This window comes from Cnephaeus nilssonii, assembly GCF_951640355.1.
Source record: "Cnephaeus nilssonii genome assembly, chromosome: 11".
In the NCBI taxonomy this organism is placed as follows: domain Eukaryota; kingdom Metazoa; phylum Chordata; class Mammalia; order Chiroptera; family Vespertilionidae; genus Cnephaeus; species Cnephaeus nilssonii.
The window spans coordinates 40,197,183-40,341,361 of NC_137082.1; positions in this window are offsets into that span (position 1 = coordinate 40,197,183).

Genomic DNA, 144,179 nt, shown 5'->3' on the forward strand with positions numbered 1-144,179 from the left:
TATTCAGATTCTTATCTTTACTCCATATGGCAGAGTATGTAGCAGCTTCTTCATATAGTATATATAAAATTATAAGATCTTAGAATGTTAGGGTTGGGTGAAAACTCAGTTTCTTTATGCTTTTCTCAAAGATTCATGTATTTTATCAAAGGCCTAAAATAATATTTAAAATTAAAATAGCCGTTTTCATAAAAGAATGATTACAATTACAAAAGTTTTCCTAAAAATTATTTAAATTATTGCTCTGATTTACTGGACATCTCCTTTTGTAATTCGGTGGTTGCTTGTATAATTCTCTGCACAGTGAAATGATGCAATGAGAGGAAAGCTGGGATGGGTTGAAGTATATCCAGTGTAGACTAATTGAAGTTGATCTTTATCTGATTTGGCTTCTCTTGGGGCTACTTGGAAATAGCAGTACCAGAGGCATTCACTAGTGTCCCCGCAGATGTTAAGAACAGAGGCTTTCTGTAGAATTTAAAATAAAGATGATGTCTCTACAGTACAATGACAACCAATTATAAGGGGAACATTTGGCTCATAAGTTGATGGTTTTAATGCCATGCATCATGCTTGACTGATTAAACACCTTTCCTCTGCCCTGAATCAACCAATTTATTGTTTGAAGAAGGAATTTTGTGAAAAGCTGTGGGCCCCCCACCTTCCATGATATATAATACAGAAAGAACTATGTGTTTTGAGAGGCTCTTTTTAAAAAAATAAAAGCTTTGTTGAAATATAATTTATATACTATAAAATTCAACCCTTTAAAGTATATCATTCAGTAGTTTTTAGTATATTTACTATGTTGCACAAGTATCATTACCATGTAATTTCAAAGCATCTAAAGCACCTCATGACCACTAGCAGTGACTCTCCATTCTCCTCTCCCATCAGTTCCTGGAAACTATTAATGTACTTTCTATCTCCATGGATTTGTCTATTCTGGGTATCTATATATATATAAAAGCATAAGTGACCGAACGACCAAATGACCAAACAACCGGTCAGCCGGTCGCTATTATGCGCACTGACCATAAGGGGGCAGACACTCAACGCAGGAGCTGCCCCTTGGTGGTCAGTGTGCTCCCACAGCCAACCTCCTATGGCTGGCCAACCTCCCGTGGTCCCTCCCCTGGCTGGCTGGCTGGCCCCAATCGGCCCCAATCACTGGCCAGGCGGAGGGACCCCACCCATGCATGAATTCATGCACCAGGTCTCTAGTTTCATATAAATGAAACTGAATCATTTAGTAAGTGGCCTTTTATGGCAGGCTTTTTTCACTCAGCTAGTGTAATATATACAAGATTTATTCATATTGTAGCAGGTATCCATACTTCATTCCTTTTTATTGCTAAGTATTATATTCCAGGGATATATAACATTTTGTTTATCCATTCACAATTGATGAATATTTGGGTTGTTCCCAAGTTTTAACTAGTAATATTATAAATAATGCTACTGTGAGCATTCATATACAGGTTTTTGTGTGGACATATGTTTACAGTTCTCTTAAGTGTATACTTAGGAGTGGAATTGCTGGGTCCTATGGTAACTCTATGCTTATCATTTTAAGAAACTGCCAGGTTTGCTTGCTCTCTCTCTCTCTCTCTCTCTCTCTCTCTCTCTCTCTCTCTTTCTTTTGCCAGATTATTTTTTGAAGTACCTGCATCATTTTACATTCCCACCAGAAGTGTATGAGGGTTGCAATTTCTCCACATCCTCACCAACACTTACTTGTCTTTTTAATAGTATGTTTGCCGTGGTATCTCATTGTGGGTTTGATGTACATTTTCCTAACCAAATGAATAATGATGTTAAGAATCCTTTAATGTGCATATTAGCCATCTGTATATCTTCTTTGGAGAAATGTCTATTCAAACAGTTGGTCCATTTTTCTTAAATTTGGTAAGCATTCTTTATGTATTCTGAATACAAGTCCTTTATAAGTCATATCATGTGCAAATATTTTTCTCCATTCTGTGGGCTGTCTTTCTACTTTCTTGATGTTGTCTTTTGAAGCACAAACATTTTGACAAAGTTCAATTTATCTATTGTTTTTCTTTTGTTTATTATGCTTTTGGTGTTATATCCAAGAAACTATTACTTAATTCAAGATCAGATAGGATTGCTTCTCTATTCTCTTTGAGAGTTTTATAGTTTTCACTCTTACATTAAGGTAGAATATTCATTTTGAGTTCATTGTTGTTCATAGTATGAGGTAGGGTCCAGAGGACCTTGTTAAGCATTCTCCCCTAAGGTTTAAAACGTGGACACAGAAATCTGTAAGTTTCCTGGAAGCCCACATTATAAAAAGCAACTTCCATGGCAAATCTGACTTGATTATTTATCGAATGGACTTCTGTTAGAGATGATGGAGGACTAAAATGATGCTTTAGGAAACTTAGGGGATTTTTGTTAGGACTATGAACTAATTTTAAGAACTTTTTATACAATTTCAAATGTGATTTTAAAATCTCATAGCTGGATGGAGACCTTGGAGAGAATTGCCATGGATGTTTATCTTTCTTGTTTTTCTTTTTTATTGAATTTTTTGGGTGACATTGATTAATAAAATTATGTAGGATTCAGGTATACGATTCTGTAATACATCATTTGTATACTATATTGTATGTTCACCACCCCAAGTCAAATCTCCTTCCATCACCATTTATCTTCCCTTTACCCTCTTCCACCTCCCCCACCCCCCTTCCCCTCTAGTAATCACCATGCTGTTGTCTGTGTCTATGAGTTTTTTGTTTGTGGGTTTTTTGGCTTAACCCCTTCACCTTTTTCACTTGGTTCAAACCAACTTGTGTACACTTTCTGAAGATTTATTTTATATGGGGTTGATTAATTTACCTGGAGTACTTCAAAACTCTGTCTAAACCACATTGTTGCTATCAAAGAAACACTGAGTTTCTTCCAAAGCCACTTTAAAAACACAACAAAATCATGTGAACAACTTCAGGTTCTAAGTTAAAATTTTTCCACATTATTATAATAACCATCAGCCTTGAGTGTGTCTGAATACAAAAACCTTTTTCCTAGTTTGAGGAGAAAATCCCTTTTCAGATACTCTTCCTTGAAAGTGCATTTGTTATAACATTTATGTGTATGACTAAACCTTTTGTTTTGCAAGTTGAAGTTTTTAACAGAAGGTAAATTAAAAAGAATCTCAAAACTAGTTGCTATCCTGAGATACTGCAAAGGAGAACCCACTGAAAATAAGCGTGTTTAAATCCTTGCACATCAAAGTTGCTGTTTGCTTCCATTATTCTTTTATTCAAGGAGTTCTATTAATTGAGATGTAATTGTAAATCACAATGCCTGCCATATCGTAAGTCTTCAATAAATGTCGACTCCTCTTTTCTCTTTAAATACTTTTAAGGCACGGATAGAAGGTCTTAAAACAGCTTTCATTTGTGATCACTTTGGACAATTAGGTATGGAGATAAAAACCCATTAATAAAGGAGAATTTGCAAATGCTATTTCACTGAGCATCTTACCTAATGGTTATGCAAGAAGTGAATATTCTCTCAGCATTAATAAGCAAATATGAACCTATAAGAACACAGGTGAGGACTTTTTGCTAACCAGAATAGAAGGCTAGGATTTATAGGGCAACAGATTAGACAATTTGTACCCCAGGCAATATTGTTGTCACCATAATGAGCATTTTAAAATTTATGTCTTTAATGTATTTATTAAGAATATATTACATAAGTGGAACTCCGCCCCAGGACTGGAAATTCAGGAGACTTGGTTTTCAGGCTCAGCCTGTTCACTAATTATTTGGTTGGTTAGATATTATCTTATTAGTTTTAAAAGGTTTGAGAGAGTAGAGACTTGCTAATAAAATACAGTGCAATGTCAAAATTTATGTCATGTCTTCTGAATTAATATCTCTGAGAACATTAATAATTGGCCTAACAAGGAATTATGAGACAATTATGCAAAAACTTGGTATTTTTACTATAAATATAGTTTACTCAAAGACACAGCTACTGCTCAGAATCATTGCTGTAGGTAACCAGGCAAGGCAATTTAGCAGCAAATAGATGACAAGACTCATGACAAACATTTTCTGCAGTTGGTAAATAGAAGCAAAGAACAAGTGATCTGAGGTTTAAGTGAGTTAAGAAATATTTTTATAATTCTTACATTGATTTATTTTGAATATGAAAAGATACTCAAAACCTTGGCATCTCAATCTAATTTGGCGAGACTTCTTCTTTCAACTATGTGTTTAAAAGGCTTCATTAACTACTCACTGTGTGAGGGATACAAAGGAAAGGGAAGAGACCCAATTTAGGGGGATGGAAACCAAAAATATACAGGAATTGTTTAAACACAAATCTCAAAGACTCCAAACTAATGTAATAGTTCCTAACATGATATTGTGAGAAAATAACTGAGTCCAAGTATTACTTACCTGTCCCAGATGTCTTGTGAGGTCATACTCCTTTTAATGTCCAAATCACATTAGAATGAACTGCCAATATACTTCACTAAAGTATGTCCGGGATCTCTGATCCATGTGTTTGTAAGGATTCCCAAAGGAAAGCTTTCAAAGTTCTGTTTTGTTATTTTAAATTAATTAATTAATTTTGGCCTGGTGCATTTCCCTTTAACACAATCCACTAGAATCCAATTATATATGACATCAATGTATAACTCCAAAGCTGGCTGTTCCAGGGTTCCAAAACATTACACAAGGACTTTCACAAAACAGTAAGGGTTTTGTTCAGGCCTATGGCATAGTCAGTGCCTCCACCATAACATAAAATGGTGAAGACAGGATTCTATGTCGAACATTCCGCCTTCTAATATGTACAGGATACTGAGTATTTGGAAAGGAACCAATACAAGTCTCCTAATAATAGAAACTAATTTTTAGAAAGAAAACTTGTCTCAAAGGATGATGATTTATAGAGAATCAATTCTACCCAGAAAACAGACAAACAAACAAAAATATATTTTACAAAGAGAATTCATCTTTCAATCCAAGGATCCAGATTTCAGATCCATAGGAAAACAATAAAACCTTGCCAATTTATGCCTGTCTTTCTGGAGTCTGGACAGAGTCACGTCATGACTTCCGTTGCTTTCTTATAGCCCTGGATCCCTGTCAGGCATGGAAGATGAACTTAGAGGAAGTAGAGGGGAGAAGTATAACATGCAAGAAGCTGCCCTGGAAACATTCTCATTAGTCTTCCTTGGGCTTTGCTTTACTTCACCAGTCCATCATCATAATCATCATCATCGTTGTGTTCAGTAGCAGCAACAATAGCCGTGCTCAACCACCAACCATAAATTGTTATAATGATACCCTCTTCAGATCAGATTATATCTGGTTTGAGTACATGTAAAGTGCCTGAGACATGTAAGCTCTCATTAAATGGTAGTTAATTTTGAAGCCACTAAAGAAATGATTTCTAGAGACCAAAAGCTTCTGATATATTATTGTATTCAATCCTCAAAGTTCCACTGCAAGAAAACTCAGGTTGAGAGAACTTGAGTCATTGACCCAATTCCTCCCATGGGGCCAGGTCATAAAAGAGCTGGGACTGAACTAAGGTTGGCTTGACCCTCAAATCTCAGATAAATGTGCTAGTTTTTAAAACGCCATAATGACTAAGGAGATGGAGTGGGAAGGGAAGGTAGTACTAAGAGGAAGTAGATTGATTATTAGGGGACAAGGGTAGTATTTCTGTGAACATCTCTGTGCTCCCCCTTCCTGCCTGCTTTCTGGCTGTCAGCTTATTCATCTTTCTCACAAGGCATTCAGGAGCTAACAAGTTGGTGAGATAATCAATATAAGAGAAAGCAGATGACTGTCAAGGGCACAGAAGGCAAAGGTTATCGATATCAGTTTTAACTTTTGTTTAAGTTTTATGGGACCTGTATGAGGAACTGTGAGCATGAAATAATTTGCTAGAAAATAAAGAACTAATTAATCTATTACCATATTCCATTATAATACATTTAAACAAGGCACCTACTTCCTTTTGTAAACGTTCATGCATCCAATTTCAGCAAACTGTTTTTCCACTTTGCAATGTGAAAAAAAAATGTTTTCGACTATGCTGAAAATTAAATTGGCTATGTATACAAAATAAAAAACAATAAAGGCCTATGGCACTAAAAACTCATTAAGATTTTTTTTGGTGGCAGTGCACAAAATACTATAAAATAATGTGAAATCCAAATATTCTTAAATAATAAAAAACTAAACAAGAAGGGATAGACTCTTGCACTGCCGTAGTTATGTTTCAGAAATCCTCTGCTAACATTATATGTAGAACCAGATTTGCTGGTATAAGTTGATCTATGGAATAATTTGTGGAGTGTTCAAGTAATAAGAAATAAAAATCTATGTTAGCTTTCCCATATGACATAACATGCAGAATAATGTGTTAAATAGCTGAATATCATGAGTCTTCAAAAGGACAATTTTTTTCTTTGGTGTCTCCAAGTCAAACGGTAAGAGCCCTAATGAGCATCAGCTACAATGACTTGGCTAGTTAAAATGCTTGGCTTGGTGAATGATTTGGGAGTGGTAATATGATTAGAAGCCAGAATTTCATTTCCTATTAATAGTCAAAGGTTTGCATTAAGGTCATCGGTCTGATTTATTAAATTCCCTCATGGTAAAACCCAAGGCAATTCCACCTGCCGTGCATTATTGGCTTTACTTTTAGAGTCAAATTTTGATAATATGAAATGATTTTTAAGGTAAAATGTTATTCTTGCTAAAATTGCAAGCATCCCTCAGGCCAGTGAGTTGAAGAGTTTATGAGTTTCTAGCTAACATACCATCTTACTAACGATAAGTTTGGTTTTGGGGGATGTTGGAGGTCTAAGTTTGCAACCCAGAGAAGAAAGGTCTCTTGGGAGACTAAAGTGGACATCTGTTGTTCTGTCCATCCAGGATCTACCCTTTGCCTTCTGGTCACAGGCCCCTCCCCCAGCCTCCCTTTTGGGGACTTCCTCTCTCCCATTGCCTACAGTCCCGGTGAAACTGTCCATCAAGATATCCTGCCCTCCTCAGGCCACTAGCCAGGATATTAGGCTCTCTTTGGGATTTAAATATTGAGGGCGTGACACGAATAATGATTATGGCTATTGGAATTGCTTCATCCCAGCGCTGACAGGCTGCAAAGACTGTCACTTAGTTCCTGCCACTTAGATCCCTAGGCTGCTCTTATCTTCCCGAGGCCCATTTTCTCCATATAGCTTTCATTTTAGGACCTGCCCCAAAGGTAGTGAATGAAAGGATATGACATACTTTCAAAAATTTTCTTTTGTTTAAGGTAGTCACACGTTTTCTGATTCTAGTAAAGTTTAGCAGGACATGCCACTGCCAAATATTTCACTTTGGTACATTCATTATTTTAAGCTGTAGGCACTTGAAAAACAGTAATTGCAGGGAGAGCTTTCTCTGAACTTGCCTTGTCGGCCTAAAGACAGATCCTACAAAAGGAACTCAATTCTCCTAGATCCCCTCCCCAGGGGTATCATCAGCCAGGGAGGGTGGACTCTTATCACAGGAGAGGACACTAGAAGTGGACACCACACCCAGATACACTTTGTCACATGCTATCATACTTCCCATCTATTCTTCAAAGCCCCATTTATCTTCCCTAAAAGCCATTAGCTGCCTCCTCAGAAAACTAGATATCCCCTCCCTTTCCCTATTAAAATGGTATTCAAGTCTGAATTCTAAGCCACCATGGGGAGTTACTCATTTCCCCCCTGTATATCTCCCATGCATGTATGACATATATATGTTAATAAACTTTTGTTTGTTTTTCTCTTACTAACATGTCTTTTGTTACAAGGTTCTCCACTAAGAACTCAGAAGGGTAGAGGGAAAATTATTTCCCCCATCTACACTCGCAACAAAGAGTTCTAACCAGTACAGACATAATTACGGAGATGTTTTCAGCTCCCTTCCCCAGCCTCCTTTTGAACCCAGATCTCCTGTTTCTTTTTTATGTCTGAATTCAATCTCTCTGTTCAGTGTGTTCACATAGGTGCTGATTCCTGGGCTCTATCTCCGCAGACTATGGCCAGACCTACGATACACCTCTAGCCAAGTCTGCTCCACCCTTGACCTCAATCTACATTTCAGGAACCTTGGCCCAAGTACAGTTTCCCCAGGCCTGCATCTTCCAAGAAGGTATTTGGGACAACTAATTTGATCCCTTTGGGCATGACAGATTGTGAGCTCAGTATGACTACTGTTATCACCATGCCCAATACACTAATGTCCTGGTACTATAGTATAGAGCAGCATACCTTGAAATACTCTGTTAAGGTTTCTGAATCCTTTCCTTGCTGTGGCCAAGAGGGAGGAAAACTGCTAAACAAATATAGGAGGCATGCATAGGAAGTCACACAAGTAGGAGAAAAGGACACACCCATAGCTTTACATGTCAGAGTAGCGGCAGACACATGCTGGATGCAAATTGCTACAGTCATTCCAATCATGTACAAGTAGAAGAGAGGGTCAATGGTAGCAGAAACTAGCATATATATACATAAAAGGGTAATATGCTAATTAGACTGGGCAACCATCTTTCCGGACAAAGCCATGGTGGCGGGGCTGAGGCAGAAGCAGTTAGGGGTGATCAGGCCACGAGGGGAGGGCAGTTGGGGGTGATCAGGCTGGCAGGGGGATAGTTGGGGGCAAGCAGGCTGGCACGGGGGGCAGTTGGGGGCAAGCAGGCCAGCAGTGGGGGGGCAGTTGGGGGCGATCAGGCCGGCAGGTAGAGTGGTTAGAGGTGATCAGGCAGGCAGGCAGGTGAGCAGTTAGGAGCCAGTAGTCCCAGATTGTGAGAGGGATGTCCCCCAAGGGGTTCCAGATGGATATGGTGCAGGCTGGGCTGAGGGACACCCTCCTCCACCCTCCACCGCCCCGTGCACGAATTTCATGCACCAGACCACTAAAATACACACACACACACACTGAGTGGCCAGATTATTATGATCTCTGAACGCAAACTAATCTGACCACTCAGTGTATATCCTATATAATAAAAGGCTAATATGCAAATTGTCCTCTCGACCAGGAGTTCAACCAGCAGGCAGGCCGGCCAACCGCCCATGCCCCCTCACCCTGGCCAGGCTGGCCGGACCCCACCCATGCACGAATTCATGCACCAGGCCTCTAATATATATATATATATATATATATATATATATATATATATATACACACACACACACACACACACACACACACACACATACACACACACACACTGAGTGGCCAGATTATTATGTGTTCAGAGATCATAATAATCTGGCCACTCAGTATATATATATATTTGAAAACCAATTCTCCTATCATCATCTGTTCAGGTTCATGGGTTGCCATTGTTAAATATTAAAGAAATTAGAATTAAATAGTCCATTTTATCTTAAAACATGCTATGATCTATATCAGCCATCTTAAGATAAATTATTCTACAGTAATAAATTATCATCAAATCCTTGTGGCTGACAATAATAACAGTGTAAGTCTGCTCACGTTACTTGTCCATCATAGGTTGGCTGTGGCTCTGTTCCACATGGCTTCAGTCCAAGATCCAGATGATGGAGCAGCTCCTCTCTGGGCTGTTACTGGCCTCATGGAAGAGGGAGAAAGAATGGGAGAATCACATGATAGTTTTTAAAGTTCCTGCTGAGACTTGGCACATGACACTTTCACTGGCCAAGTCACTTGGCCGAGGTAAATGTCAATGGGGTAGGAATGTAGAATCCACCCACAGGTAGGGTCAATAAGTGTTTGTAGTAATTATACAATATACCCCATGAGTACTCAGTTTTATCTTTCTCATTAAATATCTGCTGAGAAGTACAATTGCCAGCAGTCTTGAAAAATTGTGTTACTCTAAAGTTATAAGTAGCACACTACCATAGTCTTCACAACTCCCGCAGCTGTAGGATCTTTCCCAAGGAAATCCCCAGTCCTTCCGTGCCCCTGAGTTCTGCAGGGGAGCCTGCGTACAAAATGGCACACATGCTCACATGCGTGTCAGTGTTTAGAGTGGATAATGCAAGCACAGCATTTCACCACAACCCTGGTGGCTGAGTTGCAAAATTATTTATGGCTTTCCCATTTATGGCATGCTGCTCAGTTTCCCATGAGTTGCTAGGAAAGATTCCTGATCGCTACTATGAGCCATTGAAACCTATGAGACTTCATTTATTATGGCATAATATACACATTACCTCACTTGTGTTCGGCCATATGGAGATCTCTCTGTTGAATTTGGCATAGTTACTGGGGTGAAATGGGAACGGATTCTGTTCCTCGTCCTCTTCAATTATGCTGTATGTTGGATCAGGCAGCCAACTTCAACAGATCATCTGGGCATAGCAATCAGTCCTCAGGACAACATCACTGCCATCACCTATGCCAATGAAGAATAATAAATGTGGTATTGAGGAGTGTCTGAGTGGCAGGGAATAGCATAATCTCAAGAGTGGGTCAATAGGGCTCCTTGCTGACATTAAACTCGTGTTTGGAAGTTGAAGGAGAACCAGGTCACCCATTTGTCACTCACTGTGGCATTTGGAAGGAGAGGTGAGAAGCTCAAAAGAACCAGAAAAGCATGACTGGTTCTAAGTCCAAAAGAGCAACTAGCATTGACTACTTAAATGGGGAAAAGTCCACGCAGGGGAAAAGTCACAGTCAATTGTCTGCTATGCCAATGTGCCTCTTGCTTAAAAAAGGGAAACAAATGAATACTTAGACTCTCTGGGCATTGAGATAGGGAATGTTAACCCCCATAATGTAGAGATAAGGGGGAATGTGGCCAATATACGGATTTTTTCCATGTAGCTTTGGAGTTCTGGGGCTGGTTTATGTGGTACAAACTTGCTGTGCTCTCTTGTGTACATGTCTGGAAATCCTTTGGGGGCTTTTCCTAGTTGGATGGTAGTGGGGAACACTAATCCTTTTAGGAACTCTTGGGCATTTTACTAATTCTTTCAATGAACTCACCTAAAATAAAAGCAACTACATTAAAATTAGTTGGAAAATTCACATAACCTAAGAAAATAATCCTAAGAGTTTTCTCCTTTTACAATTACAATTTTAGGAATCTATAATAATAAAAGGGTAATATGCTAATTCAGTGATGGGCAACCTTTTGAGCTTGTTGTGTCAAACTTCGCCAAAAAACTGAGCATAACTCGGGTAGTGTGTCACTTTGAGGAAAAAACATTATTTCGCAAATGTTTCATCCTCAGGAGCAGCAAATGTTTCATCCTCGGGATGCGGCCGCCTCAGCGGCCGTGTGTCATCAGAAATGGCTACGCGTGTCAGTGCTGACACGCGTGTCATAGGTTTGCCATCACTGTGCTAATTAGACCAGACGTCATTCCCGACGTCCTTCCTGATGAAGCCGGGGCCAGAGGGAGGGCAGCCCGGGTCCCAGGTGCCTGTCGGCACCCAGAGGAGGAAAGCCCGGGTCCCGGGTGCTGGAGGGAAGCCAGTGCCAGCAGCCGGGTGAAGGAAGGCCTACTCTTGCACAAATTTTTGTGCATCGGGCCTCTAGTTGTTTTATAATTTCCCTGTTTACATTGCCTCCATCTGGCTATGATGTTTGTGAAACTTTCTCAGAGAGAGAGAATCAGAGACAGAGAGAGGCCTAAAAAGCAAATTCTGCCAAAAGTAAGAAGAGTTAGCAAGTGCTTAAGAGACTTTATGTATAAACTCTACCCATCCTCATTTTTTCCCTCTTGGCCTCTTCAATGCTCATCTTTTTCAAAATAGAACATTAATCATTGAAGAGTTCCCATTGCAAGATATTATTTCTAATAATGAGCTGTGGGTGAAACAGACCCTTCCCTTCCAAAGGACAAATTCTAACTTTACTTATGGTTGACTATTTGAAATAAATCAAAAAATTGGTGCCTACCCTTCCCCCATCCCACCCCCACAAAAAAAGTCTAATTAGTGTTAGTCTATTGGAGAGGAAGCTGAGCATGCTGCTCCACCACTGCCAAATGAAATTAAGGCCCAATTATTGATAAATGAAGAGTGGTTTGTGCTGGAGCCTGGCCTGGAGTCGCGGAAATACATCTGTCATTTGGCCTGTACAGGAGTCATTCATGTGTGACATCGCATCCTGTGCATTTATCATGCATCTGTAGATTTTTGTTTTAATTCAGTTAGCTGTCTAACTAGATTCAGTGCTGGATGCCTCAAATGGAGTCAGGATTTGGACTGACAGATGCAATTCTAGTCTGAAATGGTGTGTGACAGGACTAGCTATCCTGCATATTAATTATTACTGAAACCATTATAGGCAGGGCTTTTACACTAATGGGCGATTCCGTTATCTGTTTTGTGGCTTCTATGGTTAACAATTGCCCAGTTGCTCCAGGGCAGGTAGGAGACAGGCTGGATCAATGGACCATTGTTGTTAAGTGCACTTACTATTACCATGAAAATTAGAATGGAAGTGCTTGAAAGGCAAGAATGAAAAAGCCCCGGTCTTACCATTATGCAAATTACACATTCTATAAATGAGATAAGTGGGGGGGGGGGGGGGGGGAGAAACACTTTTTATAAATCTTAACTAGGTAAAAGAGTTTATTAAGTTCATTGTCAAAAACAAATTGAAAACAAACATTTGTTAAGTTGATATAAAAAAGAAGAAGAAGCAAAATGTCTGCAGGGCTATTTCCAACCTAGCCCTGCACACAAAGCTTAGTTTGGTAGCAGGCTAAGGTTTAATTTAAAGTTTCTGTCATTTTATCACTCGGTTGTATAAAATATTGAAAATAACTGTCACCTTCAAGAAGAAGCCACTAATGCAATTTTTGTCCAAAGTGCTGAGAAAATATTGTGTCTGGCGGACTTTACTGAGACCAACTCCAAGGGCAACTAGCTTGCCTCAACCTCTTTGGTTTTCCCTCATTCGTGTTTCACATCTCTGCTGGTCACATGTGCACCCCACCATCCCTTCGTATTTTAATCATCTAATGAACTCTGTGAAGCCCTGCAAAAACATTTCAGTCATAGAGAATTGATGGAAGTAGATGTGGCTGAAATGTACACTACTTCCTGTCATTTGCTCATCAACCTCGTATGATCAGAATTGTACGATTATAAACTGTGAGTTCTGTATCAGGCATAACTCAAATTACACATTTCCATTCCTTAAAGAATTTGTGAAGTTTCTGAAGACTTCAATAAAGAAAACTGCAAGTTGGTAATATAATGAAATTTAATATTTTGTATTAAATAAGAAATTAATGGTAGAGTTAAAGTCAGAAGGATGAATGTGCATCTATTCAAAAGGTTCCTATTTGTTAAAGGACATTTCATATTGGTATTTCAGGTCCAAAGAAGCTTCTACTTTCTAAACAACAAAAAAAATTGCATCTTAGAAGAAATGCTTTTTCATCTCCTGATGTTTGAAAATGAGTTGCTTAAAAAGAACCTGGCTTCAATTTTTAAAAGTTCAATAGCTTGATTATGATATTGGGTTACAAGATTTTCCTTGTTAAAGATCATTTTGAATAAAAGAGCAAATTAGAAAGCAAAGATATATCTTAGTATAAATAGGTCTTAAAATATTAATAGTCATAATAGTCAGGAAATATAAGTAAATTTTGACTCTACAGTTTGGAAGCTATTATCATTTTGTGTGTGATTAGCTCCTCCAATTTACAATGTTTGCCTCACTGCTTTATTTCTTTCAATAGGTTTTTTCTTTATAAGTCTCCAAAAACTTAATTATGGCTTATGCAAATATCATTTGAGGGAAAAGAGGGTAATATTAAATCTTTAAAAGCATTGTTGGGTTAAGTGCTAGGAGAGTCGTTGTAGGTATTAAATGGCATTCAGAGGGAAAATGGAATGGAGGTGGGGAGGCCTCTTGGAGAGGTTTCTCATTCCTTTCTCAAAGCCATTTACTTGGATCAATTTTTCCCAATGATTTAACAAAGGTGAATTTTTTAGAAATCTAAAGGGGAAAAAAGAGTTTATGCTTTTGAGTCACGTACAGATTGAAAGCCAAACTAAGTCTATATTATGCAGAAACAGCTAAAACGTGAAAGCATGAAGCATGTAGCTACTTAAGGGCATGATGCAAAAATCTCTTTTGATTTCTTTATTGAACCACATAATTTTTTCCTACATTGATTAGAATCTCCAGTAGTGTGTAAAACTTACAGAAAAATACACAGGCGAATTAGAGTAGCAATTATCTTTAACTAAGCTGCCAAAATTAAAACTTTTACCTAAGATGACATGAAGCTGGAAATCAGCCACATATTTTTAAAGCACCCATAGCCTCCTGAGCACTGAGCTTAAAGTCTGAGGAATGCTTAATAGCATGGAGGTATCAGACGATAAAAATAATGTTTGGGAAGTATGAGAGTAAAACAACAGGAAGAAGAAGAGGACAGTGGTCAGGAAGGTAGCAGGCAGAAAGGGACAGATTGTGTTATAAGGCCAGTGTTTCTCCAATATTCCAACTTTTGACCACCATGAGTCTATGAGCATTCATGGGGCTGCTACTAAAAGAGAGAAAAGAAAGTGTTAGGGAGAAAAGCTTTTCCCCTGCCCTCTTAGATTTAGTACCCGGGGGTCTGCAAATCAAACTACAGAAGACAGATTAATAGGAGAAAAGGCACAGAATTTTTCTTAATTTTTATATTCATGGGAGTTCACAGAAAAGAAATGATACTCAAGGAAGTGATTAGGCTTGGGGCTTATATACCCTTCTTAAAAAACAACAACACAACTTTATTGTTGAGAGTATTATAGATGACCGCCCCCCCCCCCCCCCCCCCCCGTTACTCCCCCTCTATGTGGTTCCGGCCCCACCCCAGGCCTTCACCACCCTATTATCTGAGTCTATAGGTAATGCATATATGCATGTAAGTTCTTTGATTAATCTCTTTCTGCCCCCCCACCCTTTCCCTCTGAGATTCATCAGTTCCATGTTTATTGTTCTATTTTATTCATCAGCTGTTTTGTTCATTAGGTTTCTTGTTCATTTATTTTTATTTTCAGATTCAATTGTTGATAGATATGTATTTATTGCTATTTTACTGTTCATTATTTTATTTCTCCTTCTTCTTCTTCTCCTCTGGCTCCCCCCACTCCTCCTCCCCCTCCTCCTCCCCCTCCTCTTCTTCCTTCCCCTCCCCCTCCTCCTCTTCCTCCTCCTCCTCCTCCTCCTCTTCCTCCTCCTCCTCCTCCTCCTCCTCCTCCTTCTTTTTCTAGAATACCCTTCACCATTTCATGTAATACTAATTTGGTAGTGACAAACTCCTTTAGCTTTTTCCTGTCTGTGAAACTCTTTATCTGACTTTCAATTCTAAATGATAGTTTTGCTGGGTAGAGTAATCTTGGTTGTAGTTATATATCCTTCTTAACAAAGGAAAAGGAGATTGGGCTTCAAGGAACAATACGTTATAGGGAAGTGATACTAATGGAAGGTAATGGCTATTTTAGTAAGGTCTGTTTATGCAAACTTATCTTGGTGTTGACTCCTGATCCTCAGGGATGAGTCTCTCTTCTCTCCCTGGTTGGTGGAAGCATCTTCCTCAAAGAAAAATTTATGCACTGCTTTTAGGCAGATAAGGGGAAGGCAGAGAATTTTTCCTGGATCTGTTGATTCTATTGGAGAGCAAAACTTGCCACCGTAAAATGTGTCTCTTTAGCATGAGGATTATCTTAGGCTGATTATTTTTAAGAAACAGAAGACTCTGAAAGTTTTTCTTTTTACCTCTCTCTTAACTGTCTAAAAGAATTTAGATAGCCCTAGCTGGTTTGGCTTAGTGGATAGAGAGTCGGCCTGTGGGCTAAAGGGTCCCAAGGGCAGATGCTGGGGTTGTGGGCTTGATCCCCCCAGTAGGGGGCGTGCAGGAGGCAGCCAATCAATGATTCTCTCTCATCATTGATGTTTCTATCTCTCTATCCCTCTCCCTTCTTCTCTGAAATCAATAAAAATAGATTTAAAAAAAAAGAATTTAGATAGAGAAGAAAGCAATTACCAAAGAGAACTTCTTTTTACATTAGAAAGACTTCTCTGCATGGCATGACAAATAGTTGTTTACCAAATTTGCTCTCTCCATATTCTTGTGAATTGTCTTCCTTCCCTTTGAAGTCCCAGACCCTACCCCCTTCTCCTTAGCTCTGATTCTTCTCCGGTTCCCCATAGATACAAAATTAAACTTGTTTTTTCTCCTGTTGATCTGTATTATATTAATTAAATCATTAGACAAGCCAAAGAACCTCGAAAGGTAGAAGGAAAGTTTTTCCTCCCCAACAATTCTCAACTGCCTTCAGCACAAAAATGATTATGCCAAAGTAGCATATTTTGGTATAGTCTGATTACCTTCAAAAGGTAATATTTTGTTTTAAAAAATAGTTATAAATACCTTAAATTAAATGAACTGTCTTTTATTCTAAGATTTTTATTTTCTTTATTTTCAGCTTTTAAAATAACCTTTATTTCATGATATGTTTATAGTCAGCATTATTTTTTTTCTCATGTCTTTACTTCGCAAAATAAAACATTGGTGACTCAATGCCATTCCCTTTTTTTTTTTTTTTTACATTTTTATTTCAGTGGTTGATGATTTTTCAAACATGTAGACACACTGCTCTAAGGCACAGTCTGCAGAGGAAATATTAACAGTAGTCATTTTGTATTGAGCCCCTGCTATGCCTCAGACGATATTTAGGGCAATGCACATATATTTGCTCTAACACTAACACTAATTTTAGCAGGTAGATAGTATTGTTCTTATTTAATAAATGAGGAAAAAAAAGCTAACAGAAGTTGCTTGCCCAAGGTGGCATAAATATAGGGTGACCATATCACCCTCATTTAAACAGGACACTCCCTTAGAGTGAAAGAGGGGAATAGTTACAGTTACACCAAGACATTGGGTATAAACTGGTTCTTTCCAAGACAACGTAGGACATAGAGTCACCCTGCAGAGCTTCTTTTAAGACTGGTTTAAATCAACTTGCATCTAAAGCCCAAACATGCTCCTGGCACTCTATTAGGCTGCCTCTGAAAGTTTTACAAAAATAAGGATATCAATTTTGGAGAAATGAAAACCACTGAACTATATGACACCAAGGTATACAAAATAATAATTCATTCAGCACTCAATTGAGGATTCTTTGTGTCATAGGACATCCACCTCCAAGAGCGATTTTACAAATGGTTTGAAAACAAGGAGGTTCTGTGTAGAGGACACAAGTCTGTGTAGAGTTCTGTTAGCTCTTAAGAGAGGAATAAATTTTCCACATGTAAATAGTAAATTAATCTCGTGGTTTGGGGGAGTCTGACTTCATCTAAGGACAAAGATAGGGATAGGTCCCTTGGTTGTCACTTAATGTGGCCCAGCCTGGCAACGCCCAAGATACTTCTGGGAGTGAGTGAGCCTAACCCTATGGAAGGGAAATAGGAGTTTGACAATTATTTACCTGGAAAGGAGAATCCGATCATAAACAGCAGTTAATGCCGTGTGCTTCACTTTTCCTCTGTTATCTGGGAACATGCAGGCGAAAGCTGCGTGTCTGGAATAGGTCAAGACGATTGTGGGAATAGCGCTCAACTACACTAAATCCAAATGATGGATCATCGCTCTTGTCTCCCAGTGTTGTCGTGAATGAGTGCCATCAAACTTCGAGGTCGGCTCACGCGTCTCCCACCTGCACTGCAACCTGTAACTTTTTAATTTTTAGAAAGAGGCTCTTCCCTTGCCAGAAAGTGCTTTCTGTTTGTGAAAGAATATGTAAAATAGCACCAGGTGAAGAATGACTTTTTCACCCAGTCTTGAAACCATCACAAAGAGACAAATTTTGCTGCTTTTGCTTCGTGTGTGAATTTTTCCCCCCACACAGCTCTATTCATCGCTTGAAACAATGGGGCCAGTGTTGGCCAGCAAAGAATAGTGCTATTCATGCACCCGTACCCTGCACAGTGCCTACACTTGTTAGTCTTGGCTGCCCTGCGCTGCTGGCTGCTGGCAAGAAAGTGGGGTCTATGTTGTTGGATGGAGCAGGGCAGATCAGAGGGCGAACGCTGGCAGCCAGATTCCCAGATAACCTCAGCTTCTCTAGAAAACTCTGTTGACATAAGCTTGTACTTTAAGGGGTGTCTGGAATTCCAAGAACTTAGCCCAGGTGCACGGGCAGGTGCTTGTGCCTCCATCCTAGCCATCCCCATCCTCCTGCTACGATCCAATGCAGCTCCATAAGAGGGTAGATGCCTGGTTTAGGCATCAGACACCGATTTCAATTCTGGCTCCAGAGCTGACTGGCTGGAGAAATTTGGACAAGTCTCTTGACCTCTCTGAATCTCCTTCGTTCCTTCATCAGCAGAAAGGGGCTCTTCGTGGGGTGCTGTGGAATTCAGTGATGTAGTATTATGCTATGATTAGCACGGAATAAATATGAACTATTATCGTCATTAGCAAAAGGCTGATGTAGCGATTATTGTCATTAATGAAAAACTGGTTTCAGGCAATCTCTCTCTTGGTAGAGAGTTAACTGCTGTGAAATCGTGGGCAGCATCAGTGGTGATGGGTGGGTAGGGGGAGGGAGAGAGAAGACAGGCTTCGGAGCTCTGCTCACAGTACCAGAGTGGGGGAGAAGGCTTTGCACAGGGAAGAAAATGTGCTGTGGCTGAGGCCACTCCATTTCTCTCGAGGACAGAAGAGAAGGGTGATTCGCTTTCCTGTGGCCTTATCCTGGAAGGACGGTTCCGTTAATGAATGCTGGAGATTGTCCTGCCACCGCTTCTCTCTCTCTTCAACCTAGAGAGAACACAGCATAATACGTGGACCCCATCTGCAATGTTCTTTCACTTAAGTGAGGTGCAGTCTTACAGATCTTGTTTGACTTCTGTGGGGGAGCAAACTGCCATCTGTGGGCAACCTGTGGAAAACTTAGCGAAGGTAGGTTCTGAGATTGCCAAGGCTAGGAAGCCTGCTGATCCTCTCCTAGAATTGCCCCAGTGCAGAGCCCAACAGACTGCTGGCATCAAAATGGGTTGTCAAGGTCAGTGCAGCAAAGGGACTATAATTCCAAATTGAGTGCAGTCTAAGGTTGATGTAGGGCTGGAAAGAGATAGTCTTTCAAGTTCCATCCAACCCAAGATGTGATATTTGAGGCTTTCCTCTCAATATTCTTTAACTACCTTGTGCTTTCTGTGAAGTTGCCACCATGAAAGCTGGACCCATTTGGTACTGATTTGCTTGGCACGGCTTAGATGCCCGTACACTTGTTATCGGCTCAGCACTTTAGGTTCTGTTAATATACTATATGAAGCATAAAAAGTACTAATCACAGGGGCAATTTTCTATGATATGTATATAATAAGGAGAAGATAATATATCCTTGGTGATTTTAGACATCTTAGACCAGTATTTCTGTGAACAGCAGACTTCACTTGGTATAATCATGTAGTTAGAAGGCATTATTGTGGTTCATAAATGGAATTAATTAAAATTTTAATTAAATTTTCAAAAGATAATTTAATAAAAGTAGGATTGATTAGAAAATTATCGATGAATTTACAGATTCATTTAAGGCATTTATCTCTGTCACTTTTAAATTTCTTTGAAATCTGTCAAAAGTTAGAGAAAGTATGTCCACAGTTACCATATTGTTTTAAGAGGCCAATCGTTTTTAATGCGTGTCTTACTATCTTTCATTGAGCAGTTACCTTTGTCAGTCAACTCCATTGAACATGATTCTGAAACAAACTGACAGAAAATGGTAGCTGTCCCTGTTCATTCTGAAACCAAAATGTATGTTGTTTATATGGCTGATTACATTTGTCTTGAAAACATAAATAAGGATTTCAGAACAAATGTATTACTGAGGCAAATTTACTGATGGCCTAATTGAGTGTCGTTCATAGAGTTGACATAGAACAATTCCAAATTCCACCAGAAGCTGGACAATAGATCTAAAATTTGTAACAAAATCAGAACACTGGGCCAGAAATGAAGACCTGCGACTTACAAAGAATGGTTAGACCCACTTCAGCTGCAATAGCAGAGCATGCAGTTTCTCAGTATTTGATGATTTTTATTTTATCAGTGGAAATGGTGTCAAAGAGGGCCTGAGAGTTATATAGTCATTCACTTATTCATTCTTTCTGTCTTTGTTCATTCAACAAATACAAAGCGAGGCTATCTGTTGAGTTGGTTCTAAAGTCATGAAATAGAGTGACATAGTCAACAAATCCAGCCAACTCTACCCTCAAAGTAAATCCAGAATGCATTCACTTTTTACCACCTCGGAAGTGACTATTCTCAAGTCACCAACCTTTATCTGCCTAACAATTGGATCAGCTTCCTAACTAGCCTCCATTTTTCTATCCTGGTTACAACAGAGCAATCAGCCGTAGTCTTCTGAAAGATAAGCAAGATCATTAAAACCTTTCAATGGCATCAAACTTCACTCATAATAATACCCCACGTTAAGACACAAAATATTTGGCAAAATAGCATGTAAGATGGGCGGGGGTGATCAGAGTTGAAGTGTTCTAAGGCTCTTGCCATATTTTGCAAAATTAACTTAAGGCCTATCACATCACAACCCACATTAAAAATATAAGAATAATAACTAAAATAATAGAAATAGGATATACATATTGCAAATCAGTAGAGGAAAACATGAGAATAAAGGAAACTCAATCACTTCAAATGATGTTAGAAAAGTAGAAAAAAGAATTACAAAAAAGTACAGCAAGAAAGCAAAAAATAAGATGAAAAAAGTTTAAATACATGTGCAGTTATAATCTAAACCGACTGAAATAATACCAGCAGTGACAGCAAAATATACTACATCTGGAAAATTAGGAATGTTTAGACTCAACAATCATCTAATACATAGATTAGGAGGTCACTGACAGCTATAACATCTCTGATTATATATAATAGATACATATATAGATATTTCTATAGATATAGATGTTATATGTAAACATATATATTTGGTGTATATATTATACTAGAGGCCTGGTGCACAAAATTTGTGCACGGAGGTGGGTGTCCCTCAGCCCAGCCTGCACCCTCACAATCTGGGACCCCTCGAGGGATTTCTGACTGCCCGTTTAGGCCCGATCCAGTGGGATCGGGCCTAAACGGGCAGTCGGACATCCCTCTCACAATCCAGGACTGCTGGCTCCCAACTGCTCGCCTTCCTGATTGCCCCTAACCACTTCTGCCTGCCAGCCTGATCACTCCCTAACCACTCTGCTGCCAGCCTGATTGATGCCTAACTGCTCCCCTGCCAGCCTGTTTTCCCCCAACTTCCCTCCTCTGCTGGCCTGGTCACCCCTAACTTCCCTCCCCTGCAGGGTTGATCGCCTCCAACTGCCCTCCCTTGCAGGCCTGATCCCTCTCAACTGCCCTCCCTTGCAGGCCTGGTGCCTCCCAACTGCCCTCCCCTGCTGGCCATCTTGTGGTGGCCATCTTGTGTCCACATGGGGCAGGATCTTTGAGCACATGGGGGCAGCCATGTTGTGTGTTGGAGTGATGGTCAATCTGAATATTACTCTTTTATTAGATAGGATAGAGGCCTGGTGCATGGGTGGGGGCCAGCTGGTTTGCCCTGAAGGGTGTCCTGGATCAGGGTGGGGGTTCCCTTGGGGTGTAGGGTGGCCTGGGTGAAGGGCCTGTGGTGGTTTGCAGGCCGGCCACACCCCCTGGTGACCCAAACAGAGGCCCTGGTATCTGGGATTTATGTATCTTCTACAATTGAAGCTTTGTAGCCTGGAGCGGAGCCAAGCCACCTGCTCACTCCATGGCCAGCAGCCATTTCTCTTGGGATTGATGTATCTTCTATAATTGAAACTTTGTAGCCTGGAGAGGAGGCCTAGGCCAGCCAGGGCTGCAGAAGCTTTGCTTCCTCCATTGCCGGGGGCAACCCTTGCCTCCTGCTCTTTCCAGCTCCGTGGCTGCCACCATTTCTGTTTGGATTTGTTTACCTTCTGTAATTGAAACTTTGTAGCCTTGAGTGGAGGCTTAGGCCTGCAAGGGCAGGCGGAAAGCTTGGCTTCCTCCGTTACCTGGGAAACCTTGCTCTCTGTGGCTGTAGCCATCTTGGTTGGGTTTATTTGCATATTTTCTCCTGATTGGCTGGTGGGCGTGGCTTGTGGGTATAGCGGAGTTATGGTCAATTTGCATATTATTCTTTTATTAGTTAGGATATTTATATTTATCTAGCTGTTTACCTGTCAGATCTATCTATCTATCTATCTATCTATCTATCTATCTATCTATCAATTAAGCAAGCACTAGATTCCATCACTTCCCAATGTGGAAAATCAATGTGGCCTAAGAATATGGGTCCACAGAAAGGCAAATTAGCCCAGTCTTAACATGGCTAAGCAAGGGGAAGAGGGTGCTCAATGTACAAATCCCCGGTTTGAGGGATGACCAGGAATGACCCACATATTAAGGCTGCCAGTTTTAAGATCTGCACAGATGGGATGTGTCAAGATCAAAGCAGTAAAATAAAGGAACAAATAGACAATAAATAAATGCTGTGAAAGAGGCAGGAGTTTCAACTTCAGAAGAGCCCTGGGTAAGAAAAAGCATAAACAGTGCCCCATATCTCTCCAATCTGGAGACGTGTTAGAAATACTTTGAAATCTGTTTCCCCAGGTTTGTTTTTCTTCTCCATCACACCTCACAAGGAACACAGAGTGATGTCCTGTCACTTTGATGCCTCTCTCTACTCACATGGCAGAAACCAACCAGGTGAGTTGTCATAACTTAGATGAATCTGAGATAAAAATACACCTTAGAGAGCTTGCTTCCTGATGACAGACTGAGAGTAGCTCTTTTTTATTTGAGTGATTTGGAGCTTAAATTCAGTGCCAACCCTCATGAGTGTCTCAGAACACTGGGTTAGGAAAGTGATTATACTAGGAGTATAAGGTCTTTTGTCTAATAGTCTTTGGCTGATGGATGGGTGATTCTGTCCAGCCTCCTGATTTAAAATTGTGAAAACAAACAATTGAATTTTTAAATTCAATATTCACTTCTGGATTTACATTTAAAAGCAGCTCAACCATTGCATCCCAATAAGTTAAGCGCCCCAATTAATTATACCGTCTGAGAATGCAGCTATTTCATGCTTCCAATTCAATCGTTTTTTTTTCATGAAAAGCAAAAGTCCTTTCCTGCAGTTTCAAAATCTAACAATTTTAAAATTCTTAATCCTATATCCCAACCCTTGGTCTTCCATTGAAGTAAGCTGCATGAACTAGTTCATATGGGGACCTCCCAGTCTGCTGTCTCCCAATTTGTTCAAAGAGAGGTTCCAGCAAGCAAAGAAGGCATGTCATTTCGCCAGCCCACAGAAACCCAAAACCTCCCACCATGGCTACAAAGGGAATCACACTGAAGTGAGCATCTGCTGTGCTGAGAGTGCCTGTGAGTGTTAACTGAGTGGATGGGATGGCTCTTCTTCACCTTTCGTGATATCTTTTGGTAGTAATGGCCTTGAGTTCATCACAGTTCATGGCTAGCATTTGTTCTGTTCTGATTGGGTGATACCCTGGCCTGGTTTTATAAACATTTAGAAACCATCCCTGGTTTGCAGGGTATCAATGCAATACTATTGTTTGCTTGCTTTTTAATTTTTAGCAAATCAGCTATTTCAGTTTTACTTACAGCCTTGCCTCACTCTAAGATCGAGGAGTTGACTCCCTGGGATGGATTCTAAAATAGACTTCAGTGGTTGAAAATCATTTCTTCCTGCAGTTATGAAACCTTTTATTTTTTAGTGGGGTCTAATGTTCAGATTGCATTCTCACCTTAGAATAAAGGATTTCCCTGGAGACCTTCAGTCTACCAAGAGGGTAATCCTATTCAACATTTCACCACATATGTACAGTCATGTCTGAGCCCAGTTTAGGCTCAAATGAAGACTTTAAGACACTAACAAAACATATGTAGGCATGCCTACTGTCCGCTGGGCACGTGCCATTTCAGGAAATCCTCACACAATTTGTGGGATGGGAGAACATCTAGGAATGTTCAGGTTCAGATTCGGGTCCAGGAGACCCAGAAGCCCAAGCACCATCTTTACACTTTGCAGATGGACTCCCTCTGCCCCCCTGGGATAAGGCTCTGGAGCATTGGGAAGCAGGAGGATATTAAGACCGTATCTTCCTGCTGGCTGGAATATCTTCGTGTTTTGGAGCAGTATGTGGGATATTAACACTTCTTGTCCTACAAGTCTTCCAGAAGATTGGGAACCCATGGGATTCTTGAGGGCATTGGCACACTGAGCAGGTAAATTTCCAAACATGCATAAAAATAGAAAAGCTACATTTGTGGACTGCCACACATTCATCACCTACCTTCAACAATAACACCTGCTGTTCTTATTTTATCTATGCCCCTACCATCACTTCTTTCTATTGCTTAATTTTTTAAAATTTATTTGTTGTTGGGGTATTTTAAAGCTAGTTCTAGACATATCATTTTACTCTGACATATTTTAGTAGGCATGTCTAACTTTCATTTTTAAAAAATAACCACAATATTATTACTAGACCCTTCCAAAACCCAATGATTCCTCAGTATTATCAATTTCTGTTCAATTTTTCCTAATTGCCTTAAATATGCCTTTTTAAAATAGTTGTTTTGTTTAATTCAGCAACCAAACTAGATTCTATCAATATTGATTATGGTTAATATGCTGGTATATCTCTTTTGATGTGTAATAGTTTCCCTTCTTTGTTTGGTGCATTTATTATAGAAATTGAGAATTGGGTCTTTTGTCTTGAAAAATGGATGGATTTGTCTGATTATATCTCTTTTGTGTCATTTAATATATTCTTCCATTACCCATAAATCAGCAGTTCCAGCTAAAGGCTTGACTAGATTGAGTTGATTTGGGGAGGGGAGGTAAGGAATAATTTATTTATCTTATTTTACTTGTTATAAAGATTGATCAATAATGGTTCAGTACTGTGGTAGGATGAAAGATAGTCCCCTTAAAAATATCTAGGTTCGCCGAAACCGGTTTAGCTCAGTGGATAGAGCGTCGGCCTGCGGACTCAAGGGTCCCAGGTTCGATTCTGGTCAAGGGCATGTACCTTGGTTGCGGGCACATCCCCAGTGGGGGGTGTGCAGGAGGCAGCTGATCGATGTTTCTCTCTCATCGATGTTTCTAACTCTCTATCTCTCTCCCTTCCTCTCTGTAAAAAATCAATAAAATATATTAAAAAAAATATCTAGGTTCTAATCCCTGAAATCAATGAATGTTACCTTATATGGCACATGCAAAAAATCCTATATAATAAAAGCCTAATATGCAAATTGTCCCCGTGGGCGGTCGTTCAACCCAGAGTTCGACTGCTCACTATGACGTGTGCTGACCACCAGGGGGCGGCTCAGAACATGGCGGGGGTTGGCGACACGCTATGACCTCTCGCCAGCTACCTGGGGGTGGAGTGTGATGACAGTGCAGTGAGAATGTGGGGTGTCTGCTACCCTCCCCTGGGACACCAGGGCTCGCGCACCAGGGAAGTCCCCATGCTCAGGTGCCGGGCACCTGCAAGGAACCCGCCCTGCACCCGTGCGATATCTCCTAGGTGAGCCGGGCCACAGCTGCTGGGACTGCAGGGGCCGATCAGTCTCCCCGTGAGTTTGCACAGGAGCTGGTCTGCGAGGTCAACCAGGAGAGAGCATGCTACCCACCCAGCTTCTATGCAGTGCCACTGGGCAGCCCAGAGGCCCACGCTGTGCCCGGCCCGCAGCGTCCGGCCACGCCCACTGTATCTTTGTGTGGTGACTCGGGTGCTGTGATTCAGGCAGAGGGGGGCGCACAGGGGCCCAGGGGCCCAGGTGCTTCCCAGGGCCCAGAGGTCAGCTGGGACCTGCCCTTCCATGCCAGACACTCGAGCTTCGATTGCTGGCCAGGCCTAGGGACCACACCCATGCATGAACTTCGTGCACCGGGCCTCTAGTAAAAAAGTAAAAAAATAGAGGAGTGGTATCTTTTCAGATATGATTCAGTTAAGGATCTTGAGATGGGGAGATTATCCTGGATTATCTGGTTAGGATCCAAATGCAATCACATGTCTTCATAAGAAGGAAGCAGAAGTTACATTTCACACAGACAGAAGAGGTAGACACAATCTGACTAAGGAGGCAGAGATTTGAGTGACGCAGCCACAAACCAGGGGATACCAGCAGCTGCCAGAAAATAGAAGAGTCAAGGAACAAAATTTTCCCCTAGAGCCTCAGGAGAAAGCATAGCTCTGCCAACACCTTCATTTCCACCAAAGGAAACTGATTGTGGACTTCTTATCTCCAGAGCAATGAGAGAATACATTCCTATTGTTTTCAACCACTAAGTTTGTGGTAATTTGTTACAGTGGCCATAGGAAATTAATACATATGTTATCAGCCTGATCCATCCATTATACAATTCCCCCGCCATTTTCCCAATAATTTTAGCTGCCATTGATAGCTGTTGCCTAGGTCTATTATTTCATTAGAGAGTGGAAAACAGCAGTTTCTAATTCTGTCATTTTTTTTCTCCATTAGGTACACGCGGTTCTTCTATATAAAGAGTGTTTTCCTCATCAAGTACTTGATTAGCCTGAGTTCTAGTCCAAGTGAGGAAAGACAGGAGAGATGCTTAAAATTTCCCCTTAATTTATACACTTTTAGAATAATGGTCAGTGCCCTAGCACCCTCCAAGGTGACCAATGAATGTTTTTGTTTCTGTTTAAAGTATCATTGTGGACTCATAGGTTTTCATATATCTGGTAAGTTTTGATTTATTGCCTTCATCACTTTTATGATCCTCAACTTGTCATGTATTTTAATCATGGGAGCACCTCCCACGTTTGATCTACTTTTTAAAAGCCAAATAAAGCCTGCAACTGAGCTGAGAGGGCGTTCCCCAGATTTGAAGAGTAATAACCACCCATGAAACCCTAACCTGCATCCTGGTCCCCTTTGTGTGAGTAACACACATACTCAAAAAAATTATTTTTAAATCATTGGCAAAAATGAAGAGCTCTGAAGACACTTAGTAAGTCTAACATCTACTTTCTGTTAATATAGTAACTCTCAATCCTCATTTTGGAGTAGGATCACATGGGGATCCTGTCAGGTCTCCACTCCCAAACGTACTAATTCCTTCCCCTGGAGGCACTGATGTGCTTTAAAAACGCCCCAGGTGATCCTAATGTGTAATCATAAGTGAGCACCACTGTCTGTCATGCTCCTGAGAGGGGGTTTTCTTAAAAAACAAGCCCTGGTCTTCTGCAAGTTAGAATCTCTCACAGTGACCACACCTGGAGCTGGGCCAAAAGGCTGCCCATCATCCAGGAAGATTGTCATGAACCACATTACCAGAGCTTAATTTTAAAAAGCTAAAGCATTGTCCAGCCCTAACCCTAATGCCTCTGTTTAATATTTTAAGTCCACATGCAGCCTCACCCTTTGGCTTCTCCTTCCTTCTCCTGACTTTACCACCTTAGGGCATTTGTCTACACTGTAGATTCTACACAGAGGCTGTGTTTTATTCACCTTTGTAATCTTACTTGTCCACACATGGAGTAGATTTAAGCATACTGGACATTTAGTAAAGTTTGGTTTGTTGAAAGAAAATTAACAGGATAATTCTGTTTTCTCTTCTGCACTCTCAGCCCCACCCCCACCCCTGAAATGTTGTTGGATTCTATTAGATAAATGAAGAACTGTTGACATTTCTGTGCTTTGTCTACACAAAGTATAGATAATTATTCATTTTGCTTCAATTTGTGCAGTTAAGGACTCTGGGTAAAAGATTCCAAATTTTACAAAGACATGAGAAATTTAATATGCATCTCAACTTTTAAAAGTTTCTCTTTTTGAATATATCTAGTGATAATAAAGGTAAACAGGTGTTTGAAAACATACTGTCATGAAGTAGCAACCTGGCAGAAAACCTGTAGCATTTATAATGAGAACACAATCCAATTGAATTTGTAATTAGCACTTTTGAAAGGTGCTCATTATTATTGTTATTATTAGCCACAAAACTATGCAGCTTTGGCTCACACCCATTGGAATTTTAGGGTGTGAATGTAGCCAAAAGCAATCAGTATAGAACCCAATAAAAGAAATATGTTGCAGATTTTATGGAAGTAATTTTAAGTTAAATATCCAAGCAGGACTATCAATTAGGTAGAAATTGTTCACTGTTCTGGGTCAAAGAAAATGTTCACTTTTTAAGAGGCAAGTCTTTATGAAAAAAATGTCCTAATGCTTTGAGAAAAATCAATATACCCATGAACAAAATGTATTTTGGAAGTAATTCTGAAATAAGGAATAGTCATATTTGAAGAGACATATCCCAGTGGAGCAGAGAGAATCACAGAGTTCAGGAACCGGTCTTCATTGAACTTCCGGAGGAAGCTACTTCAAAGAGTTTCCAGAGCTTAAAAGGGTTATGACCGACTCACTCCTGATGATGCATGTAAGAAAAGTGATGGGGCACCCAAGGAGCTTGCAGTTCACCTCATTAACAAACATTTATCAACCAACCACAATGCACTGCATTCGGTGCTATTGGACAAATATGGAGGATCTAGTTAATTGGATACATATGAATAGGAAGGAATCTTGGAGACAATCATCAATGAGTCAAAGCAATAATCATGGGCTCAATACTAATTGCTAAGGGAGTTGCCAAGGAAAAGTATTCAGGTATGGGCCAAGGAAGAAAAGAAGTCAAGATGGAGAGGATTCTGTTGAAGATTTATTTTGATCCAGACTCTAAATAATGCTGATTGAGGAAAGGTTAGGAGATACCCTTTCAGTGAGATAACAGACATGAATTAAGGTTCATTTGAGCCTTGAGGAGGGATGGCCAACAAATTGATTTGGTTAGAACAGACACTTGCCTGGCACTATGCATGGCACATGGTCTATAAGTGTCGATAGGTGCTTAATAATAGTAAATACTCAAAAAGTATTCGAAGCTGCTCAAATAAACATTGGAGTATCAATGACTTTGACCTTCCTGTTGTTTTCCCAGGAGGATATAGAAATAATGTACCAAGGGAATCTGACTCAACACTTAACAGTAATTTAGTTCAAGTCTGCACAGGACATGCACATTTGGTTGCAGGCCTCCATGAGCCTTATGTCAGTCCAGGTGCTCACTTGTACCTGTGTGACTCTGTATGCCTTGGTATGATCCTTGGTTTGGGAAGCATGGACAGAATGTGTATTAAGTTTACCTGTATGATTATAATCCTATATGCTGAGACCACAGTGACATTTTCAAAGAAAACAAAATAAACACGAATGGAGTCTGCTTTGCTTTCGGGTAAATCTCTTACCTCAGTCTCAGGGGTGGGGCCCTGGTTGCCATATTTCTGCAGAGTGATCTTGCCTGCCACACTGACCCACCATATTTCTTTTTTTATTTTTCAGTAAACAGATGTTGAGCTCCTTCTATTTGCCAAGTGCATTTCTAGAAAATGAACATGGCCATGGAAGTCTCAAAGATCTGAGTTTTAGGAGGTGAGTCAGTGGAGCAAAGAGACAGTTATTGTACGAAGCTGTGGTAATTTCTGTGGATGGCTGATAGAGCAGACCACTCCCCAGAGGTTCTGATTTCATGGGTCTGGTGTGGGACAGGCCACTGCTGCTCAGCCTCCATCCCAGGTAATTCTAATGTGCAGTCAGGCTGGAGAATCACAGTGCTTATCAAATCATGGTCTTTGGACCAACAGCGCCAGCTTCTCCTGGCAACTTGTTAAAAATGCAAATTCTCAGGCTCCACCCCTGAGTTATTGAATCAGAAACTCTGGTGGGCTGAGAGAAAGGGCAGAGATACGTTTTAAGAAGCCTTGCAGGTGATTCCAATGTATCTGAGAACCACTGAGTAGAGGAATACCAACCAGTTCTATGCCAATTTCTTGTTTTGTTTTTGTATGTTCTATACCATATATGTTCAGGGCTCTGAGGATGCCAACTTAACTCACCCCTAACTCAACAAGTATTCATGTGTGAACACAACCTTGTCATCGGCATCATATAGGAGTTTTAAAAATGATATATTAGCACAGTTTCTGGACCCTTGAGGAGTCCGAAGTCAGAAACCAGAGTTATAAGGGACAATATGCTGCTCCTATAAACACTGATTCAGGAGATCAAGGGAATAATAGGAATTATATAAGAGACATGGGAAGAGCAATCCTGGAAAGCTTCATGGAGCAAGGCAGACTTGAGCTGAGCCTTGCTGTGTGAATGTAATTTGGATCACTGGGTTGATAGAATATGAAGAGCAAAGAAGGTCCTTAGGAATAGCTGACCGGAGAGGCTGATGCTGAGCTGAGAGGCACATCAACCTTCCCAGCTAAGCACTCTGAACTAGCTGGCATTTCACTGACACCCCAAAATACAAGTCAAAAGGCAGATTTGTGTTTTCCTTAACGCACTCTGAGTTTGGGCAGCTTGGCTCTCCATGGTTAGCTGAGCTGGCTACTTTAGCGTATAAAAGTCGGCCTGTTACAGTGCCAATAGGAGAGGCAAGGAAGCAAGCTGAGCTGGATTAGAACTTTCTACTAGATGTGAGACTTAACCTCTATGAGCTTCAGTTTTCTCTTCTAAACAGTAGGGATTATGATTTTTCCAAGCTATTTCTAAGTTTAAACAAGATCACAAACGTAAGCTAACAAGCACTACGGTAGGATGGCCCCAGGGAGATTCAGGTCCGTCCTGGTCCCTCTAGGCCGCCGTGGATGGAATCAGTGATTGGAGTGGATAAGAAGGGACACCGTAGTGGTTAAGAGCGAAGGCTGTGAATTCAGAGGGCTGGTCTGGGCTGGGTCCCAGGCTACCACAGAAACATTGTGTCCCCTTGGCCAAGGAACCTCACGAAACATCAGTTCCCACTTGTCTTAGTCTGGAATTACATTACATACCTCATGGGGTTATTGTGAAGCTGTAATGAGGTCATGCAAGTAAAACGGCTAGCACCATGCTGGGCACATGGGAAGCCCTCAATAACTGTTTAGGGTTGTTAAGGAGAGAAAAGCTGCCTTTCTCTCCTTAAGACTGATGGTCTCCGGAGGCGTCTGTTCCACTCTGGAAACGAAGGACCCATGTCAGGGAGCAGGTCAGCTTCCTCCCCTCTGCTTTCTTGGCTTCTTCCAAAGCACCCCACCCTTGACCTCCTGCTGTAGCTCTGCCGTCTTTTTCTTCTTCTTTTTTTTTTTTTTTAGAAGAGCAGTCAATTATTGCATCCATTTCAGATATGCTGCTCAGGGTACATAATGGTTGACCTGGCAATATCTTTTTCAGTAAAATTAATACCTGCAGAGGGTTCCAGCCCGCCTCCAAGCCAATACTTTACTTATTTTTTTAAGTACCCAGGTATGTGAATAACGGGGAGAAGTTAAAGACAAATGTTCTCATCTCTAGTGGCCTCGTTCTCTCCACCCACACCCCAGCCTCTCCTACAGTCCTCGTTTCCATGATACCCAGATGGCAACATCCAACCCAGAGGTAACGTTTTACGGCTGATTTACAAACCCTTGGAAAGTGCCACGTTGGGCTCCGACATTGTTCTTGGTGCGCCATAAAAATAAATGCCTCGAGAAGTCTTCGGGGTCCCTGCTCTGCCGAAGCACTTCCCTTCTGCGTTTCTGGCTTCCCGCTTTACCTCTTACTGCTTCGCCTGAAGCTGCAGCTCCGGGGACTCCCGCGCGCCCGCTGTAAACCCCGATTATTGATCATGTACTTACATGGCTGGCAGCGTTTTATGTCAGAGGAATAAATGATACAGTTGTTTCTACCCATTAAACTATACTGTTATCCAGGGATTGAAAAGCTGCCCTGAACATGGCAGTTATTTTCGGAGGTTCTGTAATGTTTTAAATGGAATTGCCTAGTAATCTTGTGTTTACTATGTGGCGGCGAAGTAGCGCTAGCTTCGTGTTTGCACCTTATAAAGCGGAAGGGCATTTCACATGTTTAGTGCTCTCTCGTCGTTCTCTCCCCCCCCACGCCCCCACCTCCCACTCCCCGCCCGGCCTCTCCCTTTCCCCAGCGCTCCACCCAGGGCATTTGGATGTGTGGTTTCTAGAGCCTTCCCAAGGGCTGTGGTAGTTTTTCCCTATTAACCCATCCTTGGAGATCAGTAACTCCCTACTTGCAGTGGCGTGGGGCTTCCCAGGCGCTGGCTGCGTGGGAAGGAGGGCTGGGGTCTCTGAGACACAAAAGACTCCACACGATTAGTCGAGTTCTGAGAGTCAGGGAAACGTGCCTGGTGAGCGAACGCCCAGCCTAGAGGAAGCTTCATTATGGTCAAGGGAGACGAGTCCTCCCTCAGCAGCAGCTGCCACTGCCCACGTGTGCACACACACGTGCACGTTTGCAAGCACACACATGTCCTCAGGCATCATCCACACGTGAATTCTTTTTGGAAGCTGATCTCCTTCCCTCCCCTTAGAGGACTGTAAGAGTGACAATGGCAACCCACATCTTCTCCATCCTTCAGCTCCCCCAGCCAGCTATTCCTACCTGGCTTTGATTTCCCCCCAGCCGCTGGTGGAGAAAGCCTTGGAACTTTTAAAGACCAAATATAACAAAATGATCCAAATAAAATCGGAGGGCTTGCTAAACATGAGGCCAGGGGCTGCTTCAACTTTTAATGGAAGTATAACAGAGGCTGAGATCTTTAAATGTTTTTTCTGCTTCTCTTTGAAGATGCCAGGAATTTGCACGTGAGGTTTTAAATGTGCTTCTATTACCCGCTTGCAGGAGGAGATTTCTAAGCTGTAGTTCGCATGGTTGCAATATAAAATCCAAATGCTTGATGCTTTCTTTCCATAGAGCTCGACTTTTCCAGCCCGTGAAAGAGCAAACAAATGGAATCACACCTTGTTCTGTTCCTATAAACAAGGTATACGAGACCCACCCCGAGGATTTAGTTTGGTGTTAAGAGAAAGAAGCTTGAGACGTCAGTGCGTTTTAGAGCTTCCTAAGGGTGCTGTCCTGTGCTTGCTTTTCTCAGCTGAGGTGTGAGGTGCTCTGCCCGACTGGCTTCCCAGCCCCTGGGAGGCTGTCTGCCTCTGCTCACCCACAGTCAGAGCACACCTGTCTCTGTTAGTCCAGTCTCTGCTCTCCTTCATGCTGCTCGTGCACCAAGTCATTAGAAAGCAACTTTGGAGTTTGCCTCATCTGTTTTGCACGAGGGGGTTTGGGAGAGCCGTCCAGGGTCATGGTCAGAACATGGACCTTGGAATCCTACTTGGGTCCCAAACCAGGTACTTCTCTTTACAGAATGTTTTGTTATAAAGTCACTTATCATCTCTGTTGTAGTTTTCCCTTCTGAAAATTAAAAATACAGATAGGAACAACCTCCAGGGACTATTGTGTGAATCATTGAATTAACACATGGACAAGCTTGGGAAAGCACTTGTTTTGTTTCCTGAAATCCCTTTTTAGACTAACCTGGGTTCCCCATGTCTCCATGGATTTTTGTCTCCACTTAGCCCTCTGTTTTTCTCTTGGTGACTGTCTCTATTCACAAACCTTGAATTTACTGCACCAAAACGATTGATTGATTGACTTGTAATGATGACAATCATAAAATCAGTGGAAACTTCTTAGAAGCACTCTGGATGCACTCTCCTTATAATTAAGATGTGTGTGTGTGTGTGTGTGTGTGTGTGTGTGTGTGTGTGTGTGTAACCAAGTGGTTACATGCTTGAGTACTTGCTTGAGTTTTTCACATACTGTCTCATGGATGCAGTTTGGTTTTTCAAAGTTGCCTTTCCCAGCTACTCTGTTTCATTTGTCTCCTTTATACAACCTCACCCCACAAGTAGTTTCTTTACTATAATGTTCCATTACAATAGGGCAGACCCCCAAACATGCTTTTTCTCAAGACCCTTTTGGCTTTCAAAGAGTCTGTGAATATTTTCCAGGATAATTCACCTACCCCAGTTGAGATCCCCAAGGGACCAAGAAGAAAGGATACAAGGAGAGGACAGGAGGCAGGAAATTCCTCATCAAGATATCCCCAAGGCTGCCTCCTTCTCCTCCTCCCAATTTTAACTGGTCTGTTGTTTCCAATGCAGACTGTAGGCCTGCAGTGGGTGGAATACTGCATTTCAAGCCATTGAGCCCAACAAGATTATGGTTATTTTTCTATTTAGCTTAATTTTTCCCATTCTCTTTATGGAAAAAAAAAGCTGTTGTCTGATGAGGTGAGAGAAGAGTAAGAGGGTGAGGGAGGGTGTGGGGGAGTGGGGATAATTCCGTTGTTGTCTCAGAGGGTCACCTATCAGAACTGGTAAATTCTCAGATTTGACACTGCATTATGACATAGATCAGCTGTTATTTTTCCAGTCTCAGAGGGAACATTGAGGAATCTCATTCCTTCAATTACATTAAATTATCTGCCAATTGTTGTCCTTTTCACTCAAAGTACTTTCACTGAAGTATTCAGCATGGGCTGCAGGAACAGCAAATTCTCTTTAAAGCCATTGTTTCTTTGGGTGTTTGGTTTACCTTTTGGTTCCACAACAAAATAACTTAATAAATGAAGGGTGAGTAGAATTGTTACTATAGCAATCCCCATAGTAACATGAAATTGCCACGCACACTCATCCTTCAAGCGCTCTCTCTGGACGTGTCTCCCAGCCCTTCCCACCTTTCAGGTTCAGCTGCCCAGGTTTCAGCTCTGCCGGCTGGAGATTTTAGGATATTAAATTAAGTTCATTTTATTTCTACCCCAAACTCCCAAAATACCAAAAATTCTTATCCTCTTATATCCTTTGCAGAAAAGACAGAAGTGAATTTTCTATGAGCCGGACAGTACGCACAAACTGCCTGCATTTGAGTTGCTCTTCTGATTTTAGGTCTGTCCTTAAAAACACCACAACAATAATCCCAGTGAAGGCATGAATTGTTCTTTGTTGATTTCAAAGGTCTTACATAACTTACATGGGGGCAGGACTAAGAGGTGAAACATCTTCAGAATGCAGTATTGTGGGAACACACATGTTTTTAATCTCCTATTTTCCAGAAGATAGCCAGAAGGGATCCCCAAGAGGTCACTTGGAGAGAGAAGCCTTTTGCCACCTGGTAGGGTAATAAATTGATTCTCTGATTCAGATTGTTGTTATTAGCCTGAATGAATGACTGAGAGGTTACAGAAAAATTAAATGGGAGGCAAGAACTGATTTTGAACATCATGTCATATCTTTATATAATAGGTATTCATGCATACATGTAAATATGTACATCACTGTTTGTGCATATTTAGCATAAATTTATAAACCAGCTGCTGAATATCAAATAGTGAATCTGTGTATCCTGTTTCTCAGTGCATTGTATCTTGAATATTAATACTGACACCCTGAAGGCAGAAACTACAACTGGAAAGCAATTGTGTTACATTCAGAATCAGTGGGGCTTTAAAGTTATGTGGCCTGGAGAACCCAGGTCAGCCTGCTTTACAAGGAGGATGCTTCAAAAGATAAAGAGGAAGAAACGGAAGACTAAAGAACAAGCCGTAAACAGGCAATTCATAAAAAGAGAAATAAGATTGTTAATAAACAGATGAAAAATGTTTAATATCACTTCCAAGTAAAGAGGTACAAATAAAACCAAGCAATCCCAGGATGTGGAGTGGGGCTTCTACTTTTGTTCTAGAATCAGCACTAGGCCCCCAGCCATCAACAATAGTGCTAAGTATTTGACATGTGCAAGAACAGCCAGCCCCCAGCCCCAATCACCATTATATAAGCAAAGGACAGGAGAGAATAGGAATCCAAGTTGGGAGTGTCCCTCACCAGAGGTTAGTCCTCTCTCCCAGGGAGTTGCTTTCCCTCCCACAATTCTACTCAACCTAAATAGAGAGGAGCTTTCCAGAGCATCACTGATGGAGATTGTAGGTGCTGACAAATAGGCAGACAGGCATTCACTTCCTTCTCTGGAACTCTGCCCCTGTGCCTGTCTAATCAGGGAAGAGAACTATAAGATAGTCACAAGACAAGAGGACAGAGGCGCAACCTGCACTTCGGCCAACTGGTATCCCCAAGGATGCGCAAGTTCCTGGTCGGCTACATGGACCTCTGGACTGTAGCTAGTATTGAGATGCTCCAGAAGCTTGCCTAATAGATGAGGCCATGCCAAGGTTGGCACTGAGAAGGAACAGAGAGGTAGAGCCAGCCCTCCCAACCGGCAAGCCTTCTATATAGAGATGTCAATATCTAGTTGACCTAAGTCAGAAAAATAGTCACACTTCAAAGAAAGAATGATTGCTATTGTGTCCATGTAAGTAAACAGATACTGGTTTCCCCCACCTCACACTCTTCTTCTCAATAAAATAGTTTCATAGCTGTACCTACACTGAATTGAGATTGCTCCACAAACTAGTCACAGAAAGATGCGATATTGTTTGCCTGTTGAGTTGACAAACTCCTTAAGCACTAAGTTGGTGAAGGTGAGTGAAGGAAGAAAAACTTGCTGTGTGAGCATACACTGGCTCACCTTTCTGGAGGGCATTTTATATTTTAAAAGCCTTAAAAACTGTCATGCTTTTTGACCTAATGATTTTACTCCTAGCAGTTTACACTGAAGACATAATCAGAAATGTGTACAAATACATACTAACTAAAGGTGTTCACATTATTTGCAGAGTAAAAAGGAGAAACACTGAATTTCAAGTTGAAAATGGCTAACCAAATAATGGCATATCCATATGACAAAATATATAGACAAACATTAAAATGATGCCTTAAAGACTATTTAATGATACTATATATGGTCAAAATATGATGGTTAGTAAAAAGCAAATAGAGTAACACCTGCATTGCATAAAGCATGGAAAGGAAGAGCAAAACTATCTCTTTTCGCAGAAGACATGACTGGGAAGTCCAAAACACTCAATGCAAAAATCACTACAGGTAAAAGATAATTTAGTAAAGTCCCAGATAGGGAAAGACCTCCTTCATATATTCAAACTAAAAGTAATTAGAAGATATATAGCAGATATGTTTAAGATAATAATAATGGTAACAAACCAAGGCATAAAAAGAAACCAAAATTGTGCCAAAGCTATACGGAAAAACCTAGAAACTCTCCTAAAGGTTGAAAAAAGAGACTTGAAGAAATGGAAACACATATCAGTTTCTTGGATAGTCAGGAGTCAGTTTTACTCTTAGTTAATTTATAAATTGAATGTCATCCAAAATATATAATTTCGAAGAGAAAGTAAGTTAGAGTAGTCAGGAAATCCTTGCAAAAGAAGAGCCATGAGGATGGGGACTGGCCCCAGCAGGTATTAAAACATGTTCTAGAGCCTCTGTAATTAATAAAGGATGGTATAGGCACATGATCAATGAACAGAAAAATCCAAAAATAGACATAATTGCATATGGAAATTTTAATACGCAATAAAGATGGCATTTCAAATTGGTGGCAAAAGATGGACTTTTAAATAAGTGGTGTTGGGATAAGTGGATAGCCATATGGAAAAGGATAAAATTGGATCCATTTCTCACATTGTGCACCAGGATAAATTCCAAAAGGCTCGGAGATCTAAATGTGAAATGAATGAAACTATACATATTCGAAGAGAAGATGGGTGCTTTCCTCCAATAACTAGGATGAAGAAAACTGTCTCAATTATTTAACAAAGTCCAGGAGCATTAAAAGAAATATATAGTTAAATGTGATATTATTTAAAACAATTTTTAAGCAAGAAATACTCCAAGCAATGTAAAAATAATGACAAATTGGAAAAATTAGCAATTTTTTGTCACAAAGGGTTAATGTATCAAAGTATATAAAGTGCCTCTAAAAATAGAGACGAAAAAGACTATAACTTGGTAGATAAATGGACTAGGGAAATGAACAGACTGTTCCCTAAAAAAAGAAAGGCAAATGGCTCTTAACCATATGAAAATATGTGCAGCCTTGCTCCTAATAAGAAAAATGCAAATTATAATACCCGAGATACAATTTCTAACATATCAGATTGGCAAAAATCCAGATGTTGCAGAAACTCCTTTGGAAATGGTGAGGACCAGGACCCCTGGGAATGGAGGTCCACGTAATGTTGCTGGAGGGATACCGGGTGCCTTTCTGCTGAGTGTCGGGGCTTTTCACCTCTTCCTCTGGTTTCCTCTGGGGCTGAAATCACTGCCAGCTCAGGGGACAGGGTCGGGGGTGGGGCAGACTGGGCTCAGGCGTGAAAGAGCACAGTAGGGGGAAGAAGGCACGATACAGGATACCCTCTATCCAGAAACATGGGCACCAGTTGTATCACAGTGCATTAAAATGCTAAGTGGACCTAATTCAACAAGTGTTTATAGTGTGACTTCCCTATGCCAAGCACTGTTCTAAGCTGTGAGGATTCAGCAGTCTGCAAAACAGCCCCAAATCTTCATCCTTTAGGTGCTTACCTTCTTGCCTTCTTTATCACCTGTTAATTATTAGTGTGCTACCAGGCCTTGGAAATGTGCTAGCTTTCAGCCCCAATCATCCATAAGGCTTACCTGAGGACAGCAATCATTCCTTCGGCAACATCCTATATAATAAAAGCCTAATATGTTAAGTGTTGGCCATTCAACCAATCAAAGTGTAATATGCTAATAATATGCTAAGGCCACTCAACCACTCGCTATGACCACCAGTGGTCAGATGCCTAACTGGTAGGTTAGCTTTCTTCTGGGGTCCGGCTGATCGGGACTGAGGAGACCGGCTGGACACACCCTGGATCCCTCCTGCGGTCCCTCCCCAGCTAGCTAACTTCCCGCGTCCCTCCCGAGCCCCAATTGTGCACTGGTGGGATTCCTCAGCCTGGCCTGCACCTTCTTGCAATCTGGGACCCCTCAGGGAATGTCGAAGAGCCAGTTTCAGCCTGATCCCCTAGGCCAGGCCAAGGGACCCCACTGGTGCACAAATTCATGCACCGGGCCTCTAGTAATTTTGTAAGTGTGACAGAAAGACCAAATTTGAGTTCAAATGCTCCAGGACTTAATGATGGCCCAATAGCACATGGCTGACTTTGGAGTGGTGGGGGGGCTCCTCCCTTGTAAGTCAATTATCACTAATCATTTGCCACATTCATTTTGTAAACTTGTCAGTTTTCATTTATACAGGTGCAAACCCAACATTCTCTTAGGCATAGGTCCGTGTGCATTTTCTTGTTGGCTTGTTTGTTATTTAACATTGCCTGCATTTGGAAAGGGTCAAGCTGATTATTTTACAACCTGTTTACATAAACTCCCATGCTGGGATGCAGCATGCCAAGTCTCATCCAAGTTCAGATGCTCACAGAGCCTCCTGGAAAATTAGAGTGGTGTTTATAACAGGAAACAGTGACCCCGAGCACACGGGAGCCACACTATAAATGTCCTCAGAGCTGTCCTCTGGGTTCTTATTAGGGGCCTTTTTATAAATGAGACTGCCTTATAACTGTCTTCCTTACTTCCAGAAATAACCCCCCTCTGGATGAGGCCCAAGACACTTCCTGAGTGAGATTCTGTCTTGAATTCTGCTCTGTAGCCTGGGGTATGGTCCCAGTATATTAGGATCTGGTGGAAATTTCAGACCTTATTTCCCATTTTTATTTTGATGCCTAGAACAATGCTTTGCACATAAGAATATATAAATGCAGTCTGTTCCATTGTTCATTGTTCTGTAAAGTCACCACGGACCCTGAATTAGTGAGTCCCGGACCATTGCTCCTGGAGGAAGTACAAGGCTAGGTTCCTGTGAGCCTCTGGTCAACATTTTGGCCAACCAATTGATACATATGTGTTACTTATGTTTTTGTTTAAAGACATCTTACTTGTTATATATTGTTGATTCATTACATTGAACTCATGGCCAACAGCACTATAATTCATGCTGCCCCAAGCTTATCTAACAGGACTATTTTCTCCATAAGGTGCATCACAGCCTTCTTCTGCTTCGGACACTAGACAGCACTTCATTACTGTGATTGGGGCCATTTTAAACAGAAAAATCACCAACCAAGAGCACAAAAATGTGCTTGAAAAAGATGGCACTAAATAGGCCACAAGAAGGACACTTATTTCCAGTATGAGCTAAAACAGGAGGGCAGTGCTGCCTTGTTCAACTTTAGCTGGAAACGTAGGGGTCAGAAGACCCGATTGTTTCCTGCTCTCTGTATGTGTAGGGTGACCACGAAAGCACCGTTCGTACTGATTTGAAATTGGTTGGAAATACATTTTTGCAGGTAGGCGAATTCACAAATATGGAATCTGTGCATAATGAGGATCACTTGTATGTAAATGTGTCTATCACTGTTCAGCACTTAGGGCAAGGAAGAGCACATGTGACGTTTCCTTCATTATAAAATTAAATCTGCTTTGAGAGCCCCCACACCTGATTAGCAGGAGATTCTGTTCACTCATTATAAAAATGTTGATTAGTGTGTGTGCTGTGAGAAAACTCAAAGGAAGTTCCTTCCTTAGCTTCTGTTGGTCTCCATTATTGCCATTGTTTCTTTAACCTGCTCACCTGTTATTGGGCCAAGTGCTGGTCTTCTAGCATCACTCAGGCCTTTAATTAGGAAGGACATAGAGGAGGGTGCTTTCTCAGCAGTCAACACACCTGACCACGGCCTACCCACTGGGAAGGTCATTGATGCCTTCCCGGCCAGTGTGGTGCACGGTGTTGGTCTCTCTCACAGCATCCCACCAAATCCCTCACTGGCTCACATCCTGCAGGAGGCCCGTTGCTGGAAAATCCATTGCTTCCTGTGCTGCCACCTGAGGCATTCCTGCATTTCCTATGGATCCAGTTGTTCCTACCTCTTCATCTCAAACTCTTCAAAACTCTGTCTCCCCTCACCCAGCTTTTTGCTATGCAAGGGCCTAAGGAGAGTTGATGAGGGGGTGCAGTGGTGAGGGGGTGGATGTTTTCACTTCCCCTACAGGTGTGGGAATAGGACAGCTCGAGCATTTGGAAATTCAACTCTGGCTCCTTATACCCGGAATAAGAATAGGGAAAGGAAATGCTTATATTAGCTGCTTTTTATTCTGTTTTCAATAACATAATGTTAGGAATTGCTTATTTTAACTTGGTATGATGTTTCTATGTTTGAGCTCTTAGGTGGAAGCCCACATTATCACAGTTCTTTCATGAAAGGAGAGAAGGTCCACAGAGCAGATTACTAGTAGAGGCTTCTATGGGGCAGAGACTACAGTTTTGTAATTCTTTGGTACTATGCATACCATCAGGGTAGTAATAAGCAGAGCTGGTATGTGATAGATGTATTTAGCAAGACCCAAAGTGTCTCTTTTTTGCTGTAGATGTGAGCCATTAGACAGGGAATCTTCAAAGAATCTTCCTGTTTTAAATCTCTATGATGCATTCCAGGAAAGTGACACGTTCATAACATGTCTGAAATCACTTCATATAAAATAGGGAATTGGACATTCAGATGAATAATGAATAATTTCATAGGTAATCTTTCCTAATTTATATCTTCTGTGAGGGGCTCCCATCACAAACTGTTAAAATGATAGGCAAGTCAAAGAATGCTCCTGAATCTGAGAGGAAATTAATAATAACAATTCCTCTGTCTATTGAACCAGTCATATGCTCTAGTTTTGTGTTTCTGAGTATGTCACTCACACTGTGAGCCTCAGTGTCTTCATCTGAGAGATGGGATTAATATTACCTACTTTGCAGAGTAGTTATGATGATAAATTGGATATTATACATGAAATTGCATGATGAATTGTAAAGTAGAACATAAATATGAAGAATTACTATGAATGGAATTCTCCTTTCATTCTTATCCAAATTCAAGTCACTGACCAAGACCCATGTAGAGCCCAATCTTCTTCTTGAAGCTTTTCATAACCATTCCAGCCAACAGCTCTCTTTCTCCTCTGCATTCTAGACATGTGGGTTGCATGCCACACACTCTAGTCCTCAAATACTTGGGTTTTCTTTTTTTTTTTAGTGTGCTTTGTGTATACATTAAGTCTTAAAACCTGGAAGAAAGAAACGCTGTCTCCTGTAGTGTGGCCCTCCACACGTAATAGTTTCTTCATAGTTACTGAATGGATGGTTGGCTGGCTGGCTGGCTGGCTGGATGGATGGATGGATATTTTGTTATTATTCTGTTCAGCCAGATGGGTTAGCATGGCTAGAAGTAACCTACTTGTAAGAAGTCTGATAATTTCCTTTTCCAAGTGAAATGGCTCGAGTCTCTGTCCTTTGACCAGTGGGAAGTCCTTCACATTTTCTCAGACACACTGAGGATTACCAAGGGAAGGCTTGTGTTCTCCTGGGTCAGTGTCTGTGCCACCTCCCTCCAAACTAGCTCTCAGTTCCAGTGGCCAACATTTTCTTTCTTCACTGCTTTGACCCTGGCTGAACGCGGCCCCACTCTGCCATTCTATCCCAACACCCCTAACTCACCTCTAGGCCCCTATTACTGTAACAGATCTTTACTGAAGCTTTCAAGTTAGGAAAAGGTGGTTTCACCACAGCACAGAATGGGAAACAATTGACAATTGATCATTAATCACCACTATTCTTGAAAGTCCCTCAACCATCAATTCCACCTTGACTTTCACATTGGCTGTCTTTCTTCTCAGTCTCCTTGCCAAGTTTCTCAGCCTTCTTTATCCAACAATGAGGCATCAGTGACCCATTCTCAAATTCTAGTTAATTTTTTTTAAATATATTTTATTGATTTTTTACAGAGAGGAAGAGAGAGGGATAGAGAGCTAGAAACATCGATGAGAGAGAAACATCCATCAGCTGCCTCTTGCACACCCCCTACTGGGGATGTGCCCGCAACCAAGGTACATGCCCTTGACCGGAATAGAACCTGGGACCCTTCAGTCCGCAGGCCAACGCTCTATCCACTGAGCCAAACTGGTTTCGGCTCTAGTTAATTTTTTGACTAATGTAGTTTAGCTCTCTCTTTTTGTCATCCTGTCTCTTAAGACAGTGGGAGTATCATTTGTACAAAAAGAGACCCATCAGGATCTTCCCCAACATACACAAAATGCTATCTCCTCGGAGATTAATCATTCCATGTCTCTGCCAGGTGAAAATAATGGAAAGTCAGTGTTTTGTTTTAAATGGCAAATAGCACGGGAATTTGTTGTTTTAAAAGTTCTTTAACTCGAGATTTCCGGAATGGTGAGAGATAAACTTATTCCCTCAGTAGCCTTCTCTCTGGTAATCAAATACCCCAAGGACTACTTATTCTATTCATCTCCAGAAGCCAAAAAAATTAATTTCTCATCTTCTCAGAATGCTGAGTTTTAATGGACATTAATGATGACATAAAGTTTGGTCTGTCTTAAACATATTCAGTTATTAATGCATACCAGACACTTGAGTGCAGATTTTTTTTCACATCATAAACATTGATTATAAGAAAAGCTTGTCTTATTTCCATACTTTGAGCTCCCCAGCCAGCCTCCATCTGGTAAAGAAAAAAAATGTTATTTAGCTTTAGGGCTTTAGGACCAGAAGCTCAACAAAGTATATACTGGCATACCACGTTTTCAATCTTAAACTACACATTTCTTTCCATTTTCTGCTTTCTTTATGATCCATCCCCTGCTTTGTCTTTCATGTGAAGTTTTGTCTTGTAACTAATCCCACAGTAACCTTCCCTAAAATCGAACGTCCTAACTGCCTATATCTGTTCCTACCACTCTACCCCAGCTTACATGATGCCTCCCATATGTGTTATCCTGTCTCCACAAACAAATGGACCAGTTTTTATTGGCATGAAGCATGTCTGATGTTTATTATAAGTTCGTCATGGTGCCTAGCATAGAGCTGAGCATCATGAAAGGTACATAAGTAAGCAGCTAAGCAAAATAACAAATTGCTGAAAGCATTTTTTTATCATGAGAGTGAAATATAGAAATAGAAGGTTGGATGAAATGTAGTCCTTCCTTTTATGCCAAGCAGAGCATTTTATTAGCCTGTCCATTAGTCAATGACCATGGAGCCCAATACCTATACTGTTGTCTGTGAGGAGTTATGGGAGAGCCACATGCAAGGTAAGGAAGGTGATGCTCTCCTGAAGGCTTAGGTTGCTATTTTCCTTTTGCTGTAGTGGGAAGCCATTCATTTTGCCATCCATTTGTAAGATGTGGACCATGAAATGCCAATACATTTAAAGTCAGGTAACAGTATGGCAAACAGAGGACCGGGGGAGGAAGTAGCATCATTAAAACACTTAGCAATTACTAATCCGTTTCCTTTCAAGGTTAAACACAGTTTGTCTCCACAAAGCCATCTGAACCTAGTCCAAATGTTACACAGAAACATCTTACAATGCACACGTTTTCAGGAGACAGTGAACCATGTCTAAAGAAGGTATATTTTTAAAGCAGACAGTAGGATGTTGAACTTTTCTGTCGCAGGCACCTATTCAGTAGTGTATAGGATGAGTTCATAAACTCTCCTGCCACCATTTCTTTTAAGAGACGGTAACGAGAAGTTTTGGGTTTCTTTTCTTACATTTTCATCACCTCTGTTAGAGACAAAAATATGGTTTCCCCTTATAAGTGATGAATTGAAAATGTAAAAGTCGAGCAAACCATTTGTACCCTCCCAGACCGTCACTGCCAGTGGTCATGAGGCTTGGAAGCTGAATGGTGGGCGCAGCACATGCTGTCTTCTTGGAAACATTTGCAAGGGTAGCCTGGAACCTGTGAGGTTAGAGGTCATTTAAGAAGTAATCTTAGATGGCAAGAAAGCCAGCTCGGAATCCTCCTGGAAAAATAAGCAAAATCAAAGGTCATTGCTGTAAAGTTTCCACAGCCCTCCCCTAGGGTACTATGATCATAAAGAAACTCCCCAGCTTACAGCTCTTTTTGAATTTGTCCAGCAGGTCTTCCGGCTCGTACCAGAAGGCCCTCGAGAAAAAAAAAAAAAAAAGAAAGAAAGAAACTCCCCGATAGGAGGGTAACATGAAGCATTGAATCTATCCAAAGTTTAGACAATTCATCACAGCTATGTCAGGTGTTACTGGGGCTATAAGCTTTAAATCTGTTATTAAGCCCTTGCTCTATTAAACATTGGCAGATAATTTATGTATTTCATAGGTAAGGAGGCAAAGCATCATACCAACCTTCTCCCGTTGCTTTCCCATCAGTTGAGCTAGATGACAAACCATGCCAAGGTGTTCCGGGCACTGGCAGAATCAAGTTTTGCTCTATACAGTGTCCTCCAATAAACACCTCAGCCTCACTTAGGGGTTAGCAACCAAAGTGTCTCGTGTGCTAACTTCTATCCTCATTGGGTTTATTTTGAACACTTAATTTACACTAAAACATATTATCACCTCTTCATTGATCTTCCATATCCAGAAGGTCTGTCTGAAAGATCGATCGAATTCCGGATGCTATGGGAGCATCCCTTTGCAGCCCCCCCAACCCACTCGCTTGTAATAGAGATGTGTTTTCCAACACAGACCTTCCAAATGCTACTTCTGACTAGTGCGCATGAAGAAGTCATGCTGACAATATTTCTACTCATCTTCTAAGTTACTGAAAGGTGATTATGTAGCAGATGGCTGTTACGTTTACCTCTAGCGGGGTGGGGGGTAGAGTGGGGTAGAGGCCCTGGCCATGAGCTCTCAGGAAACTGGAGCAGCGCCACCTGAAGGAGCCAGGAGGCCTGCGGGCCGGATATGCACAGCTCCCTGGGGGGGGGGGGGGGGGGGGGGGGGCGGGGGGGCGGAGAGAAGAAGCCAGAGCAGCTTAAATGGTCAAAGAATCAAATGTAAAGTGAGCTGCAAGGGTCAGATCTGGAGTGAAGCCCAAATTCTGAGTCTCCGCATCCGTCCGGGGATAAACTTGGCTCTTAATCAGGGCTGACAATTAAGGCCGTACAGTTAATATTTTTACAGCTGTTTTATTAATAACACATACAGTGCATCCAGCCAGGATTTGTTGGAGACACCTCAGGAAAACGAATGATGTAAATAACAGATGGATGTAGAATATTCCTACAAACAGGCATAAAGATATTCCCTTCTTGTTTAAAAAGAATTTAAATAGACAGATTGTAGATAAACAGGCAGACAGAAAGGGGGAGAGAGAGAGGATTTATGACATTTGAGGTAGTGGCTGCATGCATTCACGTGGTGGATAGCACGGACATAAACACACATGCTCCTATATGAAGAGAGAGACTCAAAGCTTTGGCTTCCAGAAAAAAAGTAAATTCCGTGGTGCCAGGGGCTGAGCGCTAAGGCATGAGGGCCATTGGCAGCAGGTGTGCTGACGTGGGCCCCTGATACCTCCTCCGATCCATGTCACTGGTCCCGAGATGACTCTTCGTGCCCCAGCCCAGCCTTGACCCACAAGGTGACCTGGGGCTTTCCTCCTTTCTTCTGTCTACATCTGTCAATCTCCCATTCAAAGACCCAATACCCTCATTGCAATTCTGCATCAAAATTAGGAGCAGTGATATTTCAATCTGAAAAGAGAAATAAAAAATTCAGGATCGTCACGTCTTTTGTCTTCCTCCTGCTATTTTTTTGCACTGCTTTTTCATGTGCCTGCTGCACTGTGCTCCTACCATACTTTGCAACCAGATGGCTCAGGAACGAAGAACAAAGGCCACTAAAAAGTAGGCGGGGAGAAAAGGCAAAAGAAGCAGAAAACGGAAAGTCAGTGGGAAATCAGAGATCGGGGCAAAGCTCCAATGCTTTAATCACTGATAACTCTGGCTGAATTGGGACCTAGAACAAAGACTCTTCTCGGAGATTCTCTATGTGTACTATGCGTGTTGTGGTGTGTGTGTGTGTATGGGTGTTTGTGTTGTCTGTTAGGAGCTGTGGGAGAGTCACACATGCCCAGTCATTTATTTCATGGACAAGAATCAAAGCCAGAATCTATTTTCTCGGCTTCATCTCCCTGTTTCCTGACACGTGTCAAAAGTGGTGTGAGAGGAGTTGGGAAGTACTGAGCGCAGAAGTGGGCGCTGAGAGTGAACCCCTGCCCCCTGGGAGACTTGTGGAGGAGAGAGAAGGGCCCAGGAGTTGTGAGACCCGCCTTTTCACTGCTGGGTGACCTCGGGCAAGTCACCTCTCTTCCTCTCACTCTTGGTTTCCTCCTTGGAGGGTATCTACCTCAAAGGGACCTTGTGAGTGTTAAATGGGTTAACGTGCGTAAACAGCTTTATGAATTGGAAAGCACTGCAGAGAGCACCGTGGTTATCCTGCAGTATCGCAACTTCTCTCAAAACTGCAGAGGTGGCCAAGAGGTGCCCTCAGTGCTATCCTGGGACCCTCCGCACTCAGTGTTATGCTGCGCTTAGCGCCCTACCTAAGCCCGCCTCTCCAGATGGTGCTCCACGCTATCTAGCTTTCCCCGACCCTCTGCTGAACTTCCTATTTGTATACCATCCTGATTTTGTTAGATTACAGGATGACCTGATTATGACTTAGGCTCTTAGCCACTTTGTATGTGAGCCATAGAAAGATTTCATTTTCAGTCAAGAATTCCTGTAGATACAAGGCCTTAAAGAAAATGGAATGACTATCTAATGGTGAAATTTGATGCAGGTTGATGTAGCTTTACATCAAAGGGGAACATTTGTTATTCTCCTGGTCAGGGCTCCCGGCAGAGGCTTATTCTGACTCCTTGTAAAGCCAGGCCATCGTCCATGCATTTGTGAGGTTATTCACTAGGAGGGAAGGAAGTTTTCTCCTCACTGCAGTGTGCAAAGTTCCATTCCTCTTCCCAGCCTCAGACAGGGTGGAGACCCTTGGGAAAATGGCACGGCTTAATATCCTCATTGCATTTGAAACCATGTCCACAGCTTTTGCCTTCTCCAGTGAAGGAGACTCTGGAGGACAGTGAGGAGAATTCGGTTTCTAGATGAGTAAAATGAAATGCAAAGAGATAAAGCAACAGACGTCCTTGCTTTCCCAGGCCAAGCAGGCGCTGGGGGTGCACAGCACACACGCCCAAGTCAGAAGGAAGGGGAGTGGTCGGTCATCGTCCTCCCGGGGGAGTCTTGGCAGAGGCTCGCGCCCCTCTTTACCATGGGCCAAGCTGCTGACTGATGCTCAGAATCTCACAGGTTTGGCAGCAAATTGTAAGAGAAATTAAGAAGGACTGTGAGTCAGCCCACAAGTTTCCAATCTTGGCTCTCCTGCCAACTATATGTTCTGAACATCTCCAAGATTGCTTAATTTCCTTAGTCCTTTTTAAACAGCATCATGGTTACCTAACACACAGGATTGTTCAATGAGATGATGCACGCAAAGCAATTAACACGGTGCCTGAAAGCCGAATAAGTGCTGAAAATGCTACATTTAGTCTTAGCGTCATGGGCTTAATGAGCATGCCCTTCCATCTCCTGGGTCCTAGAATATTGGAGCCGGATGGGAACTTGGAGGAAGGGCTTATTCATCTTTTGACCAAAATCCCTAGTAAGAAATGCATTTTATTGTATAACCTCGTCCAGAAAAACAAATATCGCTGCCAGTAAAATGGAATTATTTGAACATTTTTCAAAAATTGTTAAAAACTGGGTCTTGCTCGCCATAGCTTCTGATGTCCATCTCTTTATATTGTTTCATTTGAAACATTTTATAAGCATATTGTAGAGGAGCAAAAGCAATTTTCATATACATACTATTGCAATAGCAATTTCATGAGAAAGGATGTATGCTTACTACCTGCACCACACTCTGATAATTTCCTCTTTGGTGGTGGTTCTGTTTTGTTTTCTGTTTAAATGTTGGTTGGGACCCAATACATTGTTCTGAAAACCTAATGGGTCACTGCTAATCGCTTGAAAACACTGATAGAGATAAAGGACTTCTTTTTACGGATAAAGAAGGAAGGCAATTGTGGCTTGTCCAGGATCCGCCATACGACAAGGGCAGATTCAGGCCCCGGACCCATGTGTCTGGGCTCCCAATCCCTGTCTGGGCTGTTTTTGGTCCCGACTCTCTGGATCAAGGGTTCTCCGTGATTCGTTGCCACTCAGAGCAGCCCAGCAGACGCATGTGGGTCATTCTGAACATACTCAAACATGTCCCGAAGCTGAAGAAAGATCTGTTTTCTGCATTGCACTGGCAACACAGTTGGAAAGTTACTTGAATGTTTTTCAAAAATTGTTTATAGATTTGAAAACTGTTTGGGTGTTGTGATTGCTTCTGTTGTTTGCCTCTTTGTATCATCTCATTTTAAAAAAATTTAATAAACACTTTGCAGAGGAGCAAAATAATTGATCACACACTTGTGGGTTCCCAGATTTGTTTTACATGTATATGCAATGCAGCGTAACTCAAAACATGTTCAAGCCCAGTGCGTCAAATCATCTCGGATGCTGTGGTCAAGACCAAAGCCCAACTCAAGGGAGCACCCAGGGCCCGGGACCACATCACTCACCGGCCCCTGACCACAGAGCTGGGGGCCAGATTCTGGCCCCAGTGATGCGTAGTGCGCCATCATGGCCCACGCCAGAAGCTCCTGTAACAGGCTCCCACAGAAGGCTGAAGACTCAGTCTGGGGTCCATTAAGGTTGGAGACTTGGCTCAGTTTGTGCCAGTGAAGGAGGCAGCAGCCACTGTAGAAAGCCGGAGTTGGCAGTGGTGTCTGTGCCCAATTCCTCTGACCTGGCCAGGCCCCTGGCCCCCAAAGGGCTGTAAGCAGAGTGTGTCTTGGGCTCACGTGTAAAGCAGGTGAAGATTGACTTAGCTCTTTTCCTTCTTTACCTGGCACCTGCAGGGCCTTCTGTCTCTTTCCTGTGAACCCATTTTTTCATTGGAAGGGCACCAAAGGTCCCCTGAAGGATCAAAATGGGTTTTCTTTTTGTCCCAAATCCTGTAAGCCCAATGTTCCTGTTCCCATACACCTCCAAAACAGTTTTGAAATGAAGAAAGCAGTAATTTAGTTATGGTTACAATCCTAGGCTGTTCCATGTCAGCCAGGATGAGACATTCAGACCTGAGACATGGAGTCACATAAATATAGCCAAATTGGTTTCGTAGTTTATTTGCTCCAAAATTCCTACCTGGTCGATTGTCTCAACTCATAGCTAAAGTTATGTCCATATAGACACCACGTGACTGGTCTGACCAATGGTCCTTTATACGTAACTGTGAACACTTTCTTACTCCTCCCTCACTGTGCAGAGATGAAGTTATAGTCTCTCCCTCCAAACCTAGCCTTTCACAACCTGTTCTGTGCTCCTGGGACTAACACTCTGCAAAGTACATTCTCCCTTTGCTTCCGGTTAGGTTCAGCCAACAGGAGGAGCACAGGAAGGAAGCCAGGAGTGGAGGAGAAGGGACTTCTTCCTTCTGGGTACATGCTGTTCCAACAGCACTGTCCCGGTAATGCACCAGACTCCGGTCAGCACTCTCAGGACCAGCGCCTCCTCCCGGCCCCCCGAGGAAGTGCAGCAAGTAGGCCGTCCCCTTCCCAAAGGTCTGTGCCCTGCCTCCAGGCAGGCCCTCCTCGGAACTGCCAGGTCTCTGGCAGTGCTGCCTTTTTGTTCTTTCACCCTGCAAATTCCCTTGTTAAATTTCCCAGTCGAAATACCTAACATGGTTTCTGTTTTCCTCACGGACCCTGATTGCACTTGTTCCAGGAGTCGTGCCAGAAAGGAGGCTCCCCAGGACAGGTTATGGGGCTGGTCTGGTTTGGGCCCTGGGCTCGAATGCAGTGCTGGCACCTGCTAATGGAAACGAAATGTTGGTGTTTCATGGCATGCAGCAGCATCTTGATTTACTGTGGCTGAATGTGAAAAAGTTCCTATTAACTCAGTCTCTTAGGGGGCCAAATGCCTGCTGAACTTGGCCTTCCTGTTAGCAGAGTGATGGTAGTCATGGTAGTGATGGCAATTGATGACAATTTCAGGAACAGTGGGATGAGAGCGTTGCTTGGAATAATTGGGTGAGTTGTAAAAGAACAATGACAAGTTCAGAGCCTTAAACTCTCAGTTCAAATTACAGTCAGAAACTGGAGAACTTTTGTGGTGGCCTTCAACCATTCTCTTCTTATAACCACACAGCAGAACTCATTAAAAATCAGACTCAGAATTCAATTGTGTTGATTGTGAAATTACACAGACTCACCAAACTTCTAATGTGAAAATCAGGGCATTGACTGGGAAGAAGTGGAACCTGACATTTGGGATGGGGCATCTGGGTCAGTTGAGCCAAAGCTGAGACTATTGAATCCCTTGAGTCTACCTTTCCAGTGGAAGCAGTCACTTTGCTAAAGAATGTCTATTCTCAAGGTTTACCCTAGCTACCACTTATTGTCCCTAGAACCTTAACTAGGATTGTCTAAGCAAGTTCCAGGTGGGGGAGAGAGGGAATGCAAAGTCTGATATGGGAGGAGATAGTTTATACATTTTTGTGTTTTGTTTTTAAAAGGTAAGATTTTATTCATTTATAATGGCAAAATCTAGCGTATGTGTGGGAATAATTTTTAAAGGTGTTAGACCAAAGATGACAAATATAAAATTGGATTGAGCTGAATTTATTGCTCTAAACGCACTTAATGGAGACTCTGGGTTTGCTGTAATTGCCCATTTTCCTTTTACTTCTCGCCCACCTCCAAGTCTCCCCAACTATCACCTCTATCTTGTCTTTCCTCAACTCACCAAAGACAACCCTTCTCTTGCTCTACTTCCTTCATGTTACCATCTCATTTATCTCTTTCTCTTTCTTCTGCTCCTCCTTTTCCTCCCTCTCCTTCTTTTTTTTTCTCAAGAGAGAAAAATTGTAACAATAGTGCAAGTGACAGACCTATATCAAGAGGAAGGTAATTCATAAATTCCAAAGAAAAGTAAACAAAAATAAGAGTCTATGTTACCAAGTTCTAAGTGTAATTCATGGATTCTAAACTTCTTTCTGATTTTCCACTACAATTTCCATTCACTTATTCTTATATACTTAGAATCATAGGTATAATCTCTTCCACAGATAGGGCACCTGAGGCCTAGAAATGTTAAATCATCTTCCTGGTGCCATTTCTATTGTCCTCTGTGGTATTTTTCTTCTGTTTGTCATCACAAATCATAATATTTACACCCACTAAGCATTTGATTTTTATTTATATATTTGTTTACTTTTCCTTAATAATCTGGAATAGATTCACACTTTTATAGCAAAATTTTAGGGGAAAACTCATTCAAAGTGGCAAATAACCAACTTCAAAGAGAATTTTAAATAGAACCAAACTTAAGTTGAGCATTGCTTAAATAAACCTTAAAAATAATAGATGAGGTAGGAAACCAGTAATTAGACTAAATGGTTAAGATCACAGATTCTGGGGTTCTTTCCCAATCCTGTCACTTGTAGCTGTGAGACTTTGGGCAAAATATAAAGAATCTCTCTGGCCTTGGCTTCTTCATTTGTAAAGTAGTACCTATCACATGATGTGAGAATTAAAAGAGCTAATAGATGTAAAGAACAGAACAGTATTTGGCATGTTGTAAGCTCTATATGTGTAAGCATTATTATTAATAGCCTTATGTGGGCATTTTTTGTTGTTCTGAAACTAAAACTTAGAGATATCAATTAACAAGCTCTAGCAGCATGGCTGGTAAATGAAAGAGCTGAGAGTTGAAACCACCTCCATTAGAGTCTAAAGTCCATGTCCTGTCTGTTATGCCATGTGATTTCCCTTTTAATAATCAAACATACAGAAATATATGTACCACATCAGAGAGCCCCAGATTAAATAACTTCCAATATATAAGAGGTTCATTTACGTAAGTGGCGTGTTTGGTTTTTTTTAATTTGAAAGGCATTTTTTAAAATTGCTAATAGTATAAATGGGGTTAAACAACTTGGTAAAAAAAAATTATTGTGTTGTTGACTATATGGAGGAAAATTAAGAAAAGTGAACAAAATTGCCCTTTCTGCTAGTGTAATCCTCAGAAAGTGGTCACAAAACTTCCTGCAGGAAACATGTGCTTTTTGATTTGTTGATGCTCTAGTCCAGGGGTCCTCAAACTTTTTAAACAGGGGGCCAGTTCACTGTCCCTCAGACCGTTGGAGGGCCGGACTATAGTTTTAAAAAAACTATGAACAAATTCCTATGCACACTGTACATATCTTATTTTGAATTAAAAAACAAAACGGCAAAAACACCCACATGTGGCCCGTGGGCCTTAGTTTGAGGACGCCTGCTCTAGTCTCTATCATTCATATTTGGGGGAAAGAGAAATAAAACCCCACCATCCCTCCTAATTTATAACTTGTTATACAAAAAAGAAGCCTTTAAATGGTATGAATTTTTAATTTTTTTTCATTTAGTTGGTTCTCTTGCTGAGAAAAGTGACTGCCAAAGAACCGTGCCTAGTATGAGCAATAAACATCAACAGTCTTAGCTTCATTAATAATTTAAACACAAATAATCAAACAAAATGATCTGGCAGGTCCCACAGGTAATCATACAGTTTTAAAGATGCTGGTATGTTTAAACCGGGCAGCTTTTAAATGAAAATACTGTACGTGTGCTTGGAGATCTGTAGGAGAGGCTACTGATTCAATATCCATTCTACCACTGCACTGATCTTACTATTTATACCAGGATACTTGCCCAATCAAGCCTCAGTAGGCTGTTACCTATGGGATCAAAGTCAAGGCTCTCTGTAAAGTGCTATTATTGCTTTACCCTGAACTGGTGTTCTGCAAGGACTTCTGATTGGTTGGGCATCCATTACGATTGGTCAGTCTCTGTACTTTTTAAAAATATTTTTAAAATTTGATTTTTAGAGAGAGAGGAAGGAGAGAGGGATAGAAAGATAGAAACATCAGTGAGAGAAGAACATCATCATTCAGCTGCCTCCTGCACGCCTCCTACTGGGGATCAAGCCCGAAACTTGGGCATGTGCCCTGACTGGGAATCAAACTGTGACCTCCTGGTTCATACTCAACTGCTGAGCCAGTCTCTGTACCTTTTAAAAACATTATTTAAAATATCAGTCTTAGTTTTTTGTTGTTGTTGTTTGGTTGGTTGGTTGGTTGGGTTTTTGTTTTTGTTTTCTTTGCTACAACAAAAAGTTGTCACAAATACAGTGGCATGAAACAACACAAACTTAATCCTATATAATAAAGAGGTAATATGCAAATTGACCCTCACACCCTGTCACAAGATGGCCACCCCCATGTGGTCAAAGATGGCTGCCCCCATGTGGTCAAAGATGGCCACCACAAAATGGCCGGTAGGGGAGGGCAGTTGGGGATGACCAGGCCTGCAGGGGAGGGCAGTTGGGGGCAACCAGGCTAGCAGGGGAGGGCAATTGGGGGTGACCAGGCCTGCAGGGGAGGGCAGTTAGGGGTGACCAGGCCAGCAGGAGAGGGCAGTTGGGGGTTACCAGGTCAGCAGGGGAGGGCAGTTGGGGGCAATTGGGCCAGCAGGGGAGCAGTTAGGCATTGATCAAGCTGGCAGGGAAGTGGTTAGGGGCGATCAGGCAGGTAGGCAAGCAAGCGGTTGGGAGCCAGCAGTCCCAGATTGTGAGAGGGATGTCTGACTGCCAGTAGTAGGACATCCCCCAAGGGGTCCCAGATTGGAGAAGGTGCAGGCTGGGCTGAGGAACACCCCCAGATTGGAGAGGGTGCAGGCTGGGCTGAGGTCCTCTAGTTATCTTATATTTCTTTAGGTGAGAAATTCAACACAGATCTCCCTGGGCTAAAACCAAGTTTTGGTACAGATATGCTATGTTTTAGAGGCTGTAAAGAAGAATAGATTTCCTTGTGTTTTTAATTTTCTAGAAGTTGCCCACATTCCTTGGCTTGTGACACCAATCTTCTATCTTCAAAGCCAGCAACAAAGGATTGAGCCATTGTCACTTCATATCACATTTCAAACTTCTTTTCTGCCTCCCTCTTCTACTTATAGGTACTTTTCTGAATGCGATAATCCAGATCATCTGCTGGTTAGCAAACTTAATTCCATCTGCATCCTTAATTCCCCTTTGCCATATGTCCTAACACATTCATAAATTATAGAGGTTGGAACATGGACATCTTTGGAGGCCATTTTTTTGCCTGCCACAATTATTCATGCAACTATCCTTACATACATTCTACTGCTCACCCAAACATGTCCTTTGCTAAAATCAAGCTGAGCTCCTCCTTGACCCTCAAGATAATATACTTTCCCATTTCTGTGCCCCCCTCCTCTTTCTCTCTCCCTTTCTTTCTCTCTCCCTTTCTTTCTCTCTCCCTTTCTTCCTTTCTTCCTTCCTTTCTTTCTTTCTTTCTTTCTTTCTTTCTTTCTTTCTTTCTTTCTTTCTTTCTTTCTTTCATACCCATGTCTTATAAAGGAGAAGCAGTAATGAGGTGAGGCACAAGAAGTGCAAAGGGAGTGAACTAGTGAGATTGGCCTGTCAAATAGCTGTCCCACGTTGGTTGTACCAAAAAAAAGAAAAGAAAAGAAAAAGAAAGGTAAGAAACGGCTGTCTGAAGCTCCTAAGTTCTGGCTTATGACAATGCATTTCCTATTGAAAACACTCTCATCCTTCTCACCAGAGTTAGCCTCTGCAGATACTCTCATTCATTCTTCCACCATCCTACTGTTTTGGGTCAGAAGTGAACAAAGTGTGGGTGGGTCATGAAGCTCTAGCCAGAAAGGGCTAATGTGAGTAGCAGGCCAACCTCTGATGAACTAAACAAGGAACATAATTCTGATTGTGTCTGCTCTCTTTCCCTTGCTCCAACCCCAGGTGATTAGTCACAATGGCAGAATATAGGAAGCCACAAAGAAACAGGAGAACAGAGATATGTGGTGGCAATAGCAAGTCACCTAAACCAGGATCCCCCAAAGAATACTGGTCTAGTGAGCTGCTCCATGAAAAGAGTGTTCATTGGTCTGATACATTTAGGAAGCACTGTGTAATACATACAATACATATTGGCAATACATTAATTATTTTCTAAAACCAAGTATTTTCACAACTTATTTGATCATGGATTTGATTTGTAGAGTTACCTCTTTTTAGCCATGTTGTTAGATGAAATAGTGGATGAGGTCACCCAGAGAGGATATGTAAAGTGGGAAGAGGGTAAGGACAGAAACCCTGGAGGCTGACACTGAAAGGCATGAGGAGGAAGATAAGCCAGGCGAGAAGTCTTAGAAGGAATTAAAGGGTTAAGAGAAATATAAAGGAACAACGTTTAGAGCCACATCCAGTAGAACAGTTATAGAACAAGATTTGACCTGGCTAATGCCCATCACTCAAAAAAAATTTTTGAATTGATTTTGAAATTGGTTTCCCATCATAGTTCAAGTACATACTCCCATAAGCAACCCAAAGTCAAGCAATAAATAGGCTTGTCCTTTATGGATTTGAATGGATAAAATTCCTATAGCATTGAAAGAAGATATATTTTTAAGCCTGTTTTTGGGAGATAGTCATAATTAGGTGTTCCATTTGACTTGGTATCCAAATTCATAAATTGCCATCTTTTTCTGTTGTACTTTATCCTAAATATATTCCATAGTATGTTTTCATAATTAATATGCAAATAGATGTATAGTTTATAATTAATTTCAACTGGGCTCAGTGAAAAACCTCAGCATGGAGGCATCTTTTTTGGTAGAAGTTCAATGAAATCCCCAAATGTCTTTGTTTTTACAATCTATAATTTGCAGATTATTAATACAATAAATCCTTGTTGTCTGTGAGAGTTGGCACCATACCCACGAACTCCTGTGCAGAAAGCCCACAAACTAAAAATCCAAATGGAAAGAAACAACCATGTGGTTTCTGTGTATGCTCATTACCTGCTTCTGAAACCATAATATCTCGGCCTTTTATAGATCTTATAACAGGCTCTGCAGGAAGCAGCTGCAGTCATTAGCCATAGGACAGACTAAACACACATTCTGCATGGAAGGAGGCCTGGAGCAACTTGGGCTTTTGGACCCCCAATCTCAGACACAGGGAAGAGCACCATCAAGGACACCTTTTGTACCTGTACTAACAACAACAACAACAACAAACAAAGAGAAATAACATTTTATAACTTAAAGAGATTTGAGAAATCAGAGTCCAAACCCTCTTTCTGCCTTCTTTGGTGTGACGCTTGGTTTGGTTAAGGGGCTTTCCCAAGATCACATGTCTAGTGAGAGACATAGCTAAGTTTCAAAACCAATTCTGTTTTCTGTCTGTCCTTCACCCCCTCGCCTCCAGTGGCTCTTCCAGAACCCCTGGGAGAAGACCAGCAGCAGAACTTGCCAGCACCTACCATCACCTTTCGTGCCCCTGAGCTTCTTCAAATCTAGACAGGGAACTGCTACCCCAGAGACTCTCAACCTGCAATCTCTCCCATCACACCCTTTTTGAGAAAAACACTGAAATGGAGACACTCATTCCCAAGTATAAATTCCATACAGCCATGGATTTCATTTTGAAATCCCCCAAAGTGTCACAAATTCAGCTAGACTTGTTGGGGTTAACACACCGACAGAACCAAACTCTGTGACAGAAGTCAGAGTCACTTCAGGAGCTAGGGTTCACCTTTCTGAGAACTTGGTGCCAACCCAGAACCAATATCCCAGCGTTGCTGGAGGGAACGATGGCGCCCTGCATTTCAGAGAAGATTTAAAACCCAGATCCTAACTGCTCATCATCATTAAAAATCTCCAGGCAGTTTTCATAAGAGCAAGGGGGTGGTTGCCTGAGGTTTTGGCTGACAGTCAACCCCACTAATTACATTCTGTCTACTGTGTCCTCCTGCAGTTTCAATTGGATGTGTTATTTTTTTTTTAACTTCCTGTCCTAATCTGAATGTAGGGTTGCTATGTGTTCTTAAGCAGATGCTGCTCTTCTTCCTGGCTTTTCAGATTTTTTTTCTCACAGGAAGTTTTTGAGATTTTAAATGAAAGAAGTCTTCTAAATGATCCTAAGATCCTGGTACCAAATAAGTGTTCAATGCAATGTTTTCAGGCGACGAGTTATTTGTATCGTTACTTTCTCTCACCAAACACTGACATGAGCTGACATTCTTAACTCCAAGGTAATAATGTCCTACTTACAGATTCAGTGTCCAGCACTGCCCCCATCATCCCCCAGTCTCCTCTCCTTTCTCACTACAGATTCTCCGGTGTGCTCTTCCTAGCGCTGAATTTCATGGACAATGCACACATTTTGTGGCATAGTTGCAATGAGAAAACCTGAAGTTAGTTTTATCTATTTCTTTATCTGCCTGTCTTCTATCATCTATCTATCTATCTATCTATCTATCTATCTATCTATCTATCATCTATCTAAATAGGAAGGGGAAGAAATTGTTAAAATTCTGAACTTTTCTGGTAGAACTCCTCTGTGAATTTCATCAATGGAATAAGAAATGGTTCTTTGGCGGGAAGTCAGAAACAGGAGATGTGACTTTTATTCTTTCTCTCCCACGCACCTTGGCTTCCAGCTCCGTGGCTTTTGACAAGTGCTCTCACCTCTCTGTGGTCCACGCTCTCCAGCACTAAAGAGTGATGAGGTGCCAAAGGGGGGTTTCCAAGGACTCCTAGAATCTATATTACATATACCTTTCTCCATGTTTTAGAGATTAAGTAAATACAAGTCTCCACATAAACATTAAAAAGGAAACTTTAATGACAACTATTAATTAGACTTACCATGGCAATCATTTCATAATACATTTAAATATTGAATTGTTGGGTTGTACACTTAAAAAACTTTAATGATGGATTTTCCATCTGATATTGTTAGAAACTCTCAGATATTTCAGTTAATCAGATTTAAAAATACTGGCTAACACCTTGAAAGGCTTTCTATGCACAAGGTACAGATCTAGGCCCTTTATTTGTATGAACTCATTTGATCCTCACTACCACCCTTGTCAGTCCCACTTTAGAGATAAAGAAACAGATACAAAAGGGTAATTTGCCCAAACAAGGAAATGAGACACTGGAGTTCATAACCAGAGAGTCCAGTTCAGAGTTCACACTCTTCTCCACTCTGCAGTGCTGCTGTCCTTGGCGAGAGGCACTTTATACACTTCAAACATTCACAGATTTCCATAGGGGTGGAAAATGTGGTCCCTTCTCACCTTCACCTTCAAATGAGGATTTAAAAGAAATAAAACTAACATTATTTTCTTGGAGTTAAACTATAAATCTACACATGAAGAATCAAAGCAAAGACATCAAAAGTCATTTTTAAAAATATAAGACTTTCTAATTTGCTCTCCTGAGCTCTGTATTGACCTGGCTTTTAAAATCATTTCCTTACTTCTCAACATAGCCTTCCTTGGTCAAGACTTGGGTGTCCCTTACCTCACGGCTCACCCACATCTCCTCTGTTTTCCAGGGTGGGATTCCAGAAGAGAATAAACTATCAACAGTATAACTTTTTTCTTTTTTAAATTTGATGTATTGAATTTATTGGGGTGACATTGGTTAATAAAATTATATAGGTTTCAGGTGTACAGTTCTATAATACATCATCTGTATATTGTATTGTGTGTTCACTACCCCAAGTCAAGTCTCCTTCCATCACCATTTACCTCCTGTATATCTTCTTCTACTTCCCCCCACCCAAAAGGATAATTTCTTTTCAGAAAAAAAAGGGTCAGTCAGAAGGGTTTGGTTGACCATGGAAATACTGAGGGAGCCCAAGCCAGAGAGAGGATCCTCTGGGCAAAACTCTTCACTGCTATGGTGGTGTGTGTGTCCCTGTGGGGAGAATGGATGTCTTGTGTATCTTGGATTGAGCAGTCTGTCTACATCCCTTTGTTCGTCCTCCATGCCCATTAGACTTCCTTCTGCTGACTACCTGGCTGGCCATGGAAATGCTTATAGGGGATAAGAAGCAGTCCTACCACATGGTACACTTACTGCTATACTTCTCGTGGTAAATCAGTAACTGGCATTATGGGCATTGTCTTGGGATCTGTGCTTTTGTGAGTCTGTCCTTGTACCCACCCCTCACCAGTATGATTACAAAGCTCATCACGTGATCCCAAAGATGAGGGCCACATCCCAGCCCATGGCAATTCCATGATGTAAAGTGCCTCTGGTCTCCCCGTACCCCCATGACATGTCTCTGTACTTGGACCCCATGTGTATATTCCCTTGACATCCCTCTTCCATGGTATGAAGTTTTCAGTGACTCCAGTAGAAAGTCACAACAGGTGTGTTTCTCAATCCCAGCCTTATGCCTTCAGTACAATAGGCTGCTGTTTTCAGTAAGGAATAAACATAGCAATACATATTTATTCACAAGGGTCCGTATTGGTGTTTATATTCACATGTGTGCCTCCATTGGCAAGACAGAAAGAAGTATAAAAGAGGACATAGCAGTAAAACTCGAAGTGGAAAATTTGTATTTATCAGAATGTGATAAATGTCAGGATAATAAGCGTCTCAGAGGAACAAACAGTCTCCTTGAACATTCCTGCCTGCCAGGCCGGGTGTGAGGCACAGAGCAAAATCCCCCGTGCCTCCTCTTTGGCTGAACATCTCTAGTGATTTAAAATACAGGCATCTTGACACCCGTGACAAAGGGATCTCGAGAAAGACATCCTCAGAGCATCTGAGATATTTCTAGTTCACTGTAAAGAAGGAAATGAATAGATGGCAATTAAAACCAAATTTTAAATATCCCAGCTATTGTGTGGAGTATGTTGGGAATTGTGATCAGAGAAAAGACCAAAAATTCGAGTTTGGGTTGTATTACATGTTGTATAAGAAGGATGTGTTTTGAAGTAACTGACATTTTAAGAGTTAGCAAAAATAATTGGTCTTGATGTTACCTCTATTTAAATCAACCTTAGTACAAGTCAGAAATTAATGTTAAACAACTAGCTTGATTGTCTCTTTTGAGTTAAGCAGTAAGTATCTTAGTGAAGTCTGAGTATCCAGCACTGTGATGATGGGTGGGTGGAATACAAAGGTGGTCCCAGATTCTTATAGTCAATAAAGTATATTTTCATACAAGGAACAGCTAGAAAATTCAGCCTCCATATCCAGTATCTATACTAATAAAAGAGTAATATACTAATTAGATCAGGAGACCTTCCGGAGACCTTCCGGACGTCCTTCCGGACAAAGCCATGGTGGCGGGGCTGAGGCAGAGACAGTTAGAGGAGATCAAACCGGCAGGGGAGAGCAGTTGGGGCGATCAGGCTGTCAAGGGAGAGCAGTTAGAGGGATCAAGCCGACAGGGGAGGGCAGTTGGGGGTGATCAGGCTAGCAGGGGGGGCAGTTGGGAGCGATCAGGCCAGCAGGGGGGGCAGGTGGGAGCAATCAGGCAGGCGAAGGTGGTTGGTGCAATCAGGCAGGCAAGCAGAGTGGTTAGGGGTGATCAGGCAGGCAGGCAGAGTGGTTAGGGGCAATCAGGCAGGCAGGCGAGCAGTTAGGAGCCAGTGGTCCTGGATTGTGAGAGGGATGTCCGACTGCAGGATCAGGCCTAAACCAGCAGTCAGACATCCCCTGAGGGGTCCCAGATTGGAGAGAGTGCAGGCCAGGCTGAGGGACAACCCCGCACACACCGTGCACGAATTTTATGCACCGGGCCTCTAGTGAGGTTATATAAGTGATTCTTAATCAGGGACAGTACTGCTTCACAGGAACATTTGACAATGTCTGAGGACATTTTTATTTGTCACACCCTAGAAGGGACAGCTACTAGCATCTAATGGGTAGAGTCCAGGGAGGGGAGGAAAAGGGTGGGAGGGACGAAGGAGAGGAAAAAGGAAAGAGGAAAGAGGGAAAGAAATTTCTATGTCCTGAAATGCAGAGGGAATTGAAAATTAGTGTTTGAAAGGAATGACTAGTAGAAGTGTTGAACTTAGTAACCTTAAAGTTCGAAATAAGCTAAAGAATTAACATAAAATGCAAACATAGACTGGTAATACTTCTGGGCTACCAAGCAGAAGTAAGTTCAACACCTCTCCATGAAAGTACACTATCTAACCAGATAAATCCCTGCTGAAGAAAAGCTTGCAATTCAGTATTATAAAAATAAAGAAATGAGCCCTAACTGGTTTTGCTCAGTGGACTGTGGACTGAAGGGTCCCGGGTTTGATTCCGGTCAAGGGCATGTACCTTGGTTGTGGGCACATTCCCAGTGGGAGGTGTGCAGGAGGCAGCTGATCAATGTTTCTCTCCCATCAATGTTTCTAACTCTCTATCCCTCTCCCTTCCTCTCTGTAAAAAAATCAATAAAATATATTTAAAAAAATAAAGAAATGATTCTATGTGTGGGTGAGTCAAAAGACACAAGAAACAGTAGCATTAGAATCCTAAGAATATCAAATAACACAAATTTTATAGGGAACATAAAATAAATATATTTAAATGCTTGATTCGCAGAACATGTCTGAGAATTCTCCCATGTAAATGGTAGATACAAAACCTCAGATTCAAGGTGCACATACATGACATATCCTAGATGCCTCTCTCCTGACTCTGGCATGGAACAGAATGAAGCATGCAAGTTTGAGCATAGGGTGAGGAAAAGACCTAGACAGGAAGTGATGGTTTCTGCAGATGAACTGGCTTCTGCCTTGAAGGATTTCCACTTCATGAGTCTTGATCCAGTCCATCCTCCTACCTTGAGCTTGTTTTTTGGTGCTCTGCCACCATACATGGTCTTTGGAGATGTGCTGATCTAACTAAAGCACCAAAAAATACCATGTCTTTAATTTCAACTGAGACTACATAAGAATTTTACAAATAGGGAAAAAAAACACACACACATATGCTCTCTCCATCATTGCCAAATCACACAATGCAAACAAAATTTTTTAAATTTAAATTTAAGTGAAAGATAGCTTTGATTGACTTGTCTAGCACAGCTCCTAGGTACCCTGTCTTCCAATTCTTTTATTCCCTTTGCCACGTCCAAAGAAGTTCTAAATCTCCTTGTATGACAAATTATGGAAAGAAACCTTGTTTGAAGGTCAGGAGACCCGAGTTCAGGTCTTAGCTCTGTCAGTGTCTAGCTGCCCAAACCTGGGAAATCATCTGACAATAACAATGCTGACCAGTTTTGAATGCTTATTGTGAACCAGACCCTGTGCTGGGTGTCTTGCATGCATCCCCTCACCTAATCCTTGCAGCAGCACTGTGAGGTAGGGTCTATTATTAACTTCACTTACAGTTGAGGTCACAGTCACATGATTGCAAGGAGGAAGAGGTCCTTGAGACTGCAAAATCCAGAGCACTAATAGCTGCAACCTCCAGCCTCATTGTCAAATGAGGCCTCTTTATCACTCTGTTCTGTGTGCATTTGTGTGACTGTCTGTGTATGTAAAATTCCATTGAAGATGATAAGGAATTTGAATCTAGTTTTAGGGAAAAGAAACCAGAGTTACTTACTATGCTATCTTACTTAGAGAGAATGGCAGACCACTTAGAACCAAAGATGGCTTTCAAAATTAAAAAAATAACAACTGTATTTTATAGAACTTATAATCTTATTTTGATAAAGTATCAAAATATTGGTATCTATAAAGAAAACTCAATCAGCTTAGTTAATAACCCTTATCAATTCAATCAGTTTGAAACCTCACATTAGAAAACAAATATTTTAGCCCATAATAGCTTCCAACTCCAGGGATATTGGGAAGGGAGGAAGGGGCTTTGAGAACATGCACACAGCAATTTGCAATCTGAGTCCTCTTTAAAGCAAGGTTGTTTAATCACCTGCCAAATCCAGAAAAACACCCGCATTGTCTTCTTACTTTCTTTTTTTTTTTCTTCTTCTTCTTCTTTCTCTCTCTTGTCTTTGACATCTATCTACACCTTGCCTATTTTATTGCTGCATGTGAGGCCCCTTCTTATTCTCCTCCTCATGAGTCTTTCCCTCGGCTGACCAGCCCAGTCTATGGGACAGGTGAGCTTCCTCTTTCAAATTCCTTAGAGCCTTCCAGTGGTTTCCTCTCACTACCTTTTACTGCCTGCGTTGTAAGTTAAGACTCATATGAAAGTAGTGGCCAAGTCCTAGTATTTGTTACTGTTTTAAGTCTACTCTCTCAGTACATAGCACATAAAAATATAAATGATATCTGCATGTGTGTGTTTATAGATAAAGATGCATGATCCATGTGGATGCATGTGCATTACTGTCGTTTCCTTCTGGGTGAAAGAAGCAGAAATCTACTGCACCTAATTAAAGATAGAGAGATCGTAACGGTACAGGGATGTCACATAGAACCCCGGGGCGGGAAGTACAGCCGGTCCTCAGAAGACTGAACCAGGACCCGGGAACCCATCAGCAGGAAAGCAGCTACTTTCTCAGTCTCTTTTTTTCTCTCTGGGGCCACATGATCGGCCATCTGCTCCATTCTCTTGCTTTTCTCAGCAGACGGCCTCTCTCCGCACCAAGTTTTCATGGGCCAGGGAGCACCATGACCTCTGGTCTGTTGTCTCTTAGTTTAAATTCTTAAGAGAGTGAATCTGAATGGCCCTGGTCATGGGTCAGGCATCCACCCCAGGTCCCATCCACGGTGGCCAGAGAGGAAGAAAATCCCATGACAAAACAAGGCCAGAGGGGCCCTGCCCTTCAGCTGGGGCAGGGAGTTGGCATGGGAGCAGTTCTAAAGAGAGGAATGTACACATGCTATTACCTTTAAAACTCTATTGATTCTATCCAGCATGTGTATGTGTGTGCTTGATGAGCAAGTTAATACTTTGAAGATTTGCTTATACATTTCACACTGAAGAAAAATGAAAAATAAGTGTGTGGTGTGTTGTTTTTTTTTCCAGTGGAAAAATAAAAGCCAGAAAAGTTGTTGGAGGCTTGTAAGGACAGAGAGATGAAAATAGATGGGATATAAAATTCAATAGAAAAGCACTCTTTTGAAAATGTTATTTAAGAAAGAATATTCTGACATCTATATGCAGGGTGGGCAGAATCTGGAAACAACAGTGGGCAGGAAGCCCATTTGGAGTTTGGGTTTTATAATCTTCTGCTCACAATACCGAACCAGACCGTAAAGGTTTAAAGAGTGTGGGCTCAGTGTCCCTGGCTCAGCAGACAGCATTTTGTTGAAGATATTTCAAGATTAAAAGCAGAAGTCGTTAGTCTACTGTGTAATATTTACCGATTTGAGCAGTTCTACCATACAGGCATTATACACATAAATTTAACTATTATTATTGTGTTGCCCTTTTCCAGGAAAGGGTAAAGTAGATTTGTAGGAGCACTTAACACATGTAAATCCCCACCTCTTTAAACCAAAGCCCATTGTATTAAAGAGCTACATAAATTTTACAAGTATTCTGTCCTTTTGAGATCATAGCGCTATTCTTCCTGGCAACACAATTAAAGTGATGCCTCTGTAAGCCGGTTCCATAAACCCTGGTCGAAGACACCTCACGAAAGACACTGATTTTGCCAAGAGCATCACTGCACTAAGGATGTAACTGTGCCGAGGCTGCAGATTGGGTACTGGAAGGGCTCTGTCAACAAAATGTTATTTCATTGGCCACCACAGCCCACTTCCAACTTTATTTACTTGTTTACTGTGCTCTCCCCACTTTTCTTGAGACCAGCTTTTAAAAAATGATTAAAGCATGACTTCCTTCAAACAGCTAATAGTCCCTAAAGCAGCTTAGTACTTGCAAGAGAATGCTCAGATGGATAGTGGTGGAATCTCAAATGCTGAGTTTTTCCACTGATAAGGTGCAGCACAGGCAGAGAGAGCCTGATTTTTGTCTGTCTCCTGATTTTTGTATGTTTTCCCCAACTCAGTCCCCAATGAAGCCAGCCAGGGTTATATTTTATATTCAAGGTGGCCGATGCCAAATGATTTTTACTTTTTTATATATCAGCTTGAATGATTAAAGATGTAATTTGTCCAAGAGGTTAGTGACAATTATTTTGTACTACATATGTGTGTTTGAGCAAATCATATAATGTCACCATAAATTCTACTGGAAAAGGCACCAGTTAAAGATTTAGTAGTCTTAGCTAATCAGGGTTAGAGAGTAACTTTATGAGAAAAGTTGATTTGGGTTTGGCAGAGACAGGTTTGGAATTCAACTATTTCTAGACTCAATGTTTTCAACATGTGCTATGGGATATCTATGTCTCCTAAGAGGTTAGATAGTATGAGATCATGAGCTTTGAAATATGCTTCCTAAAAAAAAATAAAAAATTCCAGAACAGAAATTTGGTGAGTGCACAGTATCCCATCATGTGGCCGTGCTGTAATTTATGATGATGATTTATTTAGCTAATTCTTGATTGTTAGACAATTTATATGTCTAATATTTTACCATTATAAATAATTCTGTAATGAACATCCTTGGAGATAAGTAACATCCTTTAAATTTGTCTCTCTGGCTCTGGTCTCCCTCTGTTTCAATCAATCTAATCTACCCCTGATTTAGGCAGGTTATCCTTCTGGAAAGAACAGGATAATCAAATATGCTGGCTCTCCTCGGAGCCTCCACAATGTAATTTTAATCTGTTTCTTCATGATTCCCCAGGGACCTCCCAAGGCTCTGCTACTTGAAGTTTGGCTACAACTACGAGGTGATGTATGCACCAGCATCCTTTTTCTCATAGGGAGAGAGAACCGGGGGAGGAAAGTCCACCAGCATCCTTCCTGGGAAATTTTGGAACTAGAACCAAGAAATTGTTCTTCCTCCAGATGACTGAGCTAGTAATATGTAACCCTTGGAAGTTTATACTGCCTTGTCAACCTTAGAAAAGGAGAAAGTTTGTCGGCAAAGGAAGAAGAGTGAGCAGAGGTAGAGAGGAGAAAAGAGAGAAACTGAGAGACATTCTAATAGAGATGGGAAGAAAGGAAGGAAAATTGAAATCAACAGAATAATCAAATATTCTGGCTCATTCCTGGAGGAATGTGAGCACAGGCCAGTGAGGGGGATGTGGGAGAGGAGGTTCAAGCCTTGGAGGGTGGTTGAACTAGATAACTAGTTTTGCTCATCTCGCTGCCTAGCCATATCAAGTTCACAAAGTTGGATTGAGGAGTAGGCCATCCAAGTGGGTACATGATACACCACCCTATAAATGTATTAAGATATTCTTTGGGATATTTTACCTATGCTAACTAGAATATTCCAGGAGTTACTATTCCAAAAACAATAGAAATGTAGCAAGATGGAGCAAATTGTATTTCTAAATCTCTTCTCAAGGAGCCTCCTACCTGTGGAGGGAAGGTTTTCTTTGACAGTCTGTGTTAAAGTAGCATAAGACACACCCTCGAGGCTCAACAGATGGGCTTAAAATAACCTTCAAACAATATTGAATCATCTTAAAATCAGGGCTTTCATTGTGTTGAGTGAAGTATATGTGTTTGGAGCCAAAGCTGAGTTTTGAGAATGAAGAACTTTTAGCTGCTGCCACGCCAACTCCATATTTTCTGCCCTTCCTTTTATATAACTTCTTACTCTTTTTTTCTTTTCTGAAAAAATTTAGAGAACACCAGTTTGAAAGAGTGCCAAATCAAAAGCCTGCCCACAGTGCCCCTTTATCAGCTTATTGAGGGCACCCACACGTCTAATCCTGCGGGATCATTCCCTTCTCTGAAACTTTTCTTAGGCTTTTATCCCCCTTCTCTACCTAATGCTTTTTCTTAAGGACTAGCAAAAATCCCAATTTAGCCCACAGTGGTTCTATTACACCATCGCCTACACCCCTGAATCCTCTACAGAGAGTTAACGAGAGCTACAGAGTCAACAACTCTGCACCCTAGAGGGGATCCCCACAAATGCTGGTTGACACAGGGCATCCATGCTGTGAGCCGGCAGCAGAAAGCAGGTCTGTTTCCTATGTGGGGACCCTCAAGAACCTCTATGTCCATATGACACCTTATGGAATGAGCCAGAATATTTGATTATTCTGTTGATTTCAATTTTCCTTCCTCCGGAAGACCCGGGCCAGAAAGTTTAAACAAGGCTTCTCCGTTATCATAATCAGGTGTCATTCTTATTTAACTCAACTTCCGAATGGCTCTTGAGTTTTGACAAGAATCTGTTCTACATTTTTTGCAAATGCAGGGAAGGAGAGAGAAATATAATCGCAAAACCGGCAGCAGGTGGAGGCCAGTTGAATGGCAGGAGTCCCTTCTAACTGGAGGCTGTGATGGTCCTGCCAACCCCTCAACATTTTCATGGTGGAAGTGAAAAGGAGAAAATGTATTTGGCAGTTTTAATCAGATAATTACTTTTTAAAAATCAACAACCAAAAAAACCCCAACAAGGTATGTTGAATATAAGTCCCAGGTTTTTTCCATCTGTTTAAATTTAAAGTAGAAGAGCGTCACTCCTGAGCTGACCACGGTGCGTGATGAATATGCTCTTGAAATGAATGCTTTCAGATGGTTTCTTTTTATGAAACGTGCACAAAGATGTGTACTGTGGTGGTGGAGCCGGCCTTGCAAGACATCTGGCCACAACATGTGCCTCATTAAGTTACACCTGTAAGTGTGGGGTCATTTTTTATACTAGTGATATTAATAATAAAGGGTTCATTGAATAGGATTATTAATGGTGCCAGGTGGAGGATGTGGTATTACTTACAGCCTGGTAGGGGATTGGTTAATGTCTCCTCCCGCCAACGTTTCTGGTTTCATGTTTATAGACAGACTGCTCCAGATGATGGCTGGCAATGTAGCCATTGAGAAAATGAATTCCCCCTCTTTCCCATCAGCAAGAAAATTTACAACAGTTGGTGGAGAATTTGAATGAATCTATTTTCTAATTTTGAACTCATCATCTTGCTGAAGAGCAAGTAAGGTATTTACCAATCAATTCAAGAAATTAAAAAGTCAGTCTCCAAGTCTTAACTTCCTCTAACTTGACGCAAATTGAAACTTTTCATCCTAGCCTTCTCCTGTTGCTTCTCATTTCAAGAGGCATTCATCTCTGCATTTTCCCTTTGTGGTAACAAACTGAAAATCAGGGTGGGGTGTGGGGGGGGGGACTACAGAAATCTAAAACCTTTCTTTCCTTCTGTGGAATGTTTGCTTTTGCTTTTTTACAATGCAAGACTTGTAACAGAAGGAAATAGATGCTCGAGGTAGGGTACTTTTTAATGTGCATTATTACAGGTGTTAGCAGGTCTGGTAAATTCAGAGTATTGTTTGATTTGGCAACCAGATCCCAAGATGTAGAACACCGACCCATGTCTTAACTTCATATTACATGCAACTAGAATAAGATCTTAAATTTAACAAGGCAATTTTTGAATGTTAATTGAATTGTATTTGAGTAATAAAACTCCATTGATTACTGAGAGCATGCTTATAAAAGGTGTAATGGAAAAATTGTTTTTTACATATCTTTAGCCATTCATAAATACACATGTACATCAATTAGTGTGCAAATGAAAAACTAATAAAATACTTTTAAAAATCTATCTGTGTTTCACTTTAAAAGTGATTTCTTACGTACATTATATTAACAGCTCCATAAAGTAGGTGGTAGTGTTATCTTCATTTTGCAGAGAAGAAAACTGAAACTCAGAGAATGATATTCTCAGGATACACAGCTAGCAAGTGGCCTCTTCACAACTGAAACCCACCCCCATGGAATCTAAACTTTTATGTTTTTTCCACTCTACCATCTGTTTCCCCATTCCCAGCCAATTAACTCCCCTTCTGAAAATCCTAAAATCCAGGAATGACTTCCCCTGCGACCTCATTTTAGTATAGAGATATTTGCATAATCTGGGTGATCTCATTGAGTTGATAAGTGGAGAAAGACAGACACAAAGAAGACTGTTATTCCATTTCAAGTGGGAAGTTCAAGTCAGTCAAAACTAACCTCTGGGGGGAGGGCATTGGCTGAGAGGTAGCATGGGAATCTGCTGGGCTGTGGAAATATCCCGTATCTTGATCTGCATAGGGATGACACAGGTGTATGCACACAAAAGTTTAGCTGAACACTTAAGATTTGTGAAATTCACTGTAAGTATGTCATACCTCCATTAACAATTAATTTTAAAAAAGGTCTTATTGCATGGCCCTCAAATATTTACTAAATGCTCCTGAAATATGTCTCCTTAGCTTCCTTTTTGGGAAAAAGAATTCGATCCTCCAGGCTTTTTCATGGCCCTACCATCTATTCTAATAATGCCCAGTTATTTCTTCTGTCATTTTTCACTATCTCTTATAATTGTCTGAATACAAGGCTGTCTATTTCTCGCAGGGCAGGGACCATTTGTTCCTCGTGCCTGTATTCCCAGCATCTAGCATGGTACCTGGCATGAAATACTTACTCAGTACCTCCTGGTCAAAAGAAAAGAGATGAATAAGTGAATGAAAGGGCCAAATGGCTCTTCACTTTACTGGTTTATAGCTCTGGTCTAGGATACGGGTTATGTTAGGATGTCCTGCAAAACCAAGAAACCATTCCATAGATGGGGCTCTCCAAGAAGCCCTGGGTCTCCTCCTTTCAAAGACTGTTGTAAGTAAGCCACCATCACCACCATCACCGCCACCACCGCCAATTCAGACATACACATAAGCTCTAATGAGATGCCTCCCTTCCAGTGTCAATCTGATTGCCTCCTTGCTCGGCCTTACTATTTACATGGTTTCCCCTGCTTATGCCCAAGAGGAGCCCCCAGCAACAGTCCTTTCTGCATTCTTGCCTGGGTCTTCGCCTTTTGACTAATCTCCCCAAAATTCTTTGACTCTGGACATTTTACACCCTGTCTAAAATGAAGCAAACCAAATCACTGGCTCCTGTCACTCCAGCCTCATTTTATTCAGTCTCACCCTCAGCCTTTCTTTTTCATTCCAGTTCCAAGCTCAGCAGGAGCAAAAGTGGCCATGTCACCAATTCCGTTCTAGCTTTTGTTTGCTTTTTAGGGGCGTAGCTCTCCTTATAGCAGGACTTAGCCTGCCTATGAAGAAAGCAACTTCTTCTGGATACATCCGTTTCTTTGTCTTTTCTAGAACAGTTTTACTTTTTCTTGCCCACACTGGGCCAGAAGAAACAGGAGAGTCCTTGGAGACCACGTGCTGTAATGCCAGAATATGGAACTGTGAATTTTATCTTCTTGGCCAAAGCCCACTTAGTGGACTTGTTCAGTGTTGTCATCTGTACAATCTGGTGTTCATTTGAAGTCAAAATTCTCTAGAAGATGATTTTTTCTTAGGTCTGACATGAAGGCTCTGTTGCTGTTGTAGATCATCAGCTCTGCCACCTTGAACAAGTGTAAACACCCACCTGTTTAACAAAAGTGGAGTCATTAGCCACGGCCACGTGGCCTGTGAAAGCATGTTTTTATTTTTTATTTTGATTTGTCATCATGAAGTTGCTTGGATTGTACACATATTCAGCATTTATGGAGCTTGTGTCCTTTATTCTCTGGGCAGGACTATCAGGCAGTCAGATGTAGGGGTATCATGATAATGCCCTGGAGGGTCATAGATGTGATGGCATTTCAGAACTGAGAAAAAACCTGTCTGCTTTTCTTTTCCCCATTCATACTCCTTAACCCCTTCCCTGGGTATCTGCCGTGGGGATAAGGGAGAGAGAAAAACAAACAAGAGGAGAATGAGTGCAGAGAAAGGAGGATATACTCCAAATGTACTAGGAAATGTCGCAATTTTGTGTGGTGCTAGTTCCCAAGTCTCTTTTAGATCAGAAAGCATCTTGGAGTTGCTCCTTCCGCACTTGAAGCAAAACCCTCATTATTAGTCCCATAGACCTTGGGTATGGTATCTTTTGATGACTGAAGACGCAGGGTTAATGCTGTGGTCAAATGCAGGATTTGGAGTCAGAGGAGACTGCATTCGAGTTCTGACAGCTTCTTTCTGGGAATGTTGGGTCTCTAAGTCACAGTGTCCACATAAGCAAAATTAGGATAACAATAGAGACCACCACAAACTGCTTTAAGGATTAGTCAAATTGTTGTACAAGCAAAAAAAAAAAAAAGCCTTATAAACAGAAAAACAGTGTACATATGCTCAAATATGAATTGTGATTTCCTTGCCTCTTGCTGGCTGCTTATAGTGGCCTGGGAATTTTCCCTTCACTAGTCAGGCCCCTGTGAGGATGATTCCAAACCAGGACATGACTCTCTGTAGGTCATGTGTTTGAATGTGTATGTTGATGGAGGGCAGGGGGCATGTGAATGGTGTGGACTACGGAATTGAATGGGTTATTATGCTCCAGTCTGTGTTTCCATGCCAGTCATTAGGATCCGTTTTCTAGATGCTGAGACAGTTGAAACATGTGATTTTTAAAATTCATGGTAATTAATGTGATTTTTAAAATTCACGGTAAGGGATTCTTAAAATAACACTGTAATGGGTTAACAGCCAATGAATTAGACTTAAGTTGATTAATTCTCCCTTACAATACACATTTGGTGATTATTCGAGTAAAGCACTGGGGAGATTGCCTTTAGGGTAGTATTAAACCTAAAGTGTGTGAAATATCGTTTAAGAAAAGAGCCCAGTGCATCCACTGTGCTCTACCTACTCCTCCATCCCTTGCTTGATACAGCTTGATTGTTAGGGTGGCTATGAACTGTCTGTAGGCACACCTCCTACCTGGAGACAGCAGGAGCCTCCAAATGTCCAACCAGGAAACAGAATCCAGCTGGAAGCTGTCCTGTTGTCAAAGTGACCCTTCTCTGCTGCATGTGAAACCTCCAGTAGCTCAGGCCAGCGACACGGATCTTAAATGGAGGCACAACCTCTTCCTACCAACTTCTGCTCCTCCATTCCTCCCCGGCCCCAGGGGAAGCAGACAGAAGGTGATGGAACTTGAGGGTGGATCGTGCACAAGCCAACCAGGGTGAGTATGAAAAGACAAAGATGGAATGAGTAGGGTCTGGTGGGCACTGAGGGCAACCATCGGAGGGACCCCACCATCAAGGGGACCTTATGGGACTGACTAGCTTCTTCCCTTTGGGAAACACAGAGCAAAAAAAGAGGAATAAGGAAGCGAAAGGAGAAAATCAAGTTATGGGTGGATTAAACGAATGCTGGGGACTAATTCAAAGGTGATTTGTAGGAACAGAGAATCCTTCCTTCTTTTTGATACATGTTCAAAAAGTCAGGGGGTGGAAGAAGAAGGAAGGAACATTTATTATGTGCCAATTCTGTACCAGACATTCTGCTCGCACTTTTAACTTGACCTCGTTTAAACTTCATAGACATCACAGTGGGTTTTTTAATCCTTCCATATCCATACGAAGAAGCCAAGATCCAAAGCGGTTAAGTGACTTGAGGTCACACATGAGGCAGCCAGGTTGGACCAGGTGTGCTTACCTGCAAAGTCCTCCATCACATTGCTTCCCAGTGTGTATGACTACCGTAGCATTTCTACAGGTCTAGAAATAGGGCTAGCAACATATGCTTTCACATGCTTTGGGTTTTCAGGGACTAAAAAGGGGCAACCAAATATTCATAAATGCAAATGACTTGTCTAGATAAACCAAATACATTTTTGTGAAAATCAATTGAAATTATAAATGCCAATAATTTTCTAAACAACTAGAGGCCCAGTGCACAAAATTTATGCACTCGCAGGGTGGGATGGAGGGGGTCCCTCAGCCCGGCCTGTGCCATCTTGCAATCCAGGAGCCCTGGGAGGATGTCCAACTGCTGCAGAGGTAGGAGAAGCTCCTGCCAACACTGCTGTGCTCGCCAGCTGTGAGCCCGGCTTCTGGCTGAGCTGTGCTACCCCTGTGGGAGCGCACTGACTACCAGGGGGCAGTTCCTGCATTGAGCGCCTGCCCCCTGGTGGTCAGTGCATGTCATAGCGACTGGTCGTTTTGCCGTTTGGTTGATTTGCATATTGGCCTTTTATTATATAGGATGGCTTGAAACTAATAACTGAGGCTTCAGTTACCTAATACATTGATATTATAAATTAAAGCCCCCAAGTCTGTCTGACTTCTAACAGCTTCATAAAGTCACAAGATTTACAAGTCAAGTGACCAGATTTCAGAGACCTCTTCAGGGTCAAACTAACCCCCTCCCTCCCCCCCCCCAGCCCCCCACCACTTAACATGTAACAGTTGTCTTAAGATCTGACTGGTTTGTGATGAGGGCTGTGTAATGTGTGTGTAAAGAAATTGTATTTTACATTTTACCCTGGGTTTACCCTGGAGGTGGTTATTGGGTTAGGCCAGTGGTCAGCAAACTGCAGCTCGCGAGCCACATGCGGCTCTTTGGCCCCTTGAGTGTTCTAATGCCACTTCTTCAAAATAGACTCGCCCAGGCTGAAAACCGACTTCTGGGCCACGAAGTTTCTTTTCTTTTTTTTTTTTTTTTTTACAGAGAGGAAGAGAGAGGGATAGAGAGCTAGAAACATAGATGAGAGAGAATCATCGATCAGCTGCCTCCAGCACACCCCCCACCGGGGATGTGCCCGCAACCAAGGTACATGCCCCTGACCGGAATCAAACCTGGGACCTTTGAGTCCGCAGGCCGACGCTCTATCCACTGAGCCAAACCGGTCTCGGCTGGGCCACGAAGTTTCAATCGCACTGTATGTGCGCGCCCACACGTGGTATTTTGTGGAAGAGCCACACTCAAGGGGCCAAAAAGCCACATGTGGCTCACGAGCCGTGGTTTGCCGACCACTGGTTTAGGCTATCTTAACATATTTGGAAGAAATTTAACTTATCTTCCTTGACAAGTCCCTACTTCACCTACTATCATCTCCAAGTAGAATCTGGGCCACCCATGGGTAGCAGAGACCCAAATAATGAGAAGGTGGGATTCAAAGGGTGTTTGGGAGGAGAAGCAGGGAATGGCTGCTGAGTTCGGGAAGAGTAAAAATCTTGGAAAGTTACTCCACATCCTCCCTGGAGCAAGAAAGGTGCTACCAACTCCTCCCTGAGGGGTGTGCAATGCCTTACGAACTGTGAGCGTGATGTGGAAAGGAATCCCATAGACAGCTGTGGGGGCTGAAACCTGCAAAGCAGGCCCAGACAGTCTCTTCCCTGAGATTGTGTTCACCCTTGCTAGATAGGACAGACGCTTACAACGTTACAGAAAATAGAATCTGCCTTTGCAGGGGTGTGGGGGGATTGAGTGAGATGCTGCACAAGTCAAGTACTTGTCTTTAATATTCAATACGTATTAAATGTTTTGGTGATGATATGAGTAGGACCTTGCAAAGCTCTCCCAGGTTATTACATTGGATTGGGTTGCACCCTGTGAGGAAGATGGCAGGCGTCCACACCAGAAGCCCAGGTCTTCAAACTCCCACCCATCATGTCCCCACTGCTCTGCTGCTTCCCAGGGGAGCTTACAAGGCAGTGGCAGAAGGAGTGGAATGAGAAATCAGAACACGAGTAGTGATTCTGCTGAGGATACACTATGGTTCCATTCACCGCATTTCTCAAATAGGGTAAAAGGCCTCTTTGTTGGAGAGAACAGAATCCAGAAAGTCATCCCCTCTCCTTCCCCCACAGGGAAGATGTAAAAGGGGTCTCTGAGAGATTTATGTCTCTTCTAGGCCTGTAAGCCAACGCTGGTGCTCCATTTTCCTACTCCTTTTCAGGAGCAAAATAATATTTTTGTCCCTTAAAAGGATAAATACACAAATAACAAACAGAAATGAAAAAAAAAACATCTAAATTCCTAAAATGCATTAATCTCTTTCACTTGATGTGGCTCACTTTCATTCTTCCATTTTAATATCTTAGGGGCGGGCGGGGGGCGGGGGGAGGAGGGGACACAAATAACCAATAACAGTTTACAGCTTTGACGCAGAGCACTAAAGTTGTTTTTCTATGAATATAGATTATTACATTTTTTTACAAAGCGAGTAAACAGATGCATAAAAATGCATTATTTCAGGAGCATAAGAAAACCTGCAATAAGTATAGTGGTTTTAATTTGTTTTTATGATTACTTGTAATTAATTAGCATCAAAAGTAAATTATCAACATCCGAAATTGTAGCATCGGATGTGAGCAGGGTACTCCATGAATGATTGACTAGTTCATCTTTATACCAAGGTAGGAAAAAGAATGATCTTTTCTTTTTTTCTTTTTTTTTTTTAACCATGCTTAAATGCAAGTGCCAAAAGCCAGTGACAACGCACAGGATGAAATCTCAAAGCAACTGAGAAGGCCCAATTTGTTGCCACAAATGGTGTCAAAAGGTAAAAATTATGTACATCCATAGTCACACCACTCGGTCAGGGTAGGCCAAAGATGGAAGTTTCCTTTAAAAAAAAAAAATTACAAACGGATCAGCTCTGTTAAATTGGGGAAGGTTCATTCACCTCCTCCAATCCACCACTCGTGAACCATAAAGAGGGAGATATTTCGACAGGTGTTGGTATTTTTTTAACCCACTTTTGCTGTTTGTCACCACCCCCTCCTGCACCCTCCCTCCCTCCGCCCCCCTCGCCGTAAGACTAATGATGGAATGAATTGTTTGCTATAGCGCTGGTCAATTTAAAACTAACCAATAGGTTCAAATGAGCTATCATCCCCTTGACCTCTTTCTATTTCCCTGACATTTACTGCAGCAGCTCACCCTGCTGTGAACTGTCCTTGCTGGGGATGTGCCAACAGAAAAGAAAAGCATGGGTATTTAGCAAGCAGACTGGTTTTTATCTGCAAGGAATATGTGTAGGGATTTAGAAGTCTCACCCACGTCAATTTTATTAACAAGAACGTACTTGAACTGAGAACACCATCTCTATGATACAAAGAGTATTCTGCAACAGAAGGGAAGGAGGGGGATAAGATTAAAAACCCACAGTCTTCTTTCTTGCTTAGTTTCTCTCCTAAGAGTTAGGAGCTCTCACAATGGGATTATGGAGCTGCCAACTAAGTTAAATAAAATAAATAGATTCCCTTCTAACAAGTTTCATTCCATAGCAGGCCCTCAAAAGGCACATAATATTTTATTTTTGGTAAGCTGTCTGAAATGAAACTCTATCTCTGTATTTTTCAAAATAATCCACTGAGACAAATACTAGTAAGTGTTACATGTCGTCCGGGAGTTGGGAGTAGATTTACACTTACGTTGACTTCAATGTTGATGAAAGAATATGAAGTAAATTGCTTCTCAATGAAGTCATAGTCAAGGAAGTGTTGACCTCAGATGCATTCGCGATTATCCTTGTGCTCTTTCTCCAGGGATTCTACTCCAGGTAACCGTAATGCTACCAGTGAACTTGGCTGGTTACTAAGGAACAATATCAGAGTTAACACTCTATAAAGAGAAAATGTCAAATCAAACCAAGAAAGTCCTCATTACAGTTATTGTACTAGAAAAATCTCTACTAAATCACACTGAAGTAGTAAATAATGGTCAAAGTTCAGGCTACACCAACTGCATTCTTACTTAAATGTTTCAATTAAGGGACTGGCACACCCTTGAATTGTAGTAGTCGCTCCCATCCACCACCACTGCTGGCAGCAGGAGTCTGGGAGAACCAGGGAATCCATAAAATTCCTGGCCAGAATATTTTCACACTGAGGTTTTCCCGTCTGTGTTACCAACAGTGAACACACATTCTCAGCCCCCAAGCTAGCTGACTGCCAAATTTGTCGTTGGAAGGTCATACCACCCTTCCACAAATACAGTGCTCGGGGACACACACTGGGATGTTGGTTATTTCTCTCTCTTTTTTTCTTTTCCATCAATGAGAGGAAAGGCAGGACCAAGGAGAAAAAACAGTGCCTTGACTTCTTAAGGAAGTGACCCATGTACCAAGCAGCATTCACTGAAGTCACCAACACAACAGCCCATGTTTTATTTCCTATTAGCGTTTCTAATTTGGAATTTGGGTTCCTGGTTAGAGCATATCTTGATATTCCATTATAAGGCTGTTTTCCAATGGATCCAAAGAAATTCCTCAGCTTATTGGTCACTGGATGACCATCTCTTTTTAGTTATTAGTCTTTCGTTATTCTTTTTTGTGTGAATGTGTGTGTCGAGGGGGGAGGGTGATGGTGGAGGTGAACCATTCAAATCTTGACTTCCTAGGTCCACCTGAATATCAAATCCCAAAGATGGGTCAACTCTCTGGGCTACAAGACGGTATCTAACAACTGGGCCTCCTTCCAGGTCATTGTGATACTTCAGAAGTGGGGTACATATGGATGAGCAGCAAGACAGACCAAAGTATCCCAAATCTCGTTTTACAGAGAAAGGGGTTAGAATAAAGTTCCAGAAAGTCTAGTAGAGACATCCTAATTATGAAAAAGACAAAATTTGTATTTGTCACCCCACAAGCCCTCTACTGGGCTCTTCTCCCCAGTTGTTCGGTGCCCTAATGAAGCCCCATCTTTGAGCAGCTCCCTCAGGTCTGTAACTTTAGAAATACCCTTCCTGTATAAAATGGTTCTGTCTAGGTACTCGACTCTCTAAATTCTACACAAGATTCACAAGCTAACTAATATTTTTATTAAATCAAGTTACTGTAGTAACAGGTAATTTTGTATTGTTTCTCTCCTGGGTAAGCAGATGTGTGTTCTAGCAGGAGCTCTCTAAATATATTTTGATTAAAAAGAATGGTCCTCAGGGAATATTAATTCCAATCCAGCAAGGAAGATATTTTGGGACAGATGAAGTCTTTTGGTTCCTAAGGCACACTGGGACAAGGCAATGACTACATACTCTTACTCTAAAAAGTCTTGCCCTAAAGGTTTATGCTCTATTAACATAAGATGCATGATTTCCCCAATAATTGCTTTTATCTACCATTTGATATTTGCCATAGAGGCACAGTCTCAAGAATTGCCTAGAGCAACTGTCTTGTTTAAAACCAACATTGCTTTACATCTACACATTTTTAAAGCATAAAAGCTCACATCACATTTTACTCATTTCCGATTTATGATGCTTTCTGGAGACACTTTATCATAAAGGTTTTTGCAATACAAATACAGAAGCTTCCTTCTTTTATTTTAGAAGAAATGATTGGTGCCTAAAACGTTCTTCAAATTTCTTTTATCAGCATTTTACAATCCTTTTTAAAAGCTCGCTTTTGCTAAACTTATTTCAAAGTTACACGTTTCCCTCTTAATGTTATGATATATGAACCTAGGTACAAACATTTGAATATTTTTCTCCATGCTCTTCAATTTTCATGCTCCAACCAGCAATTTATTGTACCTTTATGCTTCCTCCTCCCTTTTGTCTTTTTCTTCCTTTGACGGCTTTTTTTTTTTTAAACACACTGCTGAAAATCTTTCCTATTTCTCTAAGCAATGTTCTTTCCTTGGTGTTAAGCTGTAGAGGATAAAGGTTCCACAACTTAATTATCAGTCCCATTCTTTGCTCTAAGGAATATTAGACACAGAGAGGGGATAGTGCTAGAGCTTAGAGAAATCCAACAAAGAATCTTTTTTAAATGAATGAATGATTTATGGTAAACATTGTGGCACTGACAATAAACATTTTGAAGATTTGAAAGACATATGTCCTTCAGTGCTAGACACCCAGAACTTCAAAGAAAATGAATGATGCTTCCAATCCCAATACTTATGGTACTTATGGCTTTGATGGATAAGGGTCATAGATGCTTTCCTTGACAAAATTCTAAAATAATATCTATCAAACAAACAAAGATGCCAAAGGGTCATCAATGGATTCCAAAAGGTTTTAGCTCCAAATTCCAAACTGAGGTGCTGGTAGGCAATTTCCAACAGTTATGAATGTGGTTTTTGGGGAGCAGGGCCAGCCATTTGCTGGAGGCAAACTGATTCATCTGCTTTGCACAAGAGATCATAAAAAATTGCCCATGGTTCAGCCTGGGTTCTGCTAAAGGATAAGAACATTTCCTTCCATAATCTAAAGAAATACCTTTGCCATTATAACTCAGATTAGTCATTTACTTGTGGTACGATTATTTTAGTTATTTCTGTTTAGTTAAAGACTTTAAGATGTGTTTCCACGCTTTTACTGTATGTGTTTAATTTTATTTTCTTTGTTATTAAGAGTTAACTTTCAGTTTATTTTGTTTTATTTATTTCACCATCACTAAGTGCTCTGTTATCTAAGATTAATTCTACTATCCATCCAGCTGTCCATGGCAGGAAACCTGGACTCATTTTTTTTTAAATTACTATACTCAATCTTATAATTTTTTATCAAACTTATTGGCTCTTCATTAAACAACATCTAAATATGAGTCATCAACTGGGTACTATATATCACTTATAAATTCTGCCAGTTGTTTTGATAATTTTGTCTTCAGGGTTTTCAATGTGATACCATCAAAATCCTTCTCTTGCTGATCTAGCCACATTAAATGCCATGCTCACCAGTTTTAGAAGCCAATTCTCTTTAGAGTCCACAGATTCTTTGTCAACTCTCACCTTCATGAGACAATCGGTGAGTCATGATCGTCTAGACCCATCCTACTCAAGTGGTGTTAGGTCATCAGCAGCCACAGAACCATTCAAGATTAAATTTCAAAAATAGATAATTGCACTTTCTTTAACTTCTGAGGGCTCCATGAAGCATAAAAGCAAATATTCTAATTTGATAATCTTCCTTAAGAGATTTAACACCATTTTTTTTTTCATGACAGATCATGTATTTTAGGAGACATGTTTCCCATCAGTTAGCATTTTAGGGTGCCAAATTTTGTTGTTGTAATAGTGGTGGTGTTATTGTTGTTCAATGACAGGAAAATGTAACTTTGGTAGGTGAAAGTATGGACTGATCACAGTGATGTTAGTTAATATCAATATGATGGTGTCTAAGTCACCTGGATTAGAAATCCTGGGTTTATTACTCTCAATTTTAATCTGATTCCTTCAAAGGAGACATTTCTCTGGTTGGTGCAAATACAGAAGCAAGAGCACAAGTTTTGTGTTTAACAGATACATAGATTCAAATTGAGATTTAGCCACTAATCTCTAGCCTCACATATAAAAGTAGATACTCAAACGTGTATTTTAAAGCTATACAGGGACAGGTGCATAAAAGGAACTCAAGGCTAGCTTTCATTATCATTATTCTGATTGCCCCTTACACCAAAAAGAAGCCTGGAAATTTATCAGAAGGATAATTCAGACTTGAAATATCCTGAACCCAGGACTCATAAGACTCAGAAATGTCAAGGTGATTTAGGGATCTGGTGATTCATATTTATCATAAAACCTAAAATAGAGAGTAATTTTCATAGTCGTTTGTTCTAAAGTTAGTCATTGGATCACATTATTTGATAATCACACTTTGATACAATTGTAGCCTATCATATTCATTCTTTCTCATACATATTTCCTACTATGTGCCAGATTCTGTTTTGATCATTGTTTAGGAGCAACTTTACTTTCACTTCAAATGAAAAAGACATGAAGAATACAAATTATAAACTTTCCCACTGAATGTGTATTTTCTCAGTTCAATTATTCAAAAACCTGGGCTCAGGAACTTAGCAGATCAGGAGAATTAAACCAGAGAAAAGAGCTCTCTGAACACGTAATGGCCTTCATGGTTCAAAACACTGAACTCAGGCTACCTTCTGGGAGAAGCCCTGAGACCGCTAATACATTGAAATGCACCTCACCTAGGCAAGCTACAGGCTGACTTTCTCTTTTCCCTTGGATGATAAAGCCGAGACATAGTCAGCCTCCCCATGTCCCCCAGAATCACTTTAAAACATTATCCTTTGAATGCCTGACTCTGACTGAACAAGGAAGCAGTATCCATGACAAGATACTTACATGTATGGATATGCCTATTTGGAACAAATCAATCCACTTATTATTAGGTCTGGTGGTTCATCTCTGAATATAAGTCCTAACTATTGGGTCACACAGTATCTTAAGTCTTGGGCACCACTCCTATTCAAAGCTCAGCCCTGAATGAGCAGGGTTTTTTGGCCTTACAGCCCCACAGTTTTAAAAAGCATTAGAGACATGGTATGAGTCACAGAAAGAGGAAGCAAAATTTCACCCAAAGCTCTTTAAATCCTTCTCTAAGTGGTATACCCCCACCTTGCACAATGATTTACTTCTAATTAACTTGCTAATAAAGAGTCATTCTCCCTCTTTTGGCAAAATTTTGACCCAATGCTGACTATCAGCTGAATATCCTGTCTAGACTTGACTCCGGCTTCTACCCCAACAAAGTCTATCCAGAGGTTCCCAATCTAACGTTTTCCCAGTGAACAAAAAGACATTCAGCATAACTGTGGTTCTGTTGACTGATATTGGTGAAATGGAGTTAATCAAGAAAATGGCGGGGGTCCATTAAAACTTCTTGCTGTGTATTAATTCACTGGATTATTTGAAAGAAATTTGTGGAGTGGTGATAGGTAAATGAAAGGCTCTAGGGATATACAGATGACTCCAGTCTCTTAACCCTGGGAGTCAGACACGCAAGCAAAGATTCACATGATGAAGATGGTGTCTAACAGAATGCGAGCTCAAAGAGGGAGATTTCTCCTGGAGGAACTAGGAACAGCTTTGTGTCTGCTCCCTCCCACTGTGAGCCTAGGCCGAGGGGTTGCGCCAGGAATCAGAGATGTGAAGTTTTTGCAGTGCACACAGGCTCCTCCACACTCCACTCCTTTAGCCATGTGCTCTGTCAGGGAGCTGGAAGGAAAAACATGCCACCCTGAGGTCTCTAAGTTAGCTGTTCCCTCTGGGAAGCTTTTTCTAAATCACAGAAGGTAAGCTGATGCCCTCCTGGAACTGGAATATCTTTTATAAAGACATATTCTCCTTGAGGAGAAGCAAAATCAAAAGCCAACAGACTCTACATGAATTTTTCACTGAAAAGTCAGAGAGAGAAATCCAGTTACCAAGGTCTGAAATCAAAACCAGATAGGAGCATAAAGGTAAGGTTTGAAGCTGTGGGTAGAAGGCAGAAGGGATTAACACATTCTTGAGCTACAATACTGTAGTGGGTATAGGTGGCCTAGTTTCTGAATGGAATGAGAGGCATCACTGAGCCATCCTGAAGGGAACAGGTGTCAAAGAGGAGGTTAATTTGAGCTGTATGATGAAGGAAGAAAGTGAAGAAAGAGAATTCCAGGCAGAGGAACAACCTCTGCAAAGACTCTGAGGTGTGGAAGGCCATGGAGTGATGAGACCGCACCAAGACTTCTGGAGCAGCTGGGACAGACAGTATGGGGCTAACGAGGGACAGGAGCTCAGGAGCCACAATGCAAAGGGAGAGGAGGGCCCGCTCTTGAAGACAAGGCCCATAGTGGTGTCCAATACCCCTCATACCAGGATAATGATTTCCTCCTAGAGGGAAATATTTGTGTGCTTCTGTGTTTCCTTTTATTCGATAATTAAATCACTTTCCCTTTTTGCTTTGGGTGAGTCACAAAACTCTGGGCTCTGCTGTGGACAAACCACAGGTTGGCTCACTGCATTTTATTCCTAGGCTCTCATGTTATTGCCCTTGAACTAATGTGATTCTAAGGCATCAATGGTCCTGTGTGTTAAACCATCATAAATCCCTTTTAGAAAGTGGTCAAAATGTGAGTGATACATAAAAATAATATTCAACGGTATTTTCTATTTAACAACCCAATGGTAAGTGTTTCTTGAACACCTGATAGTCCACACTATTATTTGGAGAGTCTGTGTTTCAACATTCAGCCATTAGCTTGTAATCTGTTTGAGACCGTAAGTCATGTGCAGATAACATGACTTATTAAGTAATAGTGTAAGTCATTATATGCAGGGTTAATATTTGATCTTTTCCCCCCACTACAGGGGTACTTGTAATTAAATATTTTAGTACTTCTCCTTTGGGTGGTTAGTGCATAACCCATGCTCTAAGCTTGCTGAGCTCTTCATCTGCTACTTGGATCCCTTCAAACCCTCCCTTCACACACGCATCCTCCGGCTCCACAATCCAGCAGCTGGGCTATTACTGCTACAGAGACCTATACTCTCGGACCAGGCCAACTGTTGGCTCTGATGGAATGGTGCCCATCCCTGACTTTTATTACATATTTTGAGCATCACCCTTGAGTTTGTATAAGTGCTAAATGATCTGTCTTAACAGTATCACTGCTATAAATAATAATGGCTACTGTTAGTTAGTCACATACTATGTTCCAGTTTCACATTTATAATTCCCCATTGAGGGAGTCATTATTAGTCTCATTTTACAAACGAGGCAACAGGCTGAGGGAGTACAAACAACTGGAGCCAGCCAATTTTCCAAGCCTAGTCAGTTGAATTCCCTGTTTGGAAAAGGCTTTGCTATGCTGAATAGATGGATAGAGAAAAGGTGTGGAAGACGAGAGGGGGCCTAAAGGGTTTGGCTCAGCGGTGAGGGGGAGGACACTCCTGGCTGGAAGGGAAGAGGACATCAAGGCATGTGAGGAGGTGGATGAATCTTGCTTACGCTCTTCACCTGTTGTACTGCACCCTTCCATTTTTTGTTGCTCCCTAACCTAATCACAATACAAACGCTGGAGGTTGCATCCATGTTTTTCTTTTTAGGTCACTAATATATTTCACACCAAGTTCGGCTACTGCAGAATAAATTGGGGCTTCTTGGTCCCCAAAGGCACCATCTGGTTTATAAAACATCAGGGTACGCCCTCTGGACTATTTTCCCTTAGGAAACTCTTCCGTATTGCTGCCTGGCTGCTACCTTAAGGATACTTTCATACTTTCTATTCTGATCATTTTGTGCTGTTGTTTTGTTGCTTCACTTTGTTTAGTTTACCAAAAAAAAAAAAAAATGCCTCTTGTAAAATGTATACAGGTTTAGTCTAGCAATATAAAAACCTCTCAGACTTTGAGGGCAGGAATAAGTTGATACTTCACAGTTAAGGGAAGATGTGAGCAATTCAGAGAACAATTTAGAGCGGATTAATTGGAGGCCCATCGTGGAAGCAAAGAGGTTTGAAACAGAAGGAAGAATCCAAGGGGAAAGAGACGCTCTTTTTAGTTGTTCCCTATTCTTGTTTTTGCACATGTTTATTGATTGATTTGAAAGGGACAGGAGGGAGGGAGGGAGGGAGGGAGGGAGAGAGAGAGAGAGAGAGAGAGAGAGAGAGAGAGAGAGAGAGATGGATTTGTTGTTTCAGTTACTTATGCATTCATTGGTTGAATGTGCCCTGACCAGGGATTGAACCTGCAATCTTGGTGTATTGGTACAACACTCTAACCAGCTGAGCTACCTGGCCAAGCCCCTATTCTTATTTTCAATTCTATTCTCTCCTGAAGACGTGGTGAGCACAAAATTTGAGCTTTAGACATTAATTGGCACGGCTGGGCAAACTTTGGGAAGAGTAGAGGCGATGAGGTCATGGGTTCCACAATTTCAAAATAAGAATTCACTAAGTTGAAGGGCAAAGATTAAAAAGGTCTTCACTGGTCATATTCAACCCTGTGGTTTCATAAGGTCCCTGGTAATTCTAACAAACTGCCCACCCCAACATCCAGGTGAAGGTCAGTCTATGCCTATGAAAATGTTATTGTCCTCTATTCACTTGCTCTCTTTAGTGCACAGTTGGTTCTATTTCATACTCTGATGTAAAAAAAAAAAAAAAAAAATCCCGAAGTTCTCCCATCCTCTGTCTTTCATTGCCACCTACCAGGCCTATGTCAGTCCAAAGTCCCAGACAACATCATTAAAGGCTTGGGGCGGGGGGGGGGGGGGGGGGTAGAAATCCCATGCAGATTGTCTGGCTCCCTGTCCTGGGCTGGTTCAGGCAGCTCTTGGCTTAGATATCTTGTCTTCCAAACACATTCTGTTTTCAAGATTCCTGGGCAATTTCAGAGTCAAGAGAGGGCTGGGTCTTAGGATCCTCTCTGTGCCACTCTGCTGAGACCTATTTGCCCAGATTCAGTCACCTATGTGACCAAGCCGTGTTGTGTTCTTGGCTCTGAAAGAATTTCCTGCCCTTGCCTGGCTTGGTGCTGTTTTCTTCTTTTGTAACTTTGCTCTGCCAATGGGCCAAGCACGATTCCATTCCACTCTACCCCAGAGGATTCTAAAAATGGAAAACTACTGAGCAACCACATTTAAACAAGACATTGCTCTGAACAGGACCTAAAGACAGACACTCCAGAATATGGGCCCAAACCCCTTTTCAGACCCCATGAGAGCACCGGGTTCTATCTATTATGTATCTTGCTGCCAGCAAAGCTCCAAAAAGTGCTAAAAAGAAAATGCAAAAAAGGTTTTGAAGCACTTTGAAAAATATTTACCCAACTGAGAAGTGTTGCCCATTGTGTGTGTGTGTGTGTGTGTGTGTGTGTGTGTGTGTGTTTGTGTATTCTATGTGAAGTACCTTACAATTCACCCTTAGTTCTAAAAAGTCATACACAATTCACTTATTTTTCAGTGTTAGTATTTTTAATATTTCATTGGGTCATCCCAGGAGCATCATTTTCTGGTTCTTCGGAAATGCAGGGATGCCCTCAGAAGATGTGAAAGCCCCATGTGTCTCCACTCTGAGTAGTTCAAAGGGCTGTTCTTTCTGGCCTCTCCCACTCCCTGCTCTGGCCTCTCCCACTACCTGCTCTGGCCTCTCTTACTCTCTGCTCTGGCCTCTCCCACTCCCTGCTCTGGCAGTTCTCAAGGTAGAGGTAGCTCCACTTTGATCTTCAAAAACATGTTTTCCTTGCAAGTCAAGTTCTTTTTCTTTCCCTCTCATAATTTTCAGGACTATGGCTGTGTTCAGAATGATCGTGGTTTTCAGAAGTCTGGCCTCACATAAGTGGAATTTCCAGTATTATCATTCTAGATTTCAAAAATGATGTTAGAGTAATGTTCTAAAGTAATATAGTAAACAGCATAGTAAGTACAATATATAAATACCAACCCCGTGTTGGTTATTGGGACAATTATTTTTCATTTTTATTAATTGCTTGTAATTACTATCAATTACTTAAATGAGTTCATTTGATCTTCAGTGCAGTCCTTTGGGGCAGGTATTCTTTCATCTCCATTTAATGGATAAGGGAGCTACAGCTCAAGGGGATCAAGACAGGTTTTGTCATGTGTCTGGCAAGTGATGATGCTTTGATTCAAACCCGGATTCTGAATCCCAACTGGCCTGGTCTTCATCACTTGCAGAAAAGCCTAGATTAAAAATATGACTTTTATATTTAATACATGTTTTTTAAATATATAGAAATAGGTATTTTTAATTTTATTAAAATTTTTTGAAAAATTTAAAGATTAATCATAAGAGAAAGAACCACCAGCTTTGTGTCAGATTCTCAGTTGTGACTTAAAAATCAATAAGAAACCACGGGTTAAAGTGGACTTATCAGAACTCCAGTCCAGGGCAAGCCATTGGTCTCAATGCCACTGTGTGGTCTGGAGTGCTGTGTTCAGAAAAATTCTGAAGCTAGCAGGAAAGAAACATGCATTAGAAATATCTACTATGACCTCATTAAGAATATTATTTGGACAATCTATTTTAAAAAAAACGAGACATTAGGGAAATTTGATCATGATGATATTAAGAAAGTGTTAATGTTTTAGAAATTATAGTGGTGTTGTGATTATGTTTTTGTGGTGGTTTTTCTCAGAAATACATTTAAAAATATTTACAGATGAAATGCTGTGATATCGGTGATTTGCTTCAAAATGATTAGCTGTTGGGGCGGCATGTGTGATAAGGTGCTAGAAAAAGAAGTATGTGAGGTATAGAGAAAAACAGTTTGGCCCTGAGTTCATAATTGTTGAGAGATCATTAAAATATTTCTTGCATATTCTCACATTTTTTTCATAATACAAAATTTATTTTTTTAAAGGGAAAGCAAAAGTGTTTTGAAATGAAAGGAAATTTCTGCCCTGGATGTGGAGAGGTAGTAAAGTTGGAGAGTGGTAGAGGTGGGGTGGTGGTGTCTTACTGCTTGCTAAGAGCTAGCTCCATGCTAATCTCACCATGGTATTTTCTAAGTGAGGAAACAGGGTCCAAGCAGAAAGTCATTTGCTCAAAATCACATTGCTAGAGAACACAAGAATTTTAGTGTGTCCAGGTCTCTAGGCCTGCCAACCTGTCCACTGAACCTGCCAACACTCCATGGATGTCATGGGTCAAAGTCAAAACATAAAACATATTGAAATACCCTCTATGATCTTCTCAGTCCAAGGTGTCCTTAAGAATTGTGGGAACAATTCCATGTCAACTGACCACAAAGAGCTTTTAAAAAAATTGTTTAATTGTATTTAATTGTAGTTTTTATAAATTGTTTAATTTTAAGATGACTATAGCTTCACATACAGCGATAAGAAACAATACAAAGAGACGCCATGTACCTTTTGCTCTGTTTTCCTCAATGGTAACACCTTGCATAACTATGGTAGAGTACAACAACCAGGAAGTTAGCATGGATACAATCCACTAATCTTATTGGGATTTCCCTAGTTTTGTATGCACTATTGCGTGTATATATTTAGTTCTGTGCCAATTTATCACATGTGTAGATTCCTGTAATCCACCAGAGTCAAGGTATACCATAGTTTTATCACCAAGAATTTATTTTTGAAGAGAATCTTCCAGGATATACTATATAGTCAATACTATTTTATTCTATCATCATACATCTTATTCCTATAGACCTATAATATGGTCACTGATGATGCTCTTTATGATAATTCAGGGAGGCTGAAAAATTCTGAAACATCTTGCATCTCATTCAAGGAAGAGCTCACTGAGAGTTTTCAATTTGGAGATAAAAAGGCTCTTGTTCCAATTTATAAATGAATATATCGACATCCAGAAATATAAAGTGACTTTTAAATCTGTTATTGATATTTTATTCTATTATAAATCGTTGACATAATCGCTCGGATATATAATAATTGTGAGTTTTCACTTTAATATCTGATTAACCAGGATACTAGATTTCTTAGAAATTGGTACCCCAGAGAGGTGGCATCTTGGCAAAGTATGGCAGGAATGAGATCATGAACCAAAAGCTATGAGTCCCACAGCAGTCCCTGCTTCTCAAGGCAACCCTTCATCTCTCTGAGTCTGCTGAGAGGCTAAAGGGATTAAGCCATCAAATTTCTTTGATGTTACATGTCTAGGTTTCCACTAAGAACTTAAGCTCTCCTAGCTGATATTACATGTCTTCATCAGCTCTCAGGAAAATGGAAACACCAGTCAAGCACACGCCTTGTGCATGAAGGTCCTCTTTTAGGACAACTCATTGGTCATAAGAATTATTTTTATTGCTACTATATACAGTAATGTGAGTTTCAGTTTGTAAAACAACTATTATGGAATCCTCTCTTTTCAAAAACCTCCCCACCCCACCCTATACAGAAGCCACCCTTCAAGGAGAGATCTTAATGACATTTTTGGACACAGGGCCTTGCCTGAAAGGCTTCTAGCATTAAATGCCAAATCCTCAGCTCTATGCACTGCTTCATTAGTTATTAATGAGGCAACATATTTGTTCAAAATTTATGATTGTTGATTTGCTCCCATCACTGTATGAAATATTAACATAGCATTTGTACTTGCAACCATTTGCAGACATTAGATTGTGTATTTGCATATTCATGAACACTCATAAATGTTTAAGGAGACAGCACAGAAAGCATGGGAGCTGTCAGACAGCCAGTAAAAAGGCATATTTACAGCGTTAATAAGTATTTGAGTTTATAGGCCAAAACGATGAGTAACAAATTAAGTGAATTTCTGGTTTGCCTATTGCAGAGAACTAGGGATTTGGCAATTTTTTAAGTCTTTGTAAACTTAAAATTCATTTTGCAGATGCTGAATAAATGCTTATTGTTTACTCAAAAATGTATGGCCTCAGTGCAAAGAAATTCTTAAGAGTGTCAGGCTTTTAGAGACTTTATTTTCACCCTTGCTGATTCATAGTTTTTCTGCCTTGGGCTTCCCTTCCATCAAAGTAATGTGGAAAGGAAATGTGTCACATACTGAGTCAGAATTATTTTCTATTTTAGTTCTATAGAGGAACTTGGGCAAATGTGATATGTACTGATGTTACAACCAGCCAATGTACTTGATTTAGTCTGTCAACCTATAAAAACTTGGCCCTGGAGATTAAAAGCTACATGGAGCATTCATGGACAATAAGAGAAATAGAAATAAGCAACCAACTAGCAAATACCTGACTTACAAATAATCCCTATATACACATGGTCACTAACATCCCATCAAACCCATTCTATTACAGAAACATCACCACTTGGTAGAAAAAACAAAAACCTAGGAACTTTTGGAAGTTTTAGGGATCAATAATGGGGAAGATATTAAATTGAATCCCTACCTCACACCGTACACAAAAATCAATCCCAGGTACATTAAAATAACTGAAGATGAAAGGACTAGCTATAAAGTTCATACTGCATAAAACCAACAAAAGAAAGTATCTTCCTGACCTCAGGGCAGGGAAGAAAATATTAACCCATTTTATAGACAGTGTCTACCTGGGCTAGACTACTGTTAAATGTCCCAAGTACCTTCTCTGGGTAAACGGATGTGTGTGGTAACTCATCATATCTTTGTACCAGCAGGAGAAGGGGGTCATGGATTAACATGGGTCATAGTTGGCCTCTGTTGTGATGGCCTAACATTCTATTGGCCACTGCTTGCCCCTGCTGTCATCTGCTGCTGAAACCTGTGACTGGTAGATTTGTGGTCTTTTGCTTCTTGTCATGGCAAGAACCAGGTGGCCTTCTCAAGTGACTCTAACCCAGGTCAACTTTTCCTCATCCTTTTCATCTCTGACATGTGAAAGTGATCTGCATTTGCTGTGTAGCCTGAGTAACCTCCTCAGCAGGCGTGGCAACAGGATCACTTCAACATCACTGCAGTGATTCCTGGTAATCTCACCAACCAGGAGCAAATTGGAACTTCTAGATATTTTTGAAGGCATGAGAAACTAAGTTGAGTAGGGAATCTGGTTCTAGGGCACGAATTTCAAACTGTCCTTCTCCTAATTATGGTATAGCAACAATTTTATTCAGATTCATAGATTGATATAGAGAAGGTAGAAAATTACTCTATGATACGGTCTCTTTTCAGAATCTCAAATAAAAAACAGGAAAAATCTCTGTATTCTCAGATTTTTGTGATCTCCATTGAGGTGGGAGGGGGATATGGAGGGTGAGTGTGTCATGTTTGTATCTGATTGCTTTGTCTCCCTTCCCTTCCCATAGTCATCTTGGACTAGCAGAAGTAAGTTATTCCTTTTCCTTTCTATGCAGCAATAACCTTCCCTACATCATATCCTCTCTTTCCAGGGATACATTTACTCTGCTCCTTTTCCTGGAGCCATAATGGCACAAAGGGTACAGAATAAAACACACGAAATTCCCAGGAAGGGAATAAAATCTAACCTCCCATGCACACAGCCTTTGGGGAGTCTGTGTGCAACACACACACACACACACACACATACACACATACACACACACACACACACACACACACACCAGATATGCACAACACACACAAACATTTTAACTTCTACTAATCAGAAGAAAGTCATTTATTAATTCAACATATGTTTGTGTGACTCCCATGGAGGTATAGTGGTATAGAAAACAGAGAAAGCTCTTGTACAAATGATGATATATTTTCTATTTTAAGGAAAGAAATAAGTAATAAAATAAATAAATATATAATCTATCAGGTTATCATAAAATAGTAAGAAAAAAATAAAGCAAGGTAACAACAAAGAGGTTAATAGATTGATGGAAAGGATGCTTTACTGGATATGATGATCAAGGAATTCATCTCTTAAAAGATGACTTTCAAGCAGGAACCAGAATGAAGCAAAAAGCCATGTGGACATCTGATGAAAGGTCATTTGAGGCAAAGGAAACAGCAAGTCAAAGGCCTGGAGTCAAAAGCACCCTGGACATGTTTAAGGATCATGATGGAGGCCACTGTAGTGAGAGAGGAAGATGAGGTCAGAGAGCTGGTGACAGGAAAAAACATAATTTTCTATCACAAATTTGGATTTTATTCTGCATGATTTGAGAAGCCATTGGAGAATTTCTAGCAGAAGAGTGATAGGATCTAATTTAGATTTCCAAAGGCCCTCTGGCCGCTGTGTTGGGAATGGACCATAGGGGCAAGTGTGAAAGCTGAGAGACCAGTTGGGAGGCTGCTGCGATAATCAGAGGAGGCTGGGTCAGACCAAGAAACCGGCTGCAGAGAGGGGGAGAAACTTGCGTTCTGAAGATATTTTGAGGATAAAGCCAGTGGGATTTAGAGATGGAGTGTTAAAATAAAAAAAGAGCCAAGATGATTCTGAGGTCTGGGACCTGAATAATGTTGAGATGAGAAAGACAGTGGGTGGAACAGTTTGGAGATGGGGGCCAGAGTTCAGTTTTGGATATGTGTGGGATGCATATCTCAGCCAAAGAGAGATGTTAAATAGGTGACTGGATCTAAGAGTCTGGAGTTTAGAGAGTAGGTCAAGGATGAAGCTGTAAATATGAGAGTCATTGGCTTAGAGATGACACAGGAAGCCTTTGTAATGATGAGATCACCCAGGGTGGGATTTTAGACACAAGAGAAATGAGGGGTGAGCATTAGCCTTGGAGCACTCTAGTATTTAGACATCATTGATCTGAGAAGGATATAGAAAAAGGAGACAAAGCAGCCATTGGGGCAAGAGGAAAATAAGAATCCTGAAATGAACACAGTGTTTCAAGGAAGAGAGAGTGTGTCCAGTATAGTGGTCAGTAGAGAGAACTGGCCATTGGTGCTGGAATGTGGGAGCCATTGGTGCCTGGTGAGGTCATTGTCTGTGGGACCTTAGCATGACGGTTCAATAGCGAAAGGGGGGCGGGGGGGGGGGAAAGCTTCCAGAGCAAGTGGACTTTGATATCAACATCTTTAATATAGCCTGGTATGGGTCCCTCAGAAAGGCAGGTCCAAATGAAGAAACCACCTTCTCTTTCTCCCTGAAAAGGGCCAGCCCTGAGCAGTCTGGCACAAGGAAAGCAAGTCCCTCAAGCTCCCACCGCAGCACGAAATAAGGTCTGTCTGGGCTGCTGGTCCCTACTAATATGCTTAACAAGTGGAGCTCATCTTTGTGAAATCAATGCCTCCATTAGTCCCGTTCCCAGCTCCTCCTCCAGCTATCCCAGCCCCTCCGCTGTCAGTCCAGAAGCACCGTCCAAGTTAAAATGGGCAGCCTGCCTGTGGGAGAGATGAACAGAGAGAGACTGTAGCCTATTCACGCTGTGTGCTGGAAAGCAAAGACTGAGGGGGCTTGTTAAGTGGCAGAACTAATAAACCTCCTGTTTATCTAACCTCACATTCCAAGGAGCTCTGTGGACCTTAAAGACATTAGCTCATTCCTTCTCCTTCCTAGTTAGGGCGTCGGGTTCCTTGGGCTCTGTTTTACCGATGAATAAAATAATGTAAGAAACCGCGGGTCCGCGGCAATCTCGGGGCCATAGATCACTCAGCATTATTGGAACACCTTCCGTGGCTGAGGGACGAAGGAGCCACATGAGAGTGCACGTTTGCATGGGAAAAACAGGACAAGAATGTCTTCGACGCAATCTAAGCACAGGTCTGTAAATGTGGTGCTGGCCTGAGCTTTGCACACGTACTGGGTGTGTGAGGGCTCAGCTTCTGGCTTCACACTCTGACTCCACACTTTATACAATTTCTCTTTGCTTCACCTTCTTCAGCTGGAAAATGAAGATGGTAATAACAGCACCTGAGGGTTCAAAGGCATAAATGATGTAAAGGACTTAGAATAGAGCCCGGCACAGAGTAAGCACTCACTAATGACATTGGTTTAAATGGATTTATAATTATTTAAGGAAAACAAGAGAATAAATAAAATAATAAAAATCTTTCTGGCTCATTCTAATGAGAGAGTAAGTAGTCTACCAACGTGCTTCTACTTATAGAGATGGTTGGTGGAGAAGAAAGAGGTCCTATTCAGGAATTTGGTATCACCAGCAGAACTGGAGGATCTGCGAGCCCACAGGAGACTGGCACCCTCAGCCGTCATGCAATTGTGTGATTCCATGTAGGACAGGTCCTATCTGAAACCTGGTACTCTCCACACTTGCCAGGTCTTTTCTGATAAACCAGATCAAGATGCCAACTTCAGAGCCTACAAAAATGATCAGCAAGACCTTCTGCATTTTTGAACAAATGTACAAAAGACCTTGTCTGTTCTTGGTCCCCTCTGCCTTCCAGTCCATTCTTCTCTCTTCTGCTTGGGTGGGGTGGAGAGGCTGACCTTTGAATTTCCAGGCTCCCATGTCAGAAGGCTCCTGGCCTTTGACAGTGCTTCCCACCGGGAGGAAGTTATAAGGTGGGAGAGAGGGAGAAGTCTGGGTATCTCTCCTGCCTCCCAGCTTGGGACAGTGTTTCCTACCAAAGTTTCTCTCCTTCTAGACTCCAGCTCCACAGCCAGGTCTGCAGGGACAAGGGTTCCTTGGATAGTCCTAGACCTTGGGCTCTAATCACAGAGCCCTGCCCCGCCCGTGGTCCTCCAGCCTAGGAGTAGGAGCTTCCTGCTGCTGTTAATCTCTGCAGGCCTCACCATCATGCACAGCTCTTTCATCACTCCTGTAACCAGGTAACCCGTTACTGATTAAAATTCACTGATTTTGTATACTGAGACTGCTTTCTGGTTTCCTGGTGGAAGCCTAATGGATACAACTACAAATGCTCAGAGAAGAAATAAAGAAATTTTCCACCGAAGTAAATTGGTGAATTCATTATATTAATAAATAATGTAAATCAGTATATTAGTTTATACCAGTGGTTCTCAACCTTTCTAAAGCCGCGACCCTTTAATACAGTTTCTCATGTTGTGGTGACCCCCCAACCATAAAATTATTTTCGTTGCTACTTCATAACTGTAATTTTGCTACTGTTATGAATCGTAATGTAAATATCTGTGTTTTCCGATGGTCTCAGGCTCTACAGCAGCGGTTCTCAACCTGTGGGTCGTGACCCACAGGTTGAGAACCGATAGCAGGGTCGCCTAAGATGACCGCAGTTTGCCGCAGTTTGCCGACCACTGAGCCGCAGTTTGCCGACCACTGAGATAGATGATAGCTAGACAGCTAGCTAATGATAGTCTTTGAAGAAAAAATGGAGGACAAAAGTAAAAGTCTAATGCAGAAATAATTGCTCTTTTAACTTCAGGGAACTTGATAATGATTAATACTTTCATGAAGGTTAACAAGGTTTTTATGAAGAAAGCACTTCATTGCTGCTCTGACACAGGAGGTCTTTTGTGGTTGCTGATGGGGACTCAGCAGGTCAACCCAGCACCAACAGCTCCCTTCCTAATAACAAATGACCCCGAGGCTGGGTGCTGCCGCTGGACTTGGCCAGAGTTACTCTGAGATGAGCACTCAGGTCTTAAAGGTCCCAAAGCCTTCTCGCGGTGTATCAGCAGACCATGCCAGTATTTGAGGAATGTTGCCTTCCGTTGACTCTTTTGTGTCACATCCTTTTATCTGGCTGTCACCCTCAATACAATTATATCACCAGTGATGACAGCTTTGCGGGGTCAGACTTGGCAAAACCATGTGAAAGGCCCAGCTCGTCATCGGTACCATTGGCCTTTCTACGGTGACATCACTGCTTTGTCAGAGTCCGTCTGTCTTTCCTCCTTCTCTGGGCTTCTATCTGCTGCCGTGGCCTTGAGATTTTCCACGTGGGAGGGAAGATCACATTGGCGCTTTGCTGTTGATGTGACTTGATGCCTCCTTCCCCAGGACTGTTTATTTAAATGTTTTCCCTGTTTCTAGGAGGGGGTGGGGGGAGAATAAAAAATGGGGTTACCAAAAAGAAGATTCCAAGTTCCTTGGTACCTGGGTAAAGGAGGTATTTTGCAACAAGGAGTTCGTCTCATCCCTGGAGTCACTTTTCATAGGAAACAGCCCAGCCCCTTCCGGAAAAGAACCCAGCCCTTCCCAAACTGAAATGCTAATAACTCTGGCATTTAGAAGTCCCAGCGTGGTGTAGACATCTCTAACTCACCCCAGGATTTATCATTACTGACACCAGATGGTATCGGAGACATGGGATTCCCCCTCTTCCGCCTTTAGTACTATTCCCTCCTCCCACAAACGCGTTATACGTGGTGAGCAATTTGTAAAGCATAAAGTGGACTCATAAATAGATATTTATTTTTACGTAAATCTTGGCAAACTGAGGCAGCTACTTTACGGAGGTGATTAAAATTTAAAAGGCACCATTGTGAGTAGAAGATAATAAAGGGTTGTTATTTACAATGGCCATATTTACAATAAAATGTTGAATTTACTTTAATAAATAATACTTTTATATTTATGGACAGTCATTTATAGACAAGACAATAAAAACTTCCATTTCTGCTTACTGGATTTTCCTGTACTGCATATAAATCAAATCCTTCATTCAACGCTGCATTCATACTTTGAGCTTGCTCTGTTTTATCAGAGTCGTCAAGTCTGTTGTTTCTTAAATCTGTTTTCTTTATAATAAATGACTTTATTGATTTGGCTGGAGCTCAGCTCCAAATATAGCAGAATAACACTAATGGGCCAAGAAAGAGAGGGAAATGAGAGAGCACTTTATCAGCATGTTTCAGAGTCACAGGTAAAAACCATGGTGGTTTGCAATTTTTTTTGTACTGTAACCACTTTCAAAGACCTTAAATAGGAAGCTGTTAACAGTGAAGTCCAAGTCACCACGTTTTCTTCTGGTTCTGACCTTTTTTTTTTTTTTTAATTTTAGCAACTTTCTTTACTTGATTATTTTTAATAACCTTAACTGATGACAAAGGGAAAGTTTTCCTACACAAAAGCATATTGTGTGGTTGGAAGTTTTTTAAACTTCTGCCTCATCCTAATACAGATAAAAAGGCCTATTCTGCTTTTAATCCAAAAGACAATATTGTCAAAGTATGTTTAATGGGCTAAAAACTTTTTTTTTTTTTTTTGGTACATGGAACCAAAGAAAAAGGTGAACCTGTGCTGCAATATTATACCTAGTGTTTTATTTATTTAGGCAAGAATTATTTATTGAGCACGTACTATGTGCCAGGCTCAGCATTAGGTGCTCCAGTTAGAGCAAGTTGTCAGAAAGTTGGCCTATCCCTAGGAAATAGCTAAGGGCAAATGCATGTCAAAAGGCACCCACTGACATGATGGATAGACAATGTCCAAAAAGATTTGTCTCTGTGGAGGTAAAGAATGGATGGGAATAACTAAGAAGCAAGTTCTTTCTCATGGGAAGTGGGTGAAAGCAATGGAACTTTGATGCACTTGACCAGGACTCTTGTTCTGATTATCACCACACAATCGGGCCTGACAGTTAACTCTGATGACTAACTCAGAATCTTGTGGATTCTTAGTGAGGAAGCTGGGAAGCCTGGCTCCCACTTGTGCTCTCTTTAGCATCAGAATACCACAATTCTATGAAGTGTCACAACCAAATATGAAATGTTACAACTAAATAATGAATTCATTAGCTCAACTTATCTATTTTCATGGCTGAAGAATGACTCTAACCCCTAGCTCTAACCTTATTTCCAATAAATTCTATAAATCCATACTTGATACAGGAGCAAAAACAGGGTTTTCTTCTAATATGGCATCATGGATCTGAAGTGTATTAGTCTGTGGCCCCAAAGACTCACACCTCCCAGTAGTTATGTCTGTGTGATCCCCTCCCACCTGACTAGGCTAATGGGATATTAGCAAACACAATGTGTATAGGAGGCAAATAAATGCTTGCTCATTAGGGCTTGAAATGCTCATTCTTGGAATCCAACTGCCATGTAAAGAATCCTAAGCTAGAGAGAGAGAGAAAAAGAGAGAGAGAGAGAGAGATCTGCCAACCTTCAAATCATCCCCACCAAGGACCCAGTTGTATGAGTGGAGCTATCACAGTTATTCCAACCCAGATGCCATTTGAATGCAACAATATGAGAGATGCCGTGTGGGACCGGCAGAAGAACCACCCAGCTGAGCCCCAGCCACCCAGAGTCACGAGAAAGGTGATTTTAAGCCACCATGTTTTGGGGTAGTCTGTTAAACAACAACGGATACTTTGAGCTTCAGCGGAGTTTGAATAAATGTTTAAGTAAGATGAAGGAGGAGGAGGAGGAGGAGGAGGAGGAGGAGGAGGAGGAGGAGGAAAAAGAAAAGGGATGTAAGAGAAGAAAAGAGGAAAAAAATTAGTTCTATACAGCTAAAGGTTTATAGCAAATAAACAAGACTTGCTGAGAGCTTTTCAGATCTTAAGTTAACAAGTCTTGCTGAGAGCTTTTCAGATCTTAGCCGTGTCTTTGGTTGCTATGTAACCTTTAAAATTAATTATATTGTCACTGTCCAGTATATGTCTCCACAGACAGCAAATTCCAAAATCAGCCTCCCGGTGGAAAATTCACCCATGCAGATGATCAACTGTGGAAATCTGTGTGCAACTTCTTGAAAGAGCATCAAATTTAGAATCAACAGCAAGGCTTTCGGACGTAACTATTCCATCTCAAGGCCCATATTAACTGCAAATCGCTCTGGTGAAGTTATAAGCTGACATCTGCAAAGAATTTGCAACAACCACTGTTATCTAACATCTGCCTCTCCAATTAAGGATACTGACCTTTTTGAAGTTTTAAAGAAGGGTAGTTTTTTAATTTGTTTCTCTTCAGTTATTTTATAATCAATCTTTATATAGGCCTCGGACATCCAACTCTAAATCACATCTTACACTCCCTCGATTTAACCACATTGAAATGAATCAAAGTCGTCGAGGGAGGGTTGTCAGAAATAGCTTGCAAAGAAGAGCTGGGGGCAACACAGTGGAAGCAGAAAAACAGACATCTGAGAGCTGTGGTCCTCTTTGCCTGGTAGTTATAACTCCACGGTCTTCTTAACAGAGAACCAAGGCTTCATGCCTGTATTTCTCAGGGGATTCTGGGAGTTTGAAGAAGCCAAATTTTCCTACCTGCAGCCTGAAGATTAAGGATTTAGAGACTTCTGAGAGGCTGTTTCTCCTGGTTACTGATAGACGGAGTACAGGAGCTACTCTGCATGGGGAAAACGGGTGCAATTTGGGGGCATCCTGCTCTGTGGATGACATGGTGGGGTATTAATGACAAATAAACCTCTGGTGCCTGGGAAGAATTTGAAAGAAAGGAGTGTGAAATGTAAATTCTTAGGTCTAGTTGGAGAAGCACGTATTTAGAAAGGCATTAATTCATTAGAAGAACTGTTTTCAAATAAAATCGAAACTAAACCAAACTCTTCAGTGAATGGCCATTTCTAAAATTTAACTTTCTCCTTAACTGTGTCACTTTAAAAAATGGTATTAGTTTCCTATTGCTGCTGTAACAAATCTGTCAGCTTAAAACAACACAAATTTATTATCTTACCGTCTGGAGGTCAGAAGTCAGAAATGAGTCCTTCAGGGCTAGAATCAAGGTATAGACAGAACTCGTTCCTTCTGGAGAACCAGGGGAGAAGTTATCCTGGGCCTCTTCCAGCTTCCAGGGGCTGCTGACAGGCCTCGGTTTGTGGCCACGCAACCCCACCTCTGCTCCGGGCATTATCTTACCTTGTCACCTGACTCTGGCCCCTCCTGTGTCCGTTTTATAAGGACCCCTGTGATTGGGTCCAACCTGGACCTGGAGGATAATCTCCCCTTCTCAAAATCCTTAATCACATCTGCCCCATCCCTTTGCTCTGTAAGATCACAGCCACAGGTTCCAGAGGTTAGGATGGGGATGTCTTTGGGGGTGGGGGAGGGGCATATTCAGGCTATGGCACAAATCAACTCTTCCTTTTGCAACTGTTGCTGTCTCTAAATTGTTCTGATAGCATTAGTTCGACTTCCTTGCCTCCTAAGTTAAGTACCACACCAGCGTCATGAAGGTGAACGGTGAATGCTTGGCTTTCAAGATGCTAACCGTGCAGGGCTGCGCTCTGACCCAGGAGCGGGGAGCCTCCACCTTGGGGTTCCAGCCGCCAGGACTCCGTCAGGAGGGAGTAGCCTAAGGCTGGGGCTGCCTGGGAGCCTCCTCCAACAGGGAGACCGGGGCTCAGAGAGCAGGACTGGCTTGCCTGTGAGGGGCATCCAGACCAGGAGTCCCACTTTTGTAAAATATTTTCCCAGTTCCACCAAAGCACTTCACCCAGGAGAATCACAGGATGTCAGGCAGGGCTTTAAAATCAGGGGCTCCCAGTCCCTCACTCCGCGGGACGAGGAGCCCTCGTCTTGGAGAAGCGAAGAGACTTAGGCAGGGGCTCTTAGCAAGACAGGGGCAGAGCCGGGATTTGAACCCAGCTCTCCGCCCTGCAGCACTGTGTTTTACATTCTGCCGGCGTCGCTCATCTATAAAAGACGAACCCAGGGGCTCCGTGAGCAAAGAGGAAGCTTTCCACTCTCCACACCCTTTCCTTTAGGTTTAAGCAGCAGTCCACCTAACACTCCGAACCTCCTCACAGCCCGTGAGCGAGAATCAGGTTTGGCCCGCGCCCCTGGATTCCAGACTTGCAAAGGTGGGCGCCTCCGCTGCCCCATTTTCCTTCGTCTCCATAGCTACTTCCCTGTGGGACTCGGGTGACGGCAGGCAAGCCAGCTGTGGTCAGTCTGATACATTCTCTGCAGACACGAAGCATCACAGAATAATAGGATCAATTATCAGGGCTCCGGGCTTTTCCTATGGAATCTTCGCCAAATTTCAGGGGCTAAAACCCTGCAGGTTGCCCAGGTCAGGCTCTCCCACTGTGAGTGAGGATTTGCCCTGTGGGGAGATCAGGGAGAAGGTAGCCAGTGTTGGAAAACTCATCACTCCTCTATCCAATCCATTGTATGGATTTACCAGGCACCTTTGGTACTGCATGATATATATATATATATATATATATATATATATATATATATATATAGATAGATAGATATAGATAGATATAGATAGATATAGATAGATATAGATAGATATAGATATAGATATAGATATAGATATAGATATAGATATAGAGATATAGAGATATAGAGATATAGAGATATAGAGATATAGAGATATAGAGATAGAGATAGAGATAGAGATAGAGATAGAGATAGAGATAGAGATAGAGATAGATATATATAGATATATATAGATATATTATTGATTTCAGAGAGAGAGGGAGAGAGAGAGAGATAGAAACATCAATGATGAGAGAGAATCATTGATGGGCTGCCTCCTGCACACCCCACACGGGGGATCGAACCTGGGGATCGAGCCTGCAACCGGGGCATTGAACCGTGACTTCCTGCTTCATAGGTCGAAGCTCAACCGCTGAGCCGCAGGGCTGTTCTGCATGTTTTACTCCCAAGAGCTTTGTGGCGCAAGTGCTATTTTGGGGACGTTATTGAGAATGGGAGAGGGGGTCTCAATGTCTTCAAAGAAAGTGGCCCGGGTTGAAGAAGGTTAAAAAACAAATAAAACAAAACAAACAAACAAAAAAACTCCATCTCACCCTTCTGAATTGCACATGCATTCTGAGGGTGACATTGTTTGTGCCAAGATGTGGGCAGTGGCATTGATCACCCGCACACTCCTGGCAGTGACCACAGAGAAGAACATTAACTTTGAACTTCACCATCCCGGCTCAGAGTCGGAGCTGCCTGAAGGCGCTACTGGAGAGGGCTGTGGAAAGCAGCAGGTGTTTAAGGAGGCAAAGAGGCAAAAGCATGTTGTTAGGAAAAAATGGCCCCCAAGCCCTGAATTGGCCTTTTATCACTGTCACTCTGGCTTATAAACCCCTGTAACGTGTGGCTTTCAAGAAGGGGGAGCTAAATTCAGTGCCCGGTGCCCTGCCAAGAGCTTCATAATGCACAGAATAAAAAAAGGTGAAATGTTTCCCCAGTCACATTGCTTTCCCTCCCCACCCAACTCCCTTCCCTGGGGGAGAACCATAAACACAGACAGCAGAATGACGCTCCTTTATTATTTTGCCAAGTTCTTTCTCTGCAGATGACCTATAGAAGTGATTTAACATAGACCTGCTGGGGTTCCCACACTTTCCATGAGCTCCTCCGGCCGAGGCTGGTTGATTTCTTTGGGGTGTTATAACTATGACCTGCTCCATTAAGTCGCAAACAAAGTCCAGCTGGATATATCAAGCTCAGCTGGACTCTTTGCTTTCACACAACCTGCTTGATTAGGAGAATCGCTGTGCCCTTGTCACACGGCGCCTCGTGCAGTCTGCAAAGATTGGGCTGCCATTGATTTCTGCATAATATGGATTCACACTGCCTTTCCACAACAGCGTGGCTTTCACACCCCACAATAACCTAGCAAGGATTGTTTTTCCTTTCCCCGGCTTATTCTGCTGCTTCAGACGTATGCTGGGGTTTAGTTCTGAAAATGTGTCACTCCTAGAGGTAATGTGTAGCTTTTTACCCAGCACTGGGCGACACATTAATTGCAGCTTGACTCAGACATAGCCCATTTGGTGACTTAGTTGCAATCTTACAAACGTGTCAAGCTCTAAGTCAGCGAGCGAGGTGGGAGCAGAGAGAGAGCCGAACAATTGCAAGTGCCTGGTTCTTCTCAGGGGAAGGGCTGGGGCAATTGTTACCGTAACATGGTGTTCCTTGTTTATTGGGAAGTGGTGTTTATCTAGCTCCTGCTCTTAGTCCTATTTTCTTAGACCCGTTTTCAGTAGCCTCGCCCCTCCATTTCCATGCCTATTTTCCTGGTTTTAAAAAAAAATCATGAAGTTTGAAAATTAGTGCAGCGAGGTACAGAGGTTTTATTAAACATTCTGAGACATCCTGCATCTTGGGAGATGCAAATCACAGGACAAACTATGCAGTGGCTACATCTTACCTCTATTCAATCATTTTAGTTTATGATGACCTTTTAAAAATCAGTAAGAAGGAATAATTCAGAGCCACATCGTCATGTTCATTTCAGCATTGTGCATATAATGATCATAGCGTATGTGGTGGAAATTGGAAAATAGCATAAATATCCACCAATGGAGATGTGATAAACAAGTTATGGCTCATTCATACTTTGGGTTAATATCTACTTATTAAGAAGTGTGTAGACTCATGTTTTATTAGACATTTATGCTATTCATCAGTGAAAGCAAGTTACAAAACAAACTTATAGTGTAATGATTGTTTTTACTTAAAAAGAACAAAACACATTAAATGTGGATATGTGTGCATATTTTCTGGGAATATATATCATGAAAAGCATTTTAGAGATTTATATTCCAATATGTTATTAGTGTGGAAAAGCTGTGACTTTTAATGGGGGTGAGCTAGATGAGACTGCTCAGTCTACCATTCTGCCCTTCAAAAACACATTTTCATACAGATCAATCTGATTTCTTTCATCGTGTTTCTATGCATTTTCTGTTTTATTAATGTTCATCGTTTTTATGCTTAAAAGGAGAAAGTTACACTATTCTTGCATAGTTCTCTGATCTTAGGTGATGGCCCTTGTCACCTTGTATTGTAATTATGCATTTGCTTTCTTGAAACTCTCTCTACCCACCCCGGCAACTCACCTACTATTAAACTGAGGAATCTAAGTATCTTTTATTCCTACAACCTCAATGTTTAATGCAGTGCCTGATTGAAGTAGACATCAGTAAAATTTTGGTTAGTGAGTGAAAAATGTCTTTTGATTGAGAAACTAAGGAGAACTTGCCTTGAAGCGACTGGAAATTGTCAAGGCAAACACACCGGTGCACACGGTGATATGAGCAGGAATTCATGTGGAATTGTTTGTCCAAAGTGTGGATAGAATTGTCCTGATCTAGTCATATGCACTGCTTATCTTCTTGTGAGAAAGGCAGTGACATAGGGTTTTCTTGTGATTATTAAAGTTTTATTGGGTCATTTTTGCATTTGAAGAGATGACTTAACTGTTAAATATTGTATAACACTGCTGAATAACAGTCTTCGTTTTACATGGAGCGGTACTAAAATAGATGTTCAAATTCTCACAGCCTACAAAAAAAAATCAAGGTATTCTGAATAATACAGCTCACTTTAGTCATTTAAAAAAATATTTTAACAACGTGTAGGCCATAGTGCTAATAAAATCATCAAAACAACAGATGGATGAATCTTGCCTCTTCTTTCTTTTCCCAATCTATATTTTGGAAAGTCTAAGTAAAAGGAAAGTAGGCAGAAGAGAGAGACAGAGACAGGGAGAGAGACAGAGAAAGGGAGGGAGGGAAGGAGTGAGGAAGAGGAAAGAAGGAAGGAAGCAAGGTAGGAAAGGAGGGGGAAGGAAGGAAGAAAGAAGAAGAGAAGGAGGAAGCAGGGAAGAGAAGCTAAAAATATTGTAAGAGGTCAGTGTGATTCTGGACAATTGGGTAATTAAACTCTTTCACCAGATTCCCCTGTTTTGTTTCATTATGCATTGCCATTATGTGCCATAGACTGTCTAAATATCTGCCACCTTCTGAAGTCTTTCTAGAAGTAGTTGACATGCTGGACTTAGAAGACTGAAAGTGATTTAACTTACTGGAAATGGGTAGCATAAATAACACTGAAATTAGCCAATTGAGAGCAATTCTAGGAGATAAACTAGTTAAACCAAATGAGAGGTACTGAGCAGGGATCAGTGGGAAAATGAGCCAAACTTGTAGGGGAGAATATACACTGGCCCAGGTGAAGATTCTGAGTGAGCTTCAAGACATTTTTAAGGGATAAAATAATGGCATTGAAGATTATTTCTTTTTTTAAAATATGTTTTTATTTATTTCAGAGACAGAAAGGGGAAGGGAGAGAGAGGAAAACATCAATGATGTGAGAGGATCATCGATCAGCTGCATCCTGCATGCCCCACACTGGGGATGGAGCCAGCAACCTGGACATGTAACCTGACTGGTTCATGGGTCAATGCTCAAGCACTGAGTCACATTGGCCAGGCAAAGATCATTTCTTTAGTGGTATCGAGAATTCACTGCACATAGGGAAATAAAAAAATTCAGGAAAAGTTTGAATATGATGGCAGGGTTCCAGGTGTGTGGTGAATAGTGGGGGTAAAGGAGAAAGGACTACAGGAAAGAATAGACATTTAGCTACTAAAACTGAATCTAAAGAAACATTTATATCATATATCTACACTAATAAAAGAGAAACATGCAAATTTATTGTACCTCTGCTACACCCACCAGCCACGCCCACCAGGAGTGAGTATGCAAATTAACCCAACAAAGATGGCAGCGGCCGTGGAGCTGGAGCAAGCAGGAGGCTTGGGTTGCCCCCAGCAATGGAGGAAGCCAAGCTTCCCGCCCACCCTGGCCGGCCCTGGACTCTGCTCAAGGCAACAAAGTTTCAATTATAGAAGATAAATAAATCCCAGATACCTGCTTTTAGCTGGCCCTGGTCTCCGCTCAAGGAGGTGCTGGAAAAAACAAAAATAAAAAAAGGAGGGGCTGGGAGCCTGGGTCACTGGGGGGCTTGGCCAGCCTGCAAACAGCCATCAGCCCCTCACCCAGGCTGGCCAGGCACCCCAGTGGGGACCCCCACCCTGAAGAAGGTGTGGCCAGCTTAAAAACAAACCTCAGCCCCTCACCCAGGCTGGCCACACCCCCATGGGGTGAGGGTCCCCACTGGGGGGCTTGACCAGCCTGAAAACGGCCCTCAGCCCCTCACCCAGTTTGCCCCACGCCCCAATGGAACCCCACCCTGATCTGGGACAGCCTTCAGGGCAAACCAGCCAGCCCCCACCCATGCACCAGGCCTCTATCTATACTAATAAAAGGGTAATATGCTAATTACACTGGGAGACCTTCCAGGAGACCTTCCGGACAATCTTCTGGACAAAGCCATGGTGGCGGGGCTGAGGTAGAGGTGGTTAGAGGCCAAGAAGGAAGGGCAGTTGTGAGTGATCAGGCTGGTGGGGGGCGGGGCCGTAGGGGGTAAGCAGACCAGCAGGGGGGCCAGTTGGGGGCGAGCAGGACATCAGTGGTGGTCAGTTGGAGGTGATCAGGATATCAGGGGGGGTCAGTTTGGAGTGAGCAGACCAGCAGGGGGGCAGTTGGGGGTGAGCAGGCCAGTGGGGAGGGAAGGTGGGGGTGAGCAGGCCAGCAGGGGGGGGGCAGTTGGGGGTGAGAAGGCTGGTGGGGGGCAGTTGGGGGCAAGCACACTGGCATGGAGGCAGTTGGGGTGATCAGGCTGGTGTGGGGGGGCATTTGGGGACTAGCAGGCCAGTGGCAGGGGGCAGTTGGGGGCGAGTAGGCCGGCAGGCAGAGTGGTTAGGGGCAATCAGGCAGGCAGGCAGGCAGGTGAGCAGTTATAAGCCAGCAGTACCGGATTGCTAGAGGGATGTCCAACTGCCAGTTGAGGCCCGATCCCTGTAAACTGGCAGTAGGACATCCTTCATGGGGTCCCAGATTGGAGAGGGTGCAGGCTGGGCTGAGGGACACCCACCCCATGCATGAATTTTGTGCACCGGGCCACTAGTGTGTGTGCGTGTGTGTGTGTGTGTGTGTGTGTGTGTGTGTGTGTGTGTGTGTGTGTGTACTCCAGCTCCATGGCCGCTGCCATATTTGTTGGGTTAATTTGCATACTCGCTCCTGATTGGCTGGTGGGCGTGGCTGGTGGGTGTAGCAGAGGTGCAATCAATTTGCATGTTTCTCTTTTATTAGTGTAGATATATGATATAAATGTTTCTTTAGATTCAGTTTTAGTAGCTAAATGTCTATTCTTTTAGTCCAGCATGTCATATTCTTGTAGTCCAGAATAAAATCCAATAAGATGTGAAACCCAGTGCCTTTGGTGCTACTACAATGTATTTATATTGTTATACACACACACACACACACACACACACACACACACACACACACACACACATATATATATATATATGTGTATATATATATGTATATATATATACACATATATATATATATATATATATATATATATACATATATATATACACACACACACACTAGATGCCCAGTGCACAAAATTTGTGCACTGGTAGGTCCCTAGTGGCTGCTGGCTGCTATTCCCTCCCTTCCCCTGGTCGCCTGCAGCTGCCACTGCCACCGCTGGCCAGGGCCTCCCTCCCTTCCCCCTTCACGGCCGCCAGCAGGGGCTTCCTGTCACAGTGGCTGACAGCCAGGGCCTCCTTCTTCCCCTGGCTGCCCCCCGCCGCCCCCGGTTGAACCTCTGGATGACCTTCCAGTTGAGGGGACAATTTGCATACTACGCTTTTATTATATAGGGTATATGAACTATTTCAAAACCTACAACACATTGAACAAGTAATTCAACCAGTTTTCTCTTTCAGGTTTTAAGATATTATTTGTGTTTCTTAGAAAGACATTAGGCATCTTGCCAAAAAAAAAAATGTTGGTAGAGTGATGCCATGCTTGCATCATCCCTTCCCTAAAACACACTGAGATGGAGACCTACCTAAAGATGTGGTGACACATTAGGGTCATTTGTCTTTGCCGAATGTAATTTCTCCCTCGAGCTTCACCCGAGTTTACCAATAGCATCTATTTTGGTTGTGAGTTCTGTCCTTTCATGTTAGAGTCTAAGTGACAGGTGCAGGGTGCATGGTACTTGATAAAAATCCTGGTGCCTTCCCACATTTTGAGTGAAGAAACCGAGAAATAAATAGGAGGCAACATAAAAACCTGAGGTGAAAGAATAACTGGGAAATTTAATAAAGAAGAAATGACATGTTCAATTTGAGAACGAAATTGCTTTACCAGAATAAAATCCAATAAGATGTGAAACCCAGTGCCTTTGGTGCTACTACAGTGCCCAGCCTCCTTGGATATGAAGAAATCTACCTTCTAGTCTGAGCTGGAGTTTAAAAGAGTCCTAGTCATTAAACAGCAAACCAAAACAAATTCAAACAAATAAACAACTACTTGTTATAAGACACCAAATCATTAGAAAAAAAAGATTTAACAGAAGTGTTTCTTCAATTTTTTTATTCTATGTTCAACTTTATTCGATTTATTTTTCACATCACGGATGTGCTATTTGTTGAGCAAATATTCTAACCATACTTTGTAGATTCTCTGGTTTTCAGCTAAATCAATATTTTCTTGAAATAAAATATAATTTAAATTCTCCAGAGGTCAACAGTATTTTGAGCAAAAATACCTGTTGTAATTGCAACCCACTAATTTGATGCCAAAATCAATTGTTGCAATGTCTCTCAGGGGAGGATTCCATTCAGCACGGAAGTGCCCTCTTTCTAACTTCTTTCCATGAATAGATGAGGCTCCTTCCATCTATGTTGAGGGATAGCTGCTATGTAAGGAGCAATAATATTTTACTATGCCTTTATAGGTTCCTAAATGCTCATGCCCACAATGTCATTTATTCATTAAAATAATTCTATGAGTGTTTTGAAGGTAGGAAGCATGCCTTATTCTCTTTACCATCACCAGAGTACCTGGTAAACATTTAATAGATATTTACTGACTCAATGGAATAAATATTACTAGCCTCACTTGATAAGTAAAGATACTAAGGTCTAGAAAAGATGAAGAGTGTTTCCAAAATCTTATCTATACTGATAAAAGGGTAATATGCTAATTAGACTGGGAGACCTTCTGGACATCCTTCCGGACAAAGCCATGGTGGCTGGGCCTAGGCAGAGTGGTTAGGGGTGATCAGGCCAGGAGGGGAAGACAGTTGGGGGTGATAAGGCCAGTGGGGGGGGGGGCAATTGGGGGCCAGTAGGCCAGCAGCGGGGTCAGTTAGGGGCAAGCAGGCCAGCAGTGGGGGACAGTTGGGGGTGATCAGGCTGGCAGGAGGGTAGTTGGAGGCAAGCAGGCTGACAGGAGGGGCAGTTGGGGGCAATCAGGTCGACAAAAGGGGGCAGTTGGGGGTGAAAAGGCCAGTGGGGGGGGGCAGTTGGGGGCGATCAGTCCAGCAAGGGGGGGCAGTTGGGGGCAAGAAGGCTGGTGGGGGGGGGCAGTTGGGACGAGCAGGGCAGCAGGCAGAGTGGTTAGGGGTGATCAGGCAGGCAGGCAGGTGAGCAGTTAGGAGCCAGGGATCCCGGATTGCGAGAGGGATGGCCAACTGCTGGCAGTTGGACATCCCCTGAGGGGTCCCAGATTGGAGAGGGTGCAGGCCAGGCTGAGAGACAACCCCCTCCACTGTGCATGAATTTTGTGTACTGGGCCACTAGTCCTATATAATAAAGAGGTAATATGTAAATTGACCGTCACACCCTCATACAAAATGGCCGCCCCCATGTCGTCACAAGATGGCAGACCCCATATGGTCATAAGATGGCCATGCCCATGTTGTCACAAGATGGCCTCCACAGATGGCCGGCTGGGGAGGACAGTTGTGGGTGACTGGGCCGGCAGGGGAGAGCAGTTAGGGGAAACCAGGCCAGCAGGAGAGGGCATTTGGGGGCAACCAGGCCTGCAGGGGAGGACAGTTAGGGATGACCAGGCCAGCAGGAGAAGGCAGTTGGGGGGACCAGGCCTGCAGGGGAGGGCAGTTGGGGGGACCAGGCCTGCAGGGAAGGGCAGTTGGGGGCAACCAGGCTGGCAGGGAAGGGCAGTTGGGGGGTACCAGGCTGGCAGGAGAGGGAAGTTGGGGGGGACCAGGCTGGCAGGGGAGGCCAGTTGGGGGCAATTGGGCCGGAAGGGGAGCAGTTAGGTGTCAATCAGGCTGGCAGTGGAGTGGTTAGGGGGTGATCAGGCTGGCAGGCAGAAGCGGTTAGGGGCAATCAGGCAGGCAGGCAGGCAAGCGGTTGGAAACCAGCAGTCCGAGATTGTGAGAGGAATGTCCAACTGCCAGTTTAGTCCCAATCCCACAGGAGTCTCATATTGGAGAGGGTGCAGGCTGGGCTGAGGGACAACCCCACCCCCACCCCAGTGCACGAGTTTTGTGCACCAGGCCTCTAGTCCATACTAATAAAAGGGTAATATGCTAATTAGATCGGGAGACCTTCCAGATGTCCTTCTGGACAATGCCATGGTGGCAGGGCACAGGAAGAGGCAATTAGGGGCGATCATGTTGGCAGGGGAGGGCAGTTGGAGGCAATCAGGCTAGCAGGGGTGGGCAGTTGGGGGCAAGCAGGCTGGCAGGGGGGGCAGTTAGAGGTGATCAGGCTGGAAGGGGGGGCAGTTGGGTGTGATCAGGCCAGCAGGCAGAGTGGTTAGAGGCAATCAGGCAGGCAGGCAGGTGAGTGGTTAGGAGCCAACGGTCCCACAGGTATCAGGCCTAAACTGGCGGTCGAACATCCCCCGAGGGGTCCCAGATTGGAGAGGGTGCAGGCCAGGCTGAGGGACACCCCTTCCTCCCGCCCCCCCCCCCCCCCCCGTGCATGAATTTCGTGCACTGGGCCACTAGTCCTATGTAATAAAAGGCTAATATGCAAATTATCCCCTCAACCAGGAGTTCGATAGGGAGTTTGACCAGGGGGTGGGGCAGGCCAGCCAACTGCCTGTAGCCCCTCCCGCTTGCTGGCCAGGCTCGATCAGCTCCATTTGGCCCTGATCAGGGTGGGCTGGCTGGACCCCTACCCATACATGAATTATGTGCATCAGGCCTCTAGTAATAAATAAAAAGCAGAACTAAGACTCTTCCAGTTCTTCCGATTCCAAATCTTAGTCTTTTCTTACTAGAACATACCACCACGATGTGCCACTCTAACAATTTTGTTGGCCAAGATGGAACACTAAGATTCACATTCAATTCTATAGAAATAAATACTATGGTAAACTACAATCCATCTTTTTGAAGGATGTGAGGCAATATTAATGAGAAACGTAAGAATAGTCAATCTTCACAGATTCAATCTCCACTTGTCCTACCCACACACCATGTAATTATGGGTTTGTGTGATTTAAGAGTTCTGTTGAATTGATTAATAAGATGAAATGCTTCTATAGTCATTTGAGAAATACTTTCCTTTAAAACATTAGAGGGAAAAAAGACTAAGATTATGGCTGTACTGTTATTGGGCTCCTGACCCATCCTACATGGACCACTCTGAAACTTGGTCCTCTAAGGTACCACTTCCACAGCTTTATTGGAGTAATAAGTCCACATTGTTTGGACTTCATGAAGCTCCAACTCTGCTGCTAAATATGCTGCATAGTCATTTTAGAGATTGTTTCTAAACATTTTGCAATATCTATAAAAACTTCCCAACATGGTCGACAAAAAAATATATTAGACTTGAAGGTAGGGTTTTGTGAAATATGATGCCTGGACCATAAGTATTACCTAGGAACTTGTTAAGAACACAGATTCTGTGGTCACACCAAGACCTACTGAATCAGAGACTCTGGTAAGGGGAGCTCAGCAATTGGTGTTTCAACAAGCCATCTGGTCATACTGATGCTTGGTCAAGTTGCATTATAGACTACAACTTTTTGGATCTTCAGTTAGAAAAAAATTTTTTTCTAAGATTTTTTTAATTGATTTTTTTTTGAGAGAGAGAGAGAGGAAGGGAGAGGAAGAGAGAGAGAAGGAAACAATGATGTAAGAGTGAAACATTAATTGGCTGCCTCCTTTACACCCCCTACCAGGGATCGAGCCTACAACCAGGGCGTGTGCCCTGATCAGGAATTGAACCGGCAACCTTTCGGTGCATGGGACGATGCCCAACCAACTAAGCCAGGACAGGAAAAAAAAAAATTTAATAAAAAACTAAAAAATATCTCCCCTAGGAAAAGAACACAACCCAAATGGAGAAAGAGTGAGAGTGAGAGTGAGGTAATTTTGTTCTAAGGAAATTACCAAGTGCCCCCCAAGAGGTTGAACTTCTGTGCTTACGTTTCTAGCTAAATAGTTTCTAGCTAAATAGTCCTTTGAAACCCTAATGAACTGCCTCTTTAAAGAGTCTTTTTGAAATTCACCATCTTGTCCACAGTGTAGTTCTGATATTACTGGTATCTTCCTTGAAATACCTGTATTACAAAAGTGATTTTTTTTGTTTTACAAAATTGTTCCTGTTAAAATATAAAACTACCATTTTTAAACACTAGCACTCAATTTTGAGTCATTCATTGGCAAAAGTGATTTCTTTTGGAAATGGCTATAATTTGAAGGAGCTTTAGTTACTAGGTTAATTTCTGATGGGGAAATTACAAATGTAAACAAATTAGAATAGGCCACTTTACTATTCAGGAGAAATTCTTTACATTCAAACAGTAACTTTATAATGTCAAAATAACCAGTAGGTATTAATCAGTATCTGGGCTATGTAAATATTTGCTTGTTTCCATAGTGATTGGCAAGCCCAGATCCAGAAAAAAAATCCACACATGTTATCACTTCCTAATAATACAATCATAAAAACACGACTGAGACCAGACTGAGAGGAGAATAAACACCATTAATTAAAAGATTTATAAAATAGAGGAGGAGGTGACGAATGAAGTATTGAGTGCAAAAATGCACAAAGGAGGTAAAATATACCTTTTTTTAATTCTGAAAGAAACTTGAGCAACCCTTAATTATCTTCCAAAATGCAATTTAGAATTTTCCAAAAATAAAACATCAGACAACTGCTCCAAGCACACCGCACCCCCACCCACAAAACATACACTTTTAAAGTGGATATACAGCTATGGCTGTGAAGTGTGTTTGAAAAAAAGTGAGACTGTTGGCATTTCACTTGAAATCAACTGAGAAGTTCTTTACTAAAGAAGTGAGAAGCTTTAAGGCTGTTTTCCCAAGCTTTAGGGGAATACGGGCGTATTCCGGAGGAGGAGCATTTGGTCAAAGAGTAAATTAGTCATGTGGTTCACACATTGCAGGAGAAATCTACACAGGAACCACAGTTGTCTGAAATAATCGGTCCCGTTTACAGGCCTTTGGTTATGAAATTTCTTCACAAAACAGTCACCAGCACAAAGTGTTTTAGAAACACTTTGTTCTCCTGATATCTGTGAGGATAATGCAGCACCTTTTTTTAATCCCTGGATGATTTCTAAAAATAAAAACAAACAGAAAAGCACATGCACACCCTCAAGTAGCAAGAGAAGAAATGAACATGCCACCAAAGATTATTTCAATAGCTGTTCAGTTAGAGAGACACTCCAGGAGGAAAAGCAGTACAGGATCCTAACTGAGGCAAGGTTCAAATCCATGCCTATTCTGGTGATGGCTTTCTGAGCACATGGGAAGACCAAGTTTAAAGCATCATAATAAAGGCAGAAATTGAAGGAACTACACAATGATTGGATACTATCTCATGCAAACATACAAATTAATGAAAAATTTAAATACCATTAAAACAAATTATCCTATATAATAAAAGCCTAATATGCTAAGTGTCAGGTCGACCAGTTGGCCATTCAACCAATCAAAGCATAATATGCTAATGATATGCTAAGGCCACTCAACTGCTCGCTATGACATGCACTGACCACCAGGGGACAGATGCTCTGACCAGTAGGTTAGCTTGCTGCTGGGTTCCAGCTGATCGGGATTGAGGGAGATGGGCCGGACATGCCCTGGAGCCCTCCTACGGTCCCTCTCTGGCTGGCCAACCTCCTGTGTCCCTCCCCAGCCCCAATCCTGCACCCGTGGGGTCCCTCAGCCTGGCCTGTGCCCTCTCACAAACCGGGATGTCAGAGAGCCAGTTTAAGCCTGATCCTGCAGGCCAGGCTGAGGGACCCCACAGGTGCATGAATTCATGCACTGGGCCTCTAGTATTAATTATAAAAGAAAATTTCCACTATGAGGGATAGTGAAGAATTCCTTGAAAAACACAAGAAGGCCCCTTGGCGCTTGGGAGTGAGGAAGCTAATGGTAATGTGCCAGGGAGATGGGGTGGGAGTGGGGGAGAGGGGTCCTCCATCCTATGGGTTTTATGGGCCAAGCTTTTAGGGAAGGTCCCAGGGCAAGATCTTAATAGAATATTCAGCACTTTTCCAGGTGTGTCCTTTCAAGGTTGTGGTCTCCACTGATTGGTTGGTTGGTACCAGGCAGAGGAGGTCATTACTCAATGCAGCTGGTCCTGACATGGCTGGTTTCATTGCTTATCTGGGCCTGGAGCTGAAATACAACTGAGGCCTAGATGTTATCTCCAGGGATGAAAGGTCAGGGGGTCCAAACAGCATGACCAGAGATGTGCTAGGGGAGGAAAAGTCACCCTGGGGATGAGGTCTCACCCTACAATTGATTGTTCATTGCTACGCACCGGGGCTTTCCATCCTGATGACCTTCTGTACCTGGCCCATTGTCCTTGCTCTGCTCATGTCTGTCTAACTGCCTACAGCAAGTCTATTGCCATGAAGAAGCCAGGCCATTTCCATTATGTTTACACCACAAGCATCCAGCTATTTGGCATCATAGAAACCAAATATTTGGACCACTGGCTGGATTTTTCTCCTTTCTGACTTTCGTTCTACAGTCAGGGTCATCAGATATTTAATCTTCCAAAAGTCAGAGAAAACAAGGTATATGGCTGTCCTTGGAAGGGTCACCATTTGGTGAAAATTGTCGAACTTAATAGACTACATTGTATATTGTAAATATATCATTTACTTATGCTTTTAAGAAACTCCCTAAGGAGTTCTCTCTGCTCTGTCATCCTTCATGATTAAAAGGTCAGGTGTATCCAGAGAATCAAGACCCACAGTAAAATATATCACAGGCAAGCTCGTGTTTTTAAGCCAATGCTAACTCCTTGGGTCCATCTTTACCTCTACAATTATTGGATAAGGGGAGCAGAATCAAGTGGTGAGCCACTGTCACTCAGTCCAGAACTAGAACACAGCTGCGAATGTTCAAAGAACTGTAATTCAAACAAATGCTTCCTAGAGTCAAAGAATTATTTTAAAAAAGAATTAGAACAAAATTGGGAGGGGGCAGAGAAAATTCAACATCAAAAAAATTCTGTAAAGTAACCACACATAGTTTGGGTGCTTTGCGGAAAGCTGGAAAAGAAAAATAGACACAATTCTCTCTCTCTCTCTCTCTCTCTCTCTCTCTCTCTCTCTCTCTCTCTAGGAACTCGCCCTCTAAAACAAAAAATATTGATTCAGGCGCACAACAAAAGACACACAGACAACTGCACAAACATCCCCAAAAATAATCAAACAAGAGTCCTACATATTGATGGAAATGTTTCCTCAGACTTGGACCAGTTGTTTTTGCTGAAAATTTATTTTTCTCACTTTTCTTTTATATCAAAGGCGCATGGGGCTGAGAAAGTGCAGAGAATGACAGATCAAAGGATGGCTGCAGAGAGCAGTGGCCCAGGGCCAAGGACAGGGCCCGGCAGGTCCTTCCTGGGGAGAGGCTGTGGGGTCCACCACTAGAACGGCACAGCTGCTGCCAGGGAAGAACTGAGTTCTAATCCTGACTCTGCCACTCATTTTCAAAAACTTGGGGTTTGGTGCCTTAATCTGCCCAACAGGAGTGACAGTCCCTCAGCCTGGATATTTCACCCAGATGTTGAAGCAGAAAAGGAGGCAATTGCTGAGAATATAACTAACACTACCTGTAAGGATACCTGTGGGAGGTTTATCTTTGTGGCCTTCTGAAAGGCTTAGTTAGTCTCTAGGCACTAGCTATTTTATCTGGATTTTAGTTTTGTTTATTCAGGATTCCAGCATATTGGGGTGTTGTTGTTGTTGTTTTTTGCTATGGTCACAATTAGGCTAAATATCTAGTCTTTCATTGGCTGACTCCTGCATGTCCCCTACTGGGGACCAAGCCCCGAAACCCGGGCATATGCCCTGACTGGTAATCAAACTGTGACATTCTGGTTAATGCTCAACCACTGAGCCACTCAGGCCAGGCACATGCATGGATATTTCATTAATGATTAGTGAAATCTAGCCTCTTATTTAAAATGTGCATAAGTATTTCAAAACTAGTTTAATCAAACTTATACAAAATGTATAATTTCTATACGTATAACTGCTAGGCAGGTGTCAGTTTGGAGAGCAAGTCAATTCAAACAATGAAATTTGGCAAACTGAATATTTCTAACATCAAAAGTCCTTGGGGGGAAATAGTTGACTTTTTTAGTCATTGAAATAGACTTTAGACCAAAATTTATACTGCACCAGCCGTAGTAGGAGAACCTTGGGCTTAATGTGGAAACATTGAATTTACTTGCACAGATGAAGCACCTGTGAAAAAGAGAGAAAAAAAAAAAGATGGGGGTGGAGAGAATGTTACAACAGTTTAAATCAAAAGAGAAGCCCAGGGTGCTGCTCCCCACTTATCATCCTCTGTGACAGTTCGGACTTTGATCTTTGTACATCTTGTGTCTGACTCCAGGTTTGAACCACGGAGGGAAGCACCTGGCTTTGATTTCGGCTTCATTAAGACGATTATGATTGAAAGATTGGCCTGAGTTTACCCACAGAGCCAGAAATGTCAAGATGGTTCTGAGATCCGTACACTGTCTCCTTGGCGAGCCTTGATGGACTGAACTATGCCATCAGAACAGCTTCGGGGAACTTCAGTCAACAATATTTGGTGGCCGCTTCCTCTATGCCCGTGGTTGGCAAACTGCGGCTCGCGAGCCACATGCGGCTCTTTGGCCCTTTGAGTGTGGCTCTTCCACTAAATACCACGGCCTGGGCGAGTCTATTTTGAAGAAGTGGCATTAGAAGAAGTTTAAGTTTAAAAATTTTGGCTCTCAAAAGAAATTTCAATCGTTGTACTGTTGATATTTGGCTCTGTTGACTAATGAGTTTGCCGACCACTGCTCTATGCCATGGACTGCTTGAGCCCTGAGGCTGGTTGAGCCAGAGAAATTTAAAACAAGATTCATGTGTATGACTATGAATGCCTCTGAAATAAATGTACTTCAAACAAATAGACACACACACACACACACAGACACACACACAATTGGTGACGTCACCCATTCCCAGGAAGGTCAGCAATGAGAAATCAATGCGAAGAATAAAATTAAGTTGCCATTCTCCCAATGGAAATCTGAGTGCCTACAATTTTCTTAAATCATAAGGGTTTGTACTCCCCCCCCCCACCTGCCCCCCACTATAATTCCAAGTTTAGTATATGTAAATGTTTTTCCACGTCAGTTAAAAAAAATTGCATTCTTATGAGCTCTGAGAGCATGAAAAGTTCCCTATTTTAGAGCCCTTGATTCTAAACAGTGCCCTTGATCTGACGAAGCAGCGCAGTAAATAGTTTCAATCAGGTGCTTGACCCAATTGTCAGGCCGCATTTAACTAAATAAAATCTCATTTTATAGGTCTCTAATTCTACCCACAGAGAGAATAGGTTCCAAATACAAATGATACAGGTTGAGTCACCTTCTCCAAGGCATCTTCTCACCTGGCTCACCTGAGAGTTCACTGCGTTGGTCACTCAGAGCTGGCCTGGGGGCCAGTCCCCCAGGGTCCAGTGCCCAGATGGGCCCCATACTTGCAATTTAATACTCTGCAGTTGCTGCCTTGATATTCCTAATTTTATCTTTGAATAAGTGTTTTGTAAGTGAAGTCTCATAGGGTAGGGGGTGGGGAACGTGAGGTCTTGGGGACCCCTGTACCCTGCCTCCTGTAGCCTCCCTGCACGGCCCCTCCTGGTGCTCAGCCCCACTTGGCCTCACTCTCCCCACCCCCTGTACCTTCACTTCCTGCCTCCCACCCAATGTGCACCTCCCTCCCTCCAGGGGCTTAGGAGGGTCAGGGTTGGACAGGACAGTCATAGCACATTCTATGGGCAACTCAGCAGGGGTGTGCGCTTTGCTCCCCAGGATCCAGGTACTTGGTGCGCCCCTACACTTGGCGGTTGCCATCTGCCCTGGGTTGGGGCAGCAAGGCTATGGAAAAGAGAGGGCATTGAGTGTCCTGTAATAATCTGTTCCATTTTATGAGGTTTTCTGTTAGAAAATTCTATCATTTCTTAGTTTTTAAAAATCAAATATTGAGTAGCAAAGAAATAAATTTAATAATCAAGATTATCACGAAAAACTATAATAGTTAGTTGTTAAAGAGAGCCTTTGTAAATAAGCCCTCCCGCCCCCCTCTCCCAACAAACACACACACACACACACACACACACACACACACACACACACACACACACACACACATTTATAACGAGGTACCATTTCAGGTAAAGACAAATGTATGTGAACTAGGCTGAGCAGGAGAGCTTCATGGAGGATCTGAAAACTAGTTAGTGTGGAATTCCTTTCCCCTCTGATTCTGAACCCTTTCCCATTCTACTCACACACACCCTACACACACAAACATACAATCTACACACAAACACACACAACACACATGCTTTTTGATCCAGCAAAGAAATTAGAAAGTTTAATTCATGTATACCATCACTTAATGGGAAATGTCAAGTTTTCAGTACTTTAAGAATTTGTGGAGGACAACTGAGTAAAATAAACTTTTTTTAAAGACAGATATTAAATTGGTCACTGGAACTGAATTTATATACTGCAAAAGTAAGTTGAGCAATTCTTCAATACTTTTAATTCACACCAAATTCAAGATTTCCTTATTGCACTTTAAAATTGTTTGCCTAAATTATCTAAATACTTGACTCAATGCTACATTTTTGGCTATGAAGACATATTGCAAGTTAGTTAGATCTTTTACCATTGCGGGGGAGGGCAAACAGCCATATATAAAACAAAGGAAGACAAATTCCGCCTTCAGATATTCACCCATAAATCCCTCTAATTTCATGTCAACATGCACACATTTTTCTGAGCAAAGAATTTGGCCGAGATCAACCAAATGCTAATTTAACGTTCTTGTCAGATTTAACAAATTATGTGTAACTCGGTGCATATGCTCATCAAGTTTTTAGAGATGAAGAGCATATTTACCCCAGTCAATATTCATATCTTTGAGAAAAGTTCCTTTTTCTTTTTTATTTTTTTTAATGTATCGGTGCTTTGATGTGAGCTCAAGTGTATCTGCTTGTTTATTCCAAGAGAATAGTCTTTATTTGACCATCAGAAAATAGCAAAGATTTGTTATCTCATGATGATATTTCCTTAATCAAACCTGAACTTGGTGCGGCAACCTTGATTGGTTAGGTCTGCATTACAACCTATAACAACCGGAAAATACATATGGGTTGCATGAATTTGAAATCTCTTCTGACATCTGAGTAATGTTAATCTTGTTTATATGACAACCTCATTATGGTGCATAATTGCTCAGCCATCTCCTAGCAAATACTGGGTTAAAAACGCATGGAAGATGCTTGTTCTTCTCGTTATTAATTAGCACGTGTCCACTTCGCCAGATCCAGTGCCCAAACTTCATTTGTTATGTTCAGCCAAATGCATGAATAGGTTTGGAGTAATTATTTTCCAACATCATCTAATACCTCTCTGCACATCAATTAAAAATCCTCTTAACAAGGAACTGCATTTTGTTGGAGATCAAATGCCTGGTCCAAAGCTATATCAATCATGTCGAGCTAATTAGTGGCTCTGCTTTATATCATTTGTTTTACTTTATTATTTCATTGTACACTTCCTAATGAAACCAATTGAACAATTTTTAAATCTTTGTTCCATTAATTGAAGGCTTAAAGGCCAGCTACCTCGTCAGGCTTTCTTCCCTTTGAAAAGAAGTGCGTGCAAGGGCGGGGGGACGGGGGAGCCCGCAGACCTGTTATTATACCTATTTACTTTCTGAAGTGCCCGCTCTATAGACACAAGTTTTTAAAGGTTTATCGCCATTCGTGGACTGCTTGCAAAGAACTCACTGCTCACCACACCTTTACAGCTTTTCTCTACATGCTAAACCATTTCAGAAGGATGAGTCGAAACAATAATAGGAGCTGTAGGGCGGTTAAGCTTGAAGACTGCGCCTAGAAGCTCTCTAAATTACTGTGTATTTCTGTCAGCATTTTATAAGCGGGTTGTCCCGCTTTCTTCCTGAGTGCAAAAAACTGCTGAGCTGTGAAAACCGTTTAGGAGCACTCCTTTGGGGTCTGGATAGAGCTGTGGATTCCAATACCAACATGAATGGATTGAATGCATACTAACTACCTAAGGTGGGAAGCTGTAATGAGGGAAAGGACAGATTCCAGCTCTTTAGGATTTCCGCTGGCTCATCAAACCCCGGCCTCCGCGCGCTGGGCAGGGCAGGAAGGGCTGCCTTATTTGCCCCCAGGGTAGGGCGTCCCGGCCTGTGGCCTCTGTCACACCCACCCTCTCTATCGGTATGCATTTTGGTTTATGAGGCCTTCTCAGTTCACCAGATCCTTGTGCGCAGTGGTTTCCCCAGTCACAAAGCAGAGCCCAATTAATGCCAAATCAGAAGAGTTAATGCTGGGCAAAGCAGAGCTAATTTTCCCCAGCGCTGGGTCCTCTACAGGGCTCCCTCCTCACACTCGGGAATCCATTTGAACTAAACAAAACTGACAAATCAGCAGGTGTCGGGCTTCAGACAAATGGGCTGCACCGCTCTCTTTGGTCTGTGCCAGAGGGGGAAAAAATCAAGACCAAATTCTCAGAATAGTCAGGCTGGACTTAAAAGTGGAACAGCGTCTGCAAGCCTGTAGACTTGTGGCATGTATTTACACATTTATTATTTTGAACATAAACTGATGAGAGGAATTCTATCCAGAGATAAGAAGGATGAGAGTTTTTTTTTAAAAGCTCTTATGAGGTTTGAAAATCCTCTAGAATCGCTGTGGGGGGAAAGAGGGGCGGGGGGAGATGAAAAGACTTGGGAATCCCCTAATTTACTTGTTCCTCGCCCAGACGTCTGTTCTTTATAATGATTAAGTTACTAACGTTTATTTGTCAGTAATAATTGAATTTTACACCAAAGTGAATTATCGAAACAAATGAACTGCTCTGTTGCAATTTTAAATAGCCTCCTTTGCAAATTATCTCCCATGATTTATATTAATCCTATGGGAAGGCAGAGAAAAAAACTGCACGAGGATGGATGGTTTGGATTTAATGTAAATGGATAAAAGTATGTGATAGCTCCTCATGGTTCTGCCCATGAATTTAACATGATACCCTTCTGGCTCCAGCACTCATTTCAAAATCTGGGTAGCAAGTCCAAATATACATCTTCAAAAGGTTTGGAGGTTTGACCACAGCAAGCTCCACTCTGAAAGAGAAAGACAGAGACAGAGATTTTACTCAGAATCACATTACTTTCATCGCCCAGGAAAATCTGTGACAGCAAAGGCTAACCACCTCTGTAAAATACCCTTGGGCAACTTCCCCAGGACTCGCTTAGTTGTATGGATTTCCCCTTTTCTGCTGATATGGACTTAAACTCAGTCTCCGTACCTTCCAAGAAACCTTCCTTGGAATGCTTGCCCTCTAGCCCTTCTGCCTAATCTCTGCCCATCCCACAGTGCTTTTCTCTTGTTCCGGCAACTCCTGACATTTTCGATGATCATTCTAGCCCATGGTTTCCCAAACGTCCGTAATAATAGGGATCATCTGGGAAATAGAGATCCCCTGGAGATTCTGCATTAATAAATTTGGAGTGGGGCCCAGGAAACTGTATGTTTAACAAGCAAACTAGACTATTTATATCATCAAGAATGTTCTAAAACACACTGAGAGAGGGGGTGGATCACGCTCTCCGAATGCCTAAGCCATTATAGCATATACCACACCTTTCTGTCCACAATTTTTACTGCCCTGTAATATTCTATAATTATTTCACTTACATCTTCCCTGGGAAGTTATGGCTATCTTGAATTTCTTATTTTGAACACTTGTACTCCATCTAACCCTTTTAGAAAACCAAGAATAATTTGTAGGGTTTTTATAAGAAACAATTGGATATAATTTAAATGTTGCCAACACTCAGAGAGACTGCAGGAGGCAGAGAAAAGAAGGTGAATGGTCAAGCACAGCAAGAGGAACAAAAAGGCAAGAAGTTCTGTCACATTGTACTTACAAAGACCAAGGCCATTCATTGGCTTTTTTTTTCCTGACGAAGTAGTATTTGTAGAAGTTTTTGAAAACATGGAAAAGGACAAACATTAAAAAAGAGTTACCAGTGCAACCACCAAGAAATTACCATTGTTGGTATTTTTGTATTTATCTCTCTAATTCTTATAAACCTAGTTCTCCAGCTTGCTAATTGCCTTTTGCTTCAGGGGAAAGTCCCACGTGGAGTTGGTGAATTTGACCTTTCCTCCTGATGGAGGCAGCCGGGAAAGTGTATCTCCTTCGTGTCTTTAGAACTTACACTGTTTTGGGTCCTATGCTCCTGGGACTAAAGAAAAGCCCTGAGGGCTGGGTTGGGGAGGCAATAAAATAGAGAAAGAGAATATTCAAATCCAACACAATCAGAGTCTTGCCACTTGAGAAGGCAGCAATGGGCAACCAATAAAATGGCACAAAAGGCAGAAACAAGGGAAATGGGATGTTAGCTGACGCATTAATTTGAGGTTGGGGAAGATAATTTAAAACCTAAGGAGAAAAAATTCAAAATGCAAATTTCAGAAGTACCTGAGGTTAGAAGGCTTTGAAAACTGTCCACAGTCATGATTATCTATAATAATAAAAGGGTAATATGCTAATTAGACCAGATGTCCTTCCAGACTAAGCCAGGGCCGGAGGGAAGCCAGCCAGGGTCCTGGATGCCAGAGGGAAGCCAGTGCCAGCAGCCAGAGGAAGGAAGGCCTACTCTTGTACGAATTTCATGCATTGGGTCTCTAGTCCTATATAATAAAAGTGTAGTATGCAAATTGTCCCCTGGACCGGGAGTTCATCTGGGAGTTCAACCAGGGGGCGGGGCCGGCCAGGGGAAGGAAAGGAGGCCCCAGCCAACAGCCGTCAGTCGCTAAGGATCCTACCAGTTCATGAATTTCGTGCACTGGGCCTCTAGTTTTAATATAAAGAGATGAAAGTAAGAATTCCAGTCATAGAGATATTGATGATACATTGACTTCTTGGCACTTACTTAGATATTTGATATTGGGTAGATCCAGCCAAACTTTAGAGAGAGCTCTTATCCTCCATCCTACCTTCTTATTATAGTTTCATAGATTTTCCTAGAAGAACATTATGTCATCAATATTATGCAAACTTTCTATACAAAGTTCACAAGGTCTTCATGATTAATACATACAAAGTCAATGTCAGGTCTTTGATTTGTGTCTGTAATTATTTTTAAAATGCACTTAGCACTACTTCCAATATGATGATTCTCTTTAAACCTGAAGGTCGGCGGGGGGAGGGGGTGGCAAGCATAGATTCATCTACAAAAAAAAAAAAAAGCCATAGGTAATTATTGTCTAATATTGGTATTTCTGAAAGATAATTGTCATCATTTTTTTAAATTAATTGAAAAATGTTAATGTTTAAAAAAGTGTTTCCCAATGTTTATTTCAGAATACTCACCCCAAGAGATGCCCCAGTTAAAGGAGGTCTGAGTTCCAATTAATTTTGGAATTTCCTGTCATTTACTATATCCTACAATCTCCTTAATGCAACATGGGGACTGGGTCTCGATGATGGCTATAATTATTACAATTATTATTATTATCACAATAATTTTTATTAAAAATAAGGTATTGCACAGAGAGAAAAGGGGAAAGAACTTACTCAAGAAAAATAGAGAAAGCTTTATAGGGAAGATGATGATTGAAGGTAGACTTTAAAGCAAAATAACTAAAAATAAATAAATAAATAAAATAAAGCAAAATAACTAGAATACAAAGTATATGTTGATTGAGAGTATACTATTCACGCCAAAAAGAATTTACAAAATTAATTTAATTTGCAAATTAATAAAATATTTGAAAGTTAATTCTATATGAAAAGATAAGAATAACCGCTTACTAAAATTCTGGGTAATTTAAAGAAACTTAGAAATTATCTTGGCCCTATCCAGTTTGGCTCAGTGGATAGAGTGTTGGCTCTGGGTTCCATTCCCTCCAAGGGCACGTATCTCGGTTGCAGGCTTGATCCCAATCAATGTGTCTCTCTCACATCAATGTTTCTCTCTCTCCCTCTCCCTTCCACTCTCTCTAAAAGTCAATGGAAAAATATCCTTGTGTGAGGATTAACAACAACAAAAATTATCTTGGACAAGTATTTTATTTTATCTTCAGGTGAGTCTTAGGTTCGGAGAGTTTAGTTCATTACACTTCTCGGTTCATGGCACACAAATGCTGTACAAGGCATTTCTCTTGTTTTATTTATTTATTTTCTTCCTTTTATCCTCTTATATTTCCAAATTCTCCAAACCCCTGCCAATGTCATTCTTTTGCTTACACATCTTTTAAGTATAACATATATTGTGATTTTGTACTTGTATTTTTAATTTATAAAAATGTTGCATTGCCTTAGACCATATTGTCATTCTTACTTTCCCTCCCACTCAGCACTACATTTTTAAGATCTACCCGTGTTGCAGTGTGTATACCTAGTCCTTGTGTGCATCTGCCAATATAGTCCCCAGCCAGTCCCTCAGTGGTGGCTGCCAGACATCCTCATCTTGGCCTGACAAAGGTCAACGGACATCCTCATACATGGGCCCTTACATGATAATTTCTTTGGGATGAAGAGCCAGGAGTGGAACGATATGTGTATTCATAATTTGACTAAATACTACTAATTTGCTGTTTGGAATGACTTAAGTCTATATCCCACCGGCACTGCATAAAGGTCTCTGTGATGAAGCCCAGATATTTACTAGTTGGAAAGCCTCCCAGGCAATCCTGATATGGACCGGTTGCAGGTTAGCATTCCAGACCCGCAGGAGCAGAAGCTTCGGAGTTGGACGTAAGTGATTGGCCTTGGGATCTGCCACTTAGTTGTGTGGCCTTTGGCAAGTTAGTTAACTTTTCTGTCTCTGTTTCCTCATCTATACAATGGAGCTCATTATGCTCACCTCCAACATTTGCTATGAGGATTGAATGAGATGATACACATAAAACAGTATGGTGCCTAGCACATAATAAGAACACAGTACGTAGTCCCTATGGGCATTATTTCCCTTTGGATGAACCTGCCTGATGCTACAAGTATGAAGCTGAATGAGAAGGAACATGACTTATGGTCTAGGTCTAGGCTGGCTAACACAGTTAGATCTGATGGGGTGGGGGGTGGGGGCGGGGGGATGATAAAAAGAATAATGGAAGAATCAGCTTTTAGACCAGAGCAGTCCAATAGGATGTTCTGCAATGATGGAAGTGGTCTAATAGCTACCATGTTGGACAGTGTGTTCTAGAGAAAGTTCTGTACATTGATGAGCTTTGGTGAGGGCCTGTCTCTAGAACAGGTGACTTAATAAAGAGCCACAGCTGGGATCCTTTGATGAGACCTACATAACACAAAGAAAAAATGTAAGTTTACATTTTGTCACTTGGGATGTAAGGAATGAGCAGCCTTTGCACTTTTGGGCCCCAGAGAAAGCCATACTTTAAGACAAGAAGTCCGGTGAGTATTCTTGGAAGACGTCCAGGCAGAGGAGGAAGAAAGCCCGTCAAGGCTGGAAATAAGAATGGGAAAGGTGGGTTCAGGAAACGTGGAGGCGAGAGTTTGGCAACATGGAGCTCCCACCAGGGAGCAGGAGGAGAACGGTGGGTGGATGGGCCAACGACGGTGCCTAAGCAGCCTAGAATCCGAGTTGAGTTTGGACTTTTATGGTCAGCAATGGGAGATCTTCCAGGAACCTCTAAGTGGGTGATTAATGTGACAAAAGCTGATGTTTCCAAAGAAATCAGTTTGGGGTGCTGATCAGGATGAATGGAATGGGCAAGAAATTGGAATTAGCATCTCCATGTCCCTCCTGAGGCCTGTGAAAACACCCTTTCACCTCATACACCAGATTTTTCAAGGAAGAGCCTATTGACCTGTTTGTTGTCTTCTATGTTGATGTTATAAAGACGTATACATTACTATAAATACACTGGGCGTGGCTTACGTGGGCACTGATTCAGCTCTTCTAAGTAGAACCAGTTGTTTTTGGCCACTTGAGTGGTGGAGTGCAAAGCAGAGGATCATTCAGGGGTTGGTCCGTCCAACCCAGACAGCTCAACACCTGAATTATGATGAATAGCCTATCGGGTCACTGCAGTCATTGCCCAGAGCACAGCCTCTGACGGCCAAGTCAATGCACGCCGTGGCCATGGCATTTGCCTTAGGAAACAAGTAGAGAAAAGGAATACTGGCATAGGTCCGTGTTGAGGTGAAACCCTTTATCTTCATCCTGTCACATTCTTTGTCATTTCCATATGGGCCACTGACAGGTGTCAGTCAAGCAAGCCTTACCCTGCCACTGGCAAATCTCAAGGCATACAAAAAAGAGGCTAACGAAAGCCTGTCTTAATTAGGTGATAATTAAACATTCCAGCCAGAAACTTTCCATCAATCTGACAGAACACACCATTCAAAACAAGGTTTTGCAGCAATATCCCAACAGACTGATATGGTTTTCTAAGGTTTTGCTGGTCTGGGAATAAAAATACTCCCAGGTCCTCATCAAATATCTTGCAGATTTGAGGGGTGGATTCAGCAGGAATGTACCTAAGGGGAATCAGGAAACTGGGGCATCCCTGGGCAGTGAGCTCCTCTGAGAGGGAAATTGGGTTACACTGAGCAGACTCAGAGGTGGGAAAGAAGCCAGGAAAGGCTCCGCCTCACTTGGAGAGCGGTGCGCATGCTCGGAGAGAATGAAATTGCGACGGAACCATTGCTCTTACTTTGCTTCCCTAAAAGTGAGGACAGATACACAGGCTAGTCACGTGTGTTCCCTGAGCTTCATCTTTATGATCACTCCCTGGCAGCGCTCCCATGCTCATCCCCACATAGCATCTCTGAGTAACTGCCCAGCCCCCGGCAGCTCAGCTCCCATGGAGCTTTCCAGAGACAGCGCTTCTCTTTCTCAAAAAGCAAGTTGAGGAATAGATGGGGCCTGTACTAATGAGCTTTAAATATTATTAAACTGGCAAGTTCATAGCATGCACAATTTTAAACATAGAAAGTGTACTTACACAAAGCCTGTATTAGAATAGCTCTCCGTTTAGCCCGGCTGGCGTGGCTCAGTGGTTGAGCCAGGAGGTCTCAGTTCCATTCCAGGTCAGGGCACATGCCTGAGTTTTGGGCTCCAGTGTGGGGCAGACAGGAGGCAGCTGGTCAATGATTCTCTCTCATCATTGATGTTTCTATCTCCCTCTCCCTTCCTCTCTGAAATCAATAAAAACATTAAAAAAAAAAAAAAAGAATAGTTCTCTGTTTGATTAATATAAGTATTGGATGGACCCAGAGTGCTGAATATCACTTTCTGGTGGGACCTTGCCACCAAATCCCTCCATCTTCGGTTGCTTCCCTGCTGCAATGGATCAAACTAAACTGTAGCTCCCCGGGGCTGGTTTGACCTAAAACTATTCTGAGTCTGAAATGCTTTTCCAGGCACCTCCCCTCCACCCCGAACCCCCCCTCCCCCCCCCCCCCCCGCCTATTATCTGTGACCCAAGCCTTAATCAGACCATCACTTGAAGTTCATGGGGCAGCCTGGATGGGGCTGAATGGTAACAGTGTGGCACTTCCACAAGCTGTTCCTAAGCTCTATTTTGTAGCTGTCACCAATACACACACACACACACACACACACACAGAGAGAGAGAGAGAGAGAGAGAGAGAGAGAGAGAGAGAGAGGGAGGGAGGCAATATCTGGAGAGTTGGTATTCATTCTTAGAAATCTTACCACAAGAGAAACAGCCATTTTATTTTTTTCCATAAACTCTAAAATTAACAAGAAGCAAAATTATAAAGAGGAAAACTAAAGCCTCTTGGGCCAAGGTTGGGGACATCAAGACAGGAGACCCATTCAACTAAAAGTTGCCCACACGATTCAGACAGGGTGGTTTCTATAGAAACAGTTACAAAGATTTTAACAATTTCCACCAGTATTTATTAAAGGTTGCCTAATTCCACTACTCCCTCTTAATATTAAGTTTTTTAGGATCTTCTCCTTTGTTTCCTCTGAGGTAAGAGTCTAATGCCCAATTCTTTAATTTTCTATGCCCAAACAAAAGCCATCGCAGCATTATCAGTCCACGTCAAAAGCTTTATGTCACTGTTATGTGAGTTGGTGTGTTTTCCTCTATTCATGGGATTGAAATCACTTTGTGAAAGCTGAGAAAACTGGCTCTGAATTTCTTAAGAGGTTTGGTGTCCAACCAGAAAACTTGTCCAGGCAGAACAGGAATATGGGCCTCGTGGCTTCTGTCTTCTAAGAAGAGTTTGCTGCCTGCTGAAGTAAAGGCTCCAAGGAGAGTGAGGGGTTTCTACCTCTGAATCTAGCATCTTGTGTCCCAAATACACGTTTCTACCCGGAGGACCATTTTCTTGGGGGGCTGCCAGCTGTGGTTCTGAATTAATTTGTGGTTCTAAAGTCCTCAGAGTTCCTGCATTTCCAATCTCACCCAAGTACAATCACCTGACTGTGTGAGGAGATTTGGGGGGTCAAAGTTCACACCGCTTAAGTAGTTTCCAGAGCATCTTCCAAATGTCCTTCACCCCAACCCCGAATAATTACTCATCTATAGGGGAAGTGGCATACCTCGCCACAGCCCTGATAAATAAATGTGTTTCTGAGGTTTAATGTTCATGCTGGTCATTTGCCTCTTGGATCTCACATCCTGCCCTTGGTGTGCTTTCTTGAAAGCTCATCTCCACACACATTTCCCAGCCTCCCTTGCCCGTGGGCTCATCAGCACTGGTGAAAGCTGGAGGGGAAGGGGAGGAGGGAAGCCCACCTCACTGCAGCCCAGGTGGTACCTCTGGCAGTTCCCTCTGGCGGTTCTGGCTGCCGGCATGGTCCCAGCACCCACCAGACATTCTCCACAGTTCCAGCTCCTGCCTGTTGAACAACTGGACTGCCATCTCCTTCCTTTACCCTGGGACTTTAAGTGTGGCAGTAACTCACCAGTTTTCAGTCTTCCAACTACTCTATAGTGAATTCCCTTTATTAAATTTTCCCCATTGAAATACCTGGCTTGAGCTCTCTGGATTCTCCCTGGATCCTCACTGTAGAGTTTTACTTATTTTAAAATGTTAAATGTTGGATGTTTATACGTTAGAAGTCAGGTAGTGATGAGTGTATACCTGTAATAATAAAATAGAAATCGATGCCACACAAATGCATATAGAGAAACATATACCTGTGCAGGAGATAGATATATTCAAATTACGCCATAAGGGAAAACAGCTATTTGGCCATTTGTATATCTTCTTTGGACAGCTGTCTATTCAAACCTTTTGCCCATTTTTGAATGGGTTGTTTTGTGTGTGTGTGTGTGTGTGTGTGTGTGTGTGTGTGTGTGTGTGTTGTTATTGTTGTTGTTGTTGATTTGTAAGAGTTCTTTATATATTCTGGGTTTTAACACCCTATCAGATTTTTACATATTTTTCCCATCTTGTACGTTGCCTTTTCATTCTACTAATAGTGTTGTTTGATGCACAGAAGTTTGTAAATTATATTGTCCAACATAATAATTACTAATATATTACCTATTTTTTGTTACTATGCTTTCGGTGTCATGTCTAAGAAATTATTTCCAAATCTAATGTCATAATGCTTTCCACATATTTTTCCTATAAGGGTTTTATAATTTTACCTCCTACGTTTAGGTCTTTGATCCACCTTGCATCCATTTTTTTGTATCTGAGGCAAGGTAGGGGTCCAATTTCATTCCTTTAGGTGTGGATACCTACTTTCCAAGCTCCATTTGTTGACAAGACAGTCCTTTCCCATTGAATTATTTTGGCATCTTTGTCAAAAGTCAATTGAGCATATGGGTGAGCGTTTACCTGTGGGATCTCTGCTCTATTCCATTGATCTCCATGTCTGTCTTTATGCCAGTACCACACTATTGTGATAACTCTAGCTTTGTAATAAGTTTTGAAATCAGCAAGTGTAAAAAATCTAAGTATATTCTTCTTTTTAATATTGTTTTGGCTTCCAGGGTCCCTTGAGATTTCACATGAACTTTAGGATAGATTTTGCTATTTCCAGGGAGGAATGGGGCAGGGGGGATGCCATTGGACCCTGCCGTAATCTTAACAATTTTTAAATACTGCTTGAGGTCCAGCTTTAACCCACCACTTTCAGAAGCCTTTAATAACTTTAATAACTTTCCAACTTCCTGAAACGGTGGCCATATTTTGTTAAGATATTTCACTCTAGCCGTCACACAGACAAATCAATGACTTCATACAGAAGTGTGCCCATGCCTCCCATCATAGTCTGAGGTGGGTTGAGTGATTTTACGCGGCACCTCTCTCCCAAGTGGTGACCCAAGGGTCCAGGCTGCTTTTATTTCCTACCTATGCCATCAGGAGCACATGGGGGCTTAAGTTAGCCCCGGCAGAGGAAGAGCAAGATGGAAGAGGCACACTGGTTATTAACAGCCTCCACCTGGATGATGCACATGAAACTCCGGTCACATTTCCTGGAGCTGGCACTAGTGGCGGCCGGGGAACTGCCGGGGAGGCTGAGAAATGTGCAGGAGTGTTTCATTGGGAAACAGTCTCTGACACAAGCACAGATGTGGTACCTTTGTAGGCTTCCCGAAGACATCTCTTGTATGACTGGCTTGTCTTCCTATTTAATTTTGTGTCTGTCATGGCTCCCAGTGCTACTGTAAGTACTTCGAGAACAGAAACAACATGTCACCCATCTTCGTGTCTCCCTTCACATCCAGCAAAATGTCTTGCCTATAATTGGTTCATTCAACATCCAGTCGATAAATGCGATAAATACGTATTGAGTTCCCATTATGCGTACTGTTTCAAGCAATGGGGATACCTTGGTGTGGAGATACACTGAATTCTCCATACTGAATTTACACAATCAATTAAATAGTCATACTAGTAAATGTACAATTGCAACTATGCTGAATATTAGGAAGTAAAAACACATTGTATTAAAAATACTCAACTAAATTTTAAACAGCAATGTTGTTGAATAAACTAAAAGAAAATTGCCATGTGCATTGTGGGAAATCTTGCCCCATGGGGATTTCAAGAGGGAGAGAACCATGGGAGGGGTGGAGGCAAATGCCTGGGTCCCCGACAATTAGCAGGTGCTCTGAACTCCCTGGAGGAGTGAGGTTTTCAAACAGCGCTCCCCAGTCTCCTGAGCTGAGCCTGGTGTGATGGGCGGGATGTCAGGAGTAATAAAGAAAAATGGCAGCGTAACTACTAACAGAAGAAACACGTCTTTGGTACATTTCCATCCTGTCAGCAGTTTTCTGTCAGACTAATGGGATCACATGAATAATTTTGTTTTCTCTAATAGGAACCCAAAAAATATACATAATCTCATCAGGCTGTTTTTATATCACTCCACGAAAAAGTGAAAACTAACATGATGAAAAGAAAAGATAAGCAGTAGAAATACAAGTCAGAGGGAATATCTGTGGCCATGATTATTTTAGATATTCATGTGGCATCTGTGATAAGGATGTTGTTTCTGCCCGCTCCTCTGGACTTGATGAACTATGGGGTGGTTATCCGGGAGTGGCAGGCATCTTTGTCTTCCTATGTTTTTATGCCGGGAAAGGATTGTGTCTCCCTGACTTACATATGTTGCTTTATTTATTTATTTTGCCCCGTCGTGTGCTTATGAGCTTTCAGTCTGCTCCCATGGCCTAATCCAAACGCCTGGGACAATTTGTTATTGTCAGCTTCTCCGAGGAGAGCGTGAAGGGACCCTGCAGCCCTAAGAACATATCAATTCAGACTCTGAAATCTGTCATTTCAAATGATTTTCAGCAAAGGCCCCTCCTTTTCCCCCACGATGGCTTGGGGGATTTTATTGGGCCTTTGCCTGAGTCATCAGACACGTTGTTCGTAAGCTGGGTTGAAATCCAAAACTGACTCACCCATAATTCACATACTACAGTGAATGCACATAATAAGCATTCAGTAAACACTGGTTGAAATTAAGTCAGTTGAATTGAACTGAACTGAACTGAAAAATTAAAGACTTGTGTGGCTCAGCAAATGAGAACATTCTGTCAAAAATGGACTCTCCGGTGGCGTGGCCTACAGTGGCAGGCTCTGCTCCCACGCAGAGGGTAGAAATAGAGGTAACCACGTGCTTAGCCACGAGTGGATTCAAGCCCTTGAAAGCAGGTTATTTTTGTTGCATAATGTCATTGTGAGCTTCCTGTCTTTGTAACTCAAAAAATATGGGCCTTCACGAACCAAGGAGGAAGGGATGAATTATTGAACAATGGCGTTGGGAAAATTGGCTCGCTATCTGGAAAAAAAAAAAATCCTCAAGTTAGATTTTCACTTCAGACCACACAACAAAATAAATTCCAGCTGATGTGCAAAAGAGAAATGTGAAAAGGAAAACCATCAAAAACCGAAGGGGCATCTGTGGGTCGGGATTGGCGGAAGGAAAGGGGAAGGAACAAAGGCACTTCTACTTTTATGGTATTCTTCTCTGTCTTGTAAAAAGCAATAAGCAACAGCCATGCATAATTTTCAGAATGAGGAGAAAATGTAGGTGAATATTTCATTGGTCTTGGGGGTGATGAAAGACTTTCAAAACCTAAAAGCAATGGGAAAAACACCAAAGGAAAATCAATAAATTCACAACTTCTTATATCAGTAAAAGAAAGCATCAAAATGTAAAGATGCATTAAAAATTGGAGAAACATTTGAAACAAATGCTACAAAATGCTATTAGAGTTGTTGTATAAAGAACAATTACAACTTCATAAAAAATGCACACTAAATTAGAAAAATTAGAAAATAGATGTTCCATAGAATATAATAATAAACTGATAAAGTAAAATATAAACATACATTTGTTGCACCAGGATGTTCATCATAGCTTTGTTTATGAAGTTATGATGAACATTATAGGGCTGATAAAATATTAGGACTGATCTCAATTTTTAATAAAAAATGTTAAGTGAACTATTGTTTGAAGAATATATGTAATGGCATGGAGATATTCTAATTTGTAAGTTCAGAACATGCTTTAAAACAAAATACAAAACATTTAATTTTGTAAAACATCTGTGTGTGCTTTTATGGGTACATGCATAAAAGAAAATGTTTCAAAGAAAATATATCAAAAATTAGCAATGCTTGTCTCTTGATTGTGAGATTATTTTAATAATTGTTTTAATTGTTTTTATACTATTCTTACTGTTTTTCTATAAAGAGCACATATTACTTTATAATCAGAAAAAAATAAAAGAAGTATTTATTTAAGCTTGAGTCTTCTTTCCTTTAAAAGAATTACACATATTAAGTTTAATATTTTTAACCAGATAAAATACTGTGGAAACTTTGAATGAAAGACATTGGATATTATTTCTGTGCAACTAACTTTCTTGGATTTCTGGTTTAATATTGAACATAAAGACAATGAACTAATTTAATTTTAACCTGACCCACTTAATACCTATGCCCACACTCTTTTCTCAGTGTTGTCTCCTTCCTACGGGTATGCTCATCCACCCCCCACCCTCATCCCCCCAGTGCTAGCTAATATGGGACACCTTGAGAGCATAAATTGCACTTAATTTTTTTTATTTTTAAAATATTTATTGTTGAAAGTATTATATATATTCCCCTTTCCCCCCCATAGCCCTCCCCTGCCCCCCAGCCCCAGGCCTTCACCACCCTATTGTCTGTGTCCAAGGGTTATACATATATGCATACAAGGTCTTTGGTTGATTACCTCCCACTCACTCACCCTGAAATAAATTGTCTTTTTATCACATCCCTTGGAAATTTGTAAATGGAATAAGTGGGAAAAATGGCTGAAAGGTAAGCCTGTGGGGATAAATGCTGTTACATTTTTCCTCATCAGTGCTGTAGAGTTAGGCCCACATTATAAATTTTTTCTCATCATTTGCACAAGTTCTTCGCCATTCATGAAATGCTTTCTGCTCCCGGTGTGAAGCATCTGGATCATCTATATACTAGTATATAAAAGCCTAAGCCAGTGGTCAGCAAACTCATTAGTCAACAGAACCAAATATCAACAGTACGTTTGAAATTTCTTTTGAGAGCCAAATTTTTTAAACTTAAACTTCTTCTAACATCACTTCTTCAAAATAGACTCGCCCAGGCCGTGGTATTTTGTGGAAGAGCCACACTCAAGGGGCCAAAGAGCCGCATGTGGCTCGTGAGCCACAGTTTGCAGACCATGGGCCTAAGTGACCAAACAACCAAATGACCAAATGACTGAACGACTGGTTGACTGGTCAATCGGTCGCTATGACGCACACTGATCACCAGGAGGGAGACGCTTAATGTAGGAGCTGCCCCTGGTGGTCAGTGCACTCCCACAGCCAACTTCTCATGCTGGCCAACCTCCCACTGTCCCTCCCCCCGACCAGCTGTCCCCAATCGACCCTGATTGGGACTGGGCAAGACTGCCTGGTGGCCCCGCTTGCCAGCCAGGCTGAGGGACCCCACATGTGCATGAATTTGTGCACTGGGCCTCTAGTTCCTACATAAACATGAATCATCCTCATGCCTCAGCCACTTAATATCTTTCTGTGATAGTATTTCACTTCTTGTCTTCCTGGTCTCTCTGTACCATTCCTGGCATCTGGTGTGGGTTGTTTTCCATTTGTTTTGGGGGAGTTGGGGGAGTAGAGAAGAAATATGTCTGGGAAGGGTAAATAAAGGGGCAGACTTAAAAACACAAAACTGATGGGAGACACTTTCAATCTTATTATTCAAACTGGTTTAAAAACAAAAGCAGCCTTAGCTTGTTTGGCTCAGTGGATAGAGCGTCAGTCTGGGGACTGAAGGGTTCCATGTTCGATTCCAGTCAAAGGCACATGGCTGGGTTGCGGGGTCAATCCGTAGTAGGGGGTGTGCAGGAGGCAGCCAATCAATGATTCTCTCTCATCATTGATGTTTCTATCTCTCTCTCCCTCTCTCTTCTTCTCTGAAATCAATCAATAAATATATATTTTTAAAAAACAGCAGTCAGCAATTTAATCTGGGTGGGGTCCACCCCTGACTAAATGTACCTCCCTTTGTAATGCCTAAAATTTGATTATTACTGAATGATCATTTGCAGTAATCATTGCCCTTTCCTGATACCTTCCCTAAAAATGTAAATACTCCTGAAAATGGATTAAATTAATGGCTAAGTCTTTGGCATGCATAACTTTTAAAATAAACTCTTTTCTTACTCATATAAAAGATGGTTTTCTTTGGAATTTCATTTGTTATCAGCAAACCCCTAGAAGCTAAAGGTTCTACAAGAGGAGGGGTTGGGGCAGGGGGGACAAATGAAAGACCTTGCAAACATTGTAACCTCTATGTGGGGAGCCCCACACGTCCTGGCAATGCGCCCAGGGCACTGACTCCCACCTATGTCAGTGCGTCAGAAGTGAGAAGGGAAGGGCCAGTGCAGGTGACAGCTGCAGGAGGCTGGTGGTAGCTCTTGCTGCCCACTGCCTCTGTACCATGAGCGCCCAGGGCTGCATTAGTGCAAGTGGGACATCTACAGCACAGCCAGATGTTAGCCTCTGGATCAGCATCTTTATCAGAACAGGAAGGAAATGACAACGAGACCACTAATGAAAAAGTCATACTTTGACAGCCCTGGCTCTGGCCCACCTTAAACAATAAAATGTGAATTGCAGAACACGACCCAATAACAGGAAACAAGACCAGGGTGTTTTTGGTAAACAGTGGCAGTTTTCCCATCTGAGGACTTGATGAAAGCTCTCAGCAAATCTAAAGAAAGGGATAAGGTTTCCTTGTCAGGTGGGCTGACCACACACTCATGTAATGATGTTCATCCATCTCTGACATCCAAACCCAAGCCTGTGGCAGAACCATATATACCTTGTCCTGGGACAGGTAATGAAACATAATGACCGTCCTTTCCTGCTGCTCCATTCCCCTGCCGCACAGTGGCCGCTAATCAAGATGCATGGCTGCGAGGTTGTCCATCTGCGTCCCCAAAGCAAGCGTGGCATTGCGTTTTCCTCTCTGGTCTGCTCCCGGCCCAGAAGAAGGTGTCCTGGGAAAGACAGCCAACCTTGAGCTGATTTCTCACTGCTTTCATGAGGCTAGACTTCAACACTCTGATGGTGCTTCCAGATCTCTTGCTTCCATATAACATCTTTGTTTATTTTCAAAGTACAAAGGAACTATAGTCGCTTCACTAGCAACCCAATAGAATCAAGCCTTGTTCACAGAGAGCCCCTGGATTCCAGTGTGTGTGACTTAACTCTGGGTGTTTATTTTCTATTCAATCTAGGAGACTCCAGAGGGTGGGTCAAAGAATTGAAAGCAGGGTTTGAAAAGGACTTGGGCAAGTTTTGCTTTGGAAACCCAAGCAAAAATTAGAGATTATTATCTACTTTACAATATTATTATTTCTTGAGTATTTAAGAGTACTGGTGTTTGAATGTAATCATTCTCTAAGGCTTTCGGGCACTAGCAATTTGGAATTAATGTTTTGGGGGATTTTTAAACTAAACAACAGTACTAACACCTAATATTGCCAAAGCAAATAGCATAGATATATTGGCCTCCTGTTCCTCTGTGCAGAGGCAGTTGAGTCAAATCAACTGAACTTCTACTAAGAACCTCAAACAGGGGAACTTGGAAAATGCAGTTGACTCTCAGCAATCTCTCCTCTTACCCCCTGCCATGGAAGTGGCATTATATAAGAATAATTTTTATGGGGATAATTTTTAAGCCCAAATAATTTACTCACATGTGACACTGGAAGGGGACCCAGACTCAGTGCTTGTTTGGTTCTGACAACAATACCAATGCGCAAACAATGACAGTAAAGGGGTAACTAAAGCGGGGCATACGGGACCTCCTGGACCTACAAGGGTGAGCAAAGCATGCTGGTTGGAGTGCACAGTCTGCATAGAGATAAAAATGATGTCCCCATCTACAAATAGCATTGGCCAGTGTCCCATGTATAGAAACAGAGGGTTGTCAATAGCTATAGCTTTTTCAGCTTTTCTTATAAGGGAAGAAATATTTAGAGCTCTCCAGAGGCATGGGATCTGCTACAGATGAACAGGGTAACACCTCCTCTGAAGGCCAAGGTGGCATGCTGTTCCTCCATTTTCCTCATGGTTGTAAATTCACAAAAATGTTAGCGTTAAAGAGACCGTAGATATGGCCTGGCCAGCTTAGTGGAGGTACAAAACCAAGACACAGTGGTTTCTCGGGACTAACTGAGCCTCATTTGTTTGGAACACAGGCCCTCCATTTGGTTCATTAAGAGCAAACCTCCTCTACTTAAAAAATGTTTTATGATATTTAACGATCTTATTTTTGTCAGGACTTTTGGGGCCATTCATAATGCTTATACACTCTTGTAAGTTCATTGGTGTTACAGAACTTATACACACACACACACACACACACACACACACACACACACACAGTTATAACTTATGAGCCTCTATTTTATTACAGAGAGTTTATAACAAGAATATGGAAACCTCAGTCATATGTCACCTGTCTTGCCCATTTTATTCCTGCTTCTTAAAACCCACCTCTCTATAAATACTAGAAAGGAAGAATGACACCTATAAATTTATATTGACTTTTTGTTGTTGAATTACAACTGGTAAGAGAAAGGCATTGTTAATGTCAAATGATATAGTTACTTTAGCTTCAGTTTCTTGGTCTATGAAGAAAGGATAATAATAGCACCTAACCTAGCTCATAGAGTTGTTCTGATGGTCAAATTAGATAATATATGTAAAAAATTGGGGTAGTGTCTGACACATACTAAACACTTGAAATAGTATACTATTATTAGTGTACAATGCCATAAATTATACAAGAGATGAATTGCCAATGGATCAGGTAAGAAAGTCAAATAAATAAATATGCACTATCTCCTCTATGGAATCACTAATGTAGAAAACACACATTCATTAGTGGGCCTCACACTTCAGTGCATGGTTATCTAAGAGGACCACAGAAACTCAGAGTTTGCCTATTATTAAACTAGGCTGGAACTAGGAAAATTTAGGCAGGAAGAATGCGATCATTCAAATTGGGACCTGTCCAGACATGAGGTTAAAGATATCTATTTATAAATTGTGACTTCAGTAATTAAGGTACACACATAAGCTCATGCATGCTAAAATGACATTTTGTTAATAGACTATCCTGGCAGTTTGGGGTGTTCTTTTAAGCTTTTTAGCAGCAACAAGCTGCTTCCTAGTCAGAAATCTTAAAATAACTATGTCATTACATAAACATTCTACATCCACTTTATGCCAACCCATGTTCTGTTTCTTTTGGAAGAGAATGAAATAAGATGAATAGGCCTGACCCGGAGCCCGTGTTATAGAATGCTAATGTTCTTTAAGATGCTGGATGTTCTAAAAATTGTGAAAAGGTCCAGTGTTAAAGGTATGGCTGACCTTTGCAAGATTATTTTATTACAGAGGTTCTTTGGTTTTACAAGCTGACATGCCAGAGTCAACATAAATAAGGTGCTAGGGGAATATTGCCACATAGGTAAGAGCATAAACTTATGTAGCTTTCTCAGCATGGCCAACTGAGCCCTGGGGAGGAGACCTGGGGCTCTGAGATGGTCCACACAGCTACACAAATAGAAAATATGGCCTGGCTGACAAATCAAAGAGCTCTAGATTTATTATCCAAGTCTATTAAACTGCATTAGGAACAAATCAGATATAGTGACACCCTACATAGGCAGACACAGGCTTTAGGCAACTTTAGTCTCTGGACAAAGCTGCTCCATTAGTGGAACTCAGGTAGCAGTGAGCCAGGGCAGACTGATGTTTGGGTCCAAGTCAAATAGGCCCCAGTGGGAGAAATCAGACCTCTCAGCGAATAAGGGGAGGCTCAGTGCGTGGGGAGCCAGCCCTGAAAGCAACAGGGAAATAGCAAAATGTCTAAGGATGGATTAAGCAGTCAGCATGGGAGAAATCTGGTAGCACATGATTTACAGTCAGTCAGAGGTACTGGAAGAGAGGGTCTGAGGCCAATGACTAAATCTGACACCTAGGTAGGATTCAGTCACAAAGAGCAAGTCAAGAGACCAGGAATTAGAAATGAAACCAACAGGTGACTAACAGATTCTGAGCCACAGGAGGAGCGAGCCCCCCCCCCCCCCCCCCCGAAATTAGGGCTCTGTTAGTGTGAGCAAAGTTTCTCAATATGTTTACCAATTAGACCCCAAAGATGGTACCCAGTGAGCCATAGCCTTACCACATTGAATTTGGGTTGGCCTTGTGACTAACCCTTTGACCAATAGGGTTTGTCCAAAGTGACACTGAGTACCTTGGAAACAGGGCCTTAAGAGATTTGCAGCTTTTACTTTTGCCTTTTTGGAATTCTCTCTCCTGGAACTCAGATGCCACGTTGTGAGAAGCGCAGATCTCCTGGAGGCCCATATAGAAGAGAACAGAGTCCCTCTGATCAACAGCCCCATCGGGGCCCCCAGCAAAGCCAGCACCAATGCCAGCCATCTAAGGAAACCATCCTGGATGTCCAGCCAAGTCCAACCCTCAGATTAGCCCACACCCACATCACATGGAGCAGAAGGACCACATGGCTGAACCCAGTCAACTCACAGAATCAGGAGAGATAATGAAACGATTATTGTCGTAAGCTGCTCAGTTTGGGGACAAATGCTATTCAGCAATAGAAACCTGAGTCAGAGAAGGTTTGGGGGGCATAAAAGTAATTTAAAAAACTAAGCAACAATTACATCAGATGACCCATGAATGGGTTTCATCACATACCCAGTGAAGGAAATATCTCAAACTGTCTCTGTTCACCCCCCACTCCAGTAGAGGCATCGGGGATTTTCCATCCACAGCCCCTGCATCTCCTCCAGATGGCCCAGGCCCCATGCTTTGCTCCATGGGTTTGCAGATATCCTGAACACTATCAAAGGGTTTTTCCACATGGGAGTGTGGCTGAGCTGAGTCTCTGATGTGGGGTCATGATGGTTGCAAGATCAACGAAGGAAGGGCAGACAGGTATTGATGGGATAAGAAAGCCTATAGACATTTCAAAAGAGTTCTTCCTCCATGTACTTGAGAAAAGTGAGTCCTGCACAGGGATCAGAGGGTGGATTAAGGTGAGAGAGTCCAGATACAGGGCAATGCAGGAGGAAGGACCTCAGACAGGCAATGGCAATGGCAATGAGAGCACCTTGTAAACACAGCAGATTGAGAGTGGGAGACACTGAAGAAGGAGAAGGAGAGGAAGGAGAAGATTAGGATGACTTTCAGGCTTTAGCTTGGTTGGCAATAGATGACAATGTCATGTTCAAAAGTAAGAAACACCCTTGTAAGGAAGAAAATAACTTGGTATTCTGGAGACAAAGCCAGATTGCATTGAAATAAGAATGAATGTAATTTTAAGGAAGTGGAGGCTTGAACTTCTAGCTCAAAAGTGAGGACATGAGGGGAAAGTGAGAGGTGTGGCATGGGACATACTGCACACAGAGACATGGACTCTGGTGCTCGCCAATCTATTCCCCCGTTCCAGCACCTGACAGCTGGAGAGGCACAGTAGGAACCAGGAGATCCTCATTAACCTCCCAAATTGTGGCCCAACCCTCTCTTCTAATTAATGGAAGCCAGTTACCCTCACACCCTCACCACCCCCCCACACACACACACACATACACATACACACTTCAGGCTCAATAGATATTTTCTACTGCTGCAATTTCTCTTTTTCTACCTCCAGCAGAAAAGAGAAGAAACTGATCACCACTCTCCATAGAATTTCCCTCCTTGGAAATCAAAGTTAATTAACATTTACTGAACCTTTTCTGGACACATGGCACAGTGCCAAATTCCTGAAGGAAAATGAGAACGGATGTGTAGGTGTCGTACGAAAAACACACCAGAGGAGGAGAAGCAAGTGAGTGTAACAGGTTAGAGCCAAGTTTAGCACTTTTTCTTCCCTTGGCTGCAAGACTGCCCCTTCAGTAAACAAACACACTCACGGTAGAAGCATTTGCATGCATAAATACGTGGTATGTAAGTTTCTTAAAAATCAATTCATGAGCTCAAATATTGAGCCATCTCTAATCACCTCCCTGTAAGCAATGAAAAAATGTGAGTAGAATAAGGTTTAAAATATTTCTAGCAGGCATCTACAAATGCTATCTAGCCCCCCACAGGCCATAGCCCTTAGCCATGCTGCATCCCCTGGTTCACTGTAAGCTACTGCTTGGATCAACCCTTATCCCACAGATCTATTGACTTCCTGTTGTTATGACACTGGTTCTCAGCCCAGGCTGCCATTAGCAGGATAGGGTGCTTAAAAAAAAAAAAAAAAAAAAGCCTGGGGTGCCCACCCTCGGACTTTATGGAAGTTGAGCCCAATTAATGCTATATTTGCTGATCTCCCAACAGGATACTAATGTGCAACCCCAGGGGATATCCTAAATCTCCAGGTCTATCCATCAAACTTACTCCCATCCACTTTCCCAAATCTACCTCCAAGCACTTCCTACAAAGACTAAGCACTAAGACAGTGATGGCGAACCTATGACACGTGTGTCAGCACTGACACGCGTAGCCATTTCTGATGACACGCGGCCACATGCCGAGGATGAAACATTTGCTGCTCCTGAGGATGAAACATTTGCGACTAGAGTCTTGGAGTTAGTTTTTTCCTCAAAGTGACACACTACCCGAGTTATGCTCAGTTTTTTGGCGAAGTTTGACACACCAAGCTCAAAAGGTTGCCCATCACTGCACTAAGACATGGCCCGAGGGTTCCTACTTTCCCCAATGCTCATATGTCCACCTGGGACACACCCCTCCCTTCTCCCCCACTTCCCACATAGCACCTTTGCTCCAAGGTGTAGTTCAAATCAAACAGGAAGAGAACCTATTCCTCAGCATGTGTATCCTGGTGCCAGGCTATCTCAGCATTTCAGTTTATTTGTAAAGAAAGTGGATGGCCAGAGTCCCTGTTCAAAGGGATCATTATGGTGGAGAAGACTGACAGCTCTTCAGTCCACCCCTGTCAAGGCTTGGGTGTGGATCAGAGTGCCTATGCACAGCGAATACAACCCAAGGACATCCAGTACATGGTCAGGGCCCAAATGCCGTTTTCTTTCTCATAGTTTTAAGATTTACATCGGCTTATCTATCTGGCACTCAAACCCATCCCCAATGAAACCAGTGTAAAGCCCTCCAAATTGAACACTTCCTCATTGGACAGCATGATTAGTGTACAACCCAAAGGAAGGATCTGTCACCAATCCTTGGACCAAATGAGTGTCAAGGGAGGAGTCAGGATAGAATTAGGGAAAGCTTCAGAGGTATTTGTCCTCCTTATGGTACTCACACCATCTAACACTTAGATCTGAGAGGTGTTTTTTGTTTTTTTTTTTTTTGTTTGTTTTGTTTCATTTTGTATTTTATTTTATTTATTTATTTTACTTTCAAAGAATGAGAACAGCCCTAGCTGGTTTGGCTCAGTGGATAGAGCGTCAGACTTCAGACTGAAGGGTCTTGGGTTCGATTCCTATCAAGGGCACATGCCGGAGTTGCGGGCTTGATCCCCAGTAGCGGGCGGGCAGGAGGCAGCCAGTCAATGATTCTCTCTCATCATTGATGTTTCTATCTCTCTCTCCCTCTCACTTCCTCTCTGAAATCAATAAAAATATATTTTAAAAAACCCACTTCAGACACACTTCCTTTTAAAAAAGAAAAGAATGAGAAAACATGATTGTGCTTTTATCTGCTCTCTTACCTGAGGAGCACACACAATAGCCACAACTGGCCAATTTCCAGAGAACCCTCCCTCCTAAATGTTAGGACCCAAACAGTCTCCTCCCTTGGTGTAGAGGACTGTCTCCTGCTGCCTTCTACTGTATGTCTACAATGAATGGCACATCTGCCGGCTTCCGCCCTGTATTCTGCGGCTCTGGGTGAACCAGGCCTGCATAGCTGAGACAAACCCGGGTCCTCAGGCAGACAAGCCCACCTCACTGGCTCCCAAGATCTCTTTACTTCATCCTGGAGGAAACAGTGGAAGCACCTGTTGGAACCAGAATTCTTGGCAGGGGGACCCCTGGACGGCAGGTGGGTTAGGGCTTACAAACTTGGCCCCTGTGGGAAGTGAGAGGTCCTCTTTCTGCTTCTGTCTCAGTTTCAAATGCCAGGCTCATAAAAATCACAACCACCTCAGTAACTGGCATTGGAGACAGAAATAGGAGAGTTTCTGCTGTAAATTCCTCTCTGGAGGTTTTGCCTGTCACCGAAATGGCCAAGTATCTGAACCCTTGTAGAATGAATTTGTCTTTACTTCTTAGTAGGAAAACAGAGTGACTTAGTAAATGTCCCCATTCTGTAAGACATAGATTAGTCCTCACACCATCATTATTCCTGAGGACTTCAGTCGTGCGAGGTGACAGCTCACGTTCTCAGAGAGCAGACTGGATGTGGCTCTCCCAATGAATTAAGGGACTTGCTTTGGGAAATGTGAGTATGGGAAGTGCAGGTATAAGAGCTACAATCTGGAAGCCTAAAAGGCCAATTAAAATACTCTGCAAAGGGCTATTTTATTTTGTATTTTATTTTATTTATTTATTTTACTTTCAAAGAATGAGAACAGCCCTAGCTGGTTTGGCTCAGTGGATAGAGCGTCGGACTGCAGACTAAAACTTTATTATCAGTCTCTCTCTCTCTCTCTCTCTCTCTCTCTCTCTCTCTCTCTCTCTCACTGGAATACATTTTAATCACCCTCATTTTCCAGATGATGAAACTAAAGCCAGACAGGTAATGTCAAGGTCATAGGTAATAACTGACAGAGATAAGATTCCCATCTAGCCATTAGCCATGTGCACATCTGTATCACCCCTACTTGCAGAATTGCTCTTACTTCCTTGGTGAGCCTGTTTCTTTCCCCTGCATCAAACTGCTCATTAGCTCCCATGCCTGAACCAGGAGGAGGCAGAGTGGAGAGAGTAGGAGAGAAGGTTCTGGGGCCAAAATGTCTGAGATCACTGCCCAACTCCTCTGCTTTCTACTGTGCAGTCTTAGGTTACTTAATCTCTCCACACTTCAGTTTTCTTATCTGTAAAATGGGAATGATAATAATGCTGTCTGCTTCCTAAGTCGATAAAAGGATTAAAGAAGATAAGACAGATAAAACACTGAGAACAGTAACTGGTGCTATAGGCAAAAATAACTTTTACTGGGTTAAGCCACTGTGGTTTTGGAGTTGGCTGTTTCTCTAGCATTGCCCAGCCTGTTGTGAACAATACAGCTCAGTAAATGTCAGTTAAATTAATTGTGATTGAGTCATTATGCATAAAAGTTATGTGGCAAAAACTATTGCTAAAAGGGACGATGGAGTTTTGTTTCTATTGAATCCCTAAAGTCAACCAGCTTACCTGTCAAGGATTAGGTTTAGTTCTGTCCTAAAGATCAGATTTCTTCTGATGAGTACCATTCTCTATCAAAAATTCACTATT